Here is a 138,438-nt window from a genome sequence, read left to right as displayed (position 1 = left end):
CGCGTGTGTGTGATACGACACGTATTTCCGAGTATGGCAGCGGCCGTTTCTATGCGTGTGTGTGTACAAGTGAGCGTGTGAAGGCATCTGAGGTGGTGTGTGTGTGTTAATCAGAGACTCCCTGTGGAGCCTCCCTGGGTGCAGCAGGGGGAGTTCAAGTTCATTGTTTCATCAATCCAGCTATTAACTACAAACACTGGCAAACTTTAATTAAACAGGGCCCACAGACGATTAATTAACTTTAAGACTTCAGCTTCCCCCACCCTTCTTTTTTTTCCCCTCCTTTTGCCTTCTAAACATTCCCACTAAGACGCCGCACCGTGGAAAGTGTTAATTCAGCCACATCATTTACAAATCCAATTAAAGCCAATATTAAGGAATCACAAGCTGCTGCCCTGTGTTCTCCGCCGGCATAAGAAGATTCTCTTTTGTGACTGTAAAATGTGGCAGTGAATGCAGACGCAACATAAGCTGAGCCGAACGCAGCTCCTAAGCAGGGGTTAAGAGTTGTAATAAGTTAGGATTTTTTTTTTTCACATGGAGTTTAGTATGCTGCGTGATCCTGTTAGGGGCGGGGATGTTGCGCCGGTGGTCTCCCACTGTCATCACACGTCGCTGTGCCTGAGGTGGAGGCCCCAACCAGATGAGCCGTGGATCCCGTTCCAACACCTGTCATGTACAAAGCTCACGTAAGCCTTTTGGGAAGACACACACACACACACACACACACACACACACACACACACACACACACACACACACGAAGGAAGTCAAGCCTTCATGAGCGGCGATGCAGCAGTGGAGAAGGCAGCATGACAGCCTTCTGGCTGGAAGGCGGCTGTTAAAGGTTCCACATGATGCAACATTCACTTCACCAACATTGTTCGTAAATTACTGTGTCTCAATAAAGTCATGACTGCCTTTTTTGTGTGTTTTTTCAAACATGTAAACAGTTCAGCAAAGAATTAGTTTTAGAAGGAAGCCAGAACTGTGTTGTTGTTGCTGCTGCTGCTGTTGTTGTTGTTGTTGTTGTTTCTTATATGAGGCTGTAAACAGAGAGCTTAACATGCAGCCTCCACCCTCTCCCACAACCCACATTAGAAAAAGATTTAAATCTACATCTTCTCTATCTTCTCAAAAGAATTCCATAGGTGTATAAATAATGTTGTTTACCCAGTTTACCCAGTTTACCCATATTAAGTATGTTTAATTCAATAGAAATTATTTCATTTAGGTTTAAAAACAACAACATGACAATAAAATATACCTGGGGTCAAACGTCAGTGGACACGTCATTAAAATTGGACGTGGGACTGCTTTTTTCTTTTTCTTTTTAAGCAGTATTTGCATTTATCAGTTCGCTTTGTATAAAATAAATATAAGAAATACTTAAATAAATATTACAAAATATGGTAGAAAAAGCAGCCAAAGTTTCAGTTTTTGTTTTAAATCCTACTAGCGCTTCTTTTTTTCTTTTTTTTTTTAAACAAAGCTGAACGACCGAACGACTCACCGTAAACTCCGCCCAACGCGGTAAGTTTTCCTCGCTCGAACCTGACGTTGCTCTACACAAATACTTTCAAACCTTTATGTCGACATGTCATCATTGACGGTATAAAAACGTTAACATCTGGTACATTGTGCCGCTTCTGCCCCTAAACCAGTTCATTTTAGTCAGCGTCTAACAACTGCAGCTAGCTTAAATAAGCTGATCGTATGATGACGTGCTAACGCTGGTAGGTTGCGGTACTCTTCGAAGTGTTTGCACTTTCCGTATATACAGTATACTGTATATTTCAATATATTCTTGACTTTGGAATCTTGCTATCTCTCTTTCTCGGAACAGTCAAGCTCCATTGTTTCTCTTTAAATGGAACGTGTTGATTCCGTGTTATTTACGACGCTGAAGTTGGCACCACAGTCGCCACGGTGTTAGGTTTCGATTCCACCTTTAAAACAACAACAACAACAACAACAACAACAACAACAACAAAGAAAATCCGCAATTTGACCGCTAGATGGCTGTGCTTATCCCAACACTTTTCAACATATAAAATTCAGCGAATCGTTTTGTCTATGTTGAAGGTGGATTTTTGACTAAATTATACAGTAGAAATGGACACGTAAGGTATCATTGTAAAGCATTTTTGGCCTTTTGGGGGGACTCCAAAGTTGACCACTTTACCATTGACATCACAGTATTTTTCAGTGAAATTTTGAGTTTTCTGCTTCTCTACATTTCGTAGATACTCGATACCCGCCTAGATCTTCTATCTGTGCATGTCGAGCAAATGATGGTGCTAGAAGCCCCAAATTTGGCGTGGCTGTGTCTTGAGGGCTCCCGATGAAAAAGCAAGTGACCCCATGTCTCTAGGACAAAGTTGACTTTTGACCCCCATAGACTTGCATGGCATTAAGGTTAGTGATAAGGCTGGAATTAGGGTTAGGGTTAGGGTTACTGCTGGAGTTTCGGGGTTCCTCATGCGCTAGAACCCCCAAATTTGACGTGGGTGTTTCTTGGGGGTTCCTGATGAAAAAGCAAGTGGCCCCATGTCTCTAGGATAAAGTTGACCTCTGACCCCCATAGACTTGCATGGTGGTCAAACAACTTTGACAACTTTACCATTGACATCATGGTGTTTTTCAGTTTTTCAGGTGGATTATTTCCAAAATTATACAGTAGAAATGGAATGTGGGGGACTCCAAAGTTGTCAACTTTGGAGTCCCCCCAAAAGGCCAAAAATGATTTCCCCTGAAATATGTCAACTGATTGTTATAGTAGAACTTCCAGGCTTCACAATGATACCTCACATGCCCATTTCTACTGTATAGTTTAGTCAAACATCCACCTCAACATAGACATAATGATTCGCTGAATTTTATATGTTAAACAGTGTTGGGATAAGCGCAGCCATCAAGCGGTCAAATTGCATAATTTCTTTTTAAGGTGGAATCGAAACTGAAGACGCACTGCGGCGAATGTGTTGCCAACTTCAGCGTTGTGTGTAATTTTATCCGCGATATAAACCTCAGCCTCTCTGTCAGTTTAAGGAGGTTTGGACATAACATCTAAATGAACGCATGTGTAAAATACTAATTAAGTCACACATTAACTAGTCACATCACAGACGTGTATTATGAGTTGGGCTGTGCCAGGCCATAATAATTAATAGTCATGATAGCAGTGTTTTACGGCATTATTTTTGGCATTTCCAATTCAGTCTACATATCTGATTGTGTAGTATGATATGACTATAAAATACGCTCAATCTGTAAATTACAGCAAACTGGTATCCGACTCAAACCTCACAACTAGAGCGGTGATCAGTGTTTTTTTTAAAGCTGTTATCTGTCAGGGGTTTTAATGTTGCAGCTGATTCTCAGCTTGTTGTGTATGTGTTCGCTGTCACAATGCGCTGAGAACAGTGACTGCTACTGCTGCCGCTGCAGCTTCGCTCCTTCTGCAGTGAGACATGAATGTAGGCCAACCACTGCTCTGGTCCCACATCTTCAAGTTTGCTGCTTTTCCCTGCTCCTGATGCTGCACCGTGACCAATTAGAGCCCCGAGGAGGCATTGTTGTAATTCCCCGTAAATTACGGCTAATGAAGACGGTACATCCCCCCCTCATTACTTTGTGTGTTTGAGGCAGTTTGTGTGCTGTGTCACTTTTATGTTGCCCTCTGCAGTGCATCAAAAAAGACACCATCCTTAGTATTGTGTTTTCTCTTTTCTTCTTCTTCTTCTTCTTCCTCTTCAGCTCCAGCAGGCTGGGACGAGCGCTCTCCTCTCGTGGTTTCGTATCAAGTGCCCTCTCAATTAGCGTCGCATGGTAGGTGAGAGTCAATTCTGAAAGGTTTCTCATTACACCTTATCGCCGGGGTACAGAGGGAGGGGGGGGGGGTTGCCGGGGAGTGGGAGGGGAGTGGCGACATGAAGCAAATTATAAAGGGAGTGAATGAGAGAATGAGAGCAGAAGAAGATGGCATTCCGCGCTGGAGACATCAAAGTGTTGGCTCCTCTTTAAATAGGGGGGGGGGGGGGGGGGGATCTTATGCGAAAGACCCCCGCTACATAAAGATTAACCCCATCCTCCACTCACACACACTGGGATTTATATGTCAAGGGTTAATAACTGCGAATATGAGGACACTGGTGGGAGGAGCGGGGCTCTCAAAAGTGTACATGTGGCAATGCTTTTGTGTGTGATGGAAGAGAACGTAGCAGCTGCGCTTTCATTACAGATTTGCAAAAAAAAAAAAAAAGTCATCATTGTTTTGTGAAATGTCGACGGACACATTTGGAGAAAAAAGAAGAGCGACGGTTATGTAAGAAAAAGTGTGATTTCTCTTCTGGCGGTAAATCGTCTGAAGAAGCAGAAGTGTTGCCAGGTTTGTTTTTCCCGCTGTAACAACAGCACTCAAACACCCCCCACCCCCACCCCCGGGGATTCGCAGTTTATTTTTTTTATTTCCATCAGATTTTGCTGTTGGACCACTTGCCTTGCGGGAGGCCCTGCCCCTCGTCTCTATTTTAGTGGCATTCCTTTCAATTTGGCATCGCTGCCTCACAGTGAACCGCGTCTGTTTCTGTTCGGTGGCCTTCACGTACGACTGTGATTCTCTGTTCAGTCTAATATTGCCGTTACTTTTTTATATAATACACTACCAGTCATAAGTTTGGACACGCCCTGTGAATTCATATCTAATACCACTCAAAATATCCATATCTGCATACCGCTCCCTGTCGTGAGACTCTGACATCATGTGACCTGCGAGTTGGAAAGAAAAAAAAATAAACGGGTGTTGCAAATACTTTATTTCGATATCTGACGTTGCCTCTATTCAGCGCATTCCCTACGTGTAGATTTCTTTGCGTCCGGCAAGGTTAACCGAGTCGTACCGAGTGAGTGAGCGCACTCCAGCACAGCAGCATAGTGGAGACTCCAAGAGAGAGGCTCCGTTTCAAGGCACGGCGACAGGCTGACACGCTGCAAAGCTGAGCAGCGGCAGCGCTAAACGGACCTGCCAAGAGACGCTCACATACACACACACTGTGTGTGCGTGTGTGTGTGTGTAGGTATCTCTCTCCGTTTGGCCCCGTTGTCTTGTGCAAATGAAAAGAGTGCGCGTCCCCCTCCTCCCCCGGAACGCTTCAAGTTGTCTTTCACTTTTGTGTGTTTGCGTGCGTCTGCTCAATCCCGCTCCATGGATTAGTGACGTCGGCGGAACTCACCCTCTTCCCTTTGATAAGGGGCACGCACACGAGCCGCCGCCGCCGCTGCCGTCTTTCCCAGCTCTCTGCTCTCCCCGCGCTCAATTTCAGATAGCGCTAATGGAATCTGTCCTGCACGATTGTAATGCGAGTGAGACTCATTCTCCACGGAGCTCGGAGCTGTCAGCTTGGCAGGGCTGTCGGGACGTTTCGGCAGGAAGCAGCAGCAGCAGCAGGAGGAGGAGGAGGAGGAGGAGGGGGAGGAAGAGGGAGAAGAAGAGGGAGGGGGAGAGAGAGGGCTGATGAGAGGATGAGGAGGAAAAGGCGGCTGGTGGTGATGAAGCTGCGAGAGAGTGAAGCTGCTGTGTGTGTGTGTGTGTGTGTGTGCGTGCGTGCGTGCCTGACATTATCCCTGACAGGACTCCTCCCTCCTGTCGGAGAGCTGCAGCTTCCCACACACTGGCCGTCATGGTGCACGCACACACACACACGCGCGCACGAAAACACATCACCTGGTCCACTTTACACAGTCAGCATGTGTTTTCCCAAAAGCCGGGGTTTGCACTGCGGCGGCTTTTTTTTCGGGAGGGAATCTCACGTTTTTTTTTTTACTCGCTCCGCACGACTCGGTTGTTTGCGACGGTGTGTTGGCGTGCAAGGTCCTGAAAGGGGGTGGGTCCTCCTGGCGACCGTCGACAAATATTTATTTTGAAGGCTTCAAGGCTCACCGGACACTTTATAAGGTACACTTTGGTCGTCCCTGGGTATCTAATGGAGTCGCTGGTGCCAGAAACTGCAAGGTTTTTTGGCGGCTTCCCCTTTCTGACCTTTGACCCCTGGTATTTTCCTCCACTGATCTGCCGCTCACTGGGTATTTCCTCCTTTTTGGGACCAGCAGATGGTTGTGATGTTGCAATTTAAAAGAAAAGCGCAAACCGCTTTTTCAATGAAATTAAATCAAATATCAGGCCACAAACAGGCCAATGCAACATTAACATTGGTGTTGAACAAGAGGCCCTACTGCCAATGTGAGCTCTGGTTGTAGTCCTGTTCACTTAAAATGCACCAACGCTGTGGATTTAATACTTGTACTGATGTTACATGCAGTGGCTCGGGCCTGATGGAACTTATTTCAAACTGGCAGAAACTTCCCTCCGCCTTGAACGGCTATTTCCAAAGCCACCCATAGGTGGCAGTGTTCACACGGTGAACGGCGGAGGGGCTTTCGCACCGACCGCTTGGAGCGGTTCACCTCTCTGTAAACTTAATGTCTGTTCTTGCCTTGCTGCTTGTCCGATGGCCACCATTTTTTTAAAAAAAAAATTATTTATCCTTTACTCATCCTGATCAAACTTTAATGAATAATATTTAACGATCCGGGGTTGCAATTTAAAACGATAGTTTACCGATTCACTGATCGAGTATTTTTTTTTTTTCCCAGTCACTCGGTGCCAGCAAATTCCTGAAACCACTCGGTATTAATGATTATGAGCAGCTGAAATCCAGGCCAGTTGACTCGAGCGGGAGGCCCAGAGAGTTCAGTCGGGTCGCCGTGTGAAGCCTGCTCTCTCTTCCTGTGCCTGAGCCCTTTTGCAGTTTAAGGGCAACGAGAAGGAAATACCAATTTGGCAGTGTTGCAGGGATTACAGAGGTAGTGGGTATTTTTTTTTTCTTCCTTAATCTGGGACAGACTGTGGCATTTGTCTGCACTTAAAGCTGTCATCAGCGCTGCCCCTGTCTACTAGGCTGTCACCATGTCCCGTCCACACACACACACACACACACACACACACACACACACACATGCACAAACACACCGAGCGAGAACACTGCTGGAGGTGATTAGAGTCGACAAAATAAATAAATAAAATAAACTGCATCCTAAATCTCACAGCCGGGGGTTTATGCAGCCTGAGCCCCCATTACTGGCGCCGCACCCCCCGGGAAGAGTTTAGTGTCAACAGACCCTCCTTCTGTAGGGGCGGCAGAGGCTCCATCATTGATTTAAAGGGGGGTAAAAATTGAAATTTCACCCATTTTCCGCTCGCCAGTGCGTCAGCTCGGGCGACTCTGGCGACATCCAACTGATCCACCCGAGCGCTCTGGAGCAAAACCACTCCACAGCGGAAGCCTGTGCAGTGTAGCCGCAAAGCTCCAGGACTGTTAAAGGAAAGAAAGAAGGAGGAGCGCTGCAAGGGTCTGTAAAATAAAATTAGTCTAAAAACAGGTGCTTTGGTTGGGGTGTATTCATAGAAGCTGGCAGATTCGATCTGTTCATTGACTGTTTTACCCTGAAGAAGGCAAAACGCTGAAACGCGTAGGTCCAGTCATTTTTAATTTGTGTAGCCAGGCGAAAATAAAGGCAGAGTTGCCTTGGATTTTTCAGTCTATCATCAGTCTATCAAGGATTTAACTGAACCTGCCGGCTCCAGAACTGTTACTTGCAGCGTGAAAACGTGCAAACTGTTCCTTTAAGTGGCATCTCAAGTATTTTAATGTGAACAAACAATTTGTAAAGAGACGTTTCCGAGCTTTGCAGCATCGCAAACAAGCACAACTTCCGGAGTATAGTCGCTAACACACACAAACACAGACACGCACGCGCGCACACACACACACACACACATGCAAAAAGAGCATATGCTTAATCACCACTGGAGTTTCCCAGGAAATAAATAAATAGATAAATAAATAAAGCCTGTGTGGATTAAGGCCTCGGAGTGGAACATTAGAGAAGTGCAGAGTTCAGCTCTTACAGAGGAGGGGAAGCAAAAAAAAGAAAGAAAAGGCAAATCATTATCTTGCCGAGTGAGAGCGGAAGAATCGGAGGTGGCGGGGCGACGATAGCGGTGGGTTTGGGGTGAGGGTGTGGGGGGTAGGGGGGGTGGAAAGGCGTCACGTCGCGAGGACGACAGACTGATAAAAAGAGCGAAAGCCATCGGCGGAGGAAGAGCGAACGGGCCCCCGCAAAAAATTGGCAAAGGGAAGTCGGGGTCTCTCTCCCTTTCTCTCTCCCGCTTTGCATTTCATTTACATGGCTGGCCGTATCGACCAATCGGATTGGGAGCGGGGCCCGTGGCTTAGGGAGGCGAATAAAGACTCCAAATGCCTTCACTGCTCTCATCCCTCCGCCTCGTAATACCCCCCCCCCCCCCCGTCTGTCCTTCTTTTCTTTCCTCGCCGCTCCCTCTCTCCTTTCTTCCACGGTAATACCCTTTTTCTCCTCTCTCCCCTGCCATTCTCCGCCGCCTGGCGCCGCGCTATAAGCAGACCCTGTCCGATGTGATAGCGGCGGGGATGAGGACGGAGGGAGAAGGTGAGGCATGGCGCCGCACGGGGACGACCGCCGCCTGCCACCCACCGCAAAAAAGGAACGGAGGCGGGATTTTTTTTTTTTCCCCGCGTCGCCACTTTGCATCTGAAGTGCATTGTTTGTGTGCTATATTTGGGCCCGGCGCAAGCGGAGGGAGCCGTTATCCAGAGGAGGAGGCGGCGGCGGTGGTTGTTGTTGTTGTCTGGAGAAGAAGGGATGACTGTAGTTCTCTTCTAAAGAAAGGGAGGGAAATCAAAGTGTTTGCAAACCTGGCAGGTTCATTGGCCCCCAGAGGTCGTTGAAGAAGGCCTAACAAAAGACATAATGCTGCACACTTCAAATGCCCACTCTATAGAAACTTTAAAGGCCCACTTTAAAGACCAGGCATGGGCAAACTACGGCTTGGGGACCATATGCGGGCTATTAAAAGCTGTTTAATCCGGCCCGCCAAACTTGAAGAAATTATATAAAAAGTAAGTTAGTCATAAAATAGCTGCAGTTCATCCATTTTTTTTTAGTGTGTTGAGACAAAAAAATGTGTCCACCCCAGTGCTAGACACTGTCAAAGCTCCCTCTCTAGAAAGTAAAAGCCCCACCTTATAGACACTTAATGGCCCACTTTATAGGGGCTTGTATAGATTCATTAGGGATGCACCGATACCATCAGTTTCGGCACCGATACCGGGGTTGAGTGCCCTACTCCTACTCGTTAAATGCGTGCCCGTACCACGACACCGATACCAGTTGTAACACGTTTTGCTGCATTTGAGTTTGTACTGCACTGAAACGTATGCCAGTCACCCCATGTTCTACAAAGACCTGCTGAGGAATGTTGTTCACACAACGGAAAATTAAAAATATATATAATGTGTGATGGCCTCATCAAGTACTGCGAGTACTGAAATGCAAGTACTCTGTACTCTACTGAAAATTGGTATCGGTGCGCCTCTATTAAAATAGCGTTCACAAGAGCATTCGAGCTGCGCTGCCCCCAGTGGAATGAAATAAAAACACAGTTGGAGACTGGAATTGACATGGAGGAGACTCTCTGGCTGATGAGGGAACGTGACAGACGTAATGTCAATAGTTTGTGTGTGTTTTCAGCCCGGTTTCCCTTCTCACCACTCGGTGCTAGTTTTGCTTTGTGTGGTTTGGATAATCGATGGTGGTGTAATTATATAGGTGAATTAACCACCAGCCACTCACACACACACACACACACACACACACACACACACAGTGACCCCCTTGAAGTGCTTTGAATAATGGCATAAAAAGACACATCATAAAAAGCCATGAAGGGCCGTCGGCGTTTCTCACATTACACATGCAACCACTTAATGCATGAGCACAAACACTCTCTCTCTCACACACACACACACACACACACACACACACACACACACACACACACAGGAGCCTCGGGCGCCTCATTTTTTGCCATATTACAAATGGAATAGTTTTCCTCCCAACCTATGTGTGAGAGGTGTCAGTCTGCAGACCAGAAATCTGGGGGGGAAAGAAGGAGAAGGACTTTAGTCACGGATAATAACTTCATCCACCGCAAATCCAGCACATTAGTGCAGCTTATTTATATGTTTAGTGCAGTCGTGGCAGTGTGAGAGGTCGACTGAGTCTCAGTAACTCAACTCCAGTTTAGATGATCCACTCTGGAAACTCTTTGTCACGATCGCGGAGTGAACGAGATTAGTATCAAAAGGGATAAAAAAAGGGACCGGAAGAATGCAGAGGATGGTTGTTGCAGAGGGATTGTACGAGTGCTGATGTACACTTGGACTGCAGACCAACAGACTTTTCACTTTCTTCATAAGTCTCACAATCAAGTCAAACCTCTCAACCGTTTTCAAACTTGTTCCAAGTGAGTCGGACGTCGTTCTGCGGCCACCAAAAAGCCCGTCGCGTTGGAAGTCGATGCTTGAGTTAATCTGATAGATGACCTCGCTAATGTCATTATTTATCACCTACACCCTCCTCATCCTCTTACACTGAGCCCCAACACACACTCACACACACACACAGACACACTGAGTGGCCCCTCATTGCCGTTAATGATCAATAACAATGGCTTATTTGTCAAGGAGGAGTCTTTACAATGGGATGCCGTCACCCCACCCCGCCCCACGCCCTCCCACCCCCCCACCAGCCCCACCCCCGGCGTGCAGGCCCCACCCTCTGCACCGCGGGGTGTCAGTGTGCCACCAATTACCGAGCGCAAATTGAATGAGGTCATAGCGGGATGGGGTCATTAGCAAAACAAACCTGTCGAGCCAGAAGGGGGTTGGGGGGGCGGGGGGGGAGAGACAATGAGTCAATTTAGCAACAGGCCTCGCCAGCCTGAGGCCGCCCGCACGTCCAACAAGTGTGGTCGGAGAGACACTCATACCAAGAACACACAGCACGGCGTCTCACCTTGTCTTTTATTTTTTTAATTAAAAAATTGTCTTGACATCCTTTTGCATCACCTTGATGTCGTCTCTGTGATTTCGGTTTAGCGCAAAAACCGGCCTTGAAAACGTCTCTCAATGACCCCGAGGTGTTTGAATTGCATCACGACGCGCAAAAAGCCAAGTGTCACACGGATGACAGCGAGATTCCACTTCAGCCAGCTGACGGCTGCACTCTGACAAGTCCAAGGGACTTTTTTTTATTTTTTTTTCAATTTAAATCTTGCTTCACTGGTGTTTCATCATCAGTGTCTCTTTCAGTGAATTCCCAGTCTGACATTTGACTAAAAATCCAAAACGGTTGTACTATTACCATTCTGAATTGATTATAAAACATGTTTTTTTTTTGTTGTTTTTTTAAATTAAGCTTATTTCAGAAATTACTTTTTTCAGGGAAAAATGGTCTTGAACTACTTAAAGCCTTTTTTGTTTACCATCTATCTGTCTGTCAGTTTGTTAGTCTATCCATCTATCCATCTATCTCTCTGTCTGAGGTTACCAGGTCTTAAAAATATATCATTTTTTTCTTGCCCCTAAATGTAAATTTTTGTCAGGAACTGGGTCAAACCGGACCAGTTGGTTACATAACATCACTGTTTTGTGAAACTATAAATATTGGTGCGTTATCAGTGCAGCTGTTGTTGAGGGTTGTGGATGATGTTTTTGCGTAGCGATGCCGGTGTCGATCAGCTGTGTGTGTGTGTGTGTGTGTGTGTGTGTGTGTGTGTGTGTGTGTGTGTGTGTGTGTGTGTGTGTGTGTGTGTGTGACCACATGCCCACCACAACACACTCCTTTGCTGACGTCACAGTGTTTTCAGAGTTGAAAAGTAGGGCAGCAGATCGGTTGTGGGTCACAGGGTTGCAGGCCTCTCGAACGAACACCCCCCCCCTCCTCCCCACCACCCACCACACTCGCACACATTCCCAAGACACACGCATGCACGCACACACATTAAAACCCTCAACTCGTTCAACTTGTGACTGATGCACACACACACACACTCCACATCTTGAACTCTGTGGGCTGCACCTGTGAACCAACAGTCAACACAACATAAATATAATCTGCCACGTTTGGCCTCCTTGAGTCACTACTCTCAAAAGTATGAAAATATCGACGATGCTAAAAGCGATTATTCCTACGGCTTTACAGTTGTGTGTTTGTGCGTCTGCCTGCCTGCCTGCATGTCTGTGTGTGTGTGTGTGTGTGTGTGTGTCCTTTGTTGGCCAAGGGCATATTTGTGTTTGTATCTCCATTGTGACGCGTGTAATCCGCATGCTCTCTAATCCCGGAGCAGGTGGCCAGGCGTGTGGCGACTGTGTGGGGGTGCAAACAGGGCACACTCCTGCTTACTCCCCTAAACACACACACACACGCACGCACACATGTACACACGCTGACACAGTAACACACACTCATGATTGATCCATAAACCCATAAACACGCCGGCGCCCATTCAGACGCACACCTGCACTTAATCTGGCACGATGACCAAATGCCCGTAACACACACACACACACACACACACACGCACTCACACAAACACAATACTTAAAACGGGATGTACTAGTAGCTGCGTTTCCATTACACTTTTTCGCAAAAAAAAAAGGCGATATTTCTAAAACTTCGACAAAGTGCAGTTGCGATTTGCAGGCGTTTCCATTGAATGGTGGGAAGCGCATAAACTGTAATTTTCGTAAAATTTCGTCCCTCAGTCCCCAAAACATTTTGCCATAAATCTGCGTTTCGATGTTGTTTGCTTTCATTAATGGTTGTTATATTTTTCTCTTTGATTACTTGTAAAAAAAATGTTCCGTCTCCTCCTCCTTTGCAAAATTGTATGGATAATGGAGAAACGCAGCTAGCGTTTCCCCTCCCGTCCGGCCCCGCTCACCTCCACAACAGACGCACTGGTTTCCAGCAGCTCCACTGGTGACCATTAACAGGTGGGGCGGGACCAGCAGGGCATCTGTCAACAGGCCTCCCGCGACGTCTTACCTCTCCATCTGCCCCGAGAGTCGCACGGGGGCAGACGGCCAAGATTAATAACAGAGCGATAATCACCGTGTCTCCTCTCCCGCCTGCTCACCTATAGCTCGTCCCGCCCATGCGCAACCAGCATTAAAGGTCCCGAATTTTGTCGTAGCCGATGACAGTTTTTTTATGACCCACACTGGAATCCAGTGGAGCGGCCTCACACAGCTAATCATTAAAAAAAAAAAAAGAGTCAAAGATCACCAGAAACTCCATGTTTAGCGGATCAAGCTTCCAAAAACTGCCACCACAACAACAACAACACAAATTTTAACCAGAGGGAGTTTTATTGTACTGAATATCATCAGTGGTGTCAAATATCATAAGAACACAACATAGTGCGGGGTGTTTTTCTTCTGTTGTTTCTTCAGTCCATGTCCACCAGTGAGTGGAATTACGTCCCTCTGTGAAACTCCTCTTGCATGGATTAGAAAATATCAGCATAGACACAGTTGTGGGGTTAAAACAAACACAAAAAATACCATAAATTAAAGGGTGAAATTTCAGTTTCTCTTTCTCTATCCCTTCAAAAGAAATTCCAGTTCGGCAATTTATTCGAAAAACTCCAGCATGTGAATAATCTTTAACCTTACATCGGTAATACAGCCGGCGCGCTGCCCTGCCGTGTCGTCATCCTATGGCTTCTTCCACTCAGTCGTGTGTTTGCGTCAAAATGCTTTTAGCGGCCGGCTTATCGATGTAAATTTGGCTATTAAATGCATGTAAGCTGTTATCGCAACATCTCCCATTTGCTCTTTTAAGGAGATTTATCTATATCTCTTTTTTTCCCCCTGCTAATGGTTTGTTCTCATATGAGAAGCGAGTGCTTTGTTGGCTGAGTGTCCACCGTCGTGGTAATCCGGGGTTGAAAGGTCCCGAAGCTAAATGGATGCTGAAAAAAAAAAAAAAAAATAGAAACATTAACTAGGCTCTGACTTTGTGCGAAGCACCAGTTGCGTGTATTATTATTGTGATTTTTACATATGCTGGATTGTCTGTAAACCTGTAATCAGCTTTCTGTGTTGTGCTTGTGTGCGTCTGTGTGTGTTGTTGAGTGAACGAATGTGTCTGTGCAGCGATTATTTCCTCAAACGATAATTTCCAAGCATAATGGCTTTTTTTTTTTTTTGGCCCATTTCTAACTCGCAGCCATATGGTGACGATGTAAACTTCTCACATGCTTCGTATTTAAATGCTTTTTTTTCAGCAGTTAATCCCAAGTATATTTAGATGTAATGGGATTTTATAAATGTACAGATTAAAGTATAAAAGACATAATTTAAAGGTATAGCGTAATCCCCCAGTGATTTTGCTTACTCAAAATAGTTGCTTTAAGAAAAAAATTGAAGTTTACATAATTAAGCCCATTTTCACAATCTTATGCCGGACTCCAATGCAGCTGCAGTGCATCATTATTTATTAAGAAAAAAAAAACAAATAGAACAACGCAATAGATCCCAGAGGAAAACCAGAGTTTTGCCCTCTGTTTAAAGCCCACTGCAGGGTTTTAGCTTCTCAAGCCGACCATCGTTTGTTGTTCGCCGTCGTTTCAGGGTCTCAAATAAATAACTGGTTGGGTTCTCACTAACCTGGGTTACTGTAGTGTAGTGGTTCTCAAACTTTCTCTGTCACGCCCCACCTTGGAGGAAAACGTTTTTTTCATGCCCCCCCCAAAAAAAAGAATTTAGGGCTAGAAGCCCCAAATTTGACGTGGCTGTGTCTTGAGGGATCCCGATGAACCTGCAAGTGGTCCCATGTCTCTAGGACAAAGTTTACTTTTGACCCCATAGACTTGCATGGCATTAGGGTTAGCGATAAGGCTGGAATTAGGGTTAGGGTTAGGGTTAGCTGGAATTAGGGTTAGGGTTTCGGGGTTCCTCATGAGCTAGAAGCCCCAAATTTGACGTGGCTGTGTCTTGAGGGATCCCGATGAACCTGCAAGTGGTCCCATGTCTCTAGGACAAAGTTGACTTTTGACCCCATAGACTTGCATGGCATTAGGGTTAGCGATAAGGCTGGAATTAGGGTTAGGGTTAGGGTTAGCTGGAATTAGGGTTAGGGTTTCGGGGTTCCTCATGGGCTAGAAGCCCCAAATTTGACGTGGCTGTGTCTTGAGGGATCCCGATGAACCTGCAAGTGGTCCCATGTCTCTAGGACAAAGTTGACTTTTGACCCCATAGACTTGCATGGCCTTAGGGGCAGTGGTTCTCAAACTTTCTCTGTCACGCCCCACCTTGTCATGCCCCCCCCCACCCCCCCAAAAAAATAAAATAAAATAAAATAAAAAGGAGGTGGACCCCGCTTCAAGTCTGGCTGCGGAACGATTCTACAGCCAAAAGTGGCCAACAACAAAGACCACTGGCCACCGCCGGGACTCCTGAATTCTTCTTTTTGTCAAATATTTGTCCATCCTGTGTACCTGAGCAGCGTTTTTCTTAGCTACAACCTACTGAACACTTTTTGTTAATTGTTCCGCCGTGGAAAAAGTTCCGACGTGAAAACATTAGTTCCCCCGGGCGCCCCGTCTCCCTCCCGCCCGGTGTTTCGCGCCCCCCCCAGACGTGACTCTGCGCCTCCCAGGGGGGCGCGCCACCCACTTTGAGAAACACTGCTGTAGTGGTTCCCTTTGTGATGTCACTGAGAGTTAACTTCCAGATCTGCTTGTTTTAAACACCGGGTTTTTGAAAAGAGGGGCAAGTGAAAGAGGCAAAGGATGGACAGCTTGGAGATTGGCAGAAAACCTATACATAAAATCAATGTTTGCATTTTACTTCTATACATGAATTATATCTGTGTAAGATTATACAAAAATTGCTTTTGACCACAGAGGCAAAATTATTTGTATGATGATGAATATCTTATATGACTTCATCTTGAATTCTAGACTAAATGTATTTCCCAGTTACAACAAGATCCAGGACAGTTAGCCATGTTTGCATAACACCAAAATAGCATCAACAGAAAGAAAAGCAGCCGGTCTTATTATTAGAGCAGCACTCGGGAGGTCCTTTAAGCACCTTTTTCGCCCAGTAATTACCATCGTGAATTGGATAAGAGCCAGGAAAAAAAATAAACCTTCTAAAGCTACACATCCTGATTTTTCTCGCAATAATGCAAAAACTCTCCCGGGGCATCTGACAAAACCTGGCACAGTCAACAGCAGTTCCCTGTTGCTCCATTATGTCGGGCTCTTTTTTTCTTTTTTCTTTTTTTGGACAAGGAAAAATGTTTGATTCATTTGGACTCATGTCGGGTGACACAACGGGAATTTTCTTATTATTTCCTACTGATATGAAAACATTAGCGCAGTGTGCTGGACAAATCCTGAAGTCAAAATAAGGTCGTAATCTGCTACTATAAATGACTACTCTGTTCTGTGTAAGTGGCGTTTATTTAGGTTGGAAAAGTCACTTGGGTCTGACATATAAAAATTACCCTTAAAATTGCCACCGAACCAAATTCTGGAATTGGCGATGCAGTGGGATTAAGTTGCTACATAGGATTGCTGGAATATGCCTGAATTTGACTGATTCTGAGTAGTGGGACTGCTTCATGTAAGCTTCAAAGCTAAAATCAGGATTTGTTTTTGCTGTTTTTTGTTGCACTATTGAATGAGCTTGTGAATGCGGTACGATTGAGTAATGGGTTCGATGTAGAGCGCTTGCTTTGAGTGCCTAGAATAGTGCCATATAAATCCAATCCATTGTTATCATTATTATTATTACTACTGACATTTGGTTGGTTTTATTTTACATATATACATATACAGAATTAGTCGTGTGAGGCTGCTGGATGTGATTCCATAATACGGAACCTTTGAAAAGAAATCGGTTAGAAAAGGCCGACTTTATGTTTATTTTAGTGCGCAGATTTGTATGAAGGTGACATTGTTCAGGAGCAAAAGCTCAGAATCGCCATCCATTGATATCTCAGTTTAGAAGCAGGCCTCTCAGAATCATGAATTAAAAAATTAAAAAAAAAAAAATCCTATTGGTCAAAGTGATTTAAGAGAGATCATGCTTTTCATTTAAACTGTAATGCAAAGACTCGATAATGAGAGCGGATCAGATGTACCTCGTTGACCATTAACCCCCTTCGACGGAGCTTTAGGGTGCAACTCCCACGGAACGTTCGCCGCCACTCTAAGTCCCATTTAAACGCCGCGAAAATATTTAGCATGTGCATCTGATCGAATTGGGTTTAATCCCATCAAATTGTGTAATCCGTGCGATGAAATCATCACACCAAACACTGCGCGGCTTAACACAGATAGAGAGGGTCACCGCGGGTTAAGGCGCTGACGTTTCCTAAACCAGCGCCAACCGCCAGTCTGCGCGAGTACAGAAACGCCATTGTTTCATTCATTCAAATGAGATTCCACGACTGTTGTCGCCGCTGCATGAATTATGTATGCCTTTACTGTGCTGATATGTGATAGACATCGTCCCTGCGGGAATGTAGGACACACGTTTATGCATAACAATAGTTTTCGGTTGTATTCTCACCAACAAACTTGGCCGCTTATCTCTTTATATTCTTGTCCCCTTCATAAATAAAAAAAAAAAAGTGCGCCACACTTCAGCTGCGGCTTATTTTTTTTCGGGCAACCGTTGTCAGGAAATCAGGCCCCCGCGACTGGCTGGAGCGGAGCTGCTGCCCCGCTATACTTTCACTAATTCTCTTTAAGTCATATGCCTGTCAGTGACACGGCGCAGCTCATAATAGCATTATCCCGTTAGAACGAGAGGCTTGCTTTAAATGATCAATTGCTCGTCGCGTGTAATCATTTGTGTCAAGCCTTTTGTCTCTGCTGACTATAATTGATGTATTAGTTTTGCTCACAGCGGGGCCTGTTGAATTGCTCTGACTTTTAAGTTTTAAGAAAAAAGAAATTAACAAAAACAAAAGGAAACGCCGTGTTAAATCTGATCTGATTTGAGAACAGGAAACGGGAACGACAATAGGAAATATTGTCACGCCGGAGAATTAAAACCATGTGTGTTTATAGTCTCTGGTGTCGGCTTGCTGAAAAGCATTCATGATTGGATTGTGTAGAATACAAAAATGGTTGTCATTTATTTGTTCCATTCTGCTATTATGAATAAAAAAATAGATATTTAAAAAAAAAAAAAAGCTAGATGATGCAGTAAATTGATATTTGGAAAGCAAAATATTCTGCATACATGTTCCTTAAAAATTCTACACATTCAGCTGATTGTATTTCTATAAGTCGGTGTAATTTCACAGTAACATTGGAGTGGGTTTGGTGGGTTTTACGGGTAATGACGACCCCCTTCGGCCTTAACTTATACTCCAGAAACATTAATTGAGTACACATGGGTTGCGCCCATTTGTAAAGCCATACACCGTCCCATGACATCACCTGGGAGTCATCCCCCTCCCGACTGGGGCGTAAAAAGGGCTGCCCCGAGTATGAGGCCTCGCCTCCGGGGTCCGCGAAAACGTGCGCTTGCCTGTAATTCAAGAGAAGGCTTCCCCTTTATTGTTCAGCATCCTCAAAATGTGATGAGAGGATTAATAAAGCGTGTCTGCCGGACCCATATGTCCCACTTAGTGCCGCTCGGACTTAATTAAATCCAAATGGATACTTGGGACAAGGGGGGCGATCGGGTGCAGGGGGGGTCATGGGGTTGAGGGGTGGCATGGGGGGGGTGAGTGAGTGGTCTGCATAGCTGCTTCTGCAGATAAACTGTCGGTGAACTTGATCAGATTGAAATGACTCTGACTGGCTGAGGCTCTTACTGTGTGTAGCAGTGTTTTTAATATGAGTATTGGCTGTGTTACCCCACAATAATCAGTGGTGCTGTCCAGCTGAGATTTTTTACAACAATGTCGATGCAAGTTTATGGTCTCGCTGCCTATAAGGACAGTTCAGTCACTTATATATTTGGTACTGGCTGTTTTAAAAAAAAAATTGTTTGACCCAGAATGTGCCTGTCTGGTTTCAAAAAAGCTTTGATATATTAGCAAATTGCACATTCTAGCTAGCTTTAAAGCTGGTTTATTTCTTCAGAATAAATTTCCCTTTGTTATTTATTTATTTATTTTTTTGCTTTAGGGCCTATCCATTTTTTTATGTTTAAAATTAACTTCTTTTTTTTTCAAATTTAAATTTAAATCCTCCACTGTTATGCTTACATGCTGGGTTGTTAATTACAAACACACAGAGTCGCAGAGTCCAGACAAGAGTCAGTAGCCGCTTGCGTTTTAATTCGCTGCTAATTAGCGCAGGAGGGTCAAACGGACCCAAACTGCTGCACAAAAGTCACGCCAAAATTGGGCGCAGCCCTCTCTGACGTCACGCCACACCCTAATTAGACTGATAGCACGAGCCTCGTGGGCCACTTTAATCCGCGCACGAGTCGTTCGGACTTGATATAATGTCGCAGGTCCATATGTTCGATACAGCCTAAACCTCAACTATAATATAGACATAGATTATTTTTTTTTTCTTGACTCTTTCTGTTTGATCACTTTCGAGGTTTTTATGAATAAAATTGTAGTTTATATTTCATAAATTTCATTTTTGTGGATTTCCGGGTAATGCACTGGTCAGCAGTGCGCGCTAAAGCAAAGAGCAGCCGTCAATAGAAATGCTGGATTATCCTCGTTATGAGACGAGATTAACTCTGCCATAACTCAAATTCCTCTCCGTCCAATAAACAGTGTAATGTTACTACACGTTCAATTTGATTGGCCCCTTGTATAACCACTTGTGGGTGTATTTGTTTCCTTGTGCGTGCGTGTGTGTGTGTGTGTGTGGGTGTTGTATGTCACATTTCGTTGATAAATGAATAGAAAAAACGTCAAATTGTTGGGATTGGAGTGGATCTTTTTTATTGTCATATTTGTGGCCTCTGACCGTCACTTTACAGCTCGGCTGGACCTCACTAGCTGCTGGCTTGTTACCCTGTACAACCCTATTTCATTCAACTAATAACAACCTCATAATAATAATAATAATAATAATAATAATAATAATAATAATAATAATAATAATAATAATTTACCACTGAACAGTCGAGACATGGAAATAAATCTAATAAAACAAAGACAAAAGTTAAAAAAAAAAATACACCATGGGTTTGTTGCGTGAGCAAAGTTGTTTGGGAAGTACAAAGAATTACAATTTTAATAAAAACAAAATATAACAGAAATGAACACATACAGGAAACGTCGTTCAAAATCACGGGGGACACACGGCGACTGCGTGATTGTCTTGTAACTAGTATTAAAACAAATTTCTGATAAATTAATAGTGCATCCGGGTTTCACATCAGCGCTGCTTCTCTCTCTCTCTCACACACACACTCTCTCCCTCCCTCTCTCCCTCTCTCTCTCAATTATACACGCACTCAAACGCTCTATTCACGCACGCACGCACATCGCTTTGATCCAAGGGGCCCGTGGTGTGCCAACAAAATATTCGAGGAGATCGGCGTCCTTAAGGAGCTTAAAGGAGGGAGAACCTGACCTACTCCTCAAACTGGGCTCCGTCAGGCTTGGATCTCCTCGCCTCGCCTCTTTTGATCCTTTCTCCTTCTTGGTCAACACATTTGTTCCGTGTCCTTGATCAAAGTTGGAGAGAAGTCAGTGTGAATGTTCAATAAATTAACCCCAGCGAGTGAGACAATAAGCGGGCTGGCAGTTCCTGTTTCTTTCTCCTCTGCTGCGGACCGAGGTAGAAGTCGAGGTGCAGCCTCCAGTCTGCTTCTTGTCGTCGTCGTTGTTGTTGTTTTCTGTCTCTTTTTTTTTCGAAGAGTTTGCACTTTTCTCACAGTGTGTGTCCGTCACCCTCGCTTACAACACCTGGAACTTCCACGCCGATTGGTCCTTGTAATCCAAACAGTCGGCGTTGAAATTGAGCTTCCACGACGAGGCCGTCTGCTCCTTATAGTCCAGGCAGTCGGCGGCTCCGCCGAAGCCGAGTCCCGCCGCGCCGTAGGCCGACGTGGAGAGCGACGACGCCGGGCTCAGGTGGCTGGAGACGCCGTTGCCGCTCATGGGGCTCATGCCGGCGGCGGCCGACAGCTGGTGGTGCATGGGCGACAGGTAGGAGCCGCAGTCCATCCCCGTGAAGTAGGACGACGAGCCCGTGTAGCCCTGGTTGTAGGCCGACGCCTGGCTGTAGGTCATCGGGTAGGAGCGCTGCATGCAGGACGAGGAGGAGGCGGAGGAGGCGGCGGAGGTGGAGGAGGTAGACAGCGGGTCCGAGAGCGGCGAGATGGACGCCGGGCTCCAGATGGACACGGCCGCGGCGGCGTTGCTGCCGCTGCTCACGGCGGGCGGGAGGGAGGTGGCCGAGGGCGGCGTGAACTGGCCGCTGGCGCCGCTCTCCGAGCTGGCCTCCCGCACCGGGGAGGAGCCCTTCTTCTTCAGCGGCTTGCTGACGGCCTTGTTCTGCACGCCGCTCTGGGTCTGCTGGGCCTGCTGGCGGTGCTTGGCTCTCCGGTTTTTGAACCACACCTGAGTGGGGGAAAATATAGTATCGTTATTTTTCTGAAGTTAATATTCCAGGTTGTCAAAACGGATAGAGCGATGTAGACTTTTAATTCAGTTTATTTGAAATTTTAATTGCGTTATTAAATAAATAAATAGAAAATGTATGCGCTTTTAAACCATTGCCAAGCGCAAGAAACTTGACTTTGTGGCTACTTAAAATAATAATTCGATTCAACAATTACTTAGACCCCCCCCCCCCCCCCCCAAGCTAAAGGGACTTTCCTTTGTGCCATACAAATGAACCAACAAATCAACTTGAATCGGCTGTGAATACATGCTTGTTGAGAGGGCTCACCTGAACGCGAGATTCGGGGAGGTTGATCTTCAGGGCCACCTCCTCTCTCATAAAGATGTCCGGATACCGAGTCTTTCCGAACAAGTTCTCCAGCACGTCGAGCTGGGCCCGGGTGAACGTCGTCCTTTCTCTGCGCTGTTTGCGAGGGGCGCCTGAGGGGGGGGGAGAGAACGGACGAATGGTTACTTTCATTGCGTGATGCGTTTACATGACCGGGAATTTTAGCGCCAAACTTCCCCAACTTGGACCATCTAGTGCAATTCATTATTTATATGTGTATTTTAGAGGCGAACATCGTTGTTGATCAAAGTGGTTGGCCTTTAACGCGTTATTCTGCTTTGGCTATTTTCTTTATTCAAACGTAGGTGATTTTTATATATATAGATATTTATATAGGACTATTAAAAATATTCCTTAAACTGTAACACATTTATTGGACTAGTTTTTTTTCAATGGTAATGGTTGTAAATAATCCAAATCCATTCACTACTGTCACTACCGCCAAAGACAAAACAAAATAATATTTATATATATATATTTAAAAAAAAACAAAAAAAACAAAAAAAAAACAACAACAACAACAACAACAACAACACTTTGGCTTGGACCAGCTGTATTTACCTTGATATCCTACTGAAGGGTGCAGCAGGTCCACTCCTGAGGTAGTCAAACCCAGTCCGTTCATCGTGTACGGCGGCTGCTTTAAATAGGACATCATGTTGGCGGTCGGTCCGGGGGTGTTGAGGTTGCACCGATTCGTAAGTTGATCAAATATGAGGGATAAAAAAAATGTTTGTATTTTCTTTCAAAACGCCGTTTAATCCTCTTGGGTTCCCTCGTCGATATACCTGACAAAAACAAAAATGAAATAATATCAAGAATAAGTCAGGCCAAACGTGGCTGGGAAACGGTCCGCTGCTGCAGCCTTGTGTGCGCGCACTGCACCGCGGGGGGATTTGAAAGAAGTGGGCGTCCTCGGACGAGGACGGGCTCTTAAAAAGGGGGGAGTGGAGACCCCCAGCTGGCCCTGCTGCGGACTGACGAGGCTCTGTCTGGCTGACAGGGCGCTTACGCCATCACCGCACCCACCCACCCACACCCGTTACCCCCCCCCCTCCACCCCCCCCACAGCCACCGCCGCCATACTAACTGCTACTATAACCCCGCCCCCATTATCACTCCCCCCACCACCACCATCACCACCAACCAACTCCTCCAAACACTCCTACTGCTGGTACCGCCACCAAAACAACACATTGTCGTTAAAATGCGCACACTCGCTGCATGCAGGGGCCCCCATGCAGCCGAGTTCCCAAATCCATTAGCATATATACCCACAGGTTAGGCCAAGCTAAATAGACAGCCGATTGGGGGGCCATTTGCAGAAACAAAGCCCACTGTTGACTGATAAGTAATGCTGATAACAAAAGACTTCAGGAGGGGGAGAGAGGGAGAGGGAGATGGGGGAGCGCTCACAATAGAGCCCGCTCTGCAAACTGTGCGGGCATTCAGAACGCGGCCGAGCGTCTTCATGTATCTGCGCCTTTTGTTGCGCCATGCCACCAGAGCGCTTGTACATGAAAATGTAGCGACGTTAAAATACGCAGGAGAACTTTAACAGAAAAAAAAACAACGATTGACATCTCATTCAAACATCCTATAAACCCCTTGCCTGCAACCTAAAGTGAATTCTGACTTAAAGCCACACACCTCAGGCCGACCACCACCGCCCCACCCCTCCTTCTACGTCCCCTCCCCTCCCCTACTAATGAATTGCTCCCGGTAATTAGATTTGGAAGGTGAGACTATCTTTAAGTGTTGATTAGAAAGGAACACCTCATCAAAACAAACAAGGAGATGGCCCTTCAGAGTTTGTCCCCGGGTGTTTTTTGGGGGTTTATTTTAGGTGGAGAAGACAATTTAGCAGGTCAATGCCATCGGTTATTGAATTTACCGAGGCTGTCCATTTTGTTTTGTTTTGTTAAAAAAAAAAAAAGCCTCTATTAAGGTTTTTTAAAAATGACTCAATTAAAAACATGATTAAATTAGACGAATTCGTTCGCCTACAATCCAACCTGATCAGCTTTGTTTTATTATAATTACATAATGAGTCAAATGATTGTTACAGTTGGAGTATCGTGGCAATAGTATATTACGCTCTTACACGTACGTGTTAATTTTTTTTTTGTCGTGTTGAGTGAATTATTAAATCAACCATACACGTCTAATCATGGTTAATAAATTAAACCCATAACTAGGCCCAACGGGTTATTGAGTGCAGTAAAAATTAGTCAGCCTCCTGTTGCAGCAGTAGCTAATTAGTCTTTACCATATGCTGCTGTCTGAAGCGCTTCGTAACGTTTTTTTTAATGACACCTACCTGTCGACCCGAGTTCCCAGGACCCCGGGGTGCCGGACCCCTCGGCCAATAACGGCCGCTGCCACTCCCCAATCTGTCACTTTTTGCACCCGCGGCTACCGGTTGCTCCACATCCGTTCAATAATAATGATAAATAATAATAAATGCCCCCCCCACCGACCCCCATCATCCCCCATCATTAGCCCTGCGCGGCCATTAATTATTATTGGCTACAGGAGTGTGTGTGTGTGTGTGTGTGTGTGTGTGTGTGTGTGTGTGTGTGTGTGTGTTTCTCCCTCCTCTCTCTCTCTCTCTCTCTCTCTCTCTCTCTCCCTCCATCTCTTGTCATTCTCTCCGTAAGAAATTAACGAGATAATCCGGACGGCACGCGTTGGCCTGATTACAGGACGCCAGCCACGACTCCGCATTCGGGGCCTCCTTCATTTTCTGCGTCACGAAAATAAAACAAAGGCTGCCATTGTATTTATTGGACCAGCTGACTGCCAGACAGCCCCCCCTCCACCCCTCAAAACACACCCCAACAACCCCAACAACTCACTTTCCCAAACTGACAAATTGTAACATTATTATTAGTATTATTATTATTATCATTTTTATTATTATTATTATTATTATTACATATTTTAAATGGATTAATCTGGGTAAATAAGGTTGTCAATATATTTTTATGGGGGGGAAAAACATTAAAACACTTAAAAAAAAAAAAAAAATTCTTAATTATTTTCTTTCCCAATGCTGATACAGGCTCTCGAATTCACTGGATTTTCTAAATAGCCCGCTAACCTGACTTGAAGGTTCCCTGAATAAACTCCCAGTCTTTGCGCTCCCCCACTGGGGAGTGTATAATTTGGTGAAGTTTCGCACTGGCCGGTCGTCCAGTGATTAGTCGCTTGAGTGCGCCTTTACTTCCGAGGCTGCAGCCCGGAGAGAGAAGACGGAGACGGGGCGAAGTTTTTTTTTTCCGAGGCACGCCTCCTCAATTATCTCCCCTCTGGAGGCTGCATATGCGCTTTAGCGATCCCTTTAATGTGATTGCATTGCGGTTGTATTTGTAAAAATAAAAAAAAATAAAAAAAAAATAAAAAAATACAGTAGTATTCATCCTTCGAATAAATAGATATAAATAAATAAACCATCGCGGTCAAGCGTCTCATAGTAGATAAATAACTTACTTCAGCTCTCCTTGCCCCACTTGGCGGTGCAGCGCTGTGGATGTATCGAGCAGCTTTTGATTAGTTTCCTCACGGATTGGTTCGTTGGATGCGGATAAGAAATGCTCGCTATTTATAGAGGCGAAGGGGAGAGAGAGGAAGTGGAGCCGTTATGTGTGCGTGTGTGTGTGTGTGTGAAAGAGAGAGAGACAGAGAGAGAGAGAGAGAGAACGAAAGAAAGAAAGAAAAATACCTTGAGGAATTTTTAGCGACCAATGGAAATCAGACGGCATAAACTGGAATGTTGAATGTCTCCGTCATTTGAATAACAAGACGTGCATGTTAGGTGAGATGCCGAGGCAAGTGTGATGAAGGGACCAATGAGAGCGAAGCACCTGCATGGTGACATCAAATCACGTTCACTCTTTTTTTCCTTATTTCTTTAAATTCCTTCACCTCTTGTAATTGTTTTTTGTCACCTCATTTTTTAAATCCTTATTATTGTTTGATTATTTATTGTTAATAAATAGACTGACACTGTTATAATTTACAAATGTATTTTTTTTCTCACTTTAATTTCTTATAGGAGCCACATAAAACACAAGTTGGGGGGGGGGGGGCAGTAGATGTAATTGTCAAAATGAGCAGAGCAAGCGAAACCAAAGGAACTTTTTTTTTTTTTTATTGAGTGAGCGTTTGAAATAACCTCCCTGCGGATCCGTCATGCTTTGAGTCTGTGTAACCCTATAAAGGAGATTTAAAGAGGAAAAAATGTGGTCTGTAAAGAGACCCCCGCTCACACACACACACACACACACACACACACACACACACACAGACCTACACCACAGTGACTACTCCTTCTTGTTGATTAAATTAGAAAGGCTAACAAGCTTGATTGAAAGCAATTTTGATTGTCATGTCTGTGTGTTTGTGTTTCTAATTTCGAATTTTTGCTGTTTATTTCACCTCTTTCAGGTTTCAGAAAAATGAATAGAATTTTTTTTTTAAAGCAGATTTAATTTCCATGTGCTCTAAACTTTGGCCTTGGCATCCCCCCCGTGTGAAGGTTATATTGAAACTCCCAACCAAGCGGCGGGTTAGGAAACTAATTAGGAGAATACTTGCCAGATGAACAGACTGTGAAGCTTCTGGCCTCTCAGTCAGGACTAAAATCAATATAGCAGTAAAAAAAAAAAAAAAAATCATTCATAATGTTGATCCAATGGCTTTTTGTGTCTTTGTTGAGGAGGCAGTCCAGTCTCTCGAGAACAAAGTCAATTTATTGAGAGAAAAAAAAAAGATGAAAAATCCTGTTCTCTCGGTCATTATTGGAACAAAATGGTGAAATAAGAAAACATCATGTACAATTTTCCTGACGGAGTCCCCTCCCCCACCCCCACCATTCTCCCCCCACCTCCCCGAGCGATCACTGAAACAAACAGCCTTAAACGCTATCTGGTTGCCGCGCTGTCCCACAGCTGTATGTTTTTGGCTCACGCCGCCTCCTTTCATCTTTGGCTCTGATATATAATTCATCGAGGAAAAATATCTTAATAGCCCAGGGGAGCGCTTCAGCTAATGGGGGGGGGGGGTTGCGGTCTCTAGGCCAATCACCGCAGTCATGATGTGAGGGAGGAGGCGAATGGAAGGCTGAGAGTCGTGGGACTGAGGTACGTCTCACACGGAGTGACAGTAACCGGCTGGAGTGACACGCGTGAACGTGTCGTTCCTCCTCTAGCTGCTTTTTTTATCTCCATCCATTGGCGGAGGAGTTTATTACAGTCCAGTGGATAAAAAGCTACACAGGCCTTCTACTGTGACTCAAACTTGCTTAAATTAAATTCTATCTATCTATCTGTCTGGGCTCATCTAAGCAGAGTCAAAGTCAAATCAATGGCAACTTAACCCCATCTGTTTGACAAAACTGTATTAGTCATACGCAACTTCTTTGTGTGTGTGTGTGTGTGTGTGTGTGTGTTTTGTGGGAGGCCATCTGCACCTTGACACTCACACTGATAGATTTATTGATAGGCAGTGCGGACTAAGCAGTAGACGTATTGATAATCCTACAACAACAAACTTGAGTCCAGCGTCCATGCTTATTGAACTCGTGGGTTTACTACGGAGGCTACACAAGCCCCAGTTTGCAGGTGGGACTTTATTTCTCCCTTGCAAACATGCGGAAGGTCCAACAGTGCATCTCAATTTATTTTCTTTTTAAATTGATTTATTTATTGCGGGAGCCTGCAAATACAGAGCTAAGTATGCTGCTTTGCTCCAATGTTTTTCCAGCTCATCGTTGTTGGTAATCATCAACTGGAATCCATTATAATAAAAAAAAAATGAAGCTATAAAAATGGATGTAATTTGGGAAGTTTAACCTTTTTAATGTTGCTTTTTTGCTTTTATTTTGGAAAATCTTGCATTGAAGGAAGTTTGAATCAGACTTCCATTATGAGATGAGTCCAGGCAGATTGCAGCCATCAGCGCTCAACTTTTTGCAAGAGGAGTTGATACTTACACTAAAGCCCCCCATCCACCCCAACACCTTGTCCCTCTCCTGGTATCACCATTTAACCCTTACATTGGATGATATTCATGCCCTTCATTCAGATACATTCACCACTTGTGGTTTGCCCAAAGGGAGGATTTAATGTCTTTGCCCTGCTGGTACCTCGTTAACCTCCCACAGCCTGTGGCTAGTGTAAGCCAAACTGAGAGGCCTCATACCTGGGTATTGGTCAGCAGGGACCGCCCCGGGAGCCCTGGACCCCCCACCGGGTCAGGGGAGGGAGGCAGGCGGGACAGAGGAGGGCCAAACAAAAACACAACCTGGCATCCCCACGGCAAACAGCCCACCTACTGTCAGTCAGCATCTGGGGCCGCAGTACACGGCTCCTTTATTCCCATTCTGATGACAGCAAACTTTTGCAGACACACACACACACACACACACTGGTGCAATTTACCAGTCACAGCTTCACGTTACCCAGTGGTTCTCAAACGTTCTCGGTCATTTTTTTCATGCCCCCCCCTCCCCCCTCAAAAGAAAATTTGGGGCTATAAGCCCCAAATGTGACGTGGCTGTGTCTTGAGGGATCCCGATGAACCTGCCAGTGGTCCCATGTCTCTAGGACAAAGTTTACTTTTGACCCCATAGACTTGCATGGCATTAGGGTTAGCAATAAGGCTGGAATTAGGGTTAGGGTTAGGGTTAGGGTTAGTGGGAATTAGGATCAGGGTTTCGGGGTTCCTCATGGGCTAGAAGCCCCAAATTTGACGTGGCTGTGTCTTGAGGGATCCCGATGAACCTGCAAGTGGTCCCATGTCTCTAGGACAAAGTTGACTTTTGACCCCATAGACTTGCATGGCATTAGTACCCAACAAGCAATTTCATCCCGTACAAATCCACAAACAAAAGATACATTTTTCAGATTTTATTTTCTGTTTTTCTGGTCATGTAAAATAGATGAGAATATATTTTTTAAATAACTTTGAGATCCTAGTTTGATTTGGCTCTTTTAGTACTTTTGTTTTTGTTTTTTCACTGCATTTAGTTGTCCCTAAGTTTGGTCACTTTTTCAAGAAACCCAATTTACAGAATAACATTGATTTTACAATGCAAAAATCAATGTTATTCTGTAATGTGCAGCCCCTACGTGCACAGTTGCAGTCACACAAATACAGTAAGTAACCAAGTGAAAAAGCAATAAAATTGTATCTTGAATAATCAAATAAGATTGGAAATGTCAATGAGAAACAGCATCAAAATGCCAACATATACCAAACGTGGCCAGCAGGTTGCAGGAGTTTGCCTGCCACATTTGTAACATGATGTTGGCATTGGACCGGCTCACATGAGCTACAGTTGACTCATTTTTATTTACCCATAAATTTCCATGTTTCATCCCATAATAAATAAGCATCACACGTGCCCATGAAAAGTATTTGCAGTAATCAGGAAGCAGGATACTAACGAATACTAACATTTATCATGTAGGCTTATGAATGTCTAAGGTTGCACTGTGTGCACGTAAAATAAAAAACCCACAGTGACCCTAAAATGATCAAAACCAGGATAAGACTGGTAACCAGAGTACTGAAGTCTTTGTAACCGCACTCATTCTCTGCAGCTACTCTGCTAACACCCATTTTGCAAATGTGCAAGAGTTTGTCGACGCCCGATGACTAGTTAAAAAGTCCAAAAGCTTTGAAAGCGCTGTTTAACGTGAAAGTAAAGCTCGTGTGGAGAGCAAATTTCAAAAAAATTACAAAAGAGAAAGAATGACAGAAAGGGATTGCGGGAGAGAGAGAGAGTGACAGGGAGAAGCAGGGAGGAGGAGGAGGAGGAGTGTAAAGTTAATCCAGTCTGAATCGACGGGCCCGGCTGCAGGAGTGACACTGAAAACAGTTTTTCTTTTCTTTCTTTTCTCTGCAAATTTGCTCTCCCCTCTCCCTCTCTCTTTGCTTCCTCCCGTGCCTCTCACTATTTTTCTGCCTTCTTATCCTTTTTAATTAGAGGGACCATTCTGCCGCACAGAGGACCTTAATCCCCGCCTGACCAACAATGCAAAAAGCCAGCCTTTGAACAGCCGACCTGCGCCCCTCTCCATCCCCAAAGCCCCCCCAAACCAACCGCTACGCCAACCACCAATCACAGCGCTGCCCCAAAAACACTCCACTGTGCTCCCATCATTGGGAAAAACTAGACTCCCTTCTTTTTTTTTTTCTCGTTTCAGCCCCCCTCATTCTCCCCACACCCCAATCTTTTCCCAACATCTTGGACAAAGCGCTGGAGGGACGGCCGCCAAAGATATAGTGTCTGAGAGTGCATTTCAATATCCGCCCGCACTTCCCACAAGCTTTTTGGCTGCGGTACGAGGACAAGGCAGAGGTCAAATGGCAGGTGACTTTGAATGAATGGCGGGGGTGAGGAGAGAGGGGAAAAAGTGGCTAAAATAACCTGCTAACGTCAGATGTGTATGTAAAAAGAGATTAGGATTAGGAGTGGGAGGGAAGCTGGTTGCAACTTCCAGGTGAAAAGCAAAACCAGCGAATTACAGACTTTGATTTCAATTTGGCCCCGCCCTGCTTCCTGTATGGGAGTCGAACCTTAACAAATGAAAATAGACGTCTGAGTAATTGGTAAAGAGTTATATATATGTGTGTGTGTGTGTGTGTGCATATATATATATATATATGTGTATATATATATATATATATATATGTGTATATATATATATATATATATATATGTATATATATATATATATATATATATATATATATATATATATATATATATATATATATATGTATATGTATAGATAGATATATATATGTATATATATATATATTTATATATATATGTATACGTATATATATATATGTATATATGTATGTATATACATAGACATATATATGTGTGTGTATGTGTGTGTATATGTAAACCAATTTAATGTACAGCAATTTAAATATGAAAGCTGATAGTTTTAACTTTAGCATAGAATGGCTAGTTAGCCAGTCAATTTTCTCCATTGCTAACGAATACCAAATACCAAAACAGAAAAAAATTTCCAGAGCAGTTATGAATTTGGAAACGGAAAACTCTCACTGTTGGCTGAAAACTAAATGGAAAATGATGCATAACTCAGGCCGGTTCAAACTTGGCGCTCTGCATATTTCAAACTACGAAGGGGCCCGAAAATAATTGGACGCGCGGCCACGTCAACGCTGATGGCTGCAGTGCTCCGAACTCTCCTCCCAGAAGCGAGCGACAACTCATTTTGCCGTAATTTTGTTCGGGCGGACTTTCCATCAGCATTCCCGCCGTCGACGTTTTGCACTCTGACAAATTGCCACTGGAGCACAATGACAGTCCTCACACTTTCAACCCCTGGCTGTCTCGTTGCGTGAATGACAGAAAAATGATTTTTTTTTTCCTCCTGCAGTTTCCCACCCTCCCTCCCTCCCCACTGTTTTTTTTGCTGCTGCTGCTGGCTCGACGCTCTCTCGCGTAGATGGGCCAGCCAAACCCCTCCGCCTGGCTAATCACAGGCCCAATATTTTCCAGAGTAGGCAATTAGCATCCCGCTTTCATGTGTGAAAATGGCTGAGGCGAGGGAAGGAGCCGAGTGGAGCGAGAGAGGCACAGTAAATACAGAGGGAGAATAAAAGAGCAATTAAGATGTTGGGTGAGCGGAGGACAGAGACAGGCGGTCTGCTGCCGTGTGATTTGAGGCTTGCCGGCCCGGTAATTAGCCCTTCATTGTGAGATAATGGACTTGGCTGGTCTTCCCGGGTTCCCCGAGCTGCCCAGCCCGCGTCGACCCGCGGAAGGTCAGAGGGCACAATGTGCGGTTTGCCTTCCGCCGCGCGCCTCCCCGCGCACGCGCGACTCCGAAACCCACCTCTCCAGAAAATTTCAGGAAGTCGGGGGAAGGAAAAATAAAAAGTGAGCAAAGTGGCTCTTTTCCGGACTTTTCCGGGGTCGGCCCCTCTAGACTAGCCGGACTTCCGCCCTCTTCCCTCTGAGGCGTCGAGCCCTTCCTTGGCCCCCCGACGGCTCCCGTGTTCGGGGGAGCGCTAATCTGCGAACCCTGAATCATAAGCTTTTGGGTAAATCTATGTAATACGGGTAATTCGATGAAGCAGTATTTTCCTGGTGAGAGGCAAAATCCTGTTGACTATTCAGAGGGGCTGAATCATCCAGCAGTAATGCCATTAGACCAGTGCCACGGATCTCCCCGCAAAACGCTGTTTAATTGCCAGTAGCCGGCCATTGTTTGGTGACGGGTAAACACTAGCGCGAGTTTGGCGATGGGTGCGTGGGGGGTGGAGGGCTCTTCTTTTTTTTCTTCTTCTTCTTCTTTTCTTTTCTCTTTTTTTTTTGCCGTGTGAAAATGATGGCCCCCTTCTTCGGGCTTCAGCCAATCGCCATTGAGAGTGGGATTTACTCTGTGGCGGTGGTGGTGGTGGTAGGTGGGAAGGTGGGGGTGCGGGGGCGCTCGGCGAAAGCCCGCGCTGCAAAAGTGGCGGAGGCACACTGGCTTAACTAAAGTCTTCAGGAGTATAAACGCAGAGTAACTCTTCCCCCTTTTATTGCGGGATTTGCTCGACAATGCGATTTGGTTCAGGGGGGTGTCTATTCAGGATGGACATTTTTCTCTCTTTCTCCCTTTCTCTTTTCGTCGAGTGGCGAGGTTTTTTTTTTTTTCTTCCTCCTCTTCTCCTTCTCCTTCTCGCGCGAGGATCAGGCCTTATTGCGCGTGTTTATTAGCGCGGCTCGGGGGCGATTGTTCAAAGTTGTAATCGTCGAGCAGTTTATCCGTGTTTGTGTTTGGCTTTGCGTTTGTGCTGCCCTGACACTAAGTCCCCATTCTTTCGCACCTGCATTGAAATATCTTTAAGAACAATGGCGAACCTACACACGGCCGTTTATCCTAAGCCACACTTATGTCGGCTTACGGCCACAATAAAAAAAAAAAAAATCCCGATATTAGCCGTCCATATCAACGTGAAGTGATCTAAAGCTACTTTCATTTTCACTTTTACTAGTTAATCCAATTCTAGACACACTAAGATAGTTTTTTCTTTTTTTTGCCCCCCCCCTCCTCGGAAGAATTTAAACCTTTTGCGGGTCATTGTTGTCCCCCCGCATGCGGCCCCCTGGCTCTCAGGACCGTCCCGGAGGATGCAGATTTGAAGTGAGAGGTGTGGCGGCGCTGCCCTCGCCTCCATTGTGAGCCGGTGCCTGGGAGACGAGCCGCGCTGCCGGGCCAGACACTGATTGGGTTTGACACTGCGTCCAGGAGGCAAGAAGGAGCTTTTCTCTTGCTCTTTTTTTCCCCCTTCCCTCCTCTTTCATAAGTAAAAGAGCCTCCTTTATTGTATGAAAAGGCCCCTCCTCTGCTCTCCATCCGACTCCCCCTGGTTCTGATGTGCTTTTTTTTTTTCGTTTTTCTTTCACTCCTCAATCCACGTTCCTATATTGACTCCCTCATTTTATTTTTTTTTCTCGCTTCCTTATACTGAGATTCAAACCCGTTGGACTTGTGTCTCCTTTGTCTTCGTCTTTTATCGTCCCTCTCACTTTGGATGCTGACCAGTAAAATTTGATGCTAGGAATCCACACATCAATAAAAAAACAAACAAAACTCAAGAAAATGAAGTCCTGCCGTCTGTTGTGGGTATGAAACAATAGCTGTTACAGTGGCGACACTGGGGGAAGGTCTCCGTCTTTAAGCCTGCCACTTACTGAGCCTTCTAGTTCGTCCATGGGTGGACACTTTGCAACATAGGGTTCCTTAATCACCTTCCCTCAGGCTATGATCGCGTAATGCCTAAACGCTGGGCCTCCACTCGGATTTGTCTTGCAGCTTCCTGTCTCTTGCAGGCGACTTTTTAATCACTCGGTGCCACTGATATATTTTGGAAATAGTTTCTGCCAAAATTGAAGCTCCTAGTTGAGCAAAAAGCCTGAATTACCATGGAATTGTGTGATTTTTATGCTGAGGTGAGCGTTTTGTTTTCACTCAGTTTTTTTGTTTCTTTTTTTTTTTGGAGTTGTTATTCAGGAGTTTTTTGAGGGAAATTCTTTATGGCAAGCAAAGAAAATGCAAAGTCGTGGTTGGGTTCTGTTCACCCTACGTTGTATTTCCGACAGCAGTCTCACTAATGAATGGCAAAAATAATATTACATGTCATATGTACACGTGTCTAAACTTCTGTTTTCCAGTTGATGTGTGTTTGAATGGCAGTAGTTGATATTCCATACGTCCTTGTTTTGTTCTTTATGTTGCGGCCTGGCTCAGTGTGCAGCATTGAATTGGATCTACTGACTCGAAATGGAATTGAAATTACATGCGCATGTTTTAGTTTTTGAAGTTGGTGTTTTTAATTCAACGAATTAAAAAAAAAAAAAAAAAAGAAAACATTAACATTGACATAAGGAGCAGGTCTGGTGAGCCCGGGAGGGGGTGGCGACCATGTTGTGTCACAGTCGCTCAGAATGTTTTACCATGACATCACAGCGGCTACATTAGATCAAGCAGGACGTCACAAAACCGTGATTTGATTGAAATAAACATCACGTACGATGTGTTTTCTTACCAATAGATGCTACTAAAAAATTACAGAAGGTTTTATTGTCATTTATGCACACTGAGGCACAGATGGATGGACGGCGAGCGCTATGTGAGCCTGCTGAGGCAGACTGTCGTTTGTTTCTGGGCTGCATGCATAAACTCTAAAAAAAATTTGGAGTCCCCCCCCCTGAGGATTGTGGGTAAGCGATCTTAAATATCAAGCCGCCGCTGCCGCGCAGCGTTGCGCCTATTGATTAACCTTCGGCACCGATCGCCAAAGCGGCTCGCGGCCCTCCGGATCCGTTTAATGGAGCCTCTAATGACGAGCCCCATTAGTTTAATATGTGCTTTTATCGCTCTGCCCTTAGATGACTGTAGTGTTTCATTAGACATGTCTGCCTCATATCTCACTTTGCACCCAGAGGGAAATATGAAGGGATTAATTTTATGACGGACCCCCTGCCGCCTCCTCCTCCTCCTCCATCTTCTCGCTCCTTCCCTCCCCTCCTCTCCTCCTCCTCCTCTCCTCCGCTCAGCTCCGAGCCGCAGCCACACGGGGACTCGGGGAGGGATAGTGTCTTTGTCGTCCTACCGTTTTTTTTCTTTTTTTTTTTTTTTTTGGTCGGGAGTTGTGGAACAAGAGGAGTTTAATCCTCATTGTCCACGAGACTGCAGAGGGTGAGGGGGGTCCGCCGGCTGTAAAATGATCCAACTGGCCTCGACTAATCCCCTTCTAACCCCCCCCAACTCCCGGGCCCTGACCCCCTCCTACCCAGCCCTGAATGCACGATGGGCCCTGCGCTGCCTGCCGTAAACAAAACAAAAAAAAGTGGTGCCGGGATCCAATGTGTATCCTGGAAGATGCGAAAATCAAGTAAATGTGGAGTGAAAAAAATGAGCAACGATGGCTGACGTGTTATCGGACAAACCGACATGGAGCGTATGTGGTGCAATAAAGTGGCAAAGGTGTGTGTGTGTGTAGAGGGGTGTGTGTGTGTGTGTGGGGGAGGGGGGGTGTTAAGTAGGATTTAACTTAATCATCTACACATTGGCTAAATCAACCAGTAAGTCATCTCGACTCTGGGGAAGCTCAATAGCAGCAGAGGTGTCTAAGAAACTGAGATGCCCACTCTCTCCTTCTCTCTCTCTCTCCCCCTCCGTCTCTCTCTTGCTCACACACACACACACACACACACACACACACACACACACACACACGCACACACAAGAATTCTAAGAAGGAGGAGAAAAGCCTGATTTCTAAACGCTGACAAGTGCAAGCGCGCGCAAAGTGACAGAAAATGAACAACAAACCGCCTCGTGTCACCGCTGGAGTGATTCTGAGTGATGTTGCGTGCGCTTGAGTGTTTGCCCGGTTAGTATGTCCGTGTGTGTGTGTGTGTGTGTGTGCTCTGAAAAAAAAAATGGAACTATTAAATAAACTCTTTTTCATTGTTTTCATTAGCGCAGAGAGGGATTATTTTGATCCTCCGGCGCCGGACGTCTCTGTTGACGTTAAGTCCTCCTGTAATAAGACGGACAAATCTCCTTCCTTTCCTCTCTGGATTCTCCCCTACCTCTGTGCGGACCCCTCCCTTCCTCCCTCCTTCCACCGCTCCCACCCCTTCCTTCCCTCCATCCCTCCACCTCTCTCTCTCTCTCTCCTGTCCTGTCTTTATTTCTCCCCTGTTCTCCTCTCCTCTCCTCTCCTCTCCCCTCCTCTCCTCTCCTTTCTGCGCTCCTCCCTGAGTGACAGCTCAATGCCCGGCTCTCCCAGGCTTATCTAGCCTCAGCAGATGGTTGACTTGGATCACTGTTCATACGCCACGATCTGGGCCCGTGATAAAGACTGCTAAGAGAGGGAATGCGCGCTATCGCTCTGCGGCTCGCTCCTTCTTCTCCTCTTTTCTTTTTTTTTTTGTTCACTCCTCCCCTCACCTCTTCTTGATCCGCACTGTCATCTCTCTCTACCTCTCCGTTCATCTCCTTTCATCTCCCCCTCTTTTCTTTCTTTCTTTTTTTAATTCGGCAGCCCCACCTGAACCCGTCTCCTTGTCACGTCCTCCACCTTTTTCTCCGCCACGCTCTTTTGTCCCGCTGCCACTCCTCCCTCCCTCCCTCCTTCCCTCCCTTCCTCTCCTCTCCGTCCTCCCCTCTGTGTCCCCCTCGCTGCCGTCCATCCCTCCATCTCCATGCGTTGAATCTGGTGCTGCGTGATTGTCTCTGCCTCCCCGCTGGGTTGGCGCCTGTCTAAAGGGCCGCAGGACCCTCGCACACTGAGGGTCTCCAGCCATGCCAGAGATGCCCGCTCCCTCTCCCTCTCCTCTCCTCCTCCTCCTCCTCATCTATTCCCCTCTTGCTCCTATCGCTTCATCTGCTCCCTCTCTTCATCTTCGCCGTACGACGTAAAGGTCACGCCTCCCGCATCCCCTCGTTCAATTTTTCCTTTACAATCAAAATGCACATTTTGCACGGAGCCGTATGAAATTTTAAAACTGAACACATGGAATTTGTCAAAAGCACAATAAGCGCGAAAAAAAAAAGAAGAACCAGGCTTTCCTCAAAGTGCCTTACACTCGCGTGAGTTTGTTTCATTTACGCGATCACTGCATTTCAACGCAACTGATGTTCACTTCACAGGCCGGAGTTGGTCATTTCATGTGCACTTCACTTGTCCTGCTCGGCCGTTTGATGTGTTTTGTCGTAGTAAAACCAAAGGAGAGAGTATAGCCGCCTCTCGCATCAATGAAAGCAAGAGAGCGCGAGTGCTGGGAGTGATACGGCTGGATGAACGTACACAGCGTCTGGCAACCTGAGAGCCGACTCCGACTGGCAAAGACGTAACTCGCCTGCAACCGTACGTTTAAGTCGGCTGTGTGCGACGCTCGCCAGGGGGAAATCTTAGAGTTGGTGGGGGTGGAAAGGTGAGTCGAACCGACGATGGATTCACGTGGAAAGAGCCACAACAAAGAGCCGCTGAGGTGCCTCCAATAATGAGGCGCTACGCTGCCAGCATGAGGGTATAAGGAGCTGCCATCCCATATGTGGTGGAAACCCCCACACTCCAACCCCACCCCTCATGTGATCCACTCATGGCTCGCGTCCTGCACCAATACCAGAGACAGTTTTTTTTTTCCTCCACCCCACTCGAAGCCCCAGTCATCTTAATCTGAACGCTGGAATCTGGCAGCAGCGCCGGAGCACCTGCATCCGTCCAGCCCGACCCGCTTTTGTTCTGTTTTTTTCGACCCCCCAACTTTAGCCCCCTAATTAACCCAACAGAAACTAATTAAATACAGCTCTGAGTGGACCAGACGCCAGACAGGGCAAAAAAAAAAAAAAAAATCCTAATAAACGACATGAGCCCAAAGTGACGGCGGTCAGTGGGAGAGTAGAGGAGATCCAAAGGTTGGCCTTCGGCCCCTGGGAGGAGGATGACGAGAAGGGGAGTGGTCAAGTTTTGGTGTCGTTGTTCATCCCGGCAGAGTCCCACACTGACCCTCTGTTCCTTTACATTCTGCATTTCTACCATTTTTTTCCAATGGTATTTTTGGGCTCCTATACTGGCAGACGTGGCGTGGCTGCCAATTTTCCCGTAATCACAAGCGCACCAGTCACATGACGCAACCGACGCCCCGGAGTTATTTGGAAAGGGTAAACGCAGGATGAGGAGAGTCACAGAGAGATGAGTGTGTGTGTGTGTGTGTGTGTTTTGGGATGGGGGTGGAGGTGTACAGGACGGGGTGTTGGGAAGCTACACAAAAAGACGCGCGGGATCAAACCAGCCAAGTGTCTTTGGCAAGACGGCGGCGCTCCTCGTCGCAGGCGCGGTTCGCTAAAGTGATGGAGAGAGGAGTAATTAAGAGGAGGCCTGTTCAAGCAGATAGGCCTGTGAAGGAGATGCGAAGAGGGGGAACTGATTGTGCATGTCTGATTCCGGGCTCTTAAGAGAGTTCTCAGCCCCCAAGGCTCGGCTTTCAATAGACCATCGCTCACCCGGTCTATCTTGGTCCCTCAGTTTTCGATGGCATGCAAACAACAAATGCGCACAACAAAAACCCGACGGCCTTTATTCGGCGTCGCGGGCACGCTTCTTCTGGTTGGTGGCCGTTGAATGTGGAGGACAGATTGGAAGGTGTCACCTGTAGCATCTCCACGACACGACATCACCAGACTGCTTCTCGCGGCCCTCATTGTGTCTCCTCCAATTATTCATTTACGTCCGAATATGTGGATGACAGAGAAGTGGTGCCACCTAGTACTTTGGGACCGTTAATTAGCCTTAACTAGAAAACTTAAAAACCATGGCCTCAATCTTTTTGCACATTCCCACTTTGTTTTGCCCTGTGTTAAATGATTATTAATATGCTGACTCTAAGTGGGACTTTTTGCCCTTTCCATTTAATTTTTGAGTGTTAATGTTTTGTCTTACACAGGGACACAGTAAAGATACTGAAAATACGATAGATTAATTTTTCTACAACTCAACAATCAAACCTCCCCATAATTTAATCGATCTTGTGCCGTATATCAACGTAAACGACTTCAGTAAGAATAACTGCATAACACTTTATGACGAAGTCTGGATGGAGAACGTAACGGGGAAACTAGGTGGTACACTATCGACATCTACCGGAGCATGTCAGTACTGTAGTTTCAAACTGAAGTAAACGTCTCGAATCCAAATCTTCACGTTGTCGACCCCTGCTGGTGTGTAGAAGTCATGAGCGAAAGCGTAACTATATCGTATAAAATAATTTGAAAACGTATTTAATGTATACTTTTAATTTAATGTATGCGTTGCATAGATATGATCATAAATACAATTATTTACTAATGTCAATTCTTATTTGAACGTCCACTCCTAAATCGTGTTGTGAATGATGTCAGAGTAGTTATGTTACGAATGTTTCAGTTTAGCTAATCTGTTGTTGGAATTTTGAGTGTCGTGCAAATCGACGAGTTACTAAACTGGCCCTCAGATAAAAGCCAACTTGCACCACCGCCGTACTTGGGCTCCGGTATCTGTCAAAAACCGCAGCTGTCATGCGTTACACCGCTGTCGTAAAACGTTTGTGACTGCCGTCGCAATGGCGTTTGCTGCGACAGCACTTTGCGGCAGCAAGGAAATCGAGGAGAAAGCAGCGACAAACGTCGCCAGCGGATACATTACCGCCCCAGAAATACCTCGGATTTATGCGATATTCGGCGACCGTGTTCGCTCACGTTTTGTCTAATCCCTCGTTTCGTGGATGATATTGTCTTCGACCTTCTCCAAGCGCGAATCTCCACCTTAAATGCGGTGGGATGGCCACTGTGCCGCCAGGGCCTAGTAGCGCACTGCCCTCATCCCCGGCTGAAATTCTCCCCTTCCCCGGTGCAGGGAGCACGGAGCCGGCGGCGGGAGACGGAAAGCCGGCCTGCCACGGCGAGGACTGCCCCGGCGTCGACAAGGCGGGCAAGTCGCAGGCGGTGAGCGAAGTTAAAGCGTCGCTGAAGAGCAAGCAGAAAGGCATGCTAGCACGGGCTAGTCCGGCGGCGCTGCACCTTAAAATGCCAGCCCGAGAGCAGCAGCAGCAGAACGGCTTGGCCAGCCCCTCGGAGGACGGCGGCGACGGCGGCCACAAGCAGCAGCAGCACGCAGCGAACCGGCCTGACAATCCTAGACCGTCCGTGGACAACTGTGACAGCGGCACCGGCGGCTGCAACGACGAGGCTCCCGCGGTCAGAAACAATAGTGAGCGTTGCCAGCGCGAAGGCCACGGCCCCTTCGCCAAAAACGGCAGCCACTCGCCGCTGGTCAACAATAGCATGAACGGGGTGCCGGGTTTCATAAGAACTGAGGCGAGCCGCGACCAAGGGCCACACGGGGATTGCGAGCATCCCAAGCCGCCCAGACCGCCCAGCGTTGGTGGGCCGCCGGACGCCGCGGGCCCCGGCGAAGAGGAGGAGGAGAGCCAGCCTGACCAGCCGCCGCCGACCGCCGAGCTGGCCCGGCTCGACCTGAGCGGGTCCCCATGCCGGGCGGAAGAGGATAGCCACGGCATCCGCTACGTCCGCTACGAGTCGGAGCTCCAGATGCCGTGGATTATGAGACTGATCACCAAGGACTTGTCTGAGCCTTATTCCATTTATACGTACAGGTACTTTATCCACAACTGGCCGCAGCTCTGCTTTCTGGTGAGTACACAATCATCGCTTTTATTTTGCTGTGACGAAATGTGTTCCGAGTGTTTCGTGGGTCCCGAGTTGTGTCACTGACAGCGACACACTGTTGCAGTGCTGGATTCCACTGCTTGTTGTTTATAGCCCCCACCTGTCAGTGTGTGTCAGAGGCCACCATATAGACTCTTAGCATGTCTTTATGTAGAGATATAGTGAAAACTCAACATGAAAGAACTTATACGCTTGGGAAATGTATGATTAACCTCAAATAAACTCATGAAAGTGTGTTATACAGCTTTAAACATGTCCTCAAAAATATGGGTGTAGCATTTTAACTTTCTGTACTAAGTGAGTCAATCACACTAAGCATTGCATAGGTTGCTTTTCAAACACTGTCCTTTCTTTGTTTATCTTTGGAGCCTGGAAGGTCGTAAACCTCCACTTCCAGTTTATCTGGAATGTCGCATGTGACTTAAGGGGAAGTGTCGTGAAACACTGGTCAAAGGTCAGCCAGCCAAACTGGCAGGATCACTCCAGCGCAGCCTCTCGGCAGAGCTGACCATCTATGTGTGTGTGTGTGTGTGTGTGTGTGTGCGCGTGTTCCGCAGGCCATGGTGGAGCAGGAGTGCGTCGGGGCCATCGTGTGCAAGCTTGACATGCACAAGAAGATGTTCCGCCGAGGCTACATTGCCATGCTGGCCGTGGACTCCAAACACAGAAGGAAAAGCATCGGTGAGAACCCCCGGCTGTGCAAGACAAACCGATGTCCGACTCGTACATCGGTGTGGTCGTTGTGCAACGGAATCTTTGAAAAACCGATCGCTGCACAAACTAGATAAGCGAAACCCTTTGCGTGGCTGTGCACCAGCCTCATGGTCTCATTGGTGTTAAAAAAATAAATAAATAAAAAATAAATAGATCAGTGTTCCTAACCTTAATGTCAGCTTGCCAAGTTTTTACTTTGCACTGGCAACTACTCCTTTTATTTTGGATTTGTGACCCCTCTTTGTTTCATATTTTTATCGCAGTCGTATTGTGGCACAAATATGATAAGATATGATGTGATGCCAACAAAAGGAGTGCAGTTTATGTGCCCCAGCCACACACTCAATTCACATTTTTCTCTTATCTTTTTATATTTCTATCTTTCAAAAAGACTTGCTTCACATTTGAGATGAAAATCAGGCTGTTTTTTTTTTTTTGGTTTTTTTACCCTTTGAATTTTTCTCTGATCTCAAACATCAAGCCAGAGGCGTAAAAGATGAGTCTTGTTTTTCTATGGCATCGCATACTTGACTCACTCTGCGTCTTCTCCGTCAGGTACTAACCTGGTCAAGAAGGCCATCTACGCCATGGTGGAGGGAGACTGTGACGAGGTGAGAGACACACAGAGCTGCGGGAGGAAACTATCAGTGCGCTGTGATGCGTCTTCCTTCTTTTTATTATAATTATTAACGTCCACATCCGTTTCGGAGAACATCAAAAGTGGAAGGAAGAACCAGAAATACGCGCGCGGGCTTTGGTGCCAGCACGCTGGGCCGGTGCGCCTGACGCCGGCTCACATCCGGAAGCATTGAGTCAGCGCATTCACTCGCTCTGTCGATGCAGCCAAAATAGAGTGCAGGATTGGTTCCGCGTCTATCAAATCACGTATTGCACGGGGAGAAATCCTCCCAACGTGAAGTCACGATGCTGCTGTTTTCAGTGCGAGTGTCGACTCAAAGGGCCCCGGGATGCGTTTGTGTTTGGACGCCCGGCTCTCCCCTCCGCAGTCTTTCACTCGCTGCACTGCGTTGGCAACCTTGGTTTTTTCATTGCCAGTCTTCTTTTCAAAGCCATTCAGCATCCTTTCTCCACTGCAGGCTTTTCGCTGGGTCTTGCCCCGCCCTCCACACAAAACAGATTTTGGATTTTCAAATAATTTGTCGCCTGCGGTTGTTCGCACTGGAGGCCAGATTTTGTATTTCTCCAACCACACTGAATATATACAGTGTAAAGGTCCCATTTTGACATTTTTCTTCTCCCATTGAAGGCTTTACTGAGGCGGCTTTGCACGATTAATGATCTTGAAAGAGAAACATATTGGCCCTCTGTTTACAGCCTCCCACTAAAATGCTTTGAGACAGAGGCGTTTGATGCCTGTAAAGTCACTGCTGCATGATATGGGACATTTAAACTGCGAAACATTTATCCTCGAGGGTGAAATTCTCGGTGGGTCAGTGATGCATCGGACCACCAATGCATCACTTCACAAACAATTCAGGCATTTTATAGCAACCTGAATGATTTGGAGGAGGCAAAGTTGGCAAACAAAACAACTAAAACGCCCATTAGTGATCCCAAACTAGGGGTGGGAAAACTATCGCACGGGGGCCATATGCAGCCCGTTCAGCCGCATATGACCATGCCATTTAACAACAAAAAAAAAAAAACGGTGTTAAAATCTTTTTTAACAAATGACAAATACTTGCGACTAATTTGATTTAATCGATTATATTCTTAATCGACAATTAATCGATAATCGATTAATTGTTAACATCCTTGGTTCTGTGTGTGTAAAAGTTGTCTTGACTTTGGATTGGAGCAGGATTGAGGCTCTTCAAAGAGCCACAGAAAGCCTCTCTTGCTCCACGACACAGTGACAACTGATCCCTGTCGTGTCCCCCAACAGGTCGTGCTGGAGACCGAAATCACCAACAAGTCGGCCCTGAATCTGTACGAGAACTTGGGTTTTGTCAGAGACAAACGACTGTTCAGATACTACCTGAACGGAGTGGACGCGCTGCGGCTCAAACTGTGGCTCCGCTAGACGGGAGGACGGCTAAAGACGGCGAGGGGAGAGACGGGACGACAGGTGCTGTTCACCTCGCGACACTTATCAGCTCGACGGCCTCGACTCCGCCCCCTCTGGTCATTTCACACACACACACACACACACACACACACACACACACACACACACACACACACACACCCTCACACACACACACACACACAAGGAGTATGCATGTAAAGTATGCATAGACCCTCTTTCATGTCCTCAAACCTCCGAGTGACTGCGTTTTTGGCAACAAACAGGCACCGGAGTTTTCCCCCCCTGTGAAGGGGCCCCCTGTTGTACCCTCTGTGACCAGAGGGGGGCGCACATGCGAGGCGTGTGAGGACTAGGACTGATCCCGGTGACAAACCTGGGACAAAAGAACCATTTAAAGGAGAATGAACAAAAGAAACACACGATACAAGAAAGCAGAGGGTGGCGCTGTTCAAACAAACAAGAACTGGGGAGAAGATACTTGTGAAGTTTATTTTTCTGCTTTTTTTTTTTTTTTCTTTTAACCTGCAACCGTTTGGACAGTTAATAGACGAAGCTCTCGCGTGATTGTGTGTTTTTTTTTGTTTTCCGGCCTCTTTGTTCATTTTTCCTCCTCGTTGTTCTTTCGGGGGATCGGGGAGGGCGTTTTTTGTATGGTGGCCGGTGGAGTTGTGCTGCGGTGTCGTTCTTATACACACACACACCCACACCCACACCCACCACCTCCCCTCCCCCACACCCATGACCCCACCACCCCGGCCCTGGTGCTGCTGGTCCCACCGTCACCTGCCTCAGTCTGCAGCGCGGCTGCCGCCTGTATAAAGATATGCATGCGTGTTTGTAACTGACTGACTGATTGGATGCTTGTCGACTAACCCCAGGCTGAGGCCGACACACAGACACACAGACACACACACACACACACACACACACACACACCAACCACAGAATCTCTCCATGTATTTGAAATCAAATCCATCAATCACTCCATTGGCACCTCAGATTTCCGACTGCGCCCCCCACTTTTACCTTTCCGGCTCCAGCGTCCAATCAGATGGCGTCGTGTGACTGACAGTCGGTAGCATGAGGACTCGCTCACTTCCATTTTTGTCTTTTCTTTTCTCTTTCCTGAATGCACTGCCAGCCTTTCTGCCCGAAAACGAGGGGGCGGAGCCTCCTGAACGAGTCTCCTGGTCAATGACGTTTCTCCTCCTCCTCCTCCTCCTCCTTCCCCTCCTCCTCTTCCTCCGTCACGAGCTGCACATGCAAATCGTTCCACATGCTGGATTCCTCTTTTTTTTTTTTCTGCTGTGTGTGCTTCTCTTAATAAAAAAAAAAAAGAAAGGAAAAAAAACAGATATGTATTTTGGGCAAATTATATTTTGTTTACCTTTTCATCTTGACTTTTAACATCCTGCTGCTGCTGCTGCTGCTGCTGGGAAAGGAAAAGAAATTCCCCCGCGATGCACCTTCCCAGGTTTGCCGAGCTGATCCACAGAACCAAGTTGAAAGTTCTCCAGTTTGGAGACGCCGCTCCCACCTCTCTCTCTCCCCCCCCCCCCCAAAATACGTCCTCCCTTAATACGATAAAGAAACGACCTCCAGCTCCTCATAAAGCTCGAGGGAGGAGGAGAAGGAGGAGGAGGAGAAAACCATTCGGAGATGCACCTCTCTGGAACTTGCTGCAGCATGCTTGCGAGCGCGTGTGAATGAGTCACGTTACACTTTTGACGTCGACGGTCCCGACCCTTCTGTAAGACTTTAATCCACCCCCCACCACCACTCCTAGGGTGCATTGCACAGGAAGAGCAGCCCTCTCTCGCCGCCCACTACTTCCTGAAAAATGGATGCCGGAAAGAAACGAGTCGCATCCAGAGTCGCTTTTTTTTTTTTCTTCTCTCTCTCTCTCTTTCTCTTCTGTTTAGCGTAGCTCCACTCTGTGCCGACAGAAGTTTGCCTGTGGGATCAAAATGAATGCAATCTTAAAGGGACAGTTCACCCAAAATTGTCATTTTGCCCGTTTTCTCCTCGCTACTACTTCTACAATTGGATTGTGGTGATTACAAACAGAACTCGGCTTCGGGTTTTTTTGGGGCGAACTCTGCCTTTAAGCCACCGTTTGACTTTGGCATATATGCAAAGGGGAGGTAGGGAAGTTGTGTGAGTCACTGCCCTGTGGTTAAACAGCGCAGGTTCTGAAGGGAAGAGGTGATTGGAGGACAGAGTTAGAGAAATGATCTGATGGTTCTGGCCTCGTTTTTTTTTTTGTTTTTTTTTTGCCGTGTGTTGCTTGTTTAACTCTCAGCCTGACGATCCCACAGATTGAAGCCCACAATGTTGAAGGGAGCCGAGCATGTTTACAGTATTTCCACTCACACCGCCGCCCGCCTACACCTACACACTTTTGCATCTGTGCATCGGAAGCAAAAGATCTCCTGTGATGTTTCCTTTTTCTTTTCTGTTCCATATTTTGTATAACAGTGTTATTCTGTTTGTCTGATAATGTATACGGGGAGCATGTGGTGAAAATGGAGAAAACGTGGGGGACGGTTCGGGGTTGATTTGTCTTTTTTTTCTTTTTAAGTTCTATTAAAAAAAAATTTTTCACCCTGGACTTTGGCGCCGCAGCACAGCGAGCCTCAGCCATCCCCTGGAAACACTTTATTTTGGACTCTTGAGGTCGTCGGGACGTCTGACTGACTGCGGGGCGGTGTTGTCACCAGTTTGGGTCGTGACATCACAAAGGGCTGATTTTTGACCAGAATTGTGTGTTTTAGCACACTGGAGCAGGTAAAAAGGACGATGGGATGAGACTTTTCTCCTCATTTCTGGGGACTTTCACCGGCAGGATGGAGCATCCGCACAGGACCTTTGACCTCCTGCACTTCCACAGATTTTTTTTATTTTTATTTTTATTTCAGCCAATCCAGATTCAGAGCCTCAATTTTTTTTTTTTTTTTTTCAGAGCTCATCTCGTAGCTGTGTTTCTATTGCCATCGACCACAGTTCTCCTCTGGAGGTGCAGTGTCTTGATTCGCTTTCCGTAAGTCTCAAACCTTCGCCGTCTGCCTTCTTCTCCTCAGCGGGTCAAAGGTCAGGAAAGGGTGTCGCAGGCTCCGCCTCCCGTACTTGTAAATCCCAGGAGTGAGTTTTTTTCTTGGTTTTTTAAAAAAACAAAACAAAAAAAGAGCCGAGAAGCGATCGCAGCGTTCCCGTCACTCCCTGAAAGTTCTCTGGGCATTACAGCCGGTTCAGACTGAAGGGCTTCGTCAACACCAGGATTGCTGGTGTTCCAGCCCCGCCCCTCCCCCCCACCCTAACCCTCCGCCTCAACTTCCACCACCCCCCATCCCCCACAAACTCCAACCAAAGTGTTTGGTCCACGAAAGTTCCGTCGGAGGAGGTTTCTGTTTGCTCGCTTGGTTGGATGTCATCCTGCGGACGTCCTGCTGGGGGCGCCACCCTGCTGCCCAAGGTGCTTATTCCAACAACCCGAGACCCTCCCCACCCTCCCGCCACTCCTCACTTCTGCCAATCTGATGTTTTTAGCGTCACAATTTCAAAAGTGCCCCCTCCACCACCTCCTCCATGAAACCATATTAATCAGACAGGGGTTTTTATTTTGTTTTTGGTTTGTTTTTGGGGTTTTGTTGTTGTTGTTGGCTGTATTAAAGCTGTGCTTGTTGAAAAACCCAACCAGCCGGCCAGAAAGCCAGCCAGCCAGCCAGTCACAGGAGCTTCCTGCTGACCAGCACCGCCGTCTGCAAAGTGTGCAAAAAAGCTTTTCTTTTCTTTCTTTTGTCACTTTAGTTCTTTTTTTTCCGTTTGCATGTCTCATTTCTGCCCCGCCCCACCCCCCCATCACTCCCCACCCCACTTCTTCTCTGTCCCCTCCATTGATTTGATCTGGAAATGTCCAATAGCTTTTATTTAATGTGGAAAAAAAAGAACACAGAAATAAATTATTTGGATTTTTTTTTTTATGCTGTAAACTGGGTTGTCTTGTCTGACGTCTGTTACCCCCCCCCCCCTTTTAGAAAATGAACACAGAGGAGCTGGGATATGTAAGAACTGTTTATTTTCGGTTTTCACATTCCATTTCATATCTACATGAAGAGACAAAGTGTCCACAGGTTGTTGTTTTTTTTGTTTTTTTTACGTACACTTCAGACCTATAACGGCGTTATTGCGCACAGACAGGCAGTTGTACATGAAGCATATCAGATGGGTCGAGACGTTGCAGAAAATATATTTGGTACACAAAAAAGACGAGGCTTTATTTTTCATCTCACCGACACACAGACAGAACAGTTAGCCTGGAGATACCGACGACGCCCTCGTCCATCCAGCGAAGCTACAGTTGACTGCGTGTCAGCAGTGTTTAATCGGAGACACCCTCACACACCCAGAATGAACTAAGCAGGACTGCAACGACGCACAAAGGTATTGCATTAGAAAGTATTGTTGAATAAAGTCTTAAAAAAGAAAAATTTGATCTATACCAAAGCCTCCTCTGTGCTTGGAAAAAACAAAAATCACAAAAACCTGCAGTATCCGTGTGAATTTGGAATCAACTTGACATGACTCAGGACTCTTATGTGTTATTATATATATTTTACAAATAATATAATAAAATCAATACAGATAATAATGATAATAGACAAATATTGTGTATATACTGTATGTGACTTTGCTGTCATAAATGAAGTTGCTCTGTCAAGGTGGGGAAAAAATGGAAATACAGTTCAGTTGACACAACTGCACTGAACCAAAGCAACTAAACGAAAAAAATAACTCAAACCCGACCTGATTTACAGAAATGAAACGATCCACTCCGACACAGCCGACTATCGGTTTATCCCTGTTCATAATTGTTTTAGTCCGCAAGACATAAAACGCACAAAATGGCAAAATAATTGATTTACGCAAAGAAGTGAAGAGTTGATATATTTCTGTATGCATCATTAGCTCTGAGAAACCTAAACAGTGATTTTACATTTTTATTGAAACGTTTGTTAAAATGAACCATGTATTGACTTTTAAAAGAAGTGGTTTGTTGAGGATCCTGACAGCCAGAAGATGAGCACGACTCTTATGAGACTCGCAATGAAAATGCAGCCCGTTTCCCTCAGTCTAAAAGATAACTTGCAACTCCTGAGCCCATTTGTCAACAGCGGTGATGAGTTCATACTAAGTCAGGCTAAAAGCCCTTTAGCAAGTTAGCTCTGTTCCAAATTGCATACTTCTGCTTGTACACCTCAGTGCAGTTCACTTGTTGTGTGGTGCACAAATCTTGACATTTGTCGTTTTTACTCCAACGGGTTTCTAATGTCAAATTGCAAACGGAGATTAATAATGTCAATTGTTGGCATTGAAAACAGGTGCACACATTTGCTAGCTGGTGGATATTATCCTTAGCTGGCATGGTAATGCAATTTTGCCAATTTTGATAAATCACCAAAATGACATTTTGCTAAAGTTGTGACGTAACAGTAGTTGCACACGCAACTTTGAAGTGCGTTGAAGAGCACGCTGCATTTTCAAATACCACTCAATGTGAACACACTGGGCACAGTTAAACATATACTGAAACAGATTAGGTATTTAGTGCAGAAGTCAATGATTTGGAACGCGCCAGCTGAATTCCCTTTTAAAATTTCCAAGTGATCTTTGATGAGTCCTAAAAAATGGAATGCTTTTTACACCACCGAGACGCTCCCCGCGTCGGCTACATACAGAACAACTATTTACACCGTTTCGCAGGGTAACAATATCTCTCCAGCCCTTTTTCCTTTATTACGAGACAGAAAAAACCTGTGCATCCTCATCTCATCTCCACAGCAACGTCTCGTCCCTGCAACTGGATTCATTCTTCTCAGCAACAAACGTCATTATTATTATTTATTTTTCAATGGCAGTGCGTCTCGCTGGCCCTGTAAAAACCGTCGTAGAGTCGATCAATCGGGGGGGAAAAGTGCTCACGTTTGGTACTTTGAACAGGAGGGTTTGGGGGGGAGAAGAAGGGGCAGAGCTGACCTCTGTGCAAATTGTGCCCTAAACGCTGCGTTGTATTCTGTGGCGTCGCAGTGAAACGTCGCGGCCGGCCGCCCCGGCTCTTCAGAACTCGTCTTCGGAGCTGTCGGCCAGCAGCATGGCCTGGTCCTGACGGCTCATCCCCGGCTCTCGAGGTTGCTGGGAGGGGTGAAGAGAGATGGCAGGTTGACACCGGAACAAGGTAGGAGACAAACACGTGGCGATGACTAATGACGGATGGACGGCGACTGACCTCGGGCTGTCGGACCTTCCTCTTCTGGTGCTTGAAGCTATTCCTCCTTTTACGGTGGATCATCCTGATGCTGTAGAGGACGCCGACGATGAGCAGCGCCCCCATTATGCCGATTCCCACCGGGGCCAACATCCCGGACACGTAACCTGCCTGCCAGGGGTGGAGGAGGAAACACAGGGGTGAACGTGACCAGGTTTTGATAATGGCTCAATATATCATGTGTTTTTATTTATTTGAAAGATGAACGTTCAGTATTGTCCATTTGGTTTTCAAAATCAGCCGGTGAAAAGTCTGGAAATGAGAAAAGTTCACCCTTCACTTCTTTTGAATGTCCAAAGCCTCGTTTTGCCCTTTGTGATGTCACAGAGGGCAATGGCCTCTCTTTCAGATCACAGACATCAAACCCGAAAAGGTCATGGCCACTTTGATTTCCTCCCCCTCCAAACAGAATACACTCAACTTTATCTATCACAAAGGGAATTTATACATATATTTATATATGCATATAAATGTATCTGTATGTGTGTATGTATATATACAGTATGTATACATGTATATGTATGTATATATGTGTGTGTGTATATATAAGTGTGTATATATATACACATTTATACATATGTATATGTCTGGAGAAATAATACATCCATCTACAATGAGAAAATATCTGTCAAATATGGGGCCGTTGAAAAAAAAAAATCTTTTTTTAAAGCAAATATTTCTAAATGAGCAGCAGGGGGCAGTGTTACCTTTTCTCTAATCAGCTCTACCCAACTCCGCACTGAGGGAAAGAAAAAAAAAAACACGTACCAAGCATTAGACAAATTCAGCCTCCGGTGCTACAACAGTCACATCCTTGTTGATAAGGAGCTTTTGTGTCGTGGTTCTCTTACTCAGCCCCTGGTCGTGTTGCACCCAGACCGGCGGCGGAGGGATGAGGCTGTACGGCGGCTGCGTGGGGGAAGTTCTCGGCGTGTCGGTCAGATCCTCTTCGCTCTCATCCTCCACCGACTCCTCCGAGTTCTCCTCGTCCTCGTCCTCGTCCTCGTCCGACTCCTCTGCACAGAGAACCAGAGCAAAAAAAAAAAAAAAAATCCTCACTGGCAGGACATGATGGTGCGTGATTCACCTGCGTACACACAGAAAACCACCTGTTTAATGTGCAAACACGACACTCGTGTCTTTGTCCCCTTTTGCGTCATCTCTTGCCTGCAACGCCCATCTCCTTAGCAACAGCATGTGAGCGTCAGGCAGAATTGAACACCAGCTGAAAACCTGGTAAATATGCCTGCACATGGTTACTTGCTACTTTACTGAGGATGGGAGGCATCAAGCAGCGTCGTTATCTCTTGACAGCCTCATTATGGTCTTGGGTGTGGACAAGATTACTTTATAACAGTGGTTCTCAGCTGGTGGAGTCTCAGGACCCACATCAGTTTCCTCATCATGAAGTCGCGACCCAAATTTATTCCACAAAAATAAAAACGCTAGCCCCGATTTCTATCATGCTTTAAAATACAGTTTATGTTTGTTGGTGTTGTTGTATTTCAACCTGAAGCTGATTACCTTTTTTCAAAAATGAAATAAAACAAAATTTAAAAAATGAAATAAAAAATACCCACAAGCATGCGGCTGAGACGTCCAATGGTCCCCGGTGATCATGTTTCCAAGACATGGGCACCTTTGATAAAGTTTCCAATTGCATCATCTCCAGCATGCTCTCCTCCTCTTTGAGATGTGCACTCACACTGTGATGCAGCAGCAGCAGCAGTGACCTTATTTCTTTCAAAGACATTTCAAAGCAAGGAGAAACCTAATGTTTTATGTAATCCCTGGACTTAAAGGCCCCCATATTCCACCGTCGTCTGATCTTTTTTTCTTTTCTTTTTTCATGCCGTAATCCAGTGGCGGCGCTGCTGCTGCCGCTGGGAGTTAATTAACTCTCAAGCCTGTCGGTCTGCAGAATACGGCAAATTTAACCCTCTGTTTCCAGCCTGCAGTTTTAGCCTCCTGCTCGAGCTGATGCTTTGTTTTTATATCCTAGACCAGGCATGGGCAAACTATGGCCCCGGGGCCCCATATGTGGCCTGTTAAGCTTTTTAAAACGGCCCGCCAAACTTGAAGAAATTATATTAACAAGAAGTAAGTCATAAAATAGCTGTGTTTTATCCATTTCTTTTCAATGTTTTAAGAGTCACTGCATTAAGAGCTAAATACTGTTGGGCATAGGTGTTGTCCTACAAATCCCAGAATGCTCTGGTGGTATTTATGGTGTGTCAAACAGGGCAGGACATTCATTTTAGGATATCATTATTATTATTACTTAATTAGTTTATTATTATTATTATGTATTATTAGCCTGTGAAGAAGGCATCTACATTTTTATTCACATTTATTTAGAGTTTTTTTTTTTTTTAATTTTAAATTCGATTTTACATGTGTGCAATATGAAGTTACTTATTGTACAGTATTAAGCTTTGCTTGTTTCATGCTCAGGTTAAAGCGAAACTTGTTTGGATCCATTCAAAAAGGTTCACTGTTCTATCTGGAGGAAGATTTTTTTCAATAAATGTCACTGTTGGCCTGCGACTTTGTCCAAGTTTTTTACATTTTTTGGGCTGAATTCCAGAGGTGTGTGCAGTGTGAAGGGTGGACCAAGCGACAGAAGTAAACAATGGACGGGTCTGTTGACTGTGATGATGTCATATTTTGTTGCAAAGTTTGTAAAGTCACTCAGTTTTTTTCTCACCCTCCGACTCCATCTCCTCCAATCCAGACCTGGACTTGTGCACTGGCGGGTGGGTGGTCGTCCTTGTCCTCGCCGTCACCGCCGGCTGGGCGGGCGAGGAGGAGGAGGAGGTGGCGGCGGTGGTGGCGAGCAGCTCCTCCTCCTCCGCACCTGGACAAGACAGAATTAAATATTTGCAGAAATACGAGGGGTGAACTCGTAACCCCATGGCACAGTGGTTGAAAAACACCAGTTTAGGGGATGTAATCAAGGTTTTCCGAAAAGAGGCAAATGGATCTTTGGCTTTGCAAGCAAAAAAAAAAAATCTGAAAATATTTGCATTAAAATTTCTTTTGAAGGTCAGCGGCGGTGCCCTAGTACCATGTGACTGGTCTCACCTGGGTCAGGCTGCTGCTCAGTATGCGGTGTAACGGCGAGCGCTGAAGGTGCGACTGTCTCCGGCGACGTCCAGCCCGGCGGCGGTGCGTTCGAGGGCCCCTCGCCGTCTGTCTCTGCCGCATCCAGCTGCTCCGGGTCCACCTCTGCCCGGGGGCTGGCAGCGGGTGGTCCGACGCCGCCTGGCAGCAGGGGCGCCTGGCCCGCGACCGCCGTCTGAGCCGGAGCCGCTTCTGATGTGACGTCCTCCAAGGGGTCGAAGATGAGGGGGAACGCCTCAGACGACATGGTGCCCTCGGTGGCCTCGTCCTGGGACGGCGGGACGGCCGCGTCCACTGTGATCCATGCGCCGGGGACATAAAGGTCAGGACACGCAGAAGGGCAGCGCCGTCACTGAGATTAAAAACACTCGGACAGACTCGACTTCGTACGACCTTAAAGTCGATCTGCTCAGTCTGTTCGCAGGAAATTGAATTGTTTGAAGACGAAATACAATTTTGCTTCTGTTTGCCAATAATAAGCATTAATATTCTAGGGAAAACTAATGTGGCAGAATTGATGTATTGCTCAGGATTTGTAGGGTTGAATCTGTTTGCAATACGCCTTCTTACCAGTAGATGCTGCTAAATCTCCCACATGAAGCCTTTAAAAATCAGACACTCAGAAATGAGAAAAATCCACCCTTTACTGTTCTTTTATGCGCTCCTTTATTTATTTATTTATTTATTTTTGCTCGCTCTCCTCGCACATTCCCCCCTTACCAGCTAAAAATGTACAAAAGCCGCTGACATCAGCAATGCGAGCTCAATTCCTCTCTGAACCGCGGCACAGCTGAGAGAAAACAGAGCCGTTTCTGCTCCTCGCCGCTCGACTCTGAGGCAGGCACAGCTGCTCTCCGAAGGCCTGGAAACGTTTGCATAATGCAGCTCTGGGAACAATTTTCCTTTTTTTTTTTTTTTTTCTTAACCAACATGCTTCTGCTGAGAAGAAGCTTCGTCAAACAGACAAGTCCCAAATGGATGGAGGGGGACATATATTGGCTCTGACACGCTCCATTTTACCACTCGGGCCTCGGCGGAGAGACTCTCCAGATATCAGCCTGCTTCAGTTGGAACATTATGATTGAGAGAGCTTTCCTGTAGTCTTATATAGCAATGGAAAGCAAGGGGACGGGTTGAAGCATCGGCCAACTACTTCTAGCCTGTCCCACTTGTGTTTCTCTGATCATTATTATTTTACATCCAGAGTGCAGCAGAATAAAAAGTAATTAAAGCGCTTCGGGTGCCAGCTGCGGCTCAAAGTGGAGTGATGGGGGTGGAAAAAAAGCAGGTGCCATCAAAAGCAACTGCTTTTTTTCATGATGATAGTAATTAGGATTAGGATGGATTTCAAATCTTTTTGTGCTACTTACTCCCGCTGGGCCTGGTGGCCTCGGTCCACAGGCACTCCGGTACCTCCTCTCTGGGCATCAGGTTGGCTCCCATGTCGGGCAGCAGCGGCTCCTGAATGGAGGGGGTCGGGGGGCCCTCGTGGCCCCACGCGGACAGAGGCGTGGAGGTCTGGATGGAGACGAAGACCATGGGAGGGACGGGGCTGCGAGGAGGAGAGGGAGAGGGTGTTTGGACCTCCTCCTCTGTGGTGGGTGCAGACTTGGGTCCAGGTTCTTTATCCTGCAAAGGTGCTCCTGGTTGCTCCACCCAGCTGCTGCTGCTGCTGCTGCTGCTGCTGCTCTGTGGCGCTGCCGTGATGGAGGCTGGATCTCCACCAGGAGGCGACCTCGCTGGAGCCTCCTCTCCGCTTCCTATCTTCCGTTCCCCGTCCCCGCCCACCAGACTTGGCCCAGTTCCTGCGTCAGCGCTGCCCCTGTTTGCAGTCTGCGGCGGCCAACTCGTACCCCCAGGCGGCACACGTGGGTTGGCCACTCTTCCTCCTCCTCCTCCTCCTCCACCTCCACCTCTTCCTTCTCTATCTGCGCCTGCTTTCCATTCCTGGACACTCGAGGTGTTCGGCGGCGGGCCGGTGCACGGCCCATAACAGTCGCCGTCTCGCTCCAGCTCGATGTCCGGCAGACGGACGGGGTTCCCGTAAACGCAGATCCAGCTCCCCACCAGGAGGAGGCGCTGGAGGATCTCGGACGGGAGCATTTCTTCTGTCCTCTTTCAAAGCCTTTGGAGAAAGACACAAATGGTCCCAATATAAACATGGAACAGTCTTGCACGATCACTTATTCAAAAAAAACTCCATCGTAATCCAGAAAAAGGCATATTTAGCCCTCTGTTTACAGCCTCCCACCAAACAGCTCAGTTTAACTTCTTGCTTTAGCATGTTTTGAACGGTGTAAAAAACAAAAACAAAGTGGTCTTAGTGGTGCAAACCTATTGCCGGGTAGGCATGTGGTCGACCTAGGTGTCAGTGCCCTTGATTACATCATAAAGGGCCAGTCAGCTGAACTGAAAGGCAGAGCAGGCACACAAAGCAGTGGCTAGACTTTTCTCACCGACAAGCTAAAGCTCTTCACTGAAACATTTCGGTACGCGGATTTTGCACGATACGGGTCCTTTAAAAGAATAATGCCATGGTGAAAGGTCACCGAGGTGGCAACTGTGAGCGAAGAGAAGTTCAAGTGAGGGAAGCAAATGTCCTCAAAAAGAAAAATGGGATTTATTCCACAGAGAGGCAGGATTAGCCGATCGGCCCCGCTGTCGCTCTCACCGGGTTTTTGCTTTTAAAATTCTGCTGCAGTTTTGAATAATTTGGATGAAAATTCCTCCGCAGGCTCTTCAGGTTTGAGCCTCGTGTGGAGAGAGGAAAATATGTGGCGCCGTGTGCACACACACACACATGCTGAGAGCGAGAGAACGAGGAGGAGGAGGAGAATCTGACACAGCAATCCTAAGCACCCCCTCAGTACTTCGCCTATAAATAGCAGCAGGTTGTTCCATCCTCAAGGCTCCGCTACCCAAACACCCACCAACCACCGTTACATTTTCCACAACGAATGCATCCTTAAAAAAAATAAAATAAAATAAAATGTTTTTTCTGAAGGGTGCATGCACACCATCTAAACATGGGGTTCAATATATGTGTTTAAATGCATGCAAATTGCTCATGACGCACGTGTAGACACCAACTATCCTCGTTAAAATAAAAAATACAAAATTGAGGGTGATGAGAACCAGAGGCTTTTGCAGTTGTTGACACTTTGTTTTCATGCTGGGCGACAACAGGTCTGAGGAATCATCATCTTCATCATCACCACCACCATCATCACCATCTTCATGTACATCATCACAATCACCTCCATCGTGACCATGTTCATGTACATCATCACCACCACCATCACCACCATCACCATCATCATCATCATCATCCTCATCATCACCACCATCACCACCATGTTCATGTACATCATCATCATCATCATCATCATCATCATCCTCATCATCACCACCATCACCACCATGTTCATGTACATCATCATCATCATCATCATCATCATCATCATCATCATCATCATCACCACCATCATCACCACCATCACCACCACCATCACCACCATCACCACCATCATCATCACCACCACCACCACCATCATCACCACCATCACCACCATGTTCATGTACATCATCATCCTCATCATCATCACCACCATCACTACCACCATCACCACCATCATCACCATCATCATCACCACCACCACCACCATCATCATCACCATCATCACCATTATCACCATCATTATCGTCACCTTCACCATCACCATCACCACCACCACCACCATCATCATCGTCATCATCATCATCACCAACAAAACCATCACCATCATCATCATGTAAATCCTCACCATCACCCCTATCATCATCATCATCATCATCATCATCATCATCCAGCTCCTGTGCTGGGCTGATGCTTAACAACCCAACATATTCATAACACAATAGCCCCCCACCATCACCCGACACACACACACCACCCAGTCCACGCGCTCGTTGCAGCCCCGCCACCTGACAGCGCGAGCCTGTAAACACACTGCGGTGTTTGATCACCGCGTTCACAGCCAGTCTGAGCATCTTCTTCCTCCTCCTCCTCCCGATAAATCACAAGTAGCAGGAAATTTAAAAAAAACAACAACAACAACAAAAAAAAAACAACAACATTACCTGTGAGAGCCGATGATGGCCGACTGGCTGGAGCTCCACCTGAGAGACGAGCAGCTCCTCTCGCGTACGGTGCCGCGAGTCCACAGGAAAAGAGCAGCGCGCGGAGACGAGCTCAAAGCTTAAAGATGGGAGACAGGGAGGGCGGGGGGAGAAAGGGGAGGGGGGGCTTGTTGTCATGCGGCTCAGCGTCACACACTGTCTCCCCTCTCGACAGTCTGACACACACACACACACACACACACACACACACACACACACACACACACACACACACCCTCCTCCGTGTGCGTGTGTCCGCCAGTTCCGACGACTGCTGCCGCCTGATGCTTTTAAAATCTGAGTTGTTTGATTACATATACGTTTCTCGCTTTTAGTTGATGTTTTGATGGATCTTGGTAGCCAGAAATCCCCCTTAAAAGTTACGCTCACAACGTAGCGAATATTACACAGTCATGACAGACAAAAACAGACAGCATCTATTTTTTTTCTTTATTAAAACATTTTGAATTTCCATGTTCCAGTGATATCAATTACAATTGTGAGAAAATACCAACATTTCCCAAATACCTACAGTATTTTTTCCCAGTGTTCAAAATGTTTTTACGCTACGGCTGTGCAGGTTCTTCGCATCGTCCATTTTTCAATTATAAATTCGGTTTTATTGCAGATAAAAATAGATAAGTGGGCAACTTTGTTTAATAAATATATGTTTGATAAATAAACGTTTAAAATAATAATAATAATAATAATAATAATAATAATAATAATAATAATAATAATAATAATAATAATAATAATAATAATAAAAATAAATAAATAAATAAATAAATAAATCCATGTTCATAATATATCAAGAGTAAGAATCTCCTGCATGTATATTCCCTCGAATGTAAAACGTTTTTAACGTCGAAAGATATTAAATGGTAAGCATTTTATATTCACAAACCTATATGCATCATTGCATTTAGCGTCCACATCGGCTTCCGGCGTATAGGGGAAATGACGTCACCAGGAAGTAGGCGGACTTAGCCTCAAGCATCCAAGTCTGTTCTGACCAGATACGATGCTCTTTTGTGACAGCCACTCCCAAAGATTGACATAATTCGCACTCAAGGATTAAACAATAAATACAATGCCCTTGTTCGATGGGTTGGTAAGTGGAGGAGAGAAGACCGCCATCGTCATTGACCTGGGAGCAGCTTTTACAAAGTAAGTCTCAGCGGTTCAGCAGCATCTCCTGCCAACACTCGGCCGATTAGCCTTCAGTGCTAAGCTAAACCTTGGTTGTTGTTGTTGTTCAGTGAAATTGCTTCCAGAGGTCTCGCATTTTAGTGTCGTTCGCGACGTTTTAAGGTCACAAATACACACGGCATACAGACGGTTATTCCTCATTGCTGTTCAGAGGCTAGGCTAGCTAGCTAGCTAGCTGGACCTGACAATACTCAAGTAGCTGTTTAGCAACAGACTGTCAGTGTATAGAGTCAAAATTCAGATATACACTACTAGTCAAAAGCTTGGACACACCCTGTGAATTTAAAGTCTTTTCTTTGATTCTCGTGATTATTGACATTGCAGTTTCTCACTGAATGCATCAAAACTACGTATGAACACACACGGAATTATATAGGTAACAATGAAAGTGTAAAATAACTCAAACACGTTACACGAATATTAAGATCTATACAGGATCATCAAAGAGCTGATTTCTGTGTTTATGTTTTAGCTGTAAAGAAAGTGAAGTGTGATCGGGTAACGTCTCCGTTGTACCATAACTAATTGTAATAGTTTAAAAAAAAAAAATAAATAAATAAAGTGAGAGCAATGCATGGCAGCTTATGAACTGGCCGGAGGCACTCAGTCATATGAACACCAGCAGAGCAGACTCTTTTTTTTTTCTTTTTAAATGAGGCCTTTGTTAAGAGCAGCTCTCCCATTTTTCACGCCAAAGGAAGCTCATTTAATTGTATTATCATAAACTGTAACAGTGTAACTTCTTGACAGACTTTTGCCATTTTATTTTATAAATGTAAAACCAAAGCGTTAAAACCAACAATTTCTTTTTCTTTTTCAAAACCATTATTAAAATTTCTACATATGTTGTGACTGACAACTCCCCCCCACCCCCGCCATGTAGATGCGGCTTTGCAGGGGAAACGGGGCCCAGGTTCATAATTCCGAGCGAGATCCGGAAACCAGGACAGCAGCATGTGAGACACAACTTGGCGCCACAGCTTGTTGTATTTCTTTGTTTGGCTTTTGCGAAATCTTTTGAACGTTCCATATGGTGTTTCCCTTTTTTCTAGGCAACCAAAGTGGTTCAGTACAATATCAACACAGAAGAGCTCTATGTCATCCTCAAAGAGTTTATCCATTTACTGTACTTCAGGTGAGTCTGCTGATGTGTTGATGTGGGTTAATGTGTGTCAGAGCATCCATTGCATTTAGTTTAAACATTAGCAGCAGTGGCGCCGCCGGCATGAACGCATCCCTCTTTTCCTCCCTTGTCATCAGACACCTGCTGGTGAATCCACGCGACAGAAGAGTGGTCATCATCGAGTCCATCCTCTGCCCGTCTCACTTCAGGGAGACGCTCACCAAGGTTTTCTTCAAACAGTTTGAGGTAACCAAACCAGACTGGTCGGCGTCGTATTGAATCCACACAACCTGTTGAACTGAAGTGTTGAGTCTGTTTAGATACTGCATGTTGTTGAAACTGGGCTCATGGTACATCAATTATGTCTCCATCTGTTGGCAGTCCAAGCAATTACACAAAAAGTGGGCGCATACTCTGACCTACTTCTTAATACTGCAGTCTGAGTCTAAGAATATTTAATTTCCTGCCGTTCCCTGTTTCCTAAGTTGTATTGATAAAACACTGCAGTGACCAGTTCGCTGATGTATCACTGCCTGCGGCCACAGTCTGTGTCTGTTTCTCTGTGTTCTAACAAAGTAATGTGACATTTGCCAGGTGCCCTCTGTGCTGTTCGCCCCGAGTCACCTCATGGCCATTATGACTCTGGGCATCAACTCTGCACTGGTGATGGACTGTGGCTACACAGAGACTCTGGCCCTGCCTGTATCCTTCCATTGACATCAAGTGATTCTATTTTCTTTTTTTAAATAATTTCTCTGAAAGCGAAAAGAAAACCCCTTTGTTGCAAGCGTTGAATTTAGCTTAACTGCAGGGAACCAGGTGTACGAGTGCACTCCCATTCTGCCCGCATGGGAAGCCCTGCCTTTGGGAGGCAAGGCCATCCATAAGTAAGTAGCTCTTTATGGCCTCTAAGCGTGTCGGCGCGCTATAAAAAGAATCACTCCGCAGTCGCCCATTGTCCCGGCTTGATTAACCGCGGCGCGTTTGTGTGTTTCTCTCGCAGGGAGTTGGACGGACTCCTGGTGGAACAGTGCACTGTGGACACCGACACCACCACTGGCCAGAGTGTACCAGCTGCCATTGGTAAGTCCAGAAAATATTAGTCCAGAGGTGACTTGACGAAGAGTCTGCGACTTTTTAACTCCACGCCCTCCCACCCAGAATGCAGAGAAATGCACTAAAAAAACCTGACCTGTTGTGCATTATTTATCAGGAGAACTTGTTTCTGTGTGGCCCCTTCCCTCTCTGTCTGTGAATTATACATACAATATGCACACACAGTCTATTTTAGACTTCCCTCACCACACTTTTGTTTTATTGAGAAAGCCAAGCGTGTGTTGAGTTCAGGAAAAAAGTACAACTTTAATGGAGACACACAATCACATGTCAGTATTGAGACGGACTGAAAGGACCGAGGAAGCAATTTAGGCAAGAAAACAGAAAGAGGGCAAAATCCACACAGGAGTTAAATTGCCCCACAAAAACACTTTGCGACCCAAATGGCTTTCGGCTTTGTTCAAAACGTGCAAGTCATTTGTTGCGGCAACAGTGGATAATGCAGCCTAACAACGAATCCACACTGCAGTGATGGAGTCCAACTGATTTGTGGTCTAGAAAACATTTTTTTGTGTCTTTCTTTTATTTACAGGCAACATTCCAGAGGACATTGTGGAAGATATTAAAGGTGGGTTTGATTGACTTTTGTCACATTGATTGTTTTCACCTTTCCACAGTTGGCTTGTATTGGGGAAACTGCTATAATTCCCCTAAACAACAGAAAAAAACTGTTGTTTTCATTCTGAAATATTTTCATGTAGGTCCTCAGAGAATTAAGTTATTAACTTTTAACTCCATCAACTTTGCAAATTAAAACCAGGTGATGTTGATGCAAATAAAACTCTTTTTAGACAGTTAAATGGTTTAAAATCTATCTTTAAATATTGTGGCGGAATTGACTGTCAAAGAAAACGGCCACTGACCTCTATCATGCAGCTGCCAGTAACACTGACTTCACTTTCGAACGATATTTGAGACGCTGCCTCTTGCATCTTTGGCTCAATGTGTGGTTTTTGTTGTTTCTGCAGTCAGAACATGTTTTGTCAGCGACCTGCAGAGAGGCCAGAAGATCCAGGAGGCCAAGTTTAACCTGGATGGCACCGCCGAGGTAAATCAAAGCGTCCTCCTTTACCGTCCAGCTCGTTTCCCTTCGGTAAAAACTTTGCTGTTGGTTTGTTTTCACGTCCTTCCTCTGCCTCTTGTAGCGGCCGGCCTCGCCCCCAGATGTGGACTTCCCTCTAGACGGTCAGAAAATATTGCACATCAAAGGGTCAATCAGGTAACCAAAAGCCTCATGTTCTTACCGAAGTCATTCACTTTAAAGTAAAGGTCCCAAAATGTGCAAAATTCATCTCATTCTAGTGTTTTATAATGTTGTTATTTCTCCAAATCCTTCAGGGACTCTGTGATGGAGATCCTGTTTGAGCAGGACAATGAAGAAAAGAGTGTCGCCTCCCTCATTCTTGACGCTCTGGTGAAGGTACGGCACCATTATTCTATTTTGGAAATAATATTCAGACTTTTAAAATGTAGCTCAGAGAAAAACCTCCTATGAATGTTTGCTTTATAAAGTGTTTTACCTCTGCCACACCTCCGAAAACACAACTTTGCTCTGACTGTACAGTAAGCATCACAGGAACTTGTGTCCCTCTTATAGAGCCCCCTAGTGGAGATGAAATGCAGCCTTTTAGAAAAAAATTACTTCAAACCAAAGCCCTTTTCCTTGAAGGGTAAAAAGTGAAATCGAATAAAATAAATGATATAATATACATTTTGAATGATAAAAATACGAAAAATCATTTAAGTATAAATAAAATAATATTGAAATACACAATAACAAGAAACTAGTCAAAGTTTGTGCGTCTGTCAGTCTGCCGTCTCTTTTGTCCAACTGCATCCCTCTGCAAACCCTCACCACCTTCAGCAGCACGAGGCCTGCAGCAGCAGCAGCAGCAGTCTGTTTCATTTTCTATCGATGCCCTCTAGAATTTAGAGTAGCGGTCTGACGCACTGTGGTTGCCGTGGCAACGCTTGGCCACCGAGATGCGTGTGTGACGCAGCTCGGAGGAGTTTCATTGCTCCACGACGGCCTTATTAATCTCAGCGTGCAGCAGCAAGCAGCACTTATGAAGCAATTAAAGCGTCCAGTCTGTGCTGCACTCGACTTCCAGTGCACTGACATAAATATCCACAGAGGGCGCTGTTGTCACACCTGTTCTAGAGATGTTTCAGTAGACCTGTTCTAGAGTCTATTCATTTTTGTCAGCTGTCGGTCATTTTCTAATAATAAATGAAGTTGGTGGTTGTTGATTATTGTTTATTTTATCCTTCAACATTGGTTGCAAATAATAACAGTCCCATTATACATCCCTCAGAGTCGCAAATCAGCTTTGCGGTCGCAGACGTCCTTCTGCCGTGGTTGATTTTCCAACAAACTCGATGTTCTCTCTGCCGACTGCGTTTCCCCGCAGTGCCCCATCGATGCCCGGAAGGTTCTGTCCGAGAACGTGGTGGTGATCGGAGGCACGGCCATGCTGCCCGGTTTCCTGCACCGGCTGCTGGCTGAGATACGCCTCCTGGTGGAGAAGCCCAAGTACAGCGGCGTCCTGGCCAGCAAGAGCTTCCGCATCCACGCGCCGCCCGCCAAGCCCAACTGCACCGCCTGGCTCGGAGGTCAGAGGGGTGGGGGTGTTCAATATCAATATCACCCACCTACCATTTCATTTTCTAATACACACATTGTTCTGGAATGAAGCCCAGTGGCAGTAAAGTCGAGCTTGTCGTTTGAGAGCTTACAGGGTTGAAACCACATTAGACTGTTGACTGTGTAGGATTCTCCCTCTCTGTGGAACCCCAGAGTGCGGACGCGCATTGCATTGCATTCACCGGATACAATTCCTTTTTTTGGCACATTATCTCGTAATTAGGAGATCAGGATCTCGGAATTATGAAATAAAATAAAGAAAAAGCAAACGTCTGTAAATAAGGTGAGATGAGACGAGCTGCCAATTTTATTTTTTTTTACCCAGTGAATGCAATGCGCTTCCGCACCAGCGGTGGTTATGCGGACGAGCCTCTGTTCCGCTAACAGTACCCCAGCAGTGACGCTGCCTCTCTGCCGTGCAGGTGCCATCTTCGGGGCGCTGCAGGACATCCTGGGCAGCAGGTCGGTGTCGCGGGACTACTACAACCAGACGGGACGCATCCCCGACTGGTGCTGCCTGAGCTCCCCTCCTCCCGAGTCCCTGTACGAGGCGGGGAAGACCCCTCCCCCACTCATGAAGAGGGCCTTCTCCACAGAGAAGTAGAATCTGCGCCACTTGAAACCAATGTATTGCTGTGTACAGTTCGGTCAAAGCAACGCTCTGCTAACTGGCGGTCCACGCCGACGGCTGTCCATCTTTGTCTTGATATCACGCGGGCCCGGTCTGTGAGAGCTGATGGACAGCCGGTCTGGTTTAATAGTTTTGGATCCTGTCTGGAGACGCGGAGATCAGGATTTTAGAACCGTGACGTGACGTGAACATTTTAACCAGAACCACAGTGTTAGATCTCTTTGGTGTCCCACTCATGCCGTCGTTCTTCACTCTAAAGTCAGAGATTCTCGCTGTACTTGCAGTTAAAATCAAAACAATGTTTTTTCTGTCCATGTTGCGTTGAGTTATGTAATGTTTGACTGTCAATTACGGAATTGGCATTCTTAAAGAAAGGAAAAAAAACTATTTATTTTGACCTAATTCCTGATACCTGCTGTTCTCCGACAGCGCTTTTGCTGGTAATCCAGCGGATTATAGTTGTTTTTTTGTGCTAATGCGATGGAAGTTTCCCCAGGAGGTTTGATGAAGTTGCTGAACTTCTCAAATATTCCACTACAAACGCTGTTTTTATTTTCCATTCAACAGGTGTTTGTAGAAATCTCCTCTTTGTCCTGTCAAGTGTTGCTCTTGACAGGCTTTCTGTTTGCTGAACTGGCTGAAAATAAATCCACGCGTTGTTGCCCTGTAATCTTTTCAACTTCCACAGTAAAATAATAAACTCTCATCATCTAATTAGGTGTGTGTGTGTGTCAAATGATGCTCTTTCAATTTTATTTTTAAGAAAACGCACATAATCTATAATCCTTTACTCCTTCCATACACTGACAAATAGAAACTCTTGGGATCTTAATTTTATTGTGACCTCCAGTGTTTTCCCATGTTGACTGTGTGTGTGTGTGCGTATGTGTGTGGGTGCGTCTAAGAATGGAGCTGCATCTGTTTGGCCTTTTGGGTCGCATTCATCATGCGGCGCTGCTCTGTCCGTGAGCTTGGGAACCAGTAGCATTACCCACAATGCACCTGCTGTTTAAGGCCGGTGGAAGTGTGGGAATTTGAAAAGGGGGGTGGAGAGGGGTGCGTGTGTGTGTGTTGGGGATTTTGGGGGTGGGGGACGTTCAAGACGAAGAGAAACTGATCTCGGATGCCAAGACTCAAAAGAAGTGAAGACCTCCTCCAGCTCTGGATGAAGGTAACCATGGCAACCGACAGGTTTATTTACTCTATTCATCCAGGTGTTGCATTTAACGGAGAGCAAATGAACGCAATGTAGTAACATCCTGCTTGTTGTCGGTGCTCAGGGACCCACACAATAGCTGACGTTTGAGATGCAAGTTGAACGTGTCTGTAGGTGCAATTACATTTTTCTAATGTTGTGCGGTAGTCAAGACCGCACCAACCGAGACCAAGACAATATCAAGGATAGAGTATCGGGTTCGAGACCAAGATAAGACCAAGATTTTATATATCAAAGAAAAATAACAACAAAACAGAAGAAAAAAAAAGACCAGTATCTTTTTTGCTTCTAAATTGAACAGGAACACCTGTTTTCAGCAAGGTATCTTTTCACAATTTTCTTTAACATTTTGCTGATTTGCTATTTTGAACCACTTTCAAAAATTTGAAAAAACTTTGCTTCGTGTTGGCTGAGTCTTGATAATTAAAAAAAAATCCCGAGTCCGAGACCCTTAAAAAGTGGTCTTGAGACCAAGACATATCCCGAGTACTACAACACTTCATTTGACAGCCGCAGGCCCCGCCCACATGCTCCCACCTGCTGCTCCAGCTGAGGGGGAAGCCCGTCCGTCCTCCCCTGAGGGGGGACCGGTGGGGCTGTGGGACTGGGCCGCGTGGTTCCCAGCACACAAGCAGCTGTCCGTCTGACCTCCCTCCGGCCATCAGGAAGAGAAACCACGCACCCGCCCACCTCCACAAACCCCGAAAGTGGCAACGTCACTCCATCTCGCTCGCGCTCGCGCGCGCGCGCGCGCCACCCGGGTTCCGTCCACAGATTTGTTTCACTTCTCACCGACAGACTGACCGACCGACCAGCTGGTGAAAGACGAGGAGAGGAGAGACGTCAGCCGCTGATTGATTGTCGGCTCCACCATGCAGCTCTCCGCCGGACTGTCGCCGCGTCTCTTATTGGCTCTGCTGCTGCAGCTCACACCTGCGCAGGTAAGTCGGCGCCTTCAAAATAAAACACCGCTTTCAGTCCTTCCACCCTTGATGGAGTGGATATGTCAGAAGCTTGCTGTATGTATTAATTTATTTCTTACATATGTTTATGTATTTATTTAAGTCATCCTCACGGACTCCAATTGAAGTCATCGTTAATCTAAAGACAACAGCTCTAGATCTAGCCCTATGTTTGCTGCCTCCTGTAGATTAAAAAAAAAAAAAAAAAAATCAAACCAAAAAGTGATTTTAGTTTCTAAAAACATGGTGAGGAGGTGGGGTCAGAGGTTTCAACTTACACCTGGCAGAGGTATCAGTGCCCTTTGTGCCTTCACAGAGGGCAAAAAAAAAAAAAAAGTTCTTTAGCAAATACTTTCTTAAAAGTGGGTTAAAAAAAAAAGCAAAGGATGGGTTCCTTCTTCCCTGGGCAAGAGGCACATATTTGTATGAAAGCATTGCTAAAATGAATTCTGCATTTGGGCCTTTAAAATCATAATTTATGGCTAGCTTTGAATCTAATAGGTTCTTCAGGCTTTTTATGTCATGCCATTTTTTTTTTCAATGACAGCAACAGCAACAAAAATCCTTTCTCATTTCAAACCAACAATAGCCGCTTCATGACATGGTGCACCTGGCTCATTGCTGAGGGATGAAGCAGATCAAGCCTCTTCTATGTAAAAACTCTGTAAATTGAAAAAAAACAAAACAAAACAAAACCTCAGCAGATCGACCCGCTGTGGTCCAACAAAGATCCGGCTGTGTGCGATATTCAGGAGGCCGAGTTCCCAACACGGTTCCCAGAGTGAGGTGGAGGCAGCAGAGCAGTGAGGAGTCGAAAAAAGACTCTGTTGAAGGCTGAAAGGGCAGGGCGAGAGCCAAGATCAACTCAGCGCTAGTGTTTCTGTTGAATTTCATGCTCACATGTCAGGAGCATTGCTGTGATGTCAACACAAACCCTGTTGTGTGGCCAGTCTTCCGTGTGAGATCCTTTGTTTGAACTGCGTTCAGTGTGTGTGACTCCTCTGCAAAAGACAGCAAACGCTACTTTTTGTTATTATTATTATTCTATAAAAACTCTCAATGGATTTTTTTTTCTTTCTTGTGATAATAAACCTTCTAGTGTTACAACAAATTGGGAAATAGTGTGTGTTTTTTCTGGTGGGCTGCCTCACTGAGGTCACCGCGATGAGTTTAACCCTGGATCCCCGTACATGCACTGCTGTCTTCTTACCACAAGAGGGCAATCCTTGTCTACCTGTCTGGGAACTGTGCAGCGCCTGTAAAATGTAATTAGATTACGACAAAGCAGAACGAGTGAGGTCAAACAAACAAAAATCCAAGGAGGTGAGTTTAAATATCATTAATAAAGACTATATATAGAATATAGACAGACTGAACAGATTTTTCTCACAGAAAAGCTTGAAAATAAAAAGGTATTGATTTAACCGATTCGACTGACTTCATGTACTGCTTTGCATTTTGACTTTACTGAACTTTTCATTTATTATATGCATGCGTGTTCACAACAGACTCAAACTGTACTTCTTAAATATAATTTAACTTTTTTTTATACTTTTTTTAAAATATATTTTAGCTGCCACACCCACCACTGCAGCAGGGCCGACCAAAAGGTAGGAGGAGTAGAAGCATCAGCAGCTTGTACTTGTACTGTATTATTATTATTATTATTATTATTATTGTTATTATAATACATTGGTCATTGTCACGCAGCAATGGCTTTGCACGAGGTGTGGGCAAAGAGCATGTGCCAGCCGATGGAGCAGCTGGTGGATGTGGAGCAGGAGTACCCTGGAGAGGTGGAACACTTCTACATGCCTGCTTGCGTCCCACTTAAGAGATGCAACGGTTGCTGCGGCGACGAGAGCCTGGAATGCCGGCCAACGCTTGAGCGCAACGTCACTCTGCAGGTACGACCGGTGGGTTTCTGTCCCACCTGCGATTGGACAGGTGTCCCGCTCGGAGTTTTGTAATCATGCCATGGAATCGTGCTCAGTGTTGTTGTGTCCATTCCAGTTGATACGGATTCAATATCCCATGATATCCATGGCAAAAGTGGAGCTCACATTCGTGGAGCATCAAAAGTGCGACTGCAGGTAAAAACAAGGGAATTTCTTATCGAATTAAAGCCAACAACAGGAAAGCAACACTAACAGGCCGTTCTATTGTTTTCGACCCAAGTTTAAAAGTTCAGCTGGAGCCCCTGTACATTGAGAGGTCAGTGCAATGGAGCATCTTATCAAGTCTGGCTCGGGCCCGTCAATATCTTCATGCACTTTGCTCTCCTCTCCTCCACAGCAGCAGCAGCAGCAGCAGCAGAAGCAGCAGCAGCAGCAGCAGCAAGTCTTTGAAAAACAGATTTCGGAGGAAGAAGCACAAGAAGACGGAGCATGACTGTGGCAAGTGAGGGCCAATTGCACGAGCACACACACACACACACACACACACACACACACACACACACACACACACACACACACACACACAGTTGCAAGATTTTGACCGTTATTGTTACATGTTTCCTCAGAATGTCTGGGCTTGTGAGGGCAAATCGCATCAAGCAATAGCTGAGTATGTCATCACATACTTTGCTGGTGTCAGTGTGCACTTTCCAGGCAAAAAAACAAAACATCAAAATACTGCTGCACTTAAGTATTTCTTAATACATTTAAAAAATATTGCTATGTTGAAAGGCGTCAGGGTGATTCCAGATGTTTTCAAACGATAGCTGAATGTTAAACCAGCTGGTACCTTACCATCTTAGGTCATTCTTTGACGTAGCCAGATGTAACATTTTGTTATGTTTTTGCCACTTGTCAGGCCCCAGTTGGCAATCAAAGGCTGCTCAACCTCGTCGGTGTGCAAACAAAACACTTTATATTGGTCCCGACTAAAACAAGTATCAGACGAAGATGAAAAGTCCACTAAAACATCTTATGTAATTAAGTTAAATACGTAATTCAATCGCATGTCATTGAATTACATACTGTATGCATTACTAATGTGAGAAAAAAAAAAGCCCTGGTAGAGTAAATACAGTCAGCTGCTGATACATCCCATAGATGCATCAGCAGCCGACTTTTCTGGCTTCACGCATGGTTTCACAAACATAAAACAGAGACAATGTGACTCAGTCTGAGTGCACATCACTGCCGATAGGTCCATGTAGCACTTGCAGTGCAAACTCAACCCTAACCTTTAAGACTGGAGCAGACAGAGGGGAAGCCTCCAGACAGTCCAGTGAACTCTGAAGGCCAAGCTTTGCAGTTCTGCAGTGAAATCAAACCTCTCATCCAGCGGATGAGATGTCTTTTTTTTTTGTCAGTGAGTCTCTCTCTCTCTCTCAACTGTGTCTGAATGTGGGCTTCGCTTTTTTCCCCCCTCTTATAATCTCTACAGGCCTCTCTCTGCCCCCTTTTCCTGCCTCTTTATAAACAAAAAAATAAAAGGAAGTTGAAATTTACAGTTTATTTCAAGCTGTACTGATTCATTTCTCATGCTCGGCAGTTGCGTAAGATCTCCTGCCTGTGGTTTTAGGGAGGAGCTTCCTGGAGTCTGTGGAAATTACCCTGCCGAGGTCGCCAGGGCCGTCTCACTCTTAACCTAAAGCAAATGTGGGTAGTGAGGATGTGTAGCATTTGTTTAAAGGCCTCCATGATATGCAAAAACACGCTTTCCAAATGTCAAACACAGTCGTGTGTCTGCAAAGCAAAAGCTGGAAAAGCCGGAAAGCAAAGCTGTGTGCACTTTTACACATATGCTGGGAACCCGTGACTACAGAAACAGTCTGAGGTTTTCCAAAACCTGACCAGATGGTTTTCCAAATATGTTGGATTTGCTTACTCAAAGGAAAATATTAGATATTAGACATACATTAACTCTTTTGTCCCAACTGGGTTTACAAAGCAAAGACTGGCGGAAAAAGCTTCACAATGGAGCTTTTCAAGGTGGACATGTGTGATTGCAGACGTGGAACCGCCGTGGTCCGGCTGCATTCCAGTGACAGGGTTTATCGGCTATATTCCTGATTTTTCCAAAGAGGTTTTGGGCTGGACCAGTCCGCAGATTTACTCCAGTGTGTTTTATTTTTGTCTGGTCCTGCTATGACTTCTACCGGTGCGATGCTTTCAGCGAACTTCTCATCCCCCCCGGTCGAGGCTTTGGTGAGTTCTGCTGATGAGACGTGTAGTTTGCAGCAAAGCTTATATAAGTGAGATTATTCATTGAATCACATCAACAATGTAAAACACTGGACTTTTTGAAGCTGGGCCCACATCAAGTGCGGGCACCCAAACCTGTGTGGCCGTCGTGGTCGCTGCTGCTGTCTTGATCAAGAGCAGTGCTAATCACCACTAGCACTCAGACCCGTCCCTTTGTAAACCCCAGTGTGGGCTCCTCCATCGTTTGCGGTCGAGGGACCACACAGAGCAGCAGTTTAGGTTTCTTCAGGCGCTCCCTCAAAGTGGACGGTGCCACTGCCTGAACGTAAACTCAAGAGGAGTCAAACCTCCTACGTAAAAACCTGACGGGATAAACATCTCCTGTAATTTTTTCATCATGTCTGGACTTTTTAACAACCCCGAAGAGGAATGTTTTAGGTTTGGGTTCTGCCTTTTGCGTGGATCTTTCTGAATTTTCACTCTGCAAAGAGAGACTCTGCCTTGTGGCCCTTACACTTTTGTCTGTCATCTCATCTAACTTCAACTTGCGTGTGATATTAAATGGTATTCATGTTGTAATCTGCATCACAATGTTTAGGATGCAGAGTAAAAAGAATATATCAATGCCATTAAAGTACTCTTATTATATAGTATTATAGCATCATTCAGAAACCAATTCCTCATGTTTGATATGTGGATGAGGACTTTACATTATTGTCACATATGTTATAGTAACATGTTCATCAGTTGAGGGGCATCAAACTTCACAATATTCCCAGTCGAACAAAGAGGATCTCCTGAAGGATGCATAACTAGTATATAGAAACTGACTCTAGATGTTCTTGTAGCCTGGAAGAAAGAATGCTGATATTCACTCATCACTTAACTACTTTTTTTTTGTTGTTGTTGTCTTTTCAGGTGCTGATTTCCTTAGAAAGTAACTCCACAATGCCTGACTTGTGTCCTCTAGTGGTAGCTGGACAGGAGCAGATCTCTAAATGTATCGTCTTTGACCTCTGCTGCACTTCTTTTCCACAGTCCATTAAACGTAGTCTTTCTATCTGGCCCACAGCACTGTCTTATTTTAATGAATTTCACACTAATAAACGTTACTGTGGGCAAGCACTCTAATCATGAAAAATACAAATCAAAATATGGAAAACATGTCCCCACAACAGTATCTCTAGTAAACTAACTCGCTACACTGGTGAGATTCCCATGAACGCGGCTCCTATGCTGTAGTGTCATATAGCGAATGTTTGAATTAAAAACTTTAGAGTTAATGTTGCCAGTTCGATTCAAATTAAACCTATGCATTTTCCACATACTTGGACAACCGCACAAAGAGTATGGACATTTACTACTGGATGAAATTCTCTGGAATGTTTACGATTATAAAAAAAACAACAACAAAAATCTCACTAGAACCTCCGTCTAGTCTGGAACTTGCAGGAGCTTTTCATTTCGGGAGGCACTCCCGATGCTTGCAGACAAAGCTGCCTCTGCGTACATTTGACAATTGATAGGCACACAATCAATCATAGGAACAAAGCATGCGGATCATGCGGCATGGGCGACATATGACAAAGGCTTTCAGAGGGACCCTTTCTAAAGCCGTGTGTTTTACAGGCTGCTCAAAACAGACGCTGGTGGCCGTTTGAACAATCTGTCCACATCACACCCTGTCTGGAACACATTCACCACCAGAACCGTATGCAAAATGTGGAGTGAACTATCCCTTTGATATTCTAAAAATTCCAAATTCCCTGTCGGTTTTCAAGACAACATTCATAAAGAAAAAGAAATGAATGAATGAAAACGGTTGCGCCAGCTCTGTTTTTCAATGACCTGTTATTTATTACTTTCATTTACACTGATAAATCATCTATGTAGGCAACATGTGAGGCCACCATGAGGCCACCGTGAGCGGCCCTGCCAGCTCCTCTGACGGTCTGCGGTAGGCACACTGGTAACAAAGCACAAGGATCCCCTGTCATCCGCTGACTTTATTGCAGCCAAGGGACATGTGAGTCGATGATGACGGTGCAAGACTGACCAGGGTTTATAGCAAAAGCAGCATCAAAGCGGAATAAAGGTAACTTTAACAGGCGACTTTGTGTAAAGTGATAACAGGTTTGACATTCGGGACCCATATTGTGCAAAATCCACTTTACCAAAACTCAGCTTTTTTTCTTTTTTTTTTTTTTTAACTGGGGGACTGTAAACAGAGGGCTAAGATGCTGTTTCATGGGGATATTTTTGGTTGTGCGAGGCTGCTTTACTGGAACTCGAGTTAACACACACACACAAAAAAAAACCCTGCTCTGAAATAGGTATGAGACCTTTAATTATAATGTTGACATTCTTGAGGCGATGTTGAATACAAATAAGTGGCAACTAGAAAATGCAGGGGTGGTACTTGGTGGGGGGGCATGTCAGTTCTCCCTCAATATACACTGAAAAACACTGAAACGCTTCATTGTGTGCGGTACACAAAACCACATTCCAATAATTCCCCCTCCCTCTGTTTTATTGTGACTATTGCGCAGTTTCTACGTAGCAAAACGAGACTACAGTAACGGAAGGCACGCGTCCACGTGAGGACGTTTTGTTCTCGTCGAGGGGACAAATGTTTTGTTTGCGCCTATCAAACATGCGCGCAGTACGGGAGGAGAGTCTTGATCAGACGGGGGGGGAACAACCAACCCCTCCGACGGTTATGTAACAACACCAGTACATTGCGCTCGAAAACTTCACGTCACTTGTCTTCCCCCTGCGAACATGCCTGCACTGTACCGAGCCGTACAGAGCCGCACCTCCCTCCCTGCTGCTGCAGCACTGCACGCCGAACACGATGTCCTCAACTTGCCACACATTCGGCACACGGTCACGTTTTTCCAGCTGCTGGTTGCCCTCGACCAATCAGCGACGATCACAACCGATGACGTCCTCCGCTACTCCCGAGTAAAACCACGCCCCCTTCGTTCCCCTACATGGCGAGCGAGTCTTGTCTTGAGAATCCTTCCGCACCCCCTTTGCGGTTCTAGGGGACCTCGGCCAGGTGAGAGGGGGTTGGGGGTGTTGAGAGGTATTTGACCGCCGCTCGCAGCAGGACGCAGAGGTTAGGGGGCACACATTAAAGCGCCGTGGCCTTGTGGGCGTCGACGCTGCGCTTCCTACGTGACTGACGCCAGAGGGGAGGGGCGTCGAGTCTCGTGTATTGTGCCGTGGAACACCGCGTTCCAAGCCGTCTAGTGGTGGCGGGGGTGTGCAACGGCATCGACAGACACGCCAAGGCGCGCATAGACACACAGAGTCGCCAAGAACCGGAGGCAGGACCGAGACTGACCCGCGGACTGGTGTCTTTCTTTCCGTCGGACGAAGCAGACAGAAACATCGCTCCAGCAGCAAAAACAAAAAAAAGTAGGTCCTCTCGAATACTTTCACAGCGTTATTTTGTTGTTGTGTTTTTTTACTTGTTGAAAAGCGTTGGCTACTTCCTGTCGGCAGCTGCTCGTTAGCCTTATGTAGCCTTTTTTTTTGGTTGTCCGTGGTCAACTGAACAATGGCAGACGAGCAAAAAATAAAATAAAATAAAATAAAATGCTAGTTTCGAGCTTCTGTCATTCCTATTTAAAAAAAAAAAAAAAAAAAAATGTATTTTCTTTTAGTTGCAACACTGCTCTTCGCGTTACTGCTAAGTAAACTGCCGTTTTGTGTCTCCAATATATATTTTTAGTGAGGTTTGTAATGTCACGGTTATCAGCATTCAGTTGACCGTTTCCTCTGACCGGAAGACGTCTCTTTAACTTGGTGATTTTTTTGTGTGTGTGGTCAGTCTGTTTTGTTTTGTTTTGTTTGTTTTTTTGTGGACGATAGATAGCACATAAACTTCGCTTGTGGTGTTCCACGTATGCTTGTGACAATTAAACAGCAAGCAATTTGGTCAAGCAATCGCAGTTTACAGTGTTAGGTGTAAGAATTTCAACTTTAAACCCCTCCCCACTATTCCTGCTATAAAAAAAAAAAGAAAAAAAAAGGAAGTAGCCTTTCATCTACATGGCAGGTGATAGACGAGCTGACCTTATCGCTGCCTGAAAGAAATGCAAACAAAGCAAGCATCTTTTCTGGCACCAGCAGACACCACCACAAGCCAAGCGCCTCTGAGTAGTATTGCATTGGAGCAAAGGTTTCACAGTGAACCCACAACTCAAACTAGGAGCAAATATATGTGGATCTTGAGGACCAAAAAAACAGCACGTGCGTTTGTATTTTTAGGCTGTAAATGAATTCCTGTAATTGCAGGAAAGCGGCGTGAACTGTAGTTAGATGCGGCGTCAGTAATATCACCCTGCGCCGTAATGCAACGTGTCATTAACATGAAATAAGCTGTTGTTGAACTAGATGTTCTTTGGTTTCCAGCTCGGTGTTTTGTAGTTGAGAGGAGACCGAGGACCCAAAGTCCCGCAGGAGCACGGAGATGAGCAGCAAGAGGAAGGCGGAGATCCACTCCAGGGGCACCAACAGGCCACGCACCATGAAGTCTGGAGGCTCCCAGGTGGATTCGGAGAGAGACTCTGGATTCTCAGGTGGGGCTCGGCTCGCATCACCTGCCCGACGCATTTATGTGATGGTATTACGTTATAGGCAAGTTTATTTGTATAGCACAAGTCAACACGAGGTCATTCAAAGTGCTTTAATAAACATTAAAAGCAGCAAAACGGTGATAAAATACAATGTGATAAAATAAAATGGAGATAAAAAGGAAGTAGAATACAGTATAGCAACTGAGTAGAATTTTAATCTCTGAGCACTGACAGTTTGAGCAGACCTTCCACATTATCACTGAATGCTGCCCCACCTTGCTTGGTTCTTGTTCTTTGGACACACAACAAACCAGTTCCAGATGACCTAAGGGGTCTGGACGCTTCGTAAGGAACTAGTAGATCCAGCACATAGGCCATTCAGTGCTTTGTAGACCAGCGGTAAGGTTTTAAAAATCTATCCTCTGACTCACAGGAAGCCAGTGTAGCGATTTAATGACTGGTGTAATGTTGTAATAATATATTATATAATTATTGTATGTTGTGTCTGTTTGCGGTCGGCAGATGCAAGCTCCGAACACATGAGCACCATGGACACCACAGACTCCGAGGACTCGCCCCGCCGGCAGGTGCAGCAGGGTGCGCAGGCCTCCCAGCTGGCGGTGGTGGGGGGCTCCTACCCCAACCTGTCGTCCATGATCATCATGAACAACGTCCTCCTCAAACAGGTACAGGACTGCCACACTCAACCCAACTGTCAATGTGTTGTTGGCCAGGACACAGCAGGGAGTTATTTCTTGAGGTTTCACTGCAACAGTGCGTTTCCCGTCACAGTTTATTAACATTCTGACAGAAAGCTGAGACTGAAGCAAAGCAAAGGGCTGGAATGTCAGCCAGGACCAGGTCAAAATCTAATGTAGTCGCTGAGGGCATTTCGACCTTATTGCTGAGCAGGTAATTGCAGATTTTATGGCTGCTGCTGCATATTTTCACCACAGCACAATGCTGCTGATCTGCTTTTTTTTTGTAAATGCAAATGTAAATGCCTTGGAAAAACTAGTTTTTCCTACCACAAGTAAATAAATTCCACATAATTTAGCATGCTTAGTGTGAAGTCCAAACAGTGCCCTCGTGCTGTTGCTGCCATTCTGATAAGAAGACACGATGGGAAGGCCATTCGTGTCTGTAGCATTCCATATTTAAACCAGGAGCAGTCGACTGCATTGTAAATGGTTCACAAATCAACATTTTTCATATATGGATGTATTCTTAAAAACCTCCCTATTTCTTGTGTTTAAAATGTTGTTAGTATTTAATTCAGTGTTGCAGGTTTTTTTTTATTGTGTTCTTCTGAGAGAATTTAAAAAGTCCCACAAAATCTTCCATAAATAGGGAAGTCTCTCCGAGGCACTGCCTCTCAAATCTCTTAATTATGACTTTCTTGCCTTTCTAGTCTGGGGATAATCCTCCTGCTCTGAAGCCCTGGGGGTTTAGCCCCGCTGTCGAGATGGTTCAACCTGTGGTTCAGCAGCCCCAGGTGGTCTTCCTCCAGCCGGTGGTGTCCCGACGAGCTTCCAAGGAGGCCTCATCCAGGCACCGACGCACCAAGAATTATCTTCCAATCCTCAAGTCTTACCCCAAGATCGCCCCGCATCCCGGAGACAGCTCCGGCTCCTCGGGGAGAGGCACCGCTTCCTCCTCCTCCTCCTGCTCCTCTTCTTCTTCCTCTTCCATGTCCTCCATCAGCTCATCGGGGTCGGAAAGAGGCGCATCCAGTCAGCGGGAGCTCAGCCTGAAAGAGAAGCGTCACAGGAGTAAGAGCGGCGGGGCGGTCAACCTGAGCTCCGCTCCTCCGAGCGTCCCCGCGACTCCCAGCGCCGCGTCCCCGCCGCTGCAGAGTCGACTGTCAGCCCGACCCGAGGAGGGGAGCGCCGGCAGCAGCCCCGCCAGCGAGAGGCCTTTGTCCGCCGGCAGCCAGCCGGAGCTGCCAGTCTCTCACGGCTCCGCCTTCAAGAGCGAAACGGTCGGCGTCCCGGCGCCGGTGACCCCGGAGAGCGTTGGCCTGCAGTCGCCCGAGCCGCCCGAGCCGGGCGACAGCGACAGCGACGCCAAGAGGAAGCGCTTCTGCAACACCTACAACATCCTGAGCAAGTCGGGCCTGCTGGACATTGCGCTGCGGACCAAGGAGCTCCACCGGATGAACCGCCGCACCCAGACGGACCTGGAGCGGCTCAGAGAGCACACCGACCTCTTCCTGCAGGCCCTGCTGAATGGGGACAACAACGTCTGCCTCAAGCTGCAGGCCCACCTGAAGCAGGAGGAGGGCAAGGAGAAGGACGAGGAGAGAGCTGCTGGCCAGGCCGGCTTAAAGGCAGATTAGATTTAGACCGGAGCCGGACTGTAAATCCTGCTGGGGGGAGGGATGCGAGGTCGTGGGGTGGGGTTGGGTTGGGATGGATGGGTGGGGGGTGGGGTTGGCTGGGGCTTTTTCCGGGGTGCCAGATGGACCGAAAGTAATGCGCTCCACAATACACATCCAGACACTCTCAGACGGCACGCTGTGACCTACATTGTGGCGAGTGGCTGCCCTCAGGCCCTGACGCACCAACCCCACCCCAAAGATCTGGATCAGACCAACAAAAACTCAAGTCTCCTGTGCGGCATGACCTCATTGTGACCCGGCGGGTGGCAGCTGGTGGCCCGACCCCCCGCACGCAAGCACGCACGCTACATTCTGCACCTTTAAGACAAAATGATTTGTGCAGAGTCAGCAGTGTGAGTTTGGAACCAGGCGAGGAAAAGCAGCTTATGCTATTAGAACCTTGTTAGAGATCTCGTATTTTAAACACTCTCTTGGTCCATCACCCCGGTCTTCAGCGGGAGCAGCTTGGTGCTGTTCATTATTCCAACAAAAAAGATCTGCAGGTCACCTAAAAAAAAAAAAGAAGCCACATTTAGCCCTCTGTTTTATAGCCTCCAGCTAAATGCTGGGTTGTAGCTTCCTGCTGGGCTTCCACGTGTCGGAACACGACGAGCTCGGAGCCAGACTCCACTCCTGCTTATCAGGAAACATGTTGTGACCGACTCCGGCTCCGATCGATCTGTCTGTGCTTGGTGCGTCGTCGGGGATCTAACGAGGCCTCAAAGCACAGCTCGCCGCTCCACCTGGTCGAGCCTGAAGTGGGAGCTCTTCCACTGGGACTTACTTGTGCTGTTACGCAGAGAGCTTCTGTATTTCTACAGTAGTTTGGAAGCTTTTGTCAGATTTCCAGCTTCCTGCAGACACCTGCTGACAAGACGTCCTCCTAACGTCCTGACCTGGGAAAGCTGTGATGTCACAAGGGGCAGTTTTCCAGTGCTGAAATACGATGGATGGACTTTTCTCCTCTCTGAGGTATCCAGTGACATGTTATAACATTGTAGTCATTTTTTATATATATAGATATATATATATATAATTGCGAACTCTTAAATTTGAACTTTTATTTTGAAAGTGCATGCCAAAGGCATCAGCACACGATTCATTTTCCTCCAGAGTGTCTTTCATCGAAGCTGGATGGCATTTGTAGTTTTCCCATCATCCCCTGGTGTTGCTCTTGCAGACATCCAGCGCGAAAGCTTGTATGAAATTCAATTCAATTACTTAATGCTGCAGACGGGAATAATTTATCATGGATTTATGGCACGTTAGGGCAAATATTCCCTCCCCCAGTCATACTGAAGAACACCCCAGGGCTTCTTGACAGTTTGCAAACATTCGCCTCAAGTGTCTTTCCCCCCCCCCCTTTAAAAAAAAAATAAATAAAAATTCTCTCTGTGTTTTTACGACTTGATGTGCGAGACGGAGCGCAGTTTGGAGTCGAGCATTCCCGTCAGGTCCACGGCAGCTATATATTTCAGTGCGGACTGGCAAGAAAGTAAAAGCTCCAGACAGCCTTTGAGAGTTTTTCTCCTCATCAATCATTAATGTCTGTCGGCGACTCGGCGCGACGGTGTCTTCTGCTGTTTTCACTAGGTTTTTTTTTTTTTTTTTTTTCAAATTCATATAAAAGTGAGGTGGCAACTCGAGCGCAACCAGTTTTCTGTCGGGATTTTACTTTCTGAGTTTGCGTCTGCACTGCTCTTCTCATCGTGTGAAGTTTTCTCACAGCGGAACAGTTTTTTTTATTTGACATCGCTGTTCGGTCTGATAAGCTTGCCAGTTTGTTTAAGAAAAAACAAAAAGCGTCGCAACTGATGGCCTTAGTATCCAAACCCAGTGTGATCGGAAATTTTGAATTTGCACCAAATCCTTCAGAGAGCAACTCTGGGCGAGGAGGACGCGTCGGCAGCTACGGTAGCTCATCTGAGGCAAACTGCAAAGGCCTTTCATTGTCTTTTTTTTTTTTAATTTAACGTCGTTGCTGTTGAAAGTTAATTTGTGCGTGCGTCCGCTTGAGCAAAAATATCGGTGCATTGCGCAACAATTCATAACTTATGCACGCGTGGTTTGCTATGCATCTTAAGGAATCACAGAGTCTAGTTTGAGTCCAGTTTGATGTCTGTCGGCCAGTCGTTCATTAAATGACGTCATTGCACTTGGCCGCCGCGATTTGTGTTATCTTAGACTTTTGGTTTGTTGAGCTAAGAGTGTGCGGCGACTGCTCAGTAGGGCCACGCTTAATGGAACACATATCCAAAGACCAGTCAATAATTTTATTTATACACGAACCAACCATACTGTGGGTCATGTTTTTTTTTTTTTTTGTATGTTCACAACAAATGTTTGTGTAATTCGGCGTTGAAAGTTTGAGCCCCCCGCCCCCTGTGTAAGATTTAGCGGCATCTAGTGGTCGTACTGCAAATGAAGAAATGTGTAGGTGTTTACGATGGGGTTTCCATTCGCGGCCATTCAGCTTTCAAACCATCAGTCAGACCGCTCGGCTGAATCATCCAGGTGTCCACCCTGGTATTCTATCGTTGCCTGTCTCCTTGTGTTGCATTTTGTTTGATTATGGCAGCTTTGACAGTCTGCTGTATCAATATGCTTGTTGTGAAACATTATTCAATTTTTTTTTTTCATTTTCATTTTTTTTTTTTTTTTTTTACAAAGCTAAAGCAAACATTTTATCCCCCTTCCTGCCTTTAGAGCGCTTCAGTTATTGCACACTGGGCCTTTTTAAAAAGTAAAAGTGTTTTCATGTCTCCTCACCAAGTGTCGTACTTATACAACGAATCTTAAACAAAAGCTACAACTAAAACATATTTGACAATAATGTCATGGTCTGTTTTCAACACTACTGTTGTTACTTCTGTGGTTGCAGTCTGCAAGAACATCTTGCGCACATGACGGCTACAGCAGCAGCCGCGTTGTGTCCAACCTCTGAGTCCTTGATAAAGGCCTTATCAAGACACTGGCTGGGCATGTTCAGTTTAAACTCGACAACAAATGTCTTACATGTGCAAATCCCAATCAGTCCACCATCAAGTAGAAATGTTGACTGTAGTTCATGAAAAAAAAATGGTTTAATGGATATTTAAAAGGATGGTACTGAACCAAATGAAATGGTTTTTTATTATTATTATTTTTATACTTATTTAATAATTCTTGTTTTTCATTTGTTCCATATTTTTTGTCGCTGAATCATTCTAAGGTTAGGACCCAGCGGGACCCAGTGTAATGTGACATGCCGCCGTCATGTGACTCTCCACGTTAATCGATTACATCACATTTCTCGTCGTCTTACATTAAATTCACATGGATTGTATTGTGACGCTTCTGTGATATCAATCAAACATCAGTGAACTGTGAACTTTTTTTGCAATTTGTTTTGGGGCTTTTTTTTTTTTGTTTGGACATTTTAAAGTTTGACTAAATGTTTGCGTAATAAATGTCATTCCAAAGAATTTGTACTTGTTCTGTGTGATGTCATTTGAGTCATTTTAAGAGAGAAGCGTGACTTCCAGCGTGTCGAATTGGTGCTTAAATTACAGAAGCACATTGCTGTCACACTAGAAAAAAGGAGATTTTATTATTATTATTATTATTATTATTATTATTATTATTATTATTATTATTATTATTGTTAGTGTTATTGTTATTACTATTATTATCATCATCATTATTATCATCATTATTATTATTATTAGTAGTAGTAGTAGTAGTAGTATTGTGGCGGCATTGCTTCTCTATATTACATACACGGCCAATATTTTTTGTGACTTATATTGAATATAATTAATTCAGGGGGCACCGATTACGCATTTTAAATTTGGGCAGTTTGTGTCGCTCCAATACCATACTTTACCACAAGATGGCATCCAACTACACAGTATCCTGCCACACAGAACCCGGAAGTGTGTTAGGATTGTCCATTCGGAGACTCCGTAGCGCAAACCTCCCTACTACTGTTTTGGTTTGGGGGTCACTTATCCACTTGTTTCGCCGTTAAGAACAGTCCCACTGAAGAGGTAAATACATAAACGGAGTGTGTCCGAATGTTTTAATACATCTATTAAAAAGGAAAACGTTACCGACAGCGAGCAGGCGGTCGTGTTTTAGTCGCAACCATCCTGTAGCTCCGGTGGCTAGTTTGTCAACTGCTAATCCTGCTAGCTAAGTTGAAAACGCAGTCCGTCATTGGTCTGTTTTGGCTTCGCACTGACCCGGGTCATTTTCATCTTTACCCTGATAGAAAAGGCGGCTGTAAAGGTCGCATAATTCGCGAGTCTTCTACTTGGTCTTCGGTAATGTGTCGCCTTGGCCGTTTGTTTACTACAGATTGCTTCGCGGTGTGTTACTCCAAGATGCCCCACAACAGCCGCGTCTTATGACCGCGCGGGACTTGGCGTAAATTAGAAGGTCTACTTTGAGGTGGGTATTGTGTCCATTTAAACATGTAGATATTTGCACTAAAGTTGCAATTCTCTCTGTGATGGATGACTGTTGCTCCTGCAGGTGCTGCACAGGGTGACCCATGCTTTCTGATGAGCTGGACTCCAAACCCGAGGTCTGTCTTTGCCATCTCTCTTTTTTTTTCTTCTTTTTTTTTCTTGTTTACTGTTGATGTTGTTCTTGTCGTCTGAGTGCACTTGCACTTGCACTGGACACCCATATTGTTTTTCCTCCCCTCCCTCCTCCGCAGCTGCTGGTGCAGTTTGTGCAGAACGCCTCCATCCCGCTGGTGCAGGGTCTGGAGGACTCGGACTCCAAACACTCCTGTTTGCCGCTGCTGGCTCCCGCCGAGAGCTCGTTGTGCAGCCCGCTGGAGCTCACAGGTGCCTGGCTGTTCACCTCCAAACTGGTGTTGCGGTACTCGAGATTGGTCTTGGTCTCAAGACCACCTTTTTAAGGATCTCGGACTCGCGATTTTTGATCCAGACCGGTCAAGACTCAGCCGACAGATAATAATGGAAAAGAATCCAGCTGCTGCTGTTTTACACTCTGTGACACCCCGAGTGACACACCCCCTGAATCATAGTTAATTAATGTGCAAAGCAGCAACATGTAAAAAGAAAACGATTCACAATTTTTTATTGAGGGGTATTTTTCTATTTCAGCATTTAAACCCAAATGTGTTCATTTTGCTACATGTTTTGACATTTTACTTTTGTTAGAAGAAAAGTGCTATATAAATAAAGTTTGATTTGATTTGATAAATGAGTGTACTCATCTCACACACTTCAACTCAGCGCCTTCTTGCTGCATCCGCACCTCTTATGCCATCATTACAGGAGATCCTTCAGTATTGACTCATGTCTGTTTGTCCCCACCCCCACCCTCCCACACCCTCTCTCAGATGGAGGCCTCAGCCACGACCAAGAGGGTTCTCACTCCCTGTCGGAGTTCAGCGCCGTGTCGGAGCGCAGCCCCCTGGGGGGCGTCCACGCACACGCTCACCACCCGCGGGCCTCTCCCAGCCCCCCCGCCATCCTGCACGACCTGCAGCAGTCCGACAGCTCCTCCTACGTCCTTTTGAACCTCGCCAAAGGTAAACGCGCGCTTGTTTTTATTTAAGCACACAAATTTTATATATGGCTGATCGTTAGCGGCCGGTTTGACGCTCACCGTAACTCCTCTGTTGGATCGGTCAGTTAAGGTCATCCAAGCCCAAACTTGTGTCTGAACTTTATTTCTTCTGCGATTCATTTTTATTCTTCACCTGCACGAAATGAAGCGACGCGTTTTCACTGAGAAAGAGGCGGGGCAAAAAGTCGGGAGAGAGAATCTTTGGCAGCCTCGTGTTCTCGGTTCAGCAGCCTCCCTTTGCTGTGAGAGCCGAAAGATTAATTTTGCGCTGTCGACGTGCACCTTTTGTGCGCTCTGACTCGGTGAGCAGTGTGAAAGATAGCAGACTTTTTTTTCTTTGAGGGTGGATGGGATGAATTTCTGTCTCGCGCTACATTGAATTCCGTTCCTGAGAAATGGGCTGTTTTTCTCCGTCGACACTTTTTTCTGTACCTACCAGCCTGCACCCTCCTCTACCCCCGCCCCCACCCCACGACCACCCCATCCTGCCAGAATGAAGCCATAATGTTAAAATCAAATGTGCTGAGCACAATAGATGGGGGGGAAAGGGGCCATGAAATTCAAATGCTGCAGGATAACGCACCTCATTTCTTTGTTTTATCGTCATTTCTTTTTTTCACTTCACCCCCGCAGGCATCACGGCCTCCTCCGACTCGCTCATCTTCGCTGCAGATGGCGCCGGCGAGGGCGACGACGAGGGCGTCTCGTCGGGGGACTACGGCATGGACGGCAGCGCCCCCTGGTACCTGCGGGTGCAGGAGCTGGCGCACGACAGCCTGATCGCGGCCACGCGGGCGCAGATTGCCAGGGACGCCAAAGCCAACCAGGACGCCCGGGCCACCGGCGTCAGCAACGGTAAGGCGGCTCCGCCCCCTTCACACAAATTTGACCGTAGGTGTGCCTGTGAGTGCGAATAGTTTGTCTTTGTTTGTCTCTATTCCATTACTCCTAGAATTGCACAAAACTTAAATCTCGCAATTATGAGGAACAAAATGTGGGTCCTGAGACTCCACCAGTTGAGAAGCAGTGCTGTGGATGGTGCAGGGGTCACCAACACGGTGCCGGCGAGCCCCCCCCAAGGACCACATGAGTCGCCCGCAGGCCTGTTCTAAAAATAGCCCAACTCATTGTGCTGCATCTGAAATTCAGTTTCATCCAACCTTGTTGAGTCGTTGTTAACGACTATTGAGAACTCATTAACGTGACCATTGTCTTCACATAGATCTGCATCATTAATAATCATATATAGCTCCAGGCTAACTGGGAAAATGTGTTATTTCTGGGGAGAGTAGCAAACTGGTTGCCCTTCGCATGACTCAGTAGCCATGAAGTAGCTCTCAGGTGCTAAAAGGGCGGTGGCCGCTGCTATAGAGCCATTTCACAACCGAGATAAAGCCCAAGGAAGAAAGAAAAAAATGAAACCTGTGAAGCGGCAACCAGCAGCTTTTATTGAGGAAGCATCAGCTGATCTACTTTCAGGCCGCGATCAAAGGCAGAGAGGCGAGAATCGAAGTCGGCGGAGATGAAAAACGCTGTGTAATCGGCACCGACTGGAAACTCCGTTCCGGCGCTTCGCATCACAAGTCTCTCAATCAAAGTGGATTTGTTGGTCTGCCTGCCCTTCTGTCAGCGCTGGGGGGGGGCCAGGAGGGGGGAGTAGAGGGTTACGAGCACCGTGGCCGCCTCGGAAGATGGACGGATAGATGGATTAGCGCACGGCCCTGGACAGGAAGACAGGAAGGGAAACAGGCCCATCAGAAGCGCACAGCTACAGGGCCCGGGCTGTTCCAGTTTTCTGATGTTTGTTTTGCGTCGCGGTCCCTAGCGGAGCAACGCTGCGTGATTCATCATAAAAAAAAGAAAAAGAAAAGACTCTCTAGTTCTCTGGAAAACAAGGGCGTTCATAGACAGGCTGGAGACTCAGATTATTGTTAGAAGACCACTCATAAAAGAGAGTTTAATCCTTCAGAAATAAATGCAGAAGCAAATAGAATAGAATAGACAGAATACTTTACTGTCTGTCCCAGATGGTGGCAGAAATTCTTCTTCGACAGGGCTCACAAACGCATTCACATATTCCCGTCAAGACACGTTTACACGAGGAAACGAATAAATACATCAATACAAAAAAAGTGCACGCCTTTCGGCTTAGCTCCTCCCTCACCCGACAGATCAGTACAGCGGCCGCATCACCCCATATTTGGCGTGGGCGCTTCTTGAGGGATCCTGATGAACCTGCAAGTGACCCGATGTCTCTAGGACAAAGTTGACTTTTGACCCCATAGACTTGCATGGCATTAGGGTTAGCGATAAGGCTGGAATTAGGGTTAGGGTTAGGGTTATACTGGAATTAGGGTTAGGGTTTCGGGGTTCCTCATGGGCTAGAAGCCCCAAATTTGGCGTGGGCGCTTCTTGAGGGATCCTGATGAACCTGCAAGTGGTCCCATGTCTCTAGGACAAAGTTGACTTTTGACCCCATAGACTTGCATGGCATTAGGGTTAGCGATAAGGCTGGAATTAGGGTTAGGGTTAGCTGGAATTAGGGTTAGGGTTTCGGGGTTCCTCATGGGCTAGAAGCCCCAAATTTGGCGTGGGCGCTTCTTGAGGGATCCTGATGAACCTGCAAGTGGTCCCATTTCTCTAGGACAAAGTTGACTTTTGACCCCATAGACTTGCATGGCATTAGGGTGAGCGATAAGGCTGGAATTAGGGTTAGGGTTAGGGTTAGCTGGAATTAGGGTTAGGGTTTCGGGGTTCCTCATGGGCTAGAAGCCCCAAATTTGGCGTGGGCGCTTCTTGAGGGATCCTGATGAACCTGCAAGTGGTCCCATGTCTCTAGGACAAAGTTGACTTTTGACCCCATAGACTTGCATGGCATTAGGGTTAGCGATAAGGCTGGAATTAGGGTTAGGGTTAGCTGGAATTAGGGTTAGGGTTTCGGGGTTCCTCATGGGCTAGAAGCCCCAAATTTGGCGTGGGCGCTTCTTGAGGGATCCTGATGAACCTGCAAGTGGTCCCATTTCTCTAGGACAAAGTTGACTTTTGACCCCATAGACTTGCATGGCATTAGGGTGAGCGATAAGGCTGGAATTAGGGTTAGGGTTAGGGTTAGCTGGAATTAGGGTTAGGGTTTCGGGGTTCCTCATGGGCTAGAAGCCCCAAATTTGGCGTGGGCGCTTCTTGAGGGATCCTGATGAACCTGCAAGTGGTCCCATGTCTCTAGGACAAAGTTGACTTTTGACCAAATAGACTTGCATGGAATTAGGGTTAGCGATAAGGCTGGAATTAGGGTTAGGGTTAGCTGGAATTAGGGTTAGGGTTTCGGGGTTCCTCATGGGCTAGAAGCCCCAAATTTGGCGTGGGCGCTTCTTGAGGGATCCTGATGAACCTGCAAGTGGTCCCATGTCTCTAGGACAAAGTTGACTTTTGACCAAATAGACTTGCATGGAATTAGGGTTAGCGATAAGGCTGGAATTAGGGTTAGGGTTAGGGTTAGCTGGAATTAGGGTTAGGGTTTCGGGGTTCCTCATGGGCTAGAAGCCCCAAATTTGGCGTGGGCGCTTCTTGAGGGATCCTGATGAACCTGCAAGTGACCCCATGTCTCTAGGACAAAGTTGACTTTTGACCCCATAGACTTGCATGGCATTAGGGTTAGCGATAAGGCTGGAATTAGGGTTAGGGTTAGGGTTAGCTGGAATTAGGGTTAGGGTTTCGGGGTTCCTCATGGGCTAGAAGCCCCAAATTTGGCGTGGGCGCTTCTTGAGGGATCCTGATGAACCTGCAAGTGACCCCATGTCTCTAGGACAAAGTTGACTTTTGACCCCATAGACTTGCATGGCATTAGGGTTAGCGATAAGGCTGGAATTAGGGTTAGGGTTAGGGTTAGCTGGAATTAGGGTTAGGGTTTCGGGGTTCCTCATGGGCTAGAAGCCCCAAATTTGGCGTGGGCGCTTCTTGAGGGATCCTGATGAACCTGCAAGTGACCCCATGCCTCTAGGACAAAGTTGACTTTTGACCCCATAGACTTGCATGGCATTAGGGTTAGCGATAAGGCTGGAATTAGGGTTAGGGTTAGGGTTAGCTGGAATTAGGGTTAGGGTTTTGGGGTTCCTCATGGGCTAGAAGCCCCAAATTTGGCGTGGGCGCTTCTTGAGGGATCCTGATGAATCTGCAATTGACCCCATGTCTCTAGGACAAAGTTGACTTTTGACCCCATAGACTTGCATGGCATTAGGGTTAGCGATAAGGCTGGAATTAGGGTTAGGGTTAGGGTTAGCTGGAATTAGGGTTAGGGTTTCGGGGTTCCTCATGGGCTAGAAGCCTCAAATTTGGCGTGGGCGCTTCTTGAGGGATCCCGATGAACCTGCAAGTGACCCCATGTTTCTCGGACAAAGTTGACTTTTGACCCCATAGACTTGCATGGAATTAGGGTTACTATTAAGGCTGGATTTAGGGTTAGGGTTACGCTTAAGGCTGAAATTAGGATCAACTACTCCAAAGTTGACAACTTTGCCATTGGTAGTCCCCCCCCCAAAAGGCCAAAAATGATTTCCCGTGAAATATGTCAACTGATTATAAAAGTAGAGCTCCCAGGCTTTACAACGATATTTCACATGTCCATTTCTCCTGTATAATTTTGGAAGAAAATCCACCTCAACATAGACATAATGATTCGCTGAATTTTATATGTTAACAGTGTTGGGATAAGCGCGGCCATCTAGCGGTCAAATTGCCGATTTTTTTTTTAAAGGTGGAATCGAAACCTAAGAAGCACCGGGGCGAATTTGGTGCCAACTTCAGCGTCGTTGTTTTGGACGAGTCGTCTCGCCACATTCGCTCCGCCGCCGTGATCACAAGCAGCAGCCATCAGCTCCGAGTCGGAAAAATAAATCTTCTTAATATTTCCCCTCCCCCAAAAAAACTTCTGCGCCGTCATGTTGAAGCCCCTTCAACGTCGGCGCCTCCAGTTGCCAAAATAATGTGTCGGCCCGTCTCGCTCAGCTAGCCAGCTAGCGGCCAGCCGTGCCATAATCCCCTCCCTTCGCTCTCGGCACCGCCCCGATTTAATCAGCCATCAGAGGAAGCGGGGCCAGACGCTCTCCCCCCGCTCCCTCCCTGCCTCCCCCTAACTCCCCTCCACGGGCCGTCCGCTCAGGTGGAGGTGGGAGCCTCGGCAGCGTCTCTGATCTTTGGACTCAGTCTGAGCTGAAGCGCAGGAGGAGGCCGGAGGTTTAAAGAAACTGACAGTGATGTTGAAGTGTGAGCTCCACTTTTTTCAGATGCTTCTTCTGCAGCCCAGACTGCCGCAGCAGCAGCAGCAGCGCTGTGTGATCATAAACCCCAAACACTCTCGAAAACAGCACGTTTAGCCCCCTGTTTGCGGCCTCCTGCTATCACAGATGCTTTGATGGAGCTTGATGCAACAGTCTGGTAGCAGTAAAGCAGCCTCGGTCGTAGCCAGGGTTTTTCTTCCCTCGGCCCTCTTCCACTGTGTGCACCGTAAACACGGTGTCAAGTGGTTTGTGTGTGGATTGTGACATTTGTGCACACGCATGAAGTGTTTTGACACAAGAGATAAGAATCCCAGTTCCTTTTTCAGTCAGCCATCGGCTCAACTCAGCCCAAGAGCTTTTCATTTTTACTGCAGGTCACAGTCGTCCTGTCAGCCGGTTTAAAAGCCTCTTATTTTTGTATTGCGGCCTATGGGGAAAATGCTTTTGTCGGGCCCATGGGATTTTTTTTTTGCTGCAGTACCTCGAGTGGCCACTGGGGAAAAATCAATGCGCCACCATATTTCCAGTCCGGTACCCAGTTCTTACAATGCATCCATGCTCCAGACAGAGTGTCGCCAGGCAAAAGATACAAACCTTATCTGAGCTACCGGACGCTTTACCCAATCTGTTCCGGTTAGCGTGACCCCAGTTTACGACACATATCGCTCAGCCTGACCTAATTTGGGCGCGGATCGCCACGTAACCTGCGCACACCGAGGCAAACAGGAAATGTCCAGTTGTCGCCGGTCACATGGTTCAACAATCATTTCCCCACCACAGCTTCTCTCGTGTTGCTTTCCTGGAAAAACTCCGACGCGGTTTCGGAAAGTCGGAATGTGTTCCGCCGCGGTGGGAGCTGACTGAGCTCCGCCCAGAGTGATGTCCGACCCCCCCCCCGCTGAGACACCTTTAGCGGCTGTCGGCTAATAGGTGCACGGCCGCCCAGCAAGCGCCTCCCCCCCCCCCGAAGCTAAATTGGCCCGGTTTAAGACGTGGAGCGCGGGCAGCCTGAGCCGGCGGGACGGCGCTGATTGCATTCAGCTGCAGGCTGGTTTTTCCGCTGGCTGATCAGCGACTCTCGGCCCGACCCGGTGATTAGCCTGCAACGCAGCCGGGGGGCTCCAGGGGCCGCCGAGCCGTCTGGTTCGCCTCTCAATTGTTTTTCTTTTCTTTTTTTTTCAGCACTAACTCTCTCACTCTCTCGCTGCCGGTTGCCTAGGTGAACACACACACGGCCAGTTGATGGAGGGGGGGGGGGCGCCCTCGCCGCCGCCACTGCCGCTGCTGCCCACGCCAACGCTGCCGCTGCCGCCGCCGTCGCCATCGTCGACGACGGCTCGCAGCAGCCGCCCGCTGGCCAAGCAGATCCTGCGCTGCTCCTTCGAGGGCTGCTGCCGCACGTTCACGTGGCCGGCTCACCTCAAGTATCACCTCAAGACGCACAGGTAACGCTTGTAACCAGCAACATCCTGGCTCCCCAGCATGCCAAAGATGTCTCTGCTGGAAGTCTGATCAGAATTCTGCAGTCGCGGCACGACTTCTGAGTCTTAATTGCACACAAAAGCTCATTGACTGTTGTTTGATTTGAAGGAAACGCCATGGAAAAAGGCCCCTAATTCAGGCACGGGCAAGCTAAAAAGACAAATCACCATTAAATGTAATGATAATGCAAATGACTCCGAGGTGTTTTGCCTTGGAAGACATCAGCCTAAGTACTGAGGGGAAAATCTGTCTCGCAGCTTTTTAAATTCTCTCTGTGGTGCTTATTACAGTCAGCTGGATGGATGTTTTCCACCTCCGAGCGTGACATACTCTGTTTGTTGGCTGCTTTGTCATCGACCCGTGGGGGGAAAAACCCCCCACAGAAAAACATTGCAAATAAACCCAGAACAATCTGTTGCTGACGGGCTTTCTCTTTCGGTTCATTTTTTTATTTTTCATCCTGGTGTCGCATCATCACTTGATTATGAATCAAAAAAAAACAACACGCTACGGTGGATAAACAGCATATTTAGCACTCTGTTTACAACCTCCCACTAAAACAGGTGGGTTTTTTTACACCTTCCACTTGTTTGGAACGGGAGGGGGAAAAAAAAAACCAATGCGGGTTTTTCTCATTTCTGCAGCAAAGTTCAAAGTAGTTTGTGCAGCGACGGCTGTGAACGGCTCACTGACATCTCGCCTCTCGGGCAGGAACGACCGGATGTTCCGGTGCGGCGCCGAGGGCTGCGGCAAGAGCTTCTACGTGCTGCAGCGGCTGCAGGTTCACATGAGGACCCACAACGGCGAGAAGCCCTTCATCTGCACTGAGAAGAACTGCGGCAAGAAGTTCACCACGGCGGGGAACCTGAAGAACCATGGGAGGATACACACAGGTGGGCCACGACTCCAGGAATCGGCTCCACAGCTCGATTCAGCAAAAAAAAAAAAAAATGGTCAAATTTCGAGCCGTCACTGATTTGAACAAGATGACGGGAGAGGCCGACAGCCTTCCTAAAACTAACACAGAAATAGAAGAAAACATTTTTCTGCAGCCAGCTCTTGGCGAGCAACACAAGCCGGTCAACATTGTCGCTTCGTCCTCATGTGTTCTGTGATGACGTTTGACGTGGTTGCATAAATTTGTTGTCCTCGCGGTGCAGCGATGAAGCCAAAACACTGAACTAAACACTGTGCACAAAACGTTCTTTCGACTTTCGTCATCTTCTCTGAAACCAAAAAACTTCCCAACCGCGGAATGTGGTCCCGATAAGAGCACCAGTGGTGGGTGATTTTGTTCTCACCATGGACTCTTGATGCCTTGTCCTTGGAAATTCCTTTTGTTGGCTGTTCGGTTATTTCTTTTAAAGCATTCCACGCATTCACGTTGTCGGTATACCAAAGAGGATTAGGGCCAAAAGAAGAAAAAAAATATTACAGGAAGGAGATTTTTTTTTTTTAAGGTTCCATTTCGAATTTTAAATTGAAATTTCGTGAACAAAGTCGAATGGACATTTCAACTTTATTTTCAAATTTTCATTTTAAATCTCGAAATTTCAACTTTATTTTGGAAATTTCGACTTTATTCTCGAAATTTAAATTTTATTCATGAAATTTCAACTTTATTCTCGAAATGGAAACTACGATGCTTTTCACACAGTAGGTACTTTTTCCCACCTGCTACCTGATTTGCTGTTCTTCACCATGTGGTGCATTGTTGTATTGTCCTTTGCCTTCGAGTGAGAAAATTGGGAGCGCTTGTTTTCTTTGCAGCTGTCGTCCCGGATGAAAATGTTGCGGGAGACATTAGCAGCCCTTATTTTCTTGCAGCTGAAAAAATGTGACAGAATCGACAATGTTGTAGAAATGAGATCACTGTCAGGCGGAATTTTTTTCAACAATAAATCGTGGATTTTAAGACTTCCACCAAGTTTCACGTCAGATCAGCACCGTGACCCCATGCATACATGCAGCTCCTGGGTCGACGGTTCAGACGCATTTTGTAGCCCAGCCTCATTTTGTTTTTTGTTTTTTTGCCCCTTCAACGTCTCAACGCCAGAAACTGCAGCTTGTGCTCGTGTTATCCACTTAGTCAGATAAAAAGAGAAAGAGATGAGATTCTTTCCAAGCATCGGCGTCAAAGTGGGTCAGCCGTCACCGTCGGGCTGCGCCAACAAAGGAGACGAGTCGCTCCGCTTTTTATTTTAATGTCTCTTAAATCAATTTCAACATATTCTGCAATAATTACTTCTCGGCGCTAAGTCCTTCCATTGTGGTGCTGAACAATATGTCTGTGTCTTTGTGTGTGTGTGTGTGTGTGTGGCCACTTCCAGGAGAGAAGCCTTTCCTGTGCGAGGCAGATGGCTGTGGGCGATCCTTCGCCGAGTATTCCAGTCTGCGGAAACACATGCTGGTGCATTCTGGTGAGTGGGAACCCAGTGCTGCAGCTGCATTGCTCACTCAGCTGAGCCTCCTTTTCATTTTCATTTTTCGGGCAACTCCTTCTCCTCAGGGTGGTATGAAAGAGGATTAGGGCCAGAAGAAGAAAAGAAATTACTGGAGATTTTTTTGAAATTTCCATTTTGAGTTTTAAGCTGAAATTTTGTGAATGAAGTCGAAGTAAACAAGGAAAGTGGTCCTCCACTAGGGCTTGTGCACAGAGCCTTTATTAACTTTAGTCTCAACATTTCGACTTTATTTACGTTAACTTTAATCTCGAAATTGTGACTTTATTCCCAGAATTTCAATTTCATATATGACATTTTAACTTTCTTTGCAAAATTTCCACTTAATTCTTGAAATTTCGACTTTATTCTCAAAATGTTATTCTTGAAATTTTGACTTTTTACACAAAATCTCAACTTTTATTCACAAATTTTTGACTTTTTACACAAAATTTCAACTTTATTCTCGAAATGGAAAAAAACATTTTCTTAACACATTTTTTTCTCTGCTTGTGGCCCTAATTCTCTGCCGTTGGGCGGTGACGGGGATTAGTGCGCCGCAGATTTCCTTTTATATGGCGATTTTGCCTTGCCTAGTGATGCTTCCTCTATCAGTTCCGAGGGGAATTACATGATGGATGCTGCATCTCTCCATCTGTCTGTCTTTCCCCTGCAGGCGAGAAGCCTCACCACTGCGGGATCTGTGGGAAGACCTTCTCCCAATCCGGCAGCCGCAACGTCCACATGAGGAAGAGGCACGGGGACGATGGGCTCGGTGGAGAAAGCAGAGAAACAGGTCTACTCCTCTTTGTCCTCCTCCTCTTTCTCCTCATCTTCTTCTTTTCCTTTATCCGCCTTCAGCAACATCACAGTGCCGTCGGTGGTTCTGCTAATCTTCTCTTTACGTGGCTGCGAGTGGCGGCCCGCCTGTTTGAAAAATGCGCAGGCCTGGTGTGAGTTACTTTTAGGAATACTTCCTGAATAATTAAGAGCCTCGGCTGCTTGAAAAATTTATCGTTCCAGTTTTTTCTTCTTCTTCTTTTTTCTGTCTTCGGGGTAAGTGGCTGAATTGTTTCAGAGAGCACGCGTCTTGGAAAACAGCTGAGGCAGGGAAATGAAGGGTTTGGGTGCGTTTTTTTCTTGTCATGCAATTGGGTCGGGTTGGAAAGTTCAGGATCGCATCTCACAAACCTCACTAATTATTGAGATGAATGAGAATGAATGTGCTTCTATGGGACGTTGAGCCCCTGCAGAGGAAAAGTGCTTCACATAGCAACATATGGATTGATTATGGCCAATAATCCAAAAGCATTTCCTTGGCTTTTGGTGGGAAAAACATGAGATGGGACAGCGACCCCTGTGGTCCCTCTCGTCTCCACTGTGTTGCTCTGAGTCAGATTTGGGCAAATCTAAGTGATGACTTTTTTCCGTTTTTTTTTTTTCTTCTTTTTTATATTATAAGCTACCATAGGGAAGTCCTTCCTGTGAGTTTTGGGCAAACCAAAGGAATGACCTTCTGCGACTCTGTTTGCTCTCACAGGAGAGGCGCTGACCCACAGCAGCCTGCTGGAGGCCGACGGCGACAACATGACCACGTCGGTGGAGCCCATGAACCTTCATCACGCCATGCTGAGATCCCAAGGTAACCAACTTCCTGACACCTTTGTCACAGTAGCTACGTTTCTGTGTGTGTTGTGCAAAATAGAAGCAATATTTTTAAAACTTTGACAAAGTACAATTGCGATTTTCAGGTGTTTCCATTGAATGGTGCGAAACGCATAAGAGGTAGTTCTCGTAAAATCTCGTCCTTTTTACGTTTTTGGCTATTTCCACTTGAAGCGAACTGGTCACGTGACCCGTACGTCACGTCCGTCGACGTGTAAATGCAACAAAAGTGTTTCCACGACACTTTTGCAATATAGGTCTATATGGATATGTCTGAAAAACCACCTCATGAGAGCATAAAAACCTTTTAGTGATATTTGGGAGATTTTTCAAAGTTTAGCTGTTTCCATTGCCAATTTTTTATCGCGATATTTAGGTTTTGCACAATTCTAAGGGCAACGGACGCGCAGCTATTGACAGTGCTTCATCCGGTCGTGTTCTTCACCTCCCGCAGGCTCCACGGACTCGGTGGTCGTCCTCTCGCAGCCTCACCAGCTGGTGGCGCTGACGTCAGAAGGCCACGCCTATGGAGAGGACGTGGTGACGCTGCTGTAGCCCGGCGCGGCCACAGCGCCACCTGGTCGCATTTCGGTTCAAGCAGCATCGCAGTGGACTTTGAAATATTGACGAGTCGACCACAGACTGCTTCCAGCGATCAACACTGTTTTTTTATTTTAGGTTCAAAACTGCAAAAACAAACATTTTTTTCCAAAGACATGCTGAAATGGGTTGAAAGTTGTTGAGTTGCGAAAGGCTGTGATGTGAGACACCGGTGTGAACAGTTTGAAATGCAGTGATGACATTCTCTGACAAAAAAAAATTGCATAAATTATATATTTTAAGAGTTGAGTCAGTTTGTACCAAACACGTAACGTCCTCACTGCTACTAACAGTTGCAGATTCCACATTGTACATCCTAAATATATTTAGTTGAGTTTTTTGTGACGTCACTTTGGGGCTGAAACACACTTTCTGGAAAGTGGAGCGAGGCAAAAGAAATAAAGGATGGATTTTACCCATTTTTGGGGAACAAATGTTACAGTAACACGCTGGTAAAGTGAATTTTGCACACTATCACCCTTAATATTATTATTATGCACCCACATGCAACCGCAGCACTCCACCACTTCATTGCTTCATCCTGGGGTAAAGAGCTCAAATTTTCTTCTAAACATTTCAATTATTTAAAGACTTGGGAGGGGAGGGGTTCGCTCTTTGAGGTCAGCTGACCCTAACGACTTCAGACCATGATGCTTTGCTCCTCAGTGTATCCTCAGGTGGTGGAAGAAGTCCAACGCGGCGCCCAAAGCCCAGCTCGACTCCACGTTGTCCACTTTCTTGGTCAGCTAGGAGGGAGAATAAGAACACAAGAACACCAAATTCAATATGTTTTTTTTCTGTATGAAAATACTATTAAAAAAGTCTCAAACATTTAGATGAATTTTGACTGTGTTTTTTTTTTTTTTGGCCAACATGCCATGATCCTCTCTGAAACTCAGGCAGGTTGAAAGATGGCTGAGCTCGTTTGCTACTGTGATTTTCAACTTCAAGGTTTGATTATTTTAGTATTATTATTTATTTTATTTTTTTTTTTTTTTTCAGACGTGAAGATTTTGCACCAAATCACTCCGTTTTATGCTAAGCTGTGATAGCACAATGGTTTCTGGGATTTTTGGGCAGATTAAAGAATTCTTTTGTCCCAGTCTGAAAATTGACAAAAAACGACATAATATAAATAGTATGTCGGGGGTTTTTTTGTTTTGTTTTTCTTCTCATTTTCAGACATGTTGAGATTTTGCACTGAACCGCTCCATCTCATGTTAAACTTTGATAGGACGGACATTTTGGTGAGACTTTGGCTGATTAAAGTATTTTTTTGAAATATTTTAGTCCTAGATGGTGAGTAGTCCTAGAATTCCTCACAATCTGAGTCCAAAAAAATCAAATATTTTGACCCAGACATGGCCCCGTCACAGGCATCAGCAGGGGTCGGCGGGCGTTGAGAGGGAGCCTCTTGATCGCTGCTTGCAGCTTTAATTTGTTTTTTTTTTAGTTGTATTTTTATGCCCTGAAGCATGTCAATGTTTTTAATCATATTCAGCAGACGTTCATCTTTCACTCCGAGTTTAGAGCTAATGACTCAGAACACTGAGGGCACTAAACTTTAAATGAGCTGTCAAAAACAAAACAAAACCACCCTCCTCCTAATCCGTCTCTCATTATTGTGCTGCGTGACGAGACATCACCTGCAGCGCCGTGCTCTCCTTGAAGCCAAAGCCGTCCTTGAGCAGGCAGGTGATGTAGGTCAGGTCCATGCACAGGAAGGGGCTGCTGGGCGGCGACTTGGACATCTTGTTGCACACTGCGGCACACAGGAGAAAGAGGCTCGGTGATGGCTCGGGGTCGACGAGGGGTCAGAGGTCAAGCAGCCCCGGGGTACCGCGGAGATGTGCGTCACAGTAACGCCCACGTCCCGGCTCACCTTCTTTGGCTCTCCTCTTGAAGTCTCGCACCGCCAGCGTCCACTCCTGCGCCCCGTCTGCTGAGGGAGCCGCAGTTTTCAAACGCTTTATTGAAGCAGAGGTGTCAAAAGCATTTTGCATTCTGTGCTTCAGTGAAAGTACACAAACGGCATATAGTTCAAATGGCTCCACTGCAAACAACAACTACGATAAACGACTGGAATTTGTGGAAAAGTAACAAGCATGTTTTCCCGATGCGAGGAGCAGAAAGTCCACATATTTGTGAATAGATGTAGGGAGTAAAAGTAAAAGAAAGTTTTCAGTACTGTAACAAGGTATTTGTACTTTGGTACTTTCCAATGCTAATAATAGTGCTGCTGCCTGTGCAGTTTTGGGGCTGGCAGAGGAGGAGCTGTTTTCTCCAGCAGCAGCAGCAGCAGCAGCAGCAGCTACAACAGCAGCAGCTCCAGTCGGCCTAATCTAGTGAGACAGATGACTCACGGCGTCCTGCCGCACTGTCTCACGCAGGAACGGGAGGAGGGATTTGATCCAGTCGGAGGTGTGTAATTATGTCAGGGGTGGCGAGTGTGTGAGTGTTTACTCACCGATAAGGCCGGCATCCACCGCTCTGTCATAGTAATAGGAGAACGCATAGAAGACGCTGTCGCCTTTGAGGCCGAGGGGCTGATGAATAATCCCTTTCACCACCTTAAGCACCTCCTGATAACAGGCCTTGTATCCAGTGGTACCTGCGCACGGAGACGGGCAGCGGTGAAAAAATAAATAAAGAAACGCTGCTGCTCAGCATCTCGACGCCATGCATAATTCAGCAGAGTACGTCTGGATTGGGGATGCACCTATACCACTTTTTTTTTTTTACAAAACGAGCAGAGTACGAGGACACATTATAGTGTCATTAATGTGTAATTACACATAATTAAAAAGCTTAACTGGCCGCATATGGCCCCCGGGCCGAAGTTTGACAAGTTTCACTGCAGTACAAAGACACATTTCACAAAACTGTCATATATATATACATATAACACTGGTATCGGTGTAGACGCACTGAAGTTGAATGACAAGAACTCCTACCGTTGGGGTCGCCGCTCACTTGATAGGTCAGACCCCCGAAGCTCCACTTGTCCCGGAATTTCTTTGGCAGGCAGGAACTTTTGAAAACCATCCACTCCAAAGCTGCAGGAGCCGAAACACAACCGAGCCACCATTAACTCTGGACGGCCTGCGAGAGACACTGCTCCCCCACGCAGCGCTGCTCCGTACCTTCTGCTCTCAGCGCTCCCAGCGCGGCCAGCCGGGCTGCCATCAGTCCATTGCCGAGGTAGCTGGAAGGAGGGTCAGAAATAAATTGATTCACTTCATAGGAGGACACAATATATCATGGGATATGGAGAAAAAAAGTGCTTTAAAATGAAAAAGAATAAAAGCAGCTACAACAAAATATGTCTTCGAAGCCTGACGGTATTTTGCTTTGCGAATTGCATGAGTAGGTGTTTCCAAACATATGACTGGTGGTGTGTAAACTAAGTCAATGAAAAGTAGGAATACTTTATTGCTTTGTTTAATTTTTTTTTTAATTTTTTACCTGTAAGTGTACAACTCAAATGTTGTGTTGAAGATGTCAAATCTGGTGACGTAATCAGCAACTGGGACTCTCACAAGAGTTTCCTACAGTGGACACAAACAGATGAGACTTAGTCACGGTCAAAAAAAAAAAAAAAAAAAGCTCCACAGACTTGGTCAGAAGAAAAACAGGAAGTGGAGTGAACATTAAAAACCAGCGGACCTTGAGCTTGGGCAGAAATGTGATCTGCGTGGATCCTCCTCCCAGGTCCAGGATCCCCACCGTCTTCTTAGTTTGCGCTTTCCTCAGGTGACCTGAGCAACGTTTTGCAGTTTAATCCAGCAGCCATTACGGAGAAAAAAAGCAAACTGCCGTGGCTTTGGTTGAAGTCTTTTAAAAGTGCTTTTCTGAAGAACAACTCAATCCAAACGTAAGAAGAAAAACCCCCTCAAACACTGAACTCTGTGAAGATCTAAGCTTTAAAGCAACACAAGCCAAAAGCTGTGCAATGTGCACATGCAAGTGCGTGTGTTGGAAGCAAACTCCGTCAGGTAAAGCTGGATACGGAGCAGCCCGGCTCAGGAAGCTCGTCGTCGTGATAACAAGCGGAATTATTCAGTTTTTCCAAACTCACCTGTCAGAAAATTGACAGATACCCAAGCCAGGATTCCTGCAGCCAGAGAGATTTACCAAGCAAAAAAACAGAAAATATTCATTTCAGGCTCAATTTAGAAAAACAAAAAACATGTTGACAAATGACTCAGAGGTTACGTCACATATGTGCACATGCAAAAACATGTGCTGCCATATGTGCATGCGTGAGGAGGGAAAAAACAAGAGTCAAAGTGCTGACAAATTACACGGTGACACCGGAGGGCAAAAACATATTTTCACCCAAAGTAATTACAGCCTCGTGTGGTCACGTCGGGGGGTAGGGGTGGGGGAGAGGGGGTGGCGGGGGAGAACTGAGTGTCATCATAAAAAAAATGAATTGGACGGCGGCGCTAATCTGCTGCAGTTTACGCAGTAAACAACAACGCAGCGGCGGCGGCGGCAAACTGAAAGTCTGAAAGTAGGCCAGATGGATCTTTGATGCCACCTACAAAGCCAAGATGTAGATGTTACCTTCTTTTGTGCCATTCATTATGCTGACACCGTCATCTGGGACCAGAAATGGAGACTCTTCAAACACGCGTTGAACCTGCGCAGAGGAGAAGAAAAGCAGGGGAGAAGATTAGAGGAGGAGGAGGTGGAGGAGGTAGTGGAGGAGGAAGAGGAGGAGAGGAAAAGCAGGGGAGAAGATTAGGAGGAGGAGGAGGTGGAGGAGGTAGTGGAGGAAGAAGAGGAGGAGAAGAAAAGCAGGGGAGAAGATTAGGAGGAGAAGGAGGAGAGAGAGGAGGAGGAGGGAGAGGAAAGGGAGGAGGAGGGGGGAAGGTGGAGGAGGAAGTGGAGGAGAGAGGAGGAGGAGGGAGAGGAAGAGGAGGAGGGAGAGGAGGAGGAGGAGGGAGAGAGAGGGAGAGGAAGAGGAGGAGAGGAGGAAGACGAAGACGAAGAGGAGGACGAGGAGAGAGAGGAGGAGGAGGAGGAGGAGGAGGGAGAGGGAGAGGAAGAGGAGGAGGAGGGGGGACGGTGGAGGAGGAAGTGGAGGAGAGAGGAGGAGGAGGGGGGAAGGTGGAGGAGAGAGGAGGGAAGGTGGAGGAGGAGGGAGAGGAGGAGGCGGAGGAAAAGGAGGAAGAAGATGGGGTGGTGGAGGAAGAGGAGGAGGTGGAGAAGGGAAAGGAGGAGGGGGACGTGGAAGAGGAGATGAAGGAGAAGGGGGAAGAGGAGGAGGAGGGGGAGGAGGAAGAGGAAGGGGAAGAGGAGGAGGAGGAGGAGGAGGAGGAGGGGGAAGTGGATGAGGAGGAGTAGGCGAGAGGCGCACAAATCATAGAGAAAGGAGTGAGATTGAGGAAGATGGAGGGCGAGCAGGAAAGTGGCCCCTGATGTTCTCTACTGTCGCTGAGGCTCATTCAGGGCTGAACTCCACTCGAAGGGATTAATTAATTCCCTCGGGAGCAGCTTAATAAAGTATCACTTATCTGCTGAGGTGCCCCAGAACCATCCATTACCATCTAATCCCCCCCCCCTCCACCACCACCACCACCACCACCACCACCACCCTTTTGGTGGCGCGACCCTTTCACACTGCCGCTCTGATAACGGAGCAGTGTGCACTGCACTGTCACTGCGCCACCTGATGAAAGTCTCCCAGTGTTCCTGGACCGGCTTCCCCCGAGCTGCACAGGATGAGCTTCACACTCAAAGAACCCGTTCTGTGCTCATAACCAGATAAGGAAACAGCAGATAGCAGCTTCCAGCTGAAACTGAGAGAAGGGGGGGGGGGCAATGACTGTTCTATGATAGCCAATCATCAAATGAGGTGAAAGAGCTCAACATGTCTGAAATTTGTTACATTTTCTTTCACAATTTAGAAACTGAGAAACAGAAACGTCTGAGTTGCACTTCCAGCAGAGAGTCAAATGGAAGCACCTGGTCCAGGAGAGCCTGGGCTTTCTCGGCAGGAAGCAGCCGGAGTCCAGCTGTGGCTCGGAGCACCACCGGGGTTCTCTTCCACTGCAGACGAGGCACCGCTTGCTTGGCAACCTTCAGCAGCATCCACACCGTGTGTCCAGCCTTTAGGGGGGTGGGGGGGGGGTGGGGGGGGAGGGGGGGGAGAGAAAGGAGTCAGAAGAAACATTCAGGGATCTAAGATAGATAGATAGACAGGCAGGTAGATAGATACATAGATAGACAGATAGACAGATAGATAGACAGATAGACAGATAGACAGATAGATAGAAAGACAGATAGAAAGACAGATAGATAGATATAGATAGACAGATAGATAGAAAGACAGATAGAAAGACAGATAGAAAGACAGATAGATAGATAGACAGATAGCTAGCTAAATAGCTAGACAACATGTATAAACAGAAGGATGCCACAGTGCGACAAAACATTAACAGATTGCCAGTGCCCTACAGGAGGAGGTCCAGGTTGAGCTACTGTGCTAGTGTGAGCCAGAGGCGACCCAGGCCGCTCAAAAGGGGTGGGGTGGGGAGGGGGAGGGGCTGCTGACTCGGCAAAACAACAGCGACGGTGGATTACGCGCTTTGATTCACCGTAATGCAAATTACACATTTGCAACTTGACCTTCTGCGGGCGAAGCGGCAATTATGTCTGCTGCAGTCTGCTGAACGTCCGACCGAGGCTCCCCGCGCAAGCACGAGCAGCCGAGAGGAAAACTTCACGCTCGGCTTTGTGCGTCACGTCCCGCAGCGGCGATGTCATCCAAGCCGCCTTGTGAAGTTCGCCTTAAACTAATTCATTTAGATGTTTTTCCGTGATAATTAAATAAATGAATGAGGAAATAAGCTGCATAAATAAATGAATAAATGATGCAGTCCATGCCGTCCAAGACAGTTTGCAGCTGTGAGCCCCCCCCCACCACCACCCCCACCTCCGAACATTAAGCTGGAGTTACAACAAACCCCCTTCAACTGTCAAGACGCTTTTAATTCAGAAAATATAAAAATAAAGCGCTCATTTTTTTTTGTGCTTTCTTGCACATTGGCTGCATTTCATCACGCGAGATGTTAAGTATAATATCCTGCACATTGCCCTGCCAAAATCAGACAGCCTTCACGTTACGCAACCCAACCAATCAGGGTCCTTATAGCGGCAACAGGAGTGGGAAGCAGAAGCCGACCCAGCGCTTGTTCCATCAGTCAATTGGCCAGAATTTTTAATAGGGGGGGAAATACAAAGAGCAGCACTGAAGGCTTTTATCGTTGGAAAATATGCTTTCACCTGTGCTCCACGTGGGCCTTGACCTCCCAGGACAGACGTCACTAACAAACACAAATGAGGTCCTTGGCTTCCTCGGCTTACTTTCAATGAGTGTGTGAATGTGGATCCCTGCGGAAGGCAGCTACTGGCAAGGAGTAATGAGTGGGATTTGCAGCTCAATGTAACACATTTAACTAGAAAGATGAATTCACTACTTTTTTTTTTTTTTTTTTAAATCTAGGCGTGAGATAAAGTTAATGCAATTGCTTGTGGTGGCAAATAAAAAGAGCATTACCAGGAGACGGCGAGCTCAGACCCCACCTACTGTAGGTGACTGAGTTGGAACCATTCCAGAGATATTTAGGATGGAAGAATTGATCTTCCAACTAAAAGTCCAACGAGACAAGTTTGACCAAATCTGGAAGTTATCGGATTTTATTTACTGCTGAACTGTGCAATTTGCTTGTCTGTTTTAAATACAGATACAATTTCAAAAAAGAAAGATGAATTCACCATTTCAGGAGAGTCTGCATAGGCCGACAATCCAGGTTTCACCGAGTGGAACATCTCGTTGTCCAGAACTGGCAGCTCTGCTGTGGAAAGAAGAGGAAGAAGAAAAAGAAGAAGAAGAAGAAAAAAAACATCAAGTGCCCGCCCACGACAAACACGCAGCAGCTATTAAAAGCATTAGTGAGGCCAAATCTTCTTAGCGTACATATTCAGGGGGGGACAAAATCCCCTTACTTACGATGAAGCATGTTGACTTGAATCTGTCTAAATAGGATTATGACTCGGAGAAAGTTAATAAAAAAAGAAAAAAAGAACCGAGTGTGACCTCTGTGCCCTGGAGTGAAAACACACAGTGGGGGAGTCTGCACAAGCAACTGGCAGCGAGGAAATGGGCTTAGAAATCATTTTAGAAGGGGTCTACGGCTGCTTGTTATCACTGTTGCTCTGCAAAGTGAGAGTCTCTCCGAGGTCGCGGGGCTGCCAGCATGAGGACACTGCGACGCAGGGCCGTCAAACTCCAACACACAGCGGAGCCAACATGGAAAGCTTGGACAAAGTCGCAGGCGGACGTTGATATTCATTGACAAAATCTTCCTCCGGATAGAACAGTGAACCTTTTCATATGTTTGACCCAAACAAGTTCTGCTTCAACCTGAATGTGGAACAAGCAAAGCTCAACGCTGTACGATCAATAAGTTCATATTGCACACATGCAAAATTGAATTAAAAATTTATAATCAAAATAAATAAAAATGTAAACAAAAGGATGAAGCCAGTTGAAGGTTCCATACATGAGACAGTGGTGAGTTCTGAATTAAGACAAACCTGCACTGTGAGTTATTGGGAATCTTGCGGGGATTGAGGACAGAATCAGCAGTGTTTCGGTAGACAGCATCAGCATAATCGACTGAATTGAACTCAACTGACTTGACATGAAAAACACTTGACAGATCGGTGAAGAGAAGCCAGTAAAGCCATTAATTCTTTTACAAATATAACCAATACGTAGTTTGTTAGAAGGTGAGCTCGGGCTCCAACCAAAGCCCGAGGTATGTAAACACATTGGTTTTCCGACATGTCAACAGGACAAAAGAGAGATTAGAAGAAAAGCGTGAGGTGCGGCTCACCCGAGTCAGCGTGGATGAAGGTGTAGACGTGGATGCGCGTGCCGGTGCTGCCCGCGTCAAACATCACGCCGTAGAAGATGCGGCTGTGGTTGGCCGGCCGGCTCAGGCTGGGGAGAACCCCCCCGGTGCCGCCCACCAAACCCAGGAGAGGGTGGCCTGGCTCGGCCCGGCTCGGCCCGGCCAGCAGGGTCAGGAGGAGCAGGAGGAGACCACGCAGCCGGGCGGAGAGCACCATGGTCGCCGCTCTGGAGGATCAGCGTGAACAAAATGACTGTTGTGCGTTGTCACCCGGCGGAGTGACAAAACAAGAGGAGAGTTGCCGAGCAAGCAGTTAGAGCTCCAGCTGTGGCCACGCCCCATCACCGCCACCCAAGCAGCCCAATCAGAGGGACGACCACGACCACGACCTCTCCACCTGCAGGAACAACCCCGCTGACGGACGGTTCGGAGATCTACGCCTGAAGATGCTGAAAATAGTTCCTTTCATCTCCCGCAATGTTTTGCACCACGTCCACATAGCATCCTAGAACTGAAAATAAAAAGCAACTCAATCCGTGGGAAAAGGATTAAAGGCTTTTACAAGGACGTGGATCTGTACAGATTCTTTAACGCTTGTTATTTTTATATTAAAAAAAAAAGAGAGAGAAAGAAATAATATTATGTACAATAATAATAGCTCCAAACCCGTGTGTAATTGTATTATAAGACTGGGGAGGGGGGGGGGAATAGAGTTGTCTCATGTGCTGCAGTGTGACGTCTGGAGAAATATAAACCACACCTCGTTCCTGGAAGTCTCCAATTCACTGTCACCATTTCAGTATTTGTATTGCTAATGTCAATGAGAGACTCCAAGGCCAAAGAAATTTAGCTGTAATATAAGATATGATTTCAAACAGCAGTAAATAGCAGTAATACTATCAAATGCAGTGCAAAAAAATCAAATAAAAACTATCAAATGCAGTGCTTAAATTGAAGTATTATTACTCTTGGGCAGCTGATGACTCAGAGACGCCACAGTAGACTTAAGTATTCCGACATGTTCAAGTGTAGTATCTGAAACATTACATATGTTAAGAGTCTTTGTATAACGGCTGCTGCCTGAAAAAACACCACACAAGCACAAAGCAAACTCGCCGGCGGCCAAAGTCACGTGACTTGCAGAGTTTGCGTCACGTCACCCTCGGCGTGAGTGACAGCGACAGCTAAAGACGTGAATTTCTGTAAACTTTGCAAATGATAAATAAAGTTTTGAGGGAAGAAAAAGAAAAGAAAAGCTAATGATATCACGACACAGCCATGAATAGCTCGCATGAATGCTACATAGGCGACAACTAGCTAGCTAGCCAGCCGGTGAAGTTTGGCAGACGGTAACTCAGCCCAAACGTCGACGAAACAACGAATAGAATCTTTAAGTCACCATTGGTAGAACTATTCATTGACCCAATAATACACGTACTCTAATATACTGTGCTCACCATGTTGCACCACTCCCAGCTCGCCTACTATCGTGTGCTGTTGTGCTCGCACGGCTGACTTCGTGTGACGTCATCACAACACGCTGCCGAAAGTGTGCCAAAAAAGTGCATCATCGGAGAATATTGGATGGTAGTCATTTGAACACATTTAGAATATTAACAAACTAGATTTAGAAAAGTTAGAAAATTTAACGTTTTTTTTTTTTAAGTTCTCAAGACATTGTTTTCAAACAGCAGTTTGTGCATAAAATGCAAATAAATAAATGTCCCATATTAAGTCAACCAATCAAAATGCTTGGCTGCGCAAGGAGGAAGACAATATAAAATACATTGTATTAAATGATCCGTACTAAAAACATTTCACAATTAGCTGGCTCTATTCTGCAGATGAACACGTTCAGTAATGCCAGTGGCTATTAAGCTACTGCATAACATTTAAGCTGTAAACAAAGGGTTGAAAACATTTTTCTTCCGGCCACTATGAAATGATGCATGTTGTCCACTGGCATCTGGGACAACAAAAAAAAAAAGATCTGAAAACTTGAGTACTATGCGGCTTTTGAGTCATTTACACCCACAGGTTTCAAAGAGGCATCTTAACAGGCCGACAGAACAACACAACCACATGTAGAAGTCAGGGTTACATGAGCCAATTCTCTTTTTTTATTCACACAGTGAACTACATACTCAAACAGTCGTCGTCACTAACATTCAGCCATGACCTAAGAGCTTTGTTGGGGCACAAATGTTGAAGCAGCTCAAATGCTTTCAACAAATAAAAATAATTAGTTTTGCACATTCACAACCGCAGCACAACCAACAAGCCGTTATCACAGGAATTTCTTTGCGAAGTGGAGATCAGGAGTCACGTGGAGTGCTGCATTTCAGCTTCATCGCAATAGTACAAAATTATATACACTGGTATTGAAATCACCTGATTATTTAACCCATCACTGCTCAAGTATAAATGACACGCCGTGAGATACAGTGGAAAACTGTGGTGAGGAAAACTGAAAAAACAGAGATGACAGAAAATGGGCGTGTCTTTGCCTTAATGCACATGCTCCATTTATGTCTAGACAACAACAACAACCTCTCAGAACAAAAACAATACAAAAACAACAGCACAAAGACATGACACTGGTGGCAACCCATTCCTGCTTTACTGGCAGAAGCCCAGATAAACTGGACACATACATATAACACCAGTGTTCTGGCAAGACAGAGACATGGACGAATGAGTGACTAAAGTTCAAAAAACAAAGTTTGGACACAAACCAGAAATTTGGGTACAAAACACAACACTGTACACACTCACACTACCCATCCATTTCATCAACAGTTCACGTCAGTTTGCCAAACCAGCTGCTATTTGCATTGTGTGTGTGCTTGAGTAACAACATCGTCCTGGAGTTCAACCGATAGCTAACAAGGTCATTTCTAAGTGCGAATGCTTCTGAAAGGAACCGCGGGGACGGGACGGCGCCTCCCTCAGCTCCTTCTGTCAGGTCTCTTCTTAAGGCGTGTGAGAAGTTGTGGGCGGGGGACGGGGGGGCACAAGCCGGCCGTGCAGCCACGTTAGCGGCCCATGGTCGGCATGGTGACGGCGGGGCTGGTCACCGTGGCGTCCTCGGCCTTCCACTGTGACGTGACGGTCTTGATCTGAGTGTAGAACTGGATGCCCTGGTGGCGGCGAAAGAGAACTGCGGCGTCAGCTCCACAGCAACTGTAGCTGCGTTTCCGTGACAGTTTTTTGCAAAATAAAAGCGATATTTCTAAAACTTTCGACAATTTCGACAAAGCACGGTTGCGATTCGCGGGTGTTTCCATTGAATGGTGTGAAGTGCATGAGCCGTGATTCGCGTAAAATTCTGCGGGATGAGATTTTACAAGAATTATAATCGCTTTTGTTTGTTTGCTGTCAAGAATGGTTGTCACATTTTTCTCTTTGATTACTTAAACAATTCCGTGTCGTCCTCCGTACAAACATAAAATGCCGTTTTTACTTGAAGTGAACTGGTCATGTGACCCAGCAAAACCTTTTAGCAACATTTGAGAGGTTTTTACAAGTTTAGGCATTCTCATAACTCCTCTCTTTTCGTTGACTTTTGAGTAGCTCTCCCCAGTGGCCTCTTCGGTTACCAATTTTTATTTTTATTTTTTAAATATAGGTCAATGTGTATGCACTCTATTAACTTTTATTGTGAAGCACATTGGTGCAGCTTTGCCGTTTGTAAACGTGCTGTATAAATAAAAAAAAAATGACCTGACTCGCAGCTGCTTTTACCTGCTTGCCGTAGAAGTTGGTGTCTCCTCTGAAGGAACCTCTGGAGCCGGTGAAGGAGAACATGGGGAGGGGCACCGGGATGGGAACGTTGACTCCAATCTGGAGTGCAGCATTGACACAAATTAGTAAAAACCATACAAAGCGACAACAGCAGGAGTACAAATAAAGCCCCCCACATTTTTTTTTTTTTTTGTGCTACAAGGTGCAAGACCGGTGACAGGACCCCTTTTCTTTCCATCTTCACACCATTTTTTTCATGCCAGACTGCAGTGAAGCAGCCTCACCTGCTTGGTTATAATAATCAAAACACCTGCTTCCGCTAAAAATGCTTTGCTGTATTTTGCAAGTGCAGCTTGAGATGAAAAACCAAGGATGTCTTCGAGGCTTCCACAGACGCCGACCTGCGTCTCACTAGCCCTGCTTCTCCAAGATTAGCGACAGCAAGCACCAATGCGTTTATTTATTTATCCACATCATCATTCTGCTGTTCTTGTGATTGTGTAACTGACTGCGTTTGATTGGCGTGTAATCACATCCTATGGGTTCTTAGTCACGCCCAGTGGTCACGCAATTCTCTTTTCCACCACCAGCTGCAATTTACGCATTAGATCTCCACTATAGACTCGGTAAACAGTTGGGTGCAACCCAGTTTGGAATGAAAACAATGCTGTGTTCAGGTTTACGCCGATTACAACGGTTACATTACAGAACAGTTCCAAGCTTTTTTTTGGGGGGCGGGGGGGCGCAGATTCTGCTGATTTTGGCAAAGACCCAATGCATCACCTCAGTTTTTCTGCTTTATCCCTCGTGATCACTTTGCTCCGTCTTAGGTCACCAACAGTGAAACTCCTTGCATCTCTTTAAAATTTTCCTCATTGATGACGCATTGCTTTTTTAAAGCCCCTTACCTGGCCAACATCCACTTCGTGCGTGTATTTGCGCGCCGTTGCACCGTTGGAGGTGAAGATGGCGGTGCCGTTGCCGTAGGGGTTTCCGTTGACCAAGGAAATGGCGTGGTCGAGATCGTCGGCCTGCAGGACGATGAGCACCGGTCCAAAGATCTCCTCTTTGTAGCACGTCATGTCAGGCTAGAGGACACAAAGCGGAGTGGCGCGTGTTCAAGACACCTGGTTAATGCTCAGCAACGCCTGTCGTCCAATATTTCTTTAAGTCTCAGCAGCCATAACACAAACTGCAAAACCCCCGGGGGAAGATACACAGCCTTAGATTGTGGCTTATAAGTCGCGCATAAGCCGTGACGGTTAAATATTTTGGATGGGCGGAAAAAGAAAAAGAAAAAATCTGTTCCATACGCTATAAATTTAGAGTAGCAAAACTTCACGCTTAAGAGTCAAAGCACTTTATCAGCTTAGCAGACCTGGAAATACATCCCATTTTCCTGGGGATATAGCGGAGCTATAGAGCAGATACACATAATAAGAAATACACTTGACATGATGAATTTTAAGGTAAACTTTGCGGCAAACTGGATGAATGTAGAGTGAATAAAAATGACACAAGGTCTGGCAAAATGGCATTCAACACGTTAAATGAAAAGAACTACTGGATGTAAAATACACGACGACATGAACAATGAAGACTGCGAATAAAAAAGTTTTTTTTTTCTCCATCACAAAGATTTCAGTTGACTTCACATCTCACCGTGACATTGGTCAGGATTGTAGGTCCCACAAAGTTTCCATTTTCGTAGCCTTTGACCTTTGCGTTCCTCCCGTCCAGCAGCAGCTTGGCACCTTCGTCCACGCCGCTCTGGATCAGAGACTCCACCCGAACCTTGGCCTCCGGGGAGATCAGGGGCCCCACGTCTGCGCCGGGCTGATCGCCTACAAGGACAGGCCACAGTTTATTCAAACACATCGGGGAAAAATTAAATAAATAAAAAATTGAAATAATAATAGTGAAGTTACCTGCATTCACGCGCAGAGACTTGGAGCGCTCCACCAGCTCCGGCAGCCACTCTTGGGACTCGCCCACGAATATGGCCGTAGAGAGCGCCATGCAGCGCTGGCCGGCCGCCCCGAAGGCGGCGCCCACCAGCTGGTTGATGGTGTTCTCCTTGTTGGCGTCGGGCATCACCACGCCGTGGTTCTTGGCTCCCTGAAGTGAGGAAATGTGGGACAACGCTCGGCGGGGGATTCTCTCCACTCACATTAAACACAGGCAGCGCACTTTGCTAATCGCATCAGCGTGATTGGCAGCTGCAGCTCCGAGGCCGTCGTCTTGGTAACGGCGCTGGAAAATGTGTGCGATGTTATTTTATTTTTTTCCGAGACTGAAGTGAGTATATTTCATTTTCCTACTCTGCCTCGTCTGCATTCTGGTGGCGGGGGGGGGGGGGGGGATTGGGGACTGGAGTCTATCCCAACCCCTGTCAGTCTGAGGGCGAAGTGAGTATATTATGTTCAGCAAATGTCAAAGAGGATCATTAAGCCCAAACTGAAATGTCACTCATTTGCTAATCACCACCGTTTATGGCGTTTCGATTCACATTTGCAAGTCTCTAGAGTTCTGGATGAAGCCAGACGAGCAGTAAGTTAGGTTCCTCCTCCGCTTTTCTAAATGTTCATGGCTTCAGTCGTGTTTGCATTGGGTGGAAATGTGTGTGTTTAACTCCAGGAACAGTCTTCTGTTCCTGGAGTTGCGCTGGCGCCTACCATGTTGGATTGCACCCTCTTGCCGTTCTTGGAACCCCGCTCGTAGATGTACTCGCCGGCAGAATTGGAGCCCACGAAGCTGATGGCTTGGATGGCTGGATGGTCGCAGATGAAGTTCACCGCTACACAAACAAACACACACGCACACACACAAAAAAAAAAGACATTTTCCTGCTGCACCCAATATTCAAATGTTTCAGTATACAGGGTGTAATATAGCACCGTCTCATGCAGCATTTTGCATGCGCCCTGCTTGGAAACAATAGACTCACCTGCGTGTTGGCCGTGGATAATGTTTACAGTGCCATCTGGTGCGCCGGCGTCCTGCAGCATTTTGGTGAGCAGCATGGTGCATCCTGGGACGCGCTCGGAGGGCTTCATCAGGTAGGTGTTGCCGCACACCATGCCGAGGGGGAACATCCACAGGGGGATCATGGCGGGGAAGTTGAAGGGGGCGATGCCGGCGCACACGCCGATGGGCAGGCGGTAGGTGAAGGTGTCCATGTCCTTGGTGATGGAAGGCAGCGTCTCCCCGAGCATGAGGGAGGTGATGCTGCACGCGTGCTCGACCACCTCTGGGAGGAGAGAGCGAGGATGAAGAGGAGAACAATGAGGAGGAGGGAGAGGAGGATGGCTAGAAAAAGGCACCTAGGAATTTCTAAACAATAGGCACACAGCAGATGATGATTCGCTCCACACTGTGAGGAATCTCCCAAGCTGCCGCTGCACCTCCAGATGCCGTTCTTCTTATTGGCGGATAGGTTTTTTTTTTTTAGGTTAGCGTGCCAGCAGAGCGCGAGGCATCCCAAACGACTGGGAGCGCGACCAAGTTGGCTGCTAGCGTCTCATAATAAGCAAAATATAGACTTTATTTCCAAGTTTGCTGGAGTCCCTTCACTTCTCAGCGTGGCTGCAATTCGATGCGAGCCTGCCAAAGCACTCACACACACACACACAAGCACTCTGTAGCAGCATAATTATTATTAGTATTTTTTTTTATATAGCAGAGGACTACAAGCAGATCCTGAAAAGCATAAAACCAAACTTGGCAGTCACTTTTGCAGGGTCACATTATCCTATATTACACCCACTTATTTTCAGATCTTTATCACTCTTGTCGGGCTCGGGTAGCGCATGAGACGGGATTAATTATCCCCCCAAAAATACAGATGAACACACAAACACTTGAGTGACGATCTACAATGTAAATAGTCATGAGAATGCAAGAGAAGCCATTAAATCAGAAGTATGCGTCCAAACTAGTATGTATTTATAATGTATCAAGTGTTTTACTCACGCAGTCCCCTGAAAACATCTCCCTCTGCATCAGCCAGAGTCTTGCCCTGCTCCAATGTGATTATTTTGGCCAGCTCTTTCTGAAAAGGGTGGGAAAAACAAAACAAAAAACAAAACAATGATTCATTCAAAATGCCAGCAAGGGCATAAAACGCTGATGCATATCTAACTGGAAGCGGAAGAATAGCAGACAAGATAAAAATGGACACTGGTGATTTTTTTCCCTCCTTACAATGTTGTCCTTGATGATCTGCTGGTAGCGCAGGAAGATCTGCTGGCGGCTGAGGATGGAGGTCTCGGACCAGGACTGGAAGGCTCTGGAGCAGGAGTTCACCGCCGCCAGCATCTCCTCCTGGGTAGCTTTGGGTACACGTGTCACCACCTCATTAGTAGCCTGCGGAGCAAGAAACAGCCCGAATCAGACGTGATGACCGGGAGCAATGTATGGGCGGGGAGGGAATCATTATCGCACTTGGGAGTTATTAATATTAATGAGCAAATGATTGTTTTTTTTCCTCCCTTCATTTTTCAGGTTTGATATGTGATAAAAGAAGACAGCTCGGTTTTTTTTCTTCCCCCCCATGCATGTCATTAATATTGAATCTTGGCCTGCCAATGGCTTCGACTTCAAAAGCTTCACAGTTTCGCAGATGGAGTGGAAGATTAAAAAAAAACAAAAAAGCATTTGTCGCAGTAAAGAATGAGGTCTTCTATCGTTAACTGGGAAAAATGAAGACATGCGTTCCATAGGTGGTTCCCTATGATGTCTCTGGCAAACAGAATCAGGGAACTAACATAAAAATGCTCTCTCACACAACCAAATATGGAAAATCACACAACCATACTGAATCTACCACCCACTTTAAGTAAAAAAATAAATTAAATAAAACACTGAAACGGTGACTTAAAATATAAAACAAAAGAGTTCCTGAATGAGGTCGACGGACATCAAGTTCCATGTTCCAGTGAAAGTTCTGACATATAACATAAAGTGAACCGGAGCCTCTCCAAAAGGTCAAGGACGGCTCACGTAACGTCGATACTCACTGGGTTGTGAATGTCGATCCACTCGCTCGTGTTGGACTCCACAAACTTGCCATCAATGAACAGCTTGGTGGTGGGCTGAGGGGACCATAGAGGTATATGATTAAACCTGTATGGTTACAGTGCAGTCTACTAGAACAACCCAGCCAGCCAGTCACCCCCCGACCCCTCCACCACATCCAGGCTGTTTGAACAATTCTTAAACATTGTTGCTAGTTGATCTAATTGAATTTACAAATAAAATAAAAAATGGAAGCCTTCAGGTTTGAGTTGATTGAACTTTTTTGGTCCAAAAATAAATAAATAAATAAAATAAAATATTTTTATTTACATATGACACACATTTTCTGACAATTGCAAATTTTAGGAATTCAAAACTGCCGCAACAGATTTTAAACTGAGTCCAACGTCTCTTAACACATTGCGCTCGTCTCTCCGCCACAGTTACGACTCGTGTGCCTCTGCACGGCGATAGATTCCTTCAAACATCTGCGTCTGTGCCGGCTCATATTACACTGAACAGCTGACAGCGCTTCAGCGCAGCAATCACCTGGTTTGTTATGAGTTTAAATCAAGTCCTTTTACAGGACGCCAGAGGTTCAAATATATGGGGTGCTGTAATGGAAATGCAAATTCAGAGACCCCCCCACCCCCCAAATGACAGGCGCAGGTATGCGTGACAGCCAGCCAAGTGTTATCTTATTCCATATACATTTATTCACAGCACAGCAGTTGTCAGCAGAGACGCAAGATGTTGCCAGAAGTTAGAAACGGTGTGAAATCGCAACAAATGCGTTTTATTGCTGCAGATGGATTCCTTTAGTTTAGCAGCTCAGCAATTTTTTAAGATGAACTGTGCATCTAAAAACTTCAGCACATCACTGTGCAGCTTCTGATGAGTTATGCAGTACAAGGCCTCTCTCTCTCTCTCTCTGTTGTGGCACCTGCTACATCATGTCCTGAGGAACCAGTTTCTCCAGTGAAAATGCTTCACGCAACCTGAATATTCAAAAAGGTCTTTCAACCCACCAGCAGCTTATTTTCTACTTGCAAAGAAAGAGTCAAGGTTAATGGAAATACAGTGTCTGACTTTCTTTTTTTCTTTCTTTTTTTAAAGATGATTTCACTGACAACTTACACAATTGAAATTTTAAAAAAAATAAATCTTTTGGAACAACTCAACCATGCATCACATAATCGTTCACCATTTTTCATTTCTTAAAAGGCAGAAACAATGATGTTACGTCGGACAAAAACTTTTCTAGGATCAAATTTTGTAGCCGATATTACACAACAAGCACATGAGAGAACAAGTCATCCGATAACGTTTCCAGACCTTATGACGCCGAGTTTCACAAACACATTGTTTATTGTACTTTTAAATTGCAATTGCAAATTTGCATTTGAGTAGAAGGTCTTACCACAGAGGAGGCGGAGTAACAGCGAGCCAGCTGGAGGGGGACCTGCAGAGGGTTGGAGAGCCAGTCAGTAGTCAAACTCAAACCACTCATCGAGTGAGTCTTCTTACGACAACCAGCTAAACTGAAATGCAACGTCCCTGAACAGTTTCGCAAAAATGCGTTGAAAACACAACATCATCCCATGCTGACTCGAATTGAACAGCACACAAACAGTGTAAAGTTTACACAAACGGAGAGTCGGCCAGCGTGTTGGCTAGCCAAGGACTCTGCTAGCTAGCACGGCAGCTCGCAGAGTTACGTAAGCGTCAAACAAAGTCATGTGGCAGCTTAAAGATGCCAATGCATTGACATTTGCAAAAGGGAAAAAACAATTTGTTTGTTTTACCCTCTTGCCCAGAACCGAGCGGAGAATTGCTGCCATTTTGGGGTGAAACGCGGGTTGACTGCTAACTCCTTCGGAAGCCCTTCAACCCTGGACACGAGACACTGGAGCGAGCGCCCACCGACTGTTATGCACAACGCGCGGATGAATACCCACACTGCGCATGTGTACGATCTACAAGACATCTGCGCCGCGGATGTCAATTTGCCGTGCGGGTGCATATGCTTTCTTAATCCGCGCGGGTTTGAGCGCGGCTAGTTCCTCTCGGGGAGGGAGGGCGGGGTGTAACCAGTGCTCGGGGCCAATCGGGGAGCGTAATTACTCAACCGCCCTCAAATAGGCGAAGCCGATTGGCTGAGAGCCTGTGACGTCGCGGGCGGCCGCTTTCATGAGTGGAGCAGAGTGCCTTTGATGTGAACGACGCAATGCACACATATATATGAGCGCCGGTGAGGGCGCGCTTCCATGGCAACTTAGTCAAAGTCTTGGACAACATGGAGTTCTTGCTGTGGAGTTGTGAGGATGTTGCGAGCTGGATAGCGTCGCTGGGATTTCCATATTACAGGGTACGTTTGCCACGAACTATCAGAGAGCTCACCAGCAGGTCGACTTATAAAACGCCTCTGAAGAAGAAGAAGAAGAAGAAGAAGAAGAAGAAGAAGAAGAAGACTGGAGGAATTTGCATAATTACTGCAACAAAACAGTGCCAAGAAGGAAAATTATGTTTGTAAAAAAGACAGAAATAAAATAAAAATAAAAATGTATTGACTAAGAAAGATGGAAACAAGATATTTACATTACATAGACAGTCAGATTATTTTACAAGTTATCTACATAATATTGACAAATAAATAATTGTTTTATTGCACGTTGAGATTTTTTTCCTTTTGGAACAGTTTGTTGCTCAGATGTCTTTTTCTGTGTTGCAGGAGTGTTTCACAGAGAACCTTGTCAATGGAAGGAAGCTCATCTACGTTAATTGCGTTTACCTGCCAAGACTTGGCATCACGAATTTTAAAGACATGCAGGTACCCAGGAGAGACTCTTGTAATATTAATCAAATTATGTCATTTTATTTTAATAGTGTAACCTTTTTATTTATTTATTTTGTCTGATTTGTTTATTATTCAAAAATCCCGGGGCCTTTCTGTGTGGAGTTTGCCTGTTCTCCCTGTGCCTGCGTCGGTTCTCTCCTGCTTCCTTACCCACAATTCAAAGGTTTTCAAAACCTGCTTCTACGCATTCAGGTAGAAGCAGGTTTTGAAGATTGATGAGTGGATGGATGAACTTGCAGTAGCATTGCCAAGATAATAAAACATGAATAATGGAAAGCAGAATGGAAATATAAGAATTACTTGCGGCAGCGCCAGCACGCGGTCGTCTCTCCAGTTGTATGCCAAACATGCCTTGGCACACTACCAACACTTTGCCAAATCAAACGCACATCCTATTTAGCTCCTGAAAAGCCCCCCGACTGTGTGACATCCAATTAAAGCGACGTGTTATAACCCAGTGACTCTGCCAGCAAATGGAAATCGCTTTAGCTTTATGCAAATGGTTTCGCTGGGGTCCAATCACTTTTCTTATCTCTATAAGCGAGGTGAGAATTGCCTCCCCCCTTCCCCCCGCTTTATGACTGTAGTGTTATAACACACATGCTGAGAGAGTGTGCTGAGACGTTTCTAGAAGCCTCAGAGGCCTCTGGCAGGAGGTGCATATAGGCTCCAGTGCCACAAACTATTCATCGGCCCCATTGAACTCGTGCTGAATAGCTTAATCCACACCTCATGTTGATAAAGTCCTTATTTCCATCTTTTTTATCGGTTAAAATGTGCAGCATAGCCATTTTTCTGAAGATCCTTCGAGAAAAAAAGCGAGTTGTGGATTCTTCATCGCTCATTTTCTTGTTCGTGGCTATCGAAACTAAACAGTTGTGTATTAATGATTCCAGGGGATCAATGATCCCGTCTGTGGGAAGGTGGGGGAGGGGGAGGAGGAGGGCGGCATGGTTTGCTTACTCCATTGCAACACCACCAACTGTGTCGGGGGCTTGTTTGATTTCCTAATGGATTAGCCTTGAAGTAGCTTCTTTTAACTTCATCCCCTCCACAATATCATTATCTCCGCTCCCTCTATAACGCCTTCCCCCAGTGGGACTGACATTTTAAATAAAGATTAGAAGATATAGAGGAAGATGGGAAGTGGGGGAAAAAAAAAAAAAAAATATATATATATATATATATATATATATATACATATATATATATCTACGTGCTTAATTAAGTGACTCAAGCGTGCTGTGCACCCCTGCAGGTCATCTCTGCGCATGTGCGCAAGCTGCTGGGCATCACAAACACCCCGAGGAAGCGCAGCATCGCCGACCCCTCGCAGGAGATGCTGGCTCTGTTCTTGGAGATCAAGAGTCGCACAGGTGCGTGGGTGGACGGCCTCACCTACCAGCAGTTCCAGAAAGACGTTGGTCAGTGAGCGGGAGACTCGTTGGACACCATTCATTTGCATTAAAAGGGATTTGTGTGCAAAACTTGACGTGTGTCCGATTTGCGTCATTTTTTTTAATTCATTTTTTTTAATTCGTTTTTTTTTTTTTTCAATTAGGGCGACTTTAATGAGACGTGCACATCACAGCAGCTGCACGCAGGACTTGGCATTAACGCCGGCGACTTTGGCTCGCGGCTGCCAAAAAGTCACTTCTGTCGCAGGGGCTCCTGTGCTGCCAGCCAGCGCTGTGTTCAAAGATGAATTGAGGTGCTGCCCACTGATCTGAAAGCAACACCTCTTGATACCTGTGACTTTGTGCCCGCAAACAAACACACACACACACACGCACACACAGTACACCCCTGTAAAAAACACATCTTTAACAGCCCCTGCCATTTCTTTTTCTGGATAACTAAACCACTGGCCCATATTGATCCGCAGTGGATGTAACTGGATGGAGCTATCGATTGAAGGGAGAAATCCTCCAGGGCTAACTCCGCAGATGACAACAAACACCTTTTTCAGAGTGGCAGAGAAGGGGGCCACGGGGAGCGCGTGTAGGTCATTGTTCCGAGGAATTAAAAGCGCCGAGTTGCCGAGGGGCGTCTTGGGGAACGTGAGGGGCCTCGTGGATGCATGCGTATAGGATTACCTTGCTAACTTGCACAAAAGAGCGGGCGATCATTACGCCCAGACAGTGATGGGTCGAGTGCCAGGCAGACCCCCGGGAAGCTCTGGATTTCACTTTCAGCCAGCTCGACACTTTCCTGTCGATAATCTATGGCCATACACGCAAGAAATATTGAGCTACACAGGCCACTATATTTGGATTTATCCACGCCAGATGTGCCGAGCACCAAGAATTGATGCAGGGCCGGAGCTGCTTGGTGGCCGCTGGCACAAGCTGCTCTTTTTTTTACATTGTATGTATTTCTGACTTCATTAACATGGAGCCTCCCCGTAAAGAAGACACTTAAAGATAGAAATTTAATGTAACCCAAGCCATATACCCCTTGGACAGTAGGATCAAACTGATATAGGGTTATTATCAATATTAACATTGCTGAAGATTTTCTGTTCTCTCATTCATAGAAATTGTGACACTGAAAACATTTGATAAATACAAACAGCTACAGTAACAATAAGAATATAATAATAATAATAATAATAATAATAATAATAATAATAATAAACATTCTGATCATCATATTTCAGTGATCACTCCGAGGAAACATTTCAGACTCTGACACTGCTTTAAACCACTGCATTTTTCACAGGTCAATGAGTCATTCAATCCGAGCCAAGGAGCTTCCGGATTCGAGAATTGTGTGACAGCCCCCCTGCTGACACAGCCCTTATATCTATTGTAATTGCCCATTTAATCCATAAAGCCTGCACCTGATCAACACTAATAGCCACCGAAGAAGGAAACACTGATTCTTATCCGCGCTCATCTCAACAGAGATGACCGGCTGCGTTTTTGTGCAGTGAGTGAGTTGAGTGTACATGAATAAATGATGATGCCTCGCCTGTGAGACATGAGCTGGGAGCCACTGCATCTGTCTGTGCACACAAATGGTCTCTGTGCAGCAGCTCGCAGCGCGCTGATTACCATTCCGAGCACAGCAGCGGCGGCGGCGGCAGCAGCAGCAGCAGCAGCAGTGGCAACGGCAACCCTTCCTGTTCAGAAATGGAGCCGGGTTGGCGCTTGACGCCAGTCCGGGGGGCAAGAGAAGGCAGGTAGAGGGAGCAAGGGTGCAAAGAGAGAGAGCGAGAGAGAGAGAGAGACAGAGGAGGTGGCAGTGAAAGAGCAGGAGGAGGTAGTGGCAGTGGAGGAAGGTGGAGGTGGTGGTGGTGGTGGAGGAGGGCGCGCAGGATGGCAGCAAACCTCTCCGTCAATCTGGATTAACTCGGCGCTGAGCCCCCTGCGTCGCCAGCGAAAGCCCGTGGAAAGCGATACGAACATCTGGCCGGATTCGGCAGCAGCAGCGGCAGCAGCAGCAGCAGCAGCAGCAGCAGCGATATTAAAGCGGAGCGTCGCTCTGCAAAAAGGCGTTTTCTCCACCCGGGCGGATGCGCAGTTGAAGAGGCGATCAGCTGCAGCCACACCGGGACTCTGCTGCAGGTTGCATATTTCTCCCCCTCCGCAACCATCCTTTTTTTTTTTTCTTCTTCTACAGGGGGGTTGCGCCGACTCCCCACCACCCCCCCACCCCTCCTCCTAATACGTCTCTCTCCGGGTCGGGATGCTCGCCGACGAGGAGTCGCCCTTTATCTGTTTACCGCTGGATTTCTTGAAGGGCACCGCCGGTTTCGCAGGCCGTCACATGTTTTAGGAGCCCGAGTCGCGTGTTTTCGGGACACCTGAATTGCCTCCAAGGCGCACCGTCCCATTTCTTTCTTCTTCTTCTTCTTCTTCTTCTTTTTTTTCTCTAAAGGGGAGACGCAGACTCTCAGGATGCAGTCAGCCCCCCTGGGAGGACATCAGCGCGGGCACGCACTGCCTTGATTCGGCTTCATGTCCCATCTGCAAGGTAAGAAAAAACAAACAAACAATTGAATATTTCACATGGGCTGCTATCGGTGGGAAGTGTGTGTCATGCATCCCTCTCAACTCTGTGTGTGCGTGCGCGTGCACGCGAGAAAGGGTGTCTATCAAGAAGACCCCTTTTTTTCTTTTCTTTTTTGCACTTGAAGTACTTTCACATTGTCTCCTGTGACAAGGGGCTGTGGCTGTTGGCGTGTGTGTGTGTTTAGGGGGGAAACAAACATACAAAAACAACCCACCAACCACCACAGCACTGCAAGGTCAGAAAAAAAGGCTGCTCAAATGCCAAGAAGCGCCATCAGATTGCAATTTTTATTTTTAGTACCTGCCCCGCTGCCTTTTCTCTTCCCTCCTCTCCCTCCTCTCCCCCTCCCTCGCTCCTCCCCTCCCTCCTTCCCCCACAGGTGAAAAAAAAAAAAGAAGCCCGAATGACAGTAAAAATGTGGCCGCGGTTCAGTCGTCATGGCAGGCATGACTTCTCATCGTGCTCTCATCCTCTACCATGCACGAGGTGTGAGATGTTTAGACTTTTTGTTTTTTGTTTTTTGTTGCTGCGTGCACAGATGGGGTTGTGTAATAGGCGTCCTTGTCGAGCCCGTATCTGACACGCAAAATGACACGCTGTGGAGTCTAAACGAGCCCAGAGGTGCCAAAGTTGATCATGGTTGTGTGTCTGTGTGTGTGTGTGTGTGTGTGTGTGTGCAGAGGAGTGGGGGGGCGGGGGGGAGATCATGTTGCCAGGTGACTGATGAAGACAGGTGAATAATAAACGGCGGCCGGCGATTGTTGGAAAAGATGGGCTTCGTTGCCGTCGCCCGTCTTGCACGTTGAGCGTTGGTTATCACGCGTCTGATTATTCACGAGGGCCTGCGGCACCATTGTAACTGCTACAACCAGTGATGGAGAAAAGAGAAGGAGAAGGAGAAGAAGAAGAAACGGCTGGCCCACGCCTCATTCTTCGCCCTGGCTTGCCTTGTTAATGCACTCGGCGGCCTTCGCCTTGTGCAGCTTGCCGCCGCTCATTTATTTATTTATTCATTTATTTTGGATCGGAGTGCGTGGTGCGCTGGTTCCTGAACGCCGAGGCTGCAGAGCCACTCCACATCCGCTGACCCAATTTTTAACCCTCTACACACACACACACATACGCATACCCACCCCAAAAAAGGGAGGGGGATTCTTCTTCGGATTCTTGCTTTCAGAATCTTCAAACGATCCGACAGCTGCAAACTTGGACACCCTCTGAACCGGGACGCACCTGCCCGGTCCGCAAACCAGTACACGCGTGGCAGCCGGAGAATTCTTCTTTTTTGTCGGCCTGGTTTTGTTTTGGTTACACAACGCATACACACTGTAGCATCTGATGCATTATTTAGCTGGTTTGTTGCCCGTGTGATGTAGCTAAGGCAGAAGGCCGAGGGGTCTGCGAGTGATGGGAAAAGAAATCGATGCGTGCGCCGATCGTGCATTCCACATTTCTGCCGTCGTCTCCGCTCTCCTCCCTCCCAACTGAAAAAAAAAAAAAACAAAAAACCCCAGCCTCATTGATGTGAAAATATTCCCACACGGAGAAAGGTAAAATTCTTGCTCTTCCTTAAGATCCCCCCCCCCTCTCTTCCGAACCCCGGAGTGCTCATGGGAATTGGCATATTTGAAAGTCTACAGACCTGCGGGGCCCCTGCGCCGCGTGGAATATTCTCAGGAGGAGGACGTATTGACATTCAGGGGTGGTGTTCGCACACCCTGCGCCCCTCTGCCGAAGTAAATCCCTGGTCATAAGCCCCTCACATCAGGGCACGTCTCCGCTGAGCAGGAATTAAAATCCAAAGTCAGTGATCGGCATTGAAATCTGACCTCTTCACCCCCCCCCCCCCCCCCGCCCCCCCACCCCTTCCTCACTCTCGAACCCGAGGACTGTCTTTTCTTTTTCATCTTTTCCCTTCGACATGTACTTTTACTTCAAGTGATGCGTTTGCGTTCCGCTCAGGTTAATCAGCATCTTTGGATTTATTTTTTTTCTCTCTCCTGTGATAGCGCGTGAAGGAAAACATTTGGCATTACAAGGGCGAGTTGTAAATGCTGATGAACAGCACTTCTATTGATGCAGCAAGGGTCTGCTTAGTATGCTCTCCTGCTGGCGCGCACACACACACACACACACACGCGCACACACGCGCGCCCGCACACACACACACACACACACGCACTCGCAGCGCACGCACGCACGCGGGCACATTACCACGAGCTGCTATTGTGCGTGGAAAATAAAATGAAGCGCGCAAGAGCGCCGCATCAAGCAATTTGGGCTTTTTTTTTTATCACGCGCAAAATGGGAAAAACTGTAATTATTCAGTCTCGTGCAAAACGGCGAGCGGTGGACGAGGATCAGCTGAGTGTGGCGCCTCTCTTTGCTTTCACCACAACAGGGTCGTAACGAGTCGGCCCCTGGCCGGCGACCGGGACTCGCAAATTGTCGAGATGAAGCCCACCCTTAACATCACTCCGGGGGGCTCTTTGCGCTAAATATTATTAGGTGATCTGAAAATGAGCTGCAGATTAGATCCCGGCGTGGTGAGAAAAAAGGGAAAAGGAAAAAAAAAAAAACCCCAGAGATTGTCTGTGTTGCCATGGCATCGAGGGGCTATCACGTCCTAACAGTGGCGTTACTGTAGGCGACGGTCGGGTGTCGCCGTGCATACCGACGTGCACAAACACAGATGTTGCCGGCGAGGCCGCTGTTCCGTGACGGCGCCGCTGTTTGGTCAGGATGTTTGGACGCGGCGGCGGCGGCGGCGAAAGCCCTTGTAGTGGGATTTTCCTGCAGCTCCCTGAAATAAAAGATCAACTTGCGCTAAAGATCAACTTGCGCTGGCAGGACAGCCGAGGTGCTCGTCTGTGTTGCAACGCAGCTTCACCTCCTCGACTCGCCTGCCGGCCGCTCTGTGACCCTAGAGTCTGGCAGGATTTGTTTTCTTTTGTATTTTGTTTTTTTCTAGTGATGTCCGATATTGACTTTTTGACCGATATCCAATATCCCGATATTGTCCAACTCAAAATTTCCGATACCGATATCAACCGATATCAACTGCTACCGATGGCTAATTTATATTGTGATTTCCCGCTGGATGCAGAGATAATTATAAATGTAACAACTTCAAGGTATTCCAAATAAAAACAAACATTCTGAATAGTCAAAATAGTAGTCGTCAGTTACGAACAAGCTATTTTGTTAGCAGCTAGCCACCACTGAAACCACTCTGCTGTAGTAGAGACGAGTAAAGTAAAGTATTGTTATTTAATTCTATTTAGTAATACCTGGAAATTTGAGGAATTCATTCTTTGGCATGACTACTAAATTGGGGAGAAATTTTTAAAAAGTCACATTTTTATAATATTTTTTCCCGAAACCGATATTTTTTGATATTCATGTTTAATGCCTTTATCGGCCGACTTCCTTAGTTTTTTCTTTTTAATACCCCGACAGCAAACCAGGTGAGCGACTTCCCTGAGACAACCTGCATGTGAAGGCAAAGGGAGCAGACGTTCTCTCATTAACTTCTCCTCCGCTGGGCTGCTCTCCCTGATTCCCTGCCCAGACGTGGATTGCCGAGGCTTTCCAACATGAGCTGCGCCATAAGTTGGACCATCTGAAAACATATCTCGTCCCCAACCGACACCCGCCCACCAACCCCCCATGACCTCACCGGCCAGATTGCATGAGGCTATTTTCTGGCTGCCCCGGGGAGAGCGTTGATATCCTCTTCTGCTGCTGCACACATGAATGTCTCCCTGTGTGTTGCTGTGGCGGGGTGGAGGGGGTGGAGGAGGAGGTGGCGGCGGTGGCGGCTGTGTTGTGCTGTGAGGAGCCTCTATTAGGCACAAATCCACCCACTGGTGCGTCCGTGTGGGCGTGTGCTGTCAGTCTGCTCGCTGCTCGAGGCGGAGAAGGGCTCCCGCTCAGAGGTAGTAAACGAACATTTGATTGACTAAGAAGTCAGATTACGGCCGATGCGTCAGCTGACGGCCCTTTTTTTTCCCCTCCCCTGTTTATTTGCAGCCTTCCCTCCTTCCCTCCCTACCTCCCCTCGGTCTGCCTCGGTCTAATGAACTGCTCCAGCCGCTGCGCAAGACGCCCCCGTATCTCGGGGGCGTGACATTTTAAAGACGAAGCGTGTGATTGATGAAAGCATTGATGGATTATCTACTTATTTGCCCGTTGCACCTGATGAGTGCAACCTGTTATGCAAATCTCGGCGCAACGCCCCGTAATTAAATGCAAATTAAGGCGGACGAGGCGCTCTAAAGGCCGTGGCCTTGGCCGCAAACCGGCCAGGAGCTGTTTTGTGTTTCCCTCACGAAGTGAGCGAGCGAGTTCTGCAGGGACTTCTGATGCTGCTGCTGCTGCTGCTGCTGCTGTGACCGCTCTCTCTTCACGTTCGGCTGAGTTGTCAGCACCTACCAAGCCCCTGAAAAAAGAAGCGGGGATGAAAAAAAAAACCTTCCATTTCCAACGGAGTGAATCAATATCACGTCTTGGAGTCTGGAAGTAGCAGGTCCTCCGCGCCTCGCTGCACATCCACGGGCTGCTGTGCCATTTAGAGCGGGAGCAGGAGGTGGTTGGCACAGCAGCGTGAGCGCGCACTCGCATTCACCTCCACTTTTGTTCTCCAGGCACTGCACGTTTTTTTTTCTGCCCCCCCCCCGCCCCGGAACCCCGCTCAGAGTAGTTCCGCGCCGCCTTCCATCCAGTCGACGTGTAATTACGACACGGCCGGTCCAGTTTTTCCCTCCTGCGCTTACGAGGCCTCCCTGTGAGACATCGCTGGGCCGTGCCTTCTAGAAATGGGTCGAGAGCGACAGTGATGCATTGCTGCCTGATCAGCAGTATGAAAATGTCACACCCCATTGTGCTCCTTTCGATGATAGCGTTCCTTCCCTTGCGGCTACCGGGGGGCCATTTTAGGGCAGCGTCCCCATCGGCCTCCTTGTCGAGCGGTTGTTACATTTCACTCAGCTGCTTGGTAGCGGAAAAAAAGCCAAAACACAATAACAAAACAAAAAACATCAACCTCCGAGCAATAGAAACATTCCGTGCCGCTCCCATCATGTGTAATGTAATAATTCAGAGTCTGACTGCCGAGATTAGCAAGCCGAGTCGCTGCAGCTAACCTGTGCAACAAAATGCACGTTCGTATCGGCCATCAAGCCTTTTGAATGAGGCTTTAGAATTTTTTTTCCCCCTTTGAGCTTTTCAATACGCCCTGACAATCGAAGGCATTTCCCGCAGACCATAATCATAAATCAGCCATTCTCTTCTGTATTTAAAGGTTAGCCTTTGGGTTTTTCGCTCTATTTGCGGTAATGGATCTATTGCTCCCCGCGCTTAAATAGATCGCTGCTCTTTTGTGTTGCTGTAATGAGACACCAAAGAGGCCGCAGCGTTTGCATATTCAAGCAAAGCGACGGCAAATTTCAATTACAAGGACGTAAAAAAAAAAAGAAAACCGCCGGCGCCACCGTTAGCGGCGGGCGCCGCGCTGCAAAGGGGCCGTGATCTCATCTCCGGTGCCTTAGTTTTTATGACATGTTACATCTCCGGCTAGATTTCGGGATTCATCAGACGGATCCCTCCTTATCCCCACACGCCTCTCCCCCACCCCCGCATCTCGGTTGTATCATAAGAAAGAGCAGCGGCGGAGATAGCCGAGAGGAAATCAATAGCGAAGCAGAGCACATCCTCACTGAGGCAGTGACAGGCCCAATCAACTCTTCCTACCGGCGATATGATCCTGGTGGGGTTATCGCTCTATCAGTCTGATGAGCACCACGACTCCGGACTTTTATCCCTCCGTTCCCGTACACAAACATGAAAGTTCCGGCCTGTTGATCACGTGAAAAAGACTGAATGCTTCATAAAAAAAGAAAAGCGCCAGAAATCACCCAGGATCAGGCCTGTCTGACTGTTCGACCGTTACGGGTGATTCATGAGTTTCAATCTTTGATTACAGGTGCGTTTTGTTGTTGTTGTTGGCTCAGGGATCGATGCTGCTGGGTTAAGGGGTAGGCCGTCTAGATCGCTCACAAAAAAACAGAAGAACCCTTTGAGTGACGGCACGCCGAGGGGAGATGAACGACTAAATGTCTGATGAAGATGATAAGAGTTCCGTGACAAATCTCATTCTTGCTCTCTGACTGCCTAATGAATGATTCCTCTCCTTGTCTTTCTTCTTTTGCTTTGTTTCTTTTCTCGTTAGGCGTGTCATCTTGACTCGTAAAATTGAAAAAAAAAAGACGGCCAAATGGAGTTCCTCCTGCTTTATGTGATACTCCTAAGTGTGGCGGTGAAGGCCCACAAGGTTCAGATCTGCCCCAAGCGCTGCGTCTGCCAGATGTTGAACCCCAACCTGGCCACGCTGTGTGACAAGAAGGGGCTCCTCTTCGTGCCGCCCAACATCGACCGGCACACGGTGGAGATGCGCCTCGGCGACAACTTTGTCACCAGCGTCAAGCGCAAGGACTTCGCCAACATGACCAAGCTGGTGGACCTGACGCTCTCCAGGAACACCATCGGCTCCATCACGCCGCACGCCTTCAAGGACCTGGAGAACCTGCGGGCCCTCCACCTGGACAGCAACCGGCTGACGCGCATCACCAACGACACCTTCAGCGGCATGTCCAAGCTGCACCACCTCATCCTCAACAACAACCAGCTCACCTACATCCAAGGCGGCGCCTTCAACGACCTGACGGCGCTGGAGGAGCTGGACCTGTCCTACAACAACCTGGAGGGCGCCCCCTGGGTGGCCATCCAGCGCATGTCCAACCTGCACACGCTCAACCTGGACCACAACATGCTCAGCTACATCCCCGAGGGGACCTTCTCCGGCCTGCAGAAGCTCAAGAGGCTGGACGTGACGTCCAACAAGCTGCAGAAGCTCCCGCCCGACCCCGTCTTCCAACGGGCGGGCGTGCTGGCCACCTCGGGCATCATGGGGCCGTCGTCGTTTGCGCTCAGCTTCGGGGGGAACCCGCTCAGGTGCAACTGCGAGCTGCTGTGGCTGCGGCGGCTGCTGAGGGAAGACGACCTGGAGACTTGCGCCTCGCCGCAGCACCTCGCCGGGCGGTACTTCTGGACCGTTTCCGAGGAGGAGTTCCTGTGCGAGCCCCCCCTGATCACCAGACACTCTCAGGTACAGACCCCCACCACTTCACCCACCCCACCCAGACGAAGTTCCTGGAAGACTGGAAGGCTACGTCGCACAGCTCTCTCTGTCAAAGCAAATATTAGGTTTTGCGAGACCCAAGGAGCCTTGTGAGATTTGCGGGGACTCTCGCGCGCAGCTCAAATAACTTATATTGCAAAACATATAGGAGGTACCGCACATAATGGAACTGCGTTCTGTCTGAGGAGCGTTCCGATAAAGACTTCACCGGTGTTCCCAGCTTAAGTAAAGCTGTCTGCGGATTTATGACGGATTCACAGCAAATTTGTTAATAAACACTGAAAGCGTGCTGCGATTTAGCCCTTGATTTATGCATCCAAACAAAAATTATCTGATCACGCTCTTGCCAAACAACCGCCGCGGCTATGTCGTCTCATTTGCATTCAGCACAGAAGCACTTTGCATAATTGCATAGAAAACCCGACCGCACTCGGATACCGCACTTGTCACACCGATAATCCCGTCATCAGCGCAAGACTGTTGCAATGTCACCATTGAGGGTCGCGTTCTTTTATAGTATAGCTTCGTTAGCCACGCAATCCTCATTACCGCCTTGGCTCATCACTTCATCGCAGCTACTTCCTGCCGCGTTTGACCTCTTCGCTGCACCTTTTTTTCACCTCAGGAGCTGAAAGTTCTGGAGGGTCAGAGCGTGACCCTGCGCTGTAAGGCCCGCGGGGACCCCGACCCCATCATCCACTGGATCGCCCCCGACGGACGCCTTATGTCCAACTCCTCCAGGGCCGCGGTCCACACAGACGGCACGCTGGACATCCTCATCAGCACTGTGAAGGACTCTGGTCCGTTAACGCCTCATCAGCTTCATTTTTTATCCCCCCGCCAGTCCGGCAAAATCAGTTGTTTCCTCATGCACGTTAAGAATGTCAGGCCGTTTGTCCACGATGCACGATACATTTTTGAGCATTGAAAGCCCCATGCGGCGTCTATTTCACACATCATTTATTTTATTTTAGTAGAGTATCTGCGCCCATTTAATTGTGGATAAAATAACCAACTGTTTAGAGCCTCCCACAAAAAAGCTTGGCTGTTACTTCCTGCTGGTATGTTTTGTAGTTTTTAAAAGGGGATGAAAATTGCCTTTGAAGCCAGAAGGGGAGCCGCGTAGCTCAGCAGACATCACAGAGAGCTGTGAAAAAACAAGGATGGAGCGAAGGATGAAGTGGACAGTCGTAGTAGTATTAGTAGTAGTAGGTAGTGTGAGGGAACATTAGTGAAGACAATTTGTGCACAATATCGGTGCTGGTCAAGAGTTAGTGCTCATTTGCTGCTTTTATTTACAACACGGTCCAGTCTGAGGCTGAAATAGTTTTTTGACACTGCATTTGTAGCTTCCCTAGTCGGCAGCCAATTTCCCTGACATGCTGTCATACATTGTTTACTCATTCTTTTTAGCTCGCGATTGCAAAAATGAAAAAAAAAAAAAAAAGAAAAATCCCACTTTTCACCGTGAGGTTTTCAGTTGTATGATGGTTTGCCTCAGCGAGGAACATGAATAAACAGAGAGTGGGGAAGAATTAATTAGCTCAAAGCAGAGCCGAGCTCCTGGCCACTAACTGATATTTATCAAACACAGGCTTAGCATCAGGTTCTATCTTTACCCTCTTGCCAGGAGAGGAAAAATTGAATTGCTTCAGAGCCTCGCGATTACCGATAGATAATTCTTTTATGGCAAGTTTAATAAGAATTGTTTTATTAAACATTCGCCGTCGGCGGAGTTGGCTCTGTATTTATGACACTTAATTGATTAATGTCCTTCTCTCCCTGGTAACAATCAGCCCGTTATGTGTTCCAGGCAAATTCACTTGCGTGGCCTCCAACCCGGCGGGCGAGGCCCAACAGACGGTGGACCTGGCCATCACCAAACTCCCTCATTTCACAAATAACACTGTGGCAGAGAGGGAGCCCGACCCGGGCTCGTCGGATATCGCCACAGTGACCAAAACAGGAGCGGAGGCGGGAGGCCTGCCCCTGGGGAACGCCAAGACCGGCCAGGAGAAGAAAGTGGTGGTGGTGGAGGCCACGTCCACCTCGGCACTGGTCAAGTTCAACTTCCAGAGGAACATCCCCGGAATACGGATGTACCAGATCCAGTACAATGGCACCTACGACGATTCGCTGGTTTACAGGTAAAAAGGAAGGTGCCATCTGTTGTTGTTTCCACTAAGATATTAAATTGTTAGTGCACACTCGGCGTACAAGCCATTTGTTTGGATCACGCTCAAATTTGTCAGCCTTCTCCTCGTCCTCGAGAGCTTCTTTTCTATTCAAATGAGAAACGAATGAGCTGTACTGACTGTGGCACTTCATAAGCAGTGACTGCGTAATGTGTAATTACAAGGCCTACCAAGTCACTACTTTGAAAAGGAACAATTTTCTGCCATCGAGGTAGACTTTGCTCCGAGAGGCAAAATGTATTACTTTGTTCATTTGCAAATGTGGTTGCAAAGTGTTGCGTATGAACAATTGTAGCCATCTTGATACATTAGCATAGCACAAATTGTGTTAGTACACAATTTAGTGCAACTGAATCTTGCGTTCGCCAGTCTTTGAGCTAGTCCATGAGCTAACCGATGACACGTCACAACGCGCTTCGCCATAAAAATTTTGAAACAATTCTCCCATGTTTTCTCTTATTTCAAATTCAAATTTCAAATTCTTTATTTTTAAAAAAGGAACAAAGCACACTAATCAACATTTCCATGAGAAAGTAAATATACCCGAGTTAGCTGAAGGCTAATTTCCATAAGTAGTCCCTTTGCCGGGTGTTAATAGACTAACATGTATACACTTATATTAGACGTACTTCCAGGTTCTTATTTGGACAAAAAGCAAAGGAGTAGCACTGGAAATGTAATATTAGTCAGAGCAGATTATTTTTTATGCAATTTGTATGTCTGGAGGTACCTTTAAGTCAGTGGTTCTAAAACTTCCTCTGTCACGCCGCACCTTGGAGGTAGAACATTTTTCATAGACTTGCATGGCACTGGGGTTTAGCGATAAGGCTGGAATTAGGGTTAGGGTTAGGATTACTGCTGGTATTAGGGTTAGGGTTTCGGGGTTCCTCATGGGCTAGAAGCCCCAAATTTGACGTGGCTGTGTCTTGAGGGATCCCGATGAACCTGCAAGTGGTCCCATGTCTCTTGGACAAAGTTGACTTTTGACCCCATAGACTTGCATGGCCTTAGGGGCAGTGGTTCTCAAACTTCCTCTGTCACGCCGCACCTTGGAGGAAGAACATTTTTCAACAACAAAGACCACTGGCCACCGCCGGACTCCTGAATTCTTCTTTTCGTCCCTGTCAAATATTTGTCCATCCTGTGTACCTGAGCAGCGTTTTTCTTAGCTACAACCTGCTGAACACTTTTTGTTAATTGTTCCGACGTGAAAACATTAGTTCCCCCGGGCGCCCCGTCGCCCTCCTGCCCGGTGTTTCGCGCCGCCCCCCCCAGACGTGACTCTGCGCCCCCCACTTGGAGAAACACTGCTTTAAGTTGACAAAAGCATTCTAAATAACCCTGTGTAATCGCATGTACAGGATTTAAGCTATATCAAACCAATGCAAGCAAAATTGGAATCTATTTTCATATACTACTACCTACCTTTTCCACTTTAAATGGCTTAAAGCCTGTTGAAGGTTGATACGGGTTGAACAATCCAATCAGACATTACAAATGACTGCACTTTGTCTGACCTCGTATCCCTCTGTGCATAATCTCCCTCATCATAGTGTGCTGTGCTCACAAGGTGCAGTTTCCTTGACAAATGTCCAATCAACGGAATCAGAGGGGACTGTCAGAATTTCAATCAAAAGCATTTGACACGGCCATCTGAGGCGCCGCTGCCGCACCTTCTTTTATGTTTACCCTCTCGGAATCCATTTTTTTCCCTGCGATGTGAGACACTTGTGTCGCACAATGCAACAAATCAATGTCACGTTCGCCGTTCGACATGCAGAAGCCACTCGAGCCGATAAGCGTTGGGGCCAGCGCCGCTGTAATCGCGACGTTGTGAACACGCTGACAGACGGCAGACGACGTTTTATCACCCGTGACGCGGGCGGGAATAAATCAAATGTCGCCACAGATTACGTCCTGGCAGGTCTTAAATGGCCTCCTGAGGGTTAAGCGATCGTCACGTTGCAAAAAAAAAAAACAAAAGAAAAAAAAAAAACAATAAGCGGGACAATCTGATTCCCGTCTGTCTCCTTTCATTTAAGCCAAGCCGAATCTACGTCGGGAAGTCGTAAAGCAACTCCCTCTTGCTCTCTCTCGTCAGGATGATACCGCCGAGCAGCCAGAGCATCACGGTCAACAACCTGGCGGCCGGCACCAACTACGACCTGTGCGTGCTGGCCATCTACGACGACCAGGTGACGGCGCTGACCGCCACCCGCGTGGTGGGCTGCATCCACTTCGCCACCGAGCCGCAGTACCTGCGCTGCCACTTCATGCAGTCCCAGTTCCTGGGCGGCACCATCGTGGTGATCATCGGCGGCATCATCGTGGCCTCGGTGCTGGCCTTCATCATCTTCCTCATCGTGCGCTACCGGGTGTGCAACCAGGGTGACGTGGATAAGGTCAGTGCGCCCCGCTTCCTGTGGTGTTTTTTTTTCAAGATCAAGCCTTTTTATTAGATTTTTCCACCAAAAATGAAAAACATGACACAACAGGCAACTCACATTCATTGTGTCCACAGTTTTGAAAAGTCCAAGAGACACAGTAAATTAGTAATTATCCGAAGTCCATAGAATAGAAAAAAGCAGATTATACACACATATATATATATATATATATATGTATATATATATATATATATATATATATACATATATATATATATATATATATATATATATATATATACACATATATATATATATATATATATATGTATATATATATATATATATATATATATATGTATATATATATATATATATATATATATATGTATATATATATATATATGTATATATATATATATATATATATACATATATATATATGTATATACACATATATATACACATACATATATATACACACATACATATATACATATATATACACACATATATATATACATATATATATATATATATACACACACACATATATATATATATATATATATATATATACATATATATATATATATATATACATATACATACATACATATATACATATACAATAAATACATATATATATATATATATATATACATATACATACATACATATATATATAGACATATACATATATACATATATATACATACACGTATATATACATATATACTGCACGTACGTACTCATGTGGACGTTGGTTTTTTCCCCTCTTTTTGTGAATAACGGCACTTTGGTTTTTATTCCCCCTCCTCTCGCGTCTCGCCAGGCTCTGGAAATGGGCGACATCCGGTCGCTGAGCAGCGACGGGCAGCTGGGCTGCGGGATCCCCAAGTCTCTCTCCAAGCAGATCCTGCGGCCGGAGAAGAACGACAAGGAGGCGCTCCGAGTGGGCCTCCCGCCCCCGGAGCCCACCAAGCAGCGGATGCCAACGGCGACAGCCACCACCGCCGCCACCACCACCAACGCCGCCGCCACCAAACCCTGCGTCCCCGACTGCACCGTGTCCACGTCGGCCGCCAGCCACAGCTGGCACCCGGCCTCGCCGGGCGCTCCCAGGCCCAAGCGTTCGGAGGGTCGGCGGCCGGAGGGTCAGGCGTCGGCCGTGGAGCTGGACAACATGAACCGGAATAATTCCTCCGAGTTGAAGATGAAGAGCGCCGCCCCCCTCGCCGCTCCCCTCGCCGCCCCCCTCGCCGTGCCACCCAACAAATGGACCAACGTGGCCCCCCGGGCCCCCGCCAGGCCCCACCACGTGTCGAAACACTACATGACTGTGCCCGCAGGGGGCGTGAGGGTGCACCGCAGGCACTCGATCAACGCGGACTCGTACGGCGAGCGCTGCTACCTGGCGCCCCGGCCCAAGAGCGGCGGCGGCGGCGGCGGCCTGCGCTCCAAGCGGAGCATGTCGATGAGCGGCGAGCTGCCGCAGCTGGGGGGCGCCACAAACATTCAGCGGGCAAGGGACAAACTCTCCAGGTCCGAGTGGCTGCTTGAGAGCACTTTATGATTTCGGAGGAGTTTTTTTTCCTCCCGCAGTTTTTCTCGGAAGGGATTTGTGGCTCTTTGCGAAGAAAACAAGGATTTTCGCTGCTTTTTTTTTTTTTTTTTGCCTTTTTCCTCCGCTCTCTACAGACGGATCTGTCGACTCCTCTGATATTATTTGAGGGTGAAGGCAGACGCACAGGGTCATGGGAGACGGGACTTCTTCTTCTTCTTTTTTTTTAAAAATCTTATAACCTATCAAGAGTCCTGTTTATAAAGACCGACTCTAAAGGAAAGGCACAACAAATATATAAAGACCAAAAAACTAACAAAAAAAAAAAAAAAAATCAGACTCTCATGTATACAAAAAAAAATGTTGAGTTGTGTGAGATGTTGTAAATCTCAATGCAACTGTTAAGTGTTCCTGTGGTATTGAATGCAGTAAGCTGGACATTCTGTACAAAGACAGACAAGCACACACACTTACACGCACACACACACACGCACAAACTGGGGTTGGGGATGTGGGGTTATTATACTCACAGTCTTAAATGTCTGTTAGTTAAAGTGATCTAATCTCTGTAGACTCACGACTCGTCTCCAGCTCGGCAGACACACGACGACATGTCTTAATTACCCTGGCGGAGGTTCGGGGGTGGGGGAGGGGCACGGCGGGATGGGGGGTGTGGGGGGGGGGTGGGATTTTACGAATGTGCTTTACATCCCTGAGGTGTTGGAACAGAATGTATTCGACAAACAGCTCTCCATCTTGTTTTTTTTTTCCCCCAGCCCCTTCACACAGACAGACAGACTCCCCTCCCCCACTGCCCCCCCCCCCCCTGCAGGCCCCTGGCATAATGCAGCATTTTTTCCTTTTTTTTTTTATCCTTTCTTTTTTTCAGTGGCACAAGTCGACTGAGCCAAATACTGCCGTCGGGTTTTGAATCAATACGGTTTTTCTTGCGCAATTACACAAAGACTCAACTGTGATAGGGTTCCCTGCCGCGACCGATTCAAACGCCGATTGAAGCGACGTCCGCAGCACGACAGGTGCGGGACGCGATCCGACCCAAAAAAGTGCTGACGCGGCGGAGGGGAATGACGAGGAACGGTTCATTTCCATTTATTCTTTGTTTTTTTTTTTCCTCTTTCCGCCGACGTTCAACGGCGTCACGCCGACGACAGCCACTGTAAATTAACTTGTCAACGTGAGGGAGGTGCTAATTACAGGAGGGAAGGAAGGAAGAGGAGGATGAAGGATGTCAGCTCTTGATTTTTTGCTGTTGTTTCTGTTTGATGTTTACCAGTATAAATAAATCGGTGATTAAAAAAAGAGAAAAAAGAGAAAAAAAAGGAGAAGGACCCACTCAGACTTACCTGATTGTCGGCGGTGCTTTGTTACACTAAGCGTCTTTCTCTTTTTTTGCCACAGCATGAATTAGTAAACAGGCCCATTCTGTAGGACGCGGGATGAAAAAACGGCAGATGCAACCGAGCCGCTCCGCAGTGGTCATCGAATACGAGGTCTCGCCGACGCCTCCGGCAACTCGACTCCCTTATCTCAGCGAGAGGTGGACCTCTGACGGACCTCTGACGGACCTCCTGCGCCGAGGCCCTGGTGTTTGCTCAGGGAGACCAGGGGAAAGATGAAAGCAGGGCCCGCGGGCCTCATCCGACTGCGCCTCTTGTGGACGGGGGGGGCGGGGGGGGCGCCGCTGCAGAGACCCCCCCTCCACCCTGCACATCGGCCCCTCCCATGCCCCCTGCAGCAGAGAAAACAGGCCGTGCAGAGTTGAAGCAGCCTCCATGCGACATGAAAAGCAATACGCAGACTGGCTGCCTGATTGATTTTCATACAAGAGGCACCGTCGTCTGTGCCTCCGCAGCCAAGCATCAAGGGATGCGGCGTCTGGGAGAACGCCGCGCACGCCGCGTGTAAAGACACAAATTAATATGCTGTCACCCCAAACAGGCATCTTTTCAAGGCCTTTTGTTCCTCATTTCCTGCTCATTACCAGCTGCTTAAAATGCCGAGGAGCCGGGACCTGAACCTCGGTGAGCGTCTTTTGGTGGGAGCTGGAGGTGCGCGTGCGGGTGCGTGTGTTTGTGTGTGTTAATAATAGATGCAGGAGAGAGAGAGAGAGGGGAGAAGGAGGAGGAGGAGGAGGAGGAAGAAGAGAGAATAGTAGACGGAAATTTTTTTAGAAACAAATACGTCGAGGAGGCTGAGAGGACGGGGGTGAAAAAAAGGAAAGAAAAGCCAGGCGGAGGGAGTAAGAGGCGCTGCGGGGCGAGGCGGTGCAGACAAGAGAGGAGAGGAGGGCGAGAAACAGAGCGAGGAGACGGAGGAAAACGAGGAGACGGAGGAGGGAAGAGCATCGTCTCTGGAAGCTGGACGCGATGCCTCGGGCTCCTCTGACTGCCGAGCAGCTCCACTGCAGGGATGAGAGAGAGGAAGGTGGTGTTGGAGGAGGGGAGGGGGGCGGGGGGGTACTGGACCTCGGCTGGAGGTCAGGCAGGCAGCAGCGTGTGGTGTGGAGTCAGCGCCCCCCGAGGGCAGACCTCCTCCCGCTCGCAGACGTCTGCACGAGGCCTGACCCGCATTTCCGTCTGCCGTCCTGGACCTCCACCTCTCTCCTCCACCTCCACCACCCCACCTCCACACTACAGTGCCTTGCATCACTCTGACTCACCGCGTCCTGCCGTTTCTTTCCCCCAACAAACCCGGCCAGCCAGGCTGACCCACCGGAGGACTCACCCCCAATTCACACCGAAAGCGTCTGCGCCGCCGTCGCGGCTCAGCAGCAGACGGCAGCAATTAAAGTCAGTGTGTAGGTTCACACCAGACGCCTTTCAGAAGCATCCCAGAAGCGTGAAACCAACCTACTGCTTTGGAAAAAATAAGCTGCTGTTCTATTTTTCACGCTTAACGCATCGCGGCCACATCAGTCGCGTGGTAGAAACACGGTGGATCCGGTTGATTTTCATCATAATATACAATGTGCTGGAATTTGTTTTTATATTTGCTGGGTTTTTACTGTGAAACGTCAACGTGACGTATCGGCTTCAACACTCACCAGTTCGGCTGTCAAATAACGAAGCAGATTTCACTTTAAATCTGAAACTATGATGAACAAAATGCAGGTCAGCTTTAAATACCTGCATTTTGAATGATACCAGAACAGTTTGGTTTATCTTTTTGTTTCTTTTCTTTCACTTTCACTGTTGTTTTCTTTAAATACACGCAAAACTACCTGGGATGTCGTGCAATCTTGCAATCCTGCAGACCGCAGATGCACCTCAGTTGCTATTGGTGTGAATTGGGGATGAGGCCCGCGGCGGTCCGACCCGACCCGGCTGACGCAGACAGACAGGCATCAGTCTCCAATCAGTCGGCCGGTCAGAGGCTTCCAGATGAGCTCCCTCTCTTCTCTCTCCTCCGCTGATTAAATTCATTTTCTGCTGCCAACTCTAATGGGCTTTTCATTCCCTTTGTGCGAGTGTCCATCGCCTCTGACAGAGTCCCTTTTTTCTGTCTTTTCCCTTTTTTTTCCTCCCTCCAACAAGCGGCGGAGCACTTAAACCATCCAAGGCCACAAGTGCTCGCTTTTAATGACAATTACGACGAGGAAAGGAAAAAAAAAAAAAAAAAAGACCTTGTTAATGTATCAGCGTGTCCAATTTGCGGTCAATTGTTTCGCTCTGTCACTGAAACCTCGTTTAAAACCGGAGGACATCAGAGTCTGGGAGAAGAGCCGCACGCGTTCCCCCTAATGGGAAAAAAAGGGGGGCCTGAGTCACTTCAACAAGTGTGTTAGCACCTTCTGCTCTCCGCGCCGAGGCTACAGCGTTTCATTATCTCGGCGCAGCAGGCCGCCTTAGTCAGAGTCACACATGAGACATTGTTCCCCTGGCAAGTGTTATCAGAGGAGTACATGGAAAGAGAGAGAGAGAGAGAGAGAGAGGGAGAGAGAGAGAGGGAGAGAGAGAGCGCCGGAGGGGAGCTGTGTAAAATATGTGCAGCCAATTCAAGAAGACTATGCATTATTGAGGGGAGTAAATAGGTGCGGGGCAGAACATCGCGCCTCATTAATACTGGATGTATTTGCCGTTTCTGAGGGAGGTGGCAGTCTGAGGGAAGAAAAACAAAGAAGCGAGAGAAGGGGGATAATGGAAACGGTCCGATCTCTGAACTCAACACTTCCCTTTGTTTGCTCTCCGCCAACTGTTGTCACCCGTCACGGCTCTGGCTTTTGCTGCCGGGCCGTAACGAGGACGCCGGTCACTCACGCGGAGATCTGCTGCGCTGCTGCTGTGCTGCTGCCTGCCGTCCAATAGGGAGGTTTGTTTGTCATCACCCAAGATTTTTGAGTCAAGCAGGCGGAGTTTGCACAAAGCCGAGAGAAGAGAGGGGAATAAAAACAAAAAAAATTCAAATGGGGGGTGTGGGACCGTGGATGTCTTATGAGAACTTGGTACCAAACTGCCAATATGGCTGCGCTACAATGGTTTCCAGTGGCCACTTGAGGTACTGCACCCAAAAAGCATTTTCCCCAAAAATAAAGCCCTGTAAAAACGGTTCACAGGACGCCTCCTAACTGAAACATGGTTCATAATTAATCTTTCTATTGTCGATTTTTAAGTCATTTTTAAATCTTCCTACATTTTTTTTTATAAAGGTCAGAAAATTGGCAGCGAAGACTTTATTCCCAGCATGACGCCACAGCTTTGTGCTTTGTCTTACAGAGGTATGATGGGAAGCGGCCTCGAAACCAAAAACCTTTTGGGTTTATGCGCTGGGTGAGCAGCTCCATTGAAATGAATGGGCCGTCATATTAGACGCTGGGGGGCTGATTGGGAGGGGTGGGGGGGGCTTTTTGGGAAAATTGCAAGTCTGGAATCCAGTTCTTATCATACCTCAATGAATTGCACTGGTCTGGGACCCAGATCACCTCCTAATTGAGGAACTTCTCCTCTTCCTCCTCTCCTCTCCTCTGACTCTGCCTCATCACCGGCTCTGGTGATGGACGGTAAAGAGGCAGCCTGACGCTTCACGCCCAGACATACCAGGCACCATTAGGAACCATTTTCTTCCCATTTGCCTGATCGCTGCCATCAGTCGTTCCAGCGATTTGCTTTCTCGTCTCCCTGATGGTTGATGGAACTCACAAACTCATTCGACTCCATTCGGCCGTCGTCGGCATCTTCGGGGTGCCTCTCCCGGAACGGAGCACCACCCGATTCGTCCTTCCAGTCGGCACAGACTGCCTGCCTGTCAGCCGGCTGCTGGTGGTGGGACACGGGGGAGCGTCTGCGGTAGGTTGCGAGGTTTAAGCCTCTTTAAGGATCCCATTCACACCGACTTGCTAAAAGTGCTTATGCTAATCTCGTTATCGCTTTGGGATTTTTTCGGGTAATGGAGGATCGGGCGCTGCCGGAGGTTGTGGGCCATGCTTTTTTTTTCCTTGTAATTTTTTCTCTTCTCTCCTTCCCCCGCTGCCCCCGTGTTAAACCGCCGTCGCGCCGCCGCCCGCTGAGTGGCTCTCAGACCGTTTCATGTCACTGCCAGCGTTTTCGCTCGCCGTTTTGCCGAAACGCGATCTGCCCCCGCGTGCGCCCGCGCAGACATCTGCACGGCTGTAACCAGCAGCTCACAGCAGGACTGTGAACCGTACGCGTTTCCCCACGTGCTAATCTTATTTATTGCTCAAAGAGTGATCTCATCTTAAGTGCGCTTGTTAAGTCGAGATCCAACACCGCCGCGTCACATTAAACAGGAGTTTCATGCTAATTGGGCCCATAAAGCGCACGAGCGAGCACACGTGGGGATAAGGATGGAGAGCGGTGGCGGCGCGGCCCTCGCGGCGACCGTTTGATCAGCGCTCGCTGACGGCGTCGAGGCGCCGCGGGTGAAAAAAATTGGGAATGTCAGGTAGCTCTTCAGCAAACAAGGCAATGTGATGTCTTTTTGATGTGACAGCGGGCCACGTTTGGCAGCACGGGACCCCGAGGGCTGATCACATCTCGGGCGGCGTGGTCCGCTCGGCGAAAATTTGAATTGTAGATTGTGCGACGGCGGCGTCGGCGTCGCTCTTTGGAATTGAGATCACCTTCAGCGGCCCAGCGCGGACGTGACCGGGATTCCCGACGCAAAAAAGGGCTGGATTCAAGAAAAGGTCAATTTGCAATCCTTCATAGTGTGAGAGACACGGCAAAAAACGTTTGCGATCCCATTCAACCATCAGCTGCCAAAAATCAGCAAGAGAACGATGCAACTGAACAAATCCAGAAAAGTCCCAAACTCAGCCTTGTGAGAACGGGCACGACAGAACAAACCTGGCAACCCGGAGGGCCCATTCACCCTGCCAACCGGGACGCGGGAAGCTGAGCGACGCCGGATTTTCCCGAGACAAAAAGAAACGAGC

At 46.7% G+C, this 138,438-nt stretch overlaps 11 protein-coding genes across 18 annotated transcripts; 7 read left to right on the top strand and 4 right to left on the bottom strand.

Annotated features, from left to right (window-relative positions):
• Nucleotides 1–20,791: 20,791 nt before the first annotated feature.
• LOC142900408 (homeobox protein OTX2-like) lies at nt 20,792–22,864 on the bottom strand. The gene is made up of 3 exons (XM_076044682.1): nt 22,466–22,864; nt 21,845–21,996; nt 20,792–21,513 (listed from the first exon to the last, which is right to left on the bottom strand). Exons 1-3 carry the CDS (start codon nt 22,560–22,562, stop codon nt 20,848–20,850), a joined length of 915 nt encoding a protein of 304 aa, XP_075900797.1. The 5' UTR covers nt 22,563–22,864; the 3' UTR covers nt 20,792–20,847.
• Nucleotides 22,865–39,513: 16,649 nt separating this feature from the next.
• Nucleotides 39,514–49,279, top strand: naa30 (N-alpha-acetyltransferase 30, NatC catalytic subunit). Its single transcript, XM_076044550.1, has 5 exons — nt 39,514–40,644; nt 41,238–41,361; nt 41,950–42,005; nt 43,301–43,483; nt 44,586–49,279. The coding sequence occupies exons 1-4, from the start codon at nt 39,772–39,774 to the stop codon at nt 43,436–43,438; spliced, it is 1,191 nt and encodes a 396-aa protein (XP_075900665.1). The 5' UTR covers nt 39,514–39,771; the 3' UTR covers nt 43,439–43,483; nt 44,586–49,279.
• armh4 (armadillo like helical domain containing 4) lies at nt 49,278–57,265 on the bottom strand. The gene is made up of 8 exons (XM_076044549.1): nt 57,009–57,265; nt 54,260–55,014; nt 52,851–53,183; nt 52,474–52,623; nt 50,618–50,782; nt 50,474–50,505; nt 49,728–49,877; nt 49,278–49,633 (listed from the first exon to the last, which is right to left on the bottom strand). The coding sequence occupies exons 2-8, from the start codon at nt 54,990–54,992 to the stop codon at nt 49,559–49,561; spliced, it is 1,638 nt and encodes a 545-aa protein (XP_075900664.1). The 5' UTR covers nt 54,993–55,014; nt 57,009–57,265; the 3' UTR covers nt 49,278–49,558.
• A 759-nt stretch (nt 57,266–58,024) lies between these two features.
• On the top strand, nt 58,025–64,487 carry actr10 (actin related protein 10). The gene is made up of 13 exons (XM_076044645.1): nt 58,025–58,217; nt 59,143–59,215; nt 59,312–59,394; nt 59,520–59,628; nt 59,977–60,084; nt 60,202–60,269; nt 60,386–60,465; nt 61,031–61,066; nt 61,467–61,546; nt 61,644–61,717; nt 61,837–61,918; nt 62,910–63,111; nt 63,565–64,487. The coding sequence occupies exons 1-13, from the start codon at nt 58,141–58,143 to the stop codon at nt 63,744–63,746; spliced, it is 1,254 nt and encodes a 417-aa protein (XP_075900760.1). The 5' UTR covers nt 58,025–58,140; the 3' UTR covers nt 63,747–64,487.
• A 933-nt stretch (nt 64,488–65,420) lies between these two features.
• LOC142900414 (vascular endothelial growth factor A-like) lies at nt 65,421–71,174 on the top strand. 5 transcript variants are annotated; one of them, XM_076044694.1, is made up of 7 exons: nt 65,421–65,930; nt 67,525–67,561; nt 67,662–67,858; nt 67,965–68,044; nt 68,130–68,165; nt 68,253–68,351; nt 71,027–71,174. In XM_076044694.1, exons 1-7 carry the CDS (start codon nt 65,862–65,864, stop codon nt 71,031–71,033), a joined length of 525 nt encoding a protein of 174 aa, XP_075900809.1. In that variant the 5' UTR covers nt 65,421–65,861; the 3' UTR covers nt 71,034–71,174. The 5 variants fall into 5 exon arrangements, with proteins under 5 accessions (XP_075900809.1, XP_075900808.1, XP_075900807.1 ...); XM_076044693.1 differs by having other exon boundaries at nt 68,250–68,351; XM_076044692.1 differs by having other exon boundaries at nt 67,662–67,867; nt 68,256–68,351.
• Nucleotides 71,175–73,190: 2,016 nt separating this feature from the next.
• Nucleotides 73,191–77,293, top strand: cipcb (CLOCK-interacting pacemaker b). 2 transcript variants are annotated; one of them, XM_076044536.1, is made up of 4 exons: nt 73,191–73,531; nt 74,531–74,697; nt 75,217–75,380; nt 76,106–77,293. In XM_076044536.1, the coding sequence occupies exons 2-4, from the start codon at nt 74,589–74,591 to the stop codon at nt 77,030–77,032; spliced, it is 1,200 nt and encodes a 399-aa protein (XP_075900651.1). In that variant the 5' UTR covers nt 73,191–73,531; nt 74,531–74,588; the 3' UTR covers nt 77,033–77,293. The 2 variants fall into 2 exon arrangements, with proteins under 2 accessions (XP_075900651.1, XP_075900652.1); XM_076044537.1 differs by having other exon boundaries at nt 73,191–73,535.
• A 3,690-nt stretch (nt 77,294–80,983) lies between these two features.
• znf410 (zinc finger protein 410) lies at nt 80,984–94,954 on the top strand. Its single transcript, XM_076044743.1, has 12 exons — nt 80,984–81,102; nt 81,413–81,505; nt 81,590–81,641; nt 81,777–81,909; nt 82,431–82,622; nt 83,294–83,515; nt 89,153–89,378; nt 90,127–90,308; nt 91,746–91,835; nt 92,533–92,652; nt 93,397–93,498; nt 93,976–94,954. Exons 3-12 carry the CDS (start codon nt 81,609–81,611, stop codon nt 94,074–94,076), a joined length of 1,401 nt encoding a protein of 466 aa, XP_075900858.1. The 5' UTR covers nt 80,984–81,102; nt 81,413–81,505; nt 81,590–81,608; the 3' UTR covers nt 94,077–94,954.
• Nucleotides 94,161–104,590, bottom strand: entpd5b (ectonucleoside triphosphate diphosphohydrolase 5b). Of its 2 annotated transcripts, XM_076044744.1 has the most exons (14): nt 104,506–104,590; nt 103,031–103,275; nt 101,907–101,986; nt 100,095–100,238; nt 98,691–98,766; nt 98,200–98,235; nt 97,788–97,879; nt 97,587–97,669; nt 97,265–97,326; nt 97,076–97,177; nt 96,589–96,732; nt 96,004–96,060; nt 95,768–95,883; nt 94,161–94,867 (listed from the first exon to the last, which is right to left on the bottom strand). In XM_076044744.1, exons 2-14 carry the CDS (start codon nt 103,263–103,265, stop codon nt 94,784–94,786), a joined length of 1,311 nt encoding a protein of 436 aa, XP_075900859.1. In that variant the 5' UTR covers nt 103,266–103,275; nt 104,506–104,590; the 3' UTR covers nt 94,161–94,783. The 2 variants fall into 2 exon arrangements, with proteins under 2 accessions (XP_075900859.1, XP_075900860.1); XM_076044745.1 differs by lacking the exon at nt 104,506–104,590 and having other exon boundaries at nt 101,907–101,983; nt 103,031–103,657.
• A 758-nt stretch (nt 104,591–105,348) lies between these two features.
• Nucleotides 105,349–113,776, bottom strand: LOC142900443 (methylmalonate-semialdehyde/malonate-semialdehyde dehydrogenase [acylating], mitochondrial-like). Its single transcript, XM_076044742.1, has 12 exons — nt 113,614–113,776; nt 113,229–113,270; nt 111,811–111,885; nt 110,996–111,157; nt 110,765–110,843; nt 109,740–110,042; nt 109,468–109,589; nt 108,721–108,910; nt 108,455–108,636; nt 107,701–107,880; nt 106,793–106,891; nt 105,349–106,188 (listed from the first exon to the last, which is right to left on the bottom strand). Exons 1-12 carry the CDS (start codon nt 113,647–113,649, stop codon nt 106,084–106,086), a joined length of 1,575 nt encoding a protein of 524 aa, XP_075900857.1. The 5' UTR covers nt 113,650–113,776; the 3' UTR covers nt 105,349–106,083.
• A 132-nt stretch (nt 113,777–113,908) lies between these two features.
• Nucleotides 113,909–116,357, top strand: LOC142900446 (sterile alpha motif domain-containing protein 15-like). Of its 2 annotated transcripts, XM_076044746.1 has the most exons (4): nt 113,909–114,176; nt 114,540–114,638; nt 115,924–116,089; nt 116,227–116,357. In XM_076044746.1, exons 1-4 carry the CDS (start codon nt 114,105–114,107, stop codon nt 116,235–116,237), a joined length of 348 nt encoding a protein of 115 aa, XP_075900861.1. In that variant the 5' UTR covers nt 113,909–114,104; the 3' UTR covers nt 116,238–116,357. The 2 variants fall into 2 exon arrangements, with proteins under 2 accessions (XP_075900861.1, XP_075900863.1); XM_076044748.1 differs by lacking the exon at nt 116,227–116,357 and having other exon boundaries at nt 113,915–114,176; nt 115,924–116,154.
• A 1,775-nt stretch (nt 116,358–118,132) lies between these two features.
• Nucleotides 118,133–132,069, top strand: lrfn5b (leucine rich repeat and fibronectin type III domain containing 5b). Its single transcript, XM_076044741.1, has 6 exons — nt 118,133–118,643; nt 124,912–125,847; nt 126,506–126,680; nt 127,694–128,027; nt 130,177–130,477; nt 131,298–132,069. The coding sequence occupies exons 2-6, from the start codon at nt 124,957–124,959 to the stop codon at nt 132,036–132,038; spliced, it is 2,442 nt and encodes an 813-aa protein (XP_075900856.1). The 5' UTR covers nt 118,133–118,643; nt 124,912–124,956; the 3' UTR covers nt 132,039–132,069.
• The last annotated feature ends 6,369 nt before the right edge of the window (nt 132,070–138,438 follow it).

Source organism: Nelusetta ayraudi, unplaced genomic scaffold, assembly GCF_046127955.1.
Source record: "Nelusetta ayraudi isolate G7.1 ecotype Tasmania unplaced genomic scaffold, CSIRO-AGI_Nayr_v1 ptg000082l, whole genome shotgun sequence".
NCBI classification, from domain to species: Eukaryota; Metazoa; Chordata; class Actinopteri; order Tetraodontiformes; family Monacanthidae; genus Nelusetta; species Nelusetta ayraudi.
Note: the sequence above shows the minus strand (reverse complement) of the source record. Positions and strands in the feature narration are given on the sequence as shown.

Excerpts from the sequence above, each read along its gene's own strand:
- LOC142900408 (XM_076044682.1), bottom strand. The coding sequence starts at position 22,562 with ATGATGTCCTATTTAAAGCAGCCGCCGTACACGATGAACGGACTGGGT. Across the intron at positions 21,997-22,465 it reads CCCTTCAGTAGGATATCAAG|GCGCCCCTCGCAAACAGCGC; the intron begins GTAAATACAGCT and ends CCCCCCCCTCAG. Across the intron at positions 21,514-21,844 it reads TCCCCGAATCTCGCGTTCAG|GTGTGGTTCAAAAACCGGAG; the intron begins GTGAGCCCTCTC and ends TCCCCCACTCAG.
- naa30 (XM_076044550.1), top strand. The coding sequence starts at position 39,772 with ATGGCCACTGTGCCGCCAGGGCCTAGTAGCGCACTGCCCTCATCCCCG. Across the intron at positions 40,645-41,237 it reads GGCCGCAGCTCTGCTTTCTG|GCCATGGTGGAGCAGGAGTG; the intron begins GTGAGTACACAA and ends CGTGTTCCGCAG. Across the intron at positions 42,006-43,300 it reads TGGAGGGAGACTGTGACGAG|GTCGTGCTGGAGACCGAAAT; the intron begins GTGAGAGACACA and ends GTCCCCCAACAG.
- armh4 (XM_076044549.1), bottom strand. The coding sequence starts at position 54,992 with ATGCTCCCGTCCGAGATCCTCCAGCGCCTCCTCCTGGTGGGGAGCTGG. Across the intron at positions 53,184-54,259 it reads GGCCACCAGGCCCAGCGGGA|TGGACGCGGCCGTCCCGCCG; the intron begins GTAAGTAGCACA and ends CATGGATCACAG. Across the intron at positions 52,624-52,850 it reads TGAGCAGCAGCCTGACCCAG|GTGCGGAGGAGGAGGAGCTG; the intron begins GTGAGACCAGTC and ends TGTCTTGTCCAG.
- actr10 (XM_076044645.1), top strand. The coding sequence starts at position 58,141 with ATGCCCTTGTTCGATGGGTTGGTAAGTGGAGGAGAGAAGACCGCCATC. Across the intron at positions 58,218-59,142 it reads CTGGGAGCAGCTTTTACAAA|ATGCGGCTTTGCAGGGGAAA; the intron begins GTAAGTCTCAGC and ends CCCGCCATGTAG. Across the intron at positions 61,067-61,466 it reads CATTGTGGAAGATATTAAAG|TCAGAACATGTTTTGTCAGC; the intron begins GTGGGTTTGATT and ends TTGTTTCTGCAG.
- LOC142900414 (XM_076044690.1), top strand. The coding sequence starts at position 65,862 with ATGCAGCTCTCCGCCGGACTGTCGCCGCGTCTCTTATTGGCTCTGCTG. Across the intron at positions 67,562-67,661 it reads GCAGCAGGGCCGACCAAAAG|CAATGGCTTTGCACGAGGTG; the intron begins GTAGGAGGAGTA and ends ATTGTCACGCAG. Across the intron at positions 67,868-67,964 it reads TCACTCTGCAGGTACGACCG|TTGATACGGATTCAATATCC; the intron begins GTGGGTTTCTGT and ends TGTCCATTCCAG.
- cipcb (XM_076044536.1), top strand. The coding sequence starts at position 74,589 with ATGAGCAGCAAGAGGAAGGCGGAGATCCACTCCAGGGGCACCAACAGG. Across the intron at positions 74,698-75,216 it reads GAGAGACTCTGGATTCTCAG|ATGCAAGCTCCGAACACATG; the intron begins GTGGGGCTCGGC and ends TGCGGTCGGCAG. Across the intron at positions 75,381-76,105 it reads ACAACGTCCTCCTCAAACAG|TCTGGGGATAATCCTCCTGC; the intron begins GTACAGGACTGC and ends TTGCCTTTCTAG.
- znf410 (XM_076044743.1), top strand. The coding sequence starts at position 81,609 with ATGCTTTCTGATGAGCTGGACTCCAAACCCGAG. Across the intron at positions 81,910-82,430 it reads CAGCCCGCTGGAGCTCACAG|ATGGAGGCCTCAGCCACGAC; the intron begins GTGCCTGGCTGT and ends ACCCTCTCTCAG. Across the intron at positions 89,379-90,126 it reads TATCACCTCAAGACGCACAG|GAACGACCGGATGTTCCGGT; the intron begins GTAACGCTTGTA and ends CCTCTCGGGCAG.
- entpd5b (XM_076044744.1), bottom strand. The coding sequence starts at position 103,265 with ATGGTGCTCTCCGCCCGGCTGCGTGGTCTCCTCCTGCTCCTCCTGACC. Across the intron at positions 97,670-97,787 it reads CATTTCTGCCCAAGCTCAAG|GAAACTCTTGTGAGAGTCCC; the intron begins GTCCGCTGGTTT and ends TGTCCACTGTAG. Across the intron at positions 95,884-96,003 it reads CAAGAGGAGAGCCAAAGAAG|TGTGCAACAAGATGTCCAAG; the intron begins GTGAGCCGGGAC and ends TGTGTGCCGCAG.
- LOC142900443 (XM_076044742.1), bottom strand. The coding sequence starts at position 113,649 with ATGGCAGCAATTCTCCGCTCGGTTCTGGGCAAGAGG. Across the intron at positions 111,158-111,810 it reads GGATCGACATTCACAACCCA|GCTACTAATGAGGTGGTGAC; the intron begins GTGAGTATCGAC and ends CTTGCTCCGCAG. Across the intron at positions 110,844-110,995 it reads AGATCATCAAGGACAACATT|AAAGAGCTGGCCAAAATAAT; the intron begins GTAAGGAGGGAA and ends CACCCTTTTCAG.
- LOC142900446 (XM_076044746.1), top strand. The coding sequence starts at position 114,105 with ATGGAGTTCTTGCTGTGGAGTTGTGAGGATGTTGCGAGCTGGATAGCG. Across the intron at positions 114,177-114,539 it reads TGGGATTTCCATATTACAGG|GAGTGTTTCACAGAGAACCT; the intron begins GTACGTTTGCCA and ends TCTGTGTTGCAG. Across the intron at positions 114,639-115,923 it reads CGAATTTTAAAGACATGCAG|GTCATCTCTGCGCATGTGCG; the intron begins GTACCCAGGAGA and ends GCACCCCTGCAG.
- lrfn5b (XM_076044741.1), top strand. The coding sequence starts at position 124,957 with ATGGAGTTCCTCCTGCTTTATGTGATACTCCTAAGTGTGGCGGTGAAG. Across the intron at positions 125,848-126,505 it reads TGATCACCAGACACTCTCAG|GAGCTGAAAGTTCTGGAGGG; the intron begins GTACAGACCCCC and ends TTTTCACCTCAG. Across the intron at positions 130,478-131,297 it reads ACCAGGGTGACGTGGATAAG|GCTCTGGAAATGGGCGACAT; the intron begins GTCAGTGCGCCC and ends GCGTCTCGCCAG.